This window comes from Amblyomma maculatum, chromosome 8 (assembly GCF_055883805.1).
Source record: "Amblyomma maculatum isolate TAMU_Amacu chromosome 8, ASM5588380v1, whole genome shotgun sequence".
Classification (NCBI taxonomy): Eukaryota; Metazoa; Arthropoda; class Arachnida; order Ixodida; family Ixodidae; genus Amblyomma; species Amblyomma maculatum.
The window spans coordinates 56,896,563-57,020,338 of NC_139351.1; the positions used below are offsets into that span (position 1 = coordinate 56,896,563).

Genomic DNA, 123,776 nt, shown 5'->3' on the forward strand with positions numbered 1-123,776 from the left:
CGGGGCTGGGACGGTGTACGGCGGGGGCAATCCAGCCACCGATATTTATCTGTTGTAGGCCGTCATTGCACCCGCCACGGCTTCGGTGGCGGACGACGACTGTTGTTGCGGCACGCGTCTTTCTCTCCCTCTTCTTTTTCTTCCTTCTCTATTTTTTCTTCTATACCCACGAGGCAGCGGAGGTGGCTCAGCTACAGAGCCAGTACAACACCACTTTACTGGCTCTGGCGCAGGCTCTTGCATTTTCTTTTCTTTCTTCCTACAGCCAGAACAACAACCGCTACGTCAAAAGACATCGATTTAGTTGCGGAAAGAGCTGCACTGGCTGAGGGAGGGGGGAGATGGCTGCTCCTGGCCCTACGGGGCCGGGATTGGTAGGCCCTCGCTGTTTGCGGAGGGGGCTCGTCTGCCACTGGTGGTTGTACCTGTTGTAGCCCGTAATTGCACCCGCCACCGTAGCAGTGGCGGACGATAGCTGTTGCGACGCATGTCTTTCTATCTTCGTTTTTCTTCCATATTTTCTCTACTGTCCACACGAGGCAGCGGAGGTGGCTCATCTACGGAGCCAGTAGCAGGCCCGTGCATTTTCGTTTCCTTCTTCCTACAGCCACAACAATAACAACTCCAGGAGCACGTGGAGGTGTAATTACTAGAGGGCACTATTTTGCAAACTGCAAGATAAAAAAAAAAAACATTACTTGCTTAGAACCAGCGTGAGGCTTACTGTTGTACTGCCCCCTTTGTATTACATTTTGTGTTTGTGCCTTGAGTGTATCGACGCCGTAACGCGAAAGCGTTACTTGGCCATGTTCACCGATTTCTGTCCGCAGACCCTTCCGCAAACCGTGTCCGCAGACCGCGTCCGCAAAATCGTGTCCGCAGCAGTTGTGAGTAATTGAGAAGTAGTAGAGGTTTATAAGTGGTGTCATACGATAAAGGCTGACGTAATGTTTCTGCAGAAGAAATAATTGCGTCAATAGCATAATTAGGTAATTAATTACAGGCAAAAAATTTAAATGTTGTCTGCAGCAGTTGTGAGTAATTCAATTCAATTCAATTTATTTTCAACTCAAGGTTGAAGGCCCTCAGGCGAAAAAAGCTGTTCTAGAACAGCTTGAAGAGCGCCTGAGGGCCCATACACGGCAGCTGTTGTCCCACAGTAAATTACAGTGTAGACTCACATCAATTTAACATCCGTTCAAACAAACTAACAAAAATTCAAAGTACAGTAGTTAACAAAACAGTAGTTATTCACGGAAATTGAAACCCCTACACTCATCAACCCCTACCAATTGAAAAGTGGTAGGGGTTGATGAGTGGCGTCAATCGACAGAGGGTAATGCAATGCTGTGTCCGAAATAATAATTAGGCCAAGGTAATGAGGAAAAACGCGAAATCGTGTTTGCAGCAGTTGTGAGTAATTGAGAAGTCGTAGAGGTTAATGAGTGGTGTCAATGGATAGAGGATGACGTAATGTGTCCGAAAAAATAATTAGGCCAATAAGTTAATTAGGTAAATATTTACATACAAGCAATTTAACAGAAAAGGCAAAAATGAACTCATTAGCTAATGGCTTGTCGCCGCATTTGAACGTATCAAATACTAAAATAGGTAATTAAATTAGTCAATTACGGTGACGTCAAAGATGGGACGTCACACAACCGAAGTCGAGCCAAAAAAGGGCATAGGAAAGAATTTGCGCGAAATTTGAAAGAACCAAACACTAAAGTAGTTAATTAAGGTAGTCAATTAGGGTGACGTCAAGGCTGTGACGTCACACAATCAGAAGTAGAGTCTAAAAAGGACATAGGAAGGGATTGGTGCGCAATTTCAAAGTTTCTAAAGACTAAAATGAATAAACAAAAAGTGAATTAATGTAACGCAGAGGATGTGACGTCACGCAACCAGAAGTGGAGCCGATAAAGGGCATAGGAAGGGATTAATGGCGCGCAATTTAAAAGGGCCAAAGAATAAAATGGGTAAACAACGAGTGAATTAAGCAACTAGAAGCACCAGAATCAACCAACAGCAGAATCTGTGCTTTCGCGTTACTCTAGTGCAGATTCTGCAGTTCAGTTCAGTTCAGTCGTTCAGTCGTGTCATACTCTTCGTGACCCTATTTACCATGTCACGCCACGCTTTCCGGTCTCTCACTATCTTCCTAACGTCACATAACTTCATCTGCAGTGCCTCGAGGATGTCATCTAACCATCGCGTTCGCTGCCTACCCCTTCTCCGGCAACCCTCAACCTTTCCCAACATCAAATCTTTCTCCAGCGACTCCTCTCTTCTCATCAGATGACCAAAGTGGCTGAGCTTTAACTTTAGAATTTGACCCTCGAACGAGCAGTCAGGGTTTATGGTCGACAATATCGACTGATTTGATATTCTGGCAGTCCAAGGAACTCTCAAGAGTCTTCGCCAGCACCACAATTCAAACGCGTCAATTCTTCGGCGGTCAGCCTTTTTCACAGTCCAACTCTCGCCTCCATACATCACAACTGGAAAGACCATAGCACGAGTTATACGGATCTTGGTTGGCAGACTAATGTCTCTGCTCTTTACTAGGCGGTCAAGGCTAACCATTGCTATCTTTCCCAGAAGCAGGCGTCTCCTAATTTCATGGCTGCAATCTCCTTCCGAGGTAATCTTGGAGTCCAAGCAGAGAAAATCTGTCACAGCTTCCACTTCTTGTCCCTTGATGCTCCAGGACTTGATAGGGCAAGACGCCATGATCTTTGTCTTTTTAATGTTCAGTTTAAGCCCAAACTTCTCACTCTCTTCTTGTACGCGCATCAGAAGTCTCTTGAGTTCCGCTTCACTTTCTGCCATTAAAGTGGTATCATCCGCATATCTAAGGTTCTTGATACATTTTCCAGCAATCTTCACTCCAGCTGAAGACTCGTCCAGACCGGCTTTCCTCATGATGCACTCTGCATATAGGTTAAATAGGCAGGGCGACAGTATGCAGCCTTGCCTCACTCCTTTCTCAATCGGAAACCAATCAGTGAGACCATGCCCAGTTCTGACTGTGGCCTCTTGCCCTTCATACAGGTTCCTGAGGAGACAGATGAGGTGAATTGGAACTCCCATCTCTTGGAGAGCTTGCCACAATCTGCTGTGATCTACGCAGTCAAACGTTTTCGCATAATCAATAAAGCAGAAGTAGATGGGTTTCTTGAACTCTCTTGCTTTTTCCATGATCCAGCGAAGGTTGGCAACTTGGTCTCTAGTTCCTCTGCCCTTGCGAAACCCAGCTTGCACGTCCGGAAGCTCCCGATCCACATACTGCTGCAGCCTACCTTGGAGGATTTTCAACATCACCTTGCTAGCATGCGAAATAAGCGCTATCGTGCGGTAGTTGGAACAATCTTTGCCACTGCCTTTCTTTGGAATGGGGATGTAAACTGACCTCCTCCAATCCTGTGGCCACTGCAGGGTTGTCCAAGTCTTCTGACAAAATGTATGCAGAATGTTAACAGCGTCATGGTTGAGGTTTTGAAGCAACTCAGCTGGAATGCCATCAATTCCGCTAGCTTTGTTCTTAGCAAGGCTGGCTAAGGCCCATTCAACTTCACTCTTCAGGATGCCCGGCTCGAGATCAGTGATCACAACCGTCTTATGTTGAGCTTGCACATTCGGGTCCTTCTTATACAGTTCTTCTGTGTATTCCTGCCACCTCTTCTTTATCTCTGCGGCTTCAGTGAGGTCCTCGCCTCGTTTGTCCTTTATCACGCCCAGCTTAGTACAGAAGCTTCCTTTGATATCTTTGATTGTCTTATACAGAGCTCTTGTGTTCCTTAATTGGCTGTTGTTCTCAACTGCTTGGCACTGTATGTTCAGAAAGCCATTCTTATCTCTCCTTGCTATTTTCTGGAAATCCGCATTGAGAACCTTGTATCTTTCTCTTTCCCCCATAACTTTTGCCATCCTCCTTTCCTCAGCTATTTGCAAAGCCTCTTCAGATAACCAGATTGCTTTCTTGCACTTCTTTTACTTTGGAACTACCTTAGTAGCAACTTCTTGTACTATATCACGAACATCAGTCCACATCTCTTCGGGCTCTTTGTCTTCTAGACCTAATTCTTGAAATCGATTCCTCACTTCCACAGCATATTCTAATGGAACTTGATCCAGATTATACCTGAAAGGCCCTCTAGTTTTCTGCGTTTTCCTCAATCGAAGCCTAATCTTGGCAACAAGAAGCTGATGATCGGTGCCACAATCGGCCCCAGGCCTTGTTTTTACTGCTTGTATAGCGCTTCTCCATCTCTGCCGGCAAATAATATAATCGATCTGATTCCTGTACAGACCGTCCGGTGAAGTCCATGTGTACAGGCGCCTCGTGTGCTGTTGAAAATGAGTATTTGCTATGGGCAGGTTGTTTTCGTGACAAAACTCTACTAGCCTCTGTCCAGCTTCATTTGGCTCACCAAGGCCAAACTTGCCTGTAATTCCGGATATTTCTTCACTCCCTACCTTAGCCTTCCAGTCTCCTATGAGAAAAACGACGTCTGATGATGGGGTGCAGTCTAAAAGGCATTGTAGGTCCGCATAAAATCTCTCAACGTCAGCTTCTTCAGCAGTAGTGGTCGGTGCATAGACTTGGATAACTGTTATGTTGAAAGGGTGACCTTGAATCCTAAGTAAAATCATTCGGTCGTTTTTGGGGTTGTACCCTAGCACTGCTTTGCCCATTCTTCTGTTTACTATGAGAGCGACCCCATTCCTTCTCTTGGATTCGTGCCCACAATAAAAGACATAATGTTCGCCGGAGTTAAATTCTCCCATTCCGGTCCACTTGAGCTCGCTGATACCCAAGATATCAATGTTCAATCTGTCCATTTCTCGCTTGAAGATATCCAGTTTACCTTGCGTCATAGATCTTACATTCCATGTTGCTATGTGATACATCTCTTTGCAACATCGGACTTTCCGGTCGCTTCCCGACACATCCACAACTGAGCGTCCTTTTGGCTTTAGCCCAGCCGCTTCATTCGTCCTGGAGCTACTAGGAATCGCCCTTTGTTCATCCCCAGTAACATGTGGGACGCCTTCCAACCTGGGGGGCTCATCTTCCGGCGCCATATCATTAATGGTATTGTGACTGGCCATAGGGTTTTCTTGGCAGGAAATACTGGAGTGGGTTGCCATTACTTTGTCCAGTGAATCACATTTTGTCAGAACTCTCTGCCGTGACCTGTCTATCTTGGGTGGCCCTACACAGCAGAGCTCACGACTTCATCGAGTTTCGCAAGCCCCTCCGCCACGACAAGGCACTGATCCATGAAGGGGGCAGATTCTGCAGTGCTCTTTAATTTTTTGCCGTCACGTTCGCACTTCATGATTGAAACGCTAGTTTGAAAAATAGTTTGGCTTGTTTTATGGGGTTTAACGTCCCAAAGCGGCTCAGGCTATGAGAGACGTTGTAGTGGAGGGCTTCCTGAATTTCAACCACATGAGGTTCTTTAACGTGCGCTGACATCGCACAACACACAGATGTTTCTCCGTTTGGACCCTAACCTCCACAAAGGTAGAAGAGAAGCAAGGGCCGATTTTATTCAAAAAACATACGTTCCTCAAGACATGACCGTGTATGCAGAAGCGTCCTCGAGATGAGGACACAACAAAACTGCAGTGGTCACGGTGGTCGATTCGTCTCTACGCGAAGTGACCAGGGCCTCTATCCGACACTGCACAGTAGCAAAGGCCGAGGAAGTAGCCGTTGCTCTAGCGGTGGCGGAGGGCTATAGAACTTGGCGGTCACTAACGATACTCACAGACTCTCAAACAGCCTGTCGAAATTTCATGAATGGTAGGATTGGTCGTCACGCGCTCCGTATATTCCTCAAAGCGAGCGACAGAATTAAAAACCACGAAGAAAACAAGACGAGACACAAAATTATATGGGAACCGGGGCACATGGGGGTGGCAAGGAACCAACAAGCCGACAGGATAGCTCGAGCATACACTACTTTCCGAGCATCCGACGGGTCCGCGGAACTTTTGCCAGCACCCAAGGCATTCTGGGCCATACTAGAAAACTACAGAGGAAGAAGAATGCGATATCCCCCCCCGCACAGTTCTCTCACCAGAGAGGAAGCCGTCATATGGAGACTATTACAGACGGGTTCATATCCAAACCTACACATACTAAACAAAATGCACCCCACCATATACGCTGACAGATGTCCGTGGTGCGATGAAAAACCAACACTATATCACATCACATTGGCTTGTCAGAACATAGATGTGGTCCCCAAAATTCGAAATCCGAGTGCGGAGCAATGGGAGACTCTGCTGTCCAGCGACCGCTGCGAAGACCAGCAAGGTCTGGTTCAGCGAGCCCAACGGGCGGCAGTAGGCAGCAGAGTCCTAGACTGAGGGCAACCGACCATTGTGCAAAAGTGGACGAGATCGACGGAGAAGACTCTTGTGGATTCAACAAGCAGAAATCTCTGAAAGACGTCCCAAAAACCGCCAAATAATATAGGTTTAAATAAACTTTTTCCTTCCTTCCTTCGACTCCATCGAAACCCAGCCGCTGATTGTCACATTCGAATCCGGGTACTCCGGTGCAGCAGTCGGGCGTGTTAACCACTGCGCCACCCCGGCGGAGCGCTATTTAGGAAAATGTGCGTACGCTCTTAATGAGATCGCTTTGCCCATTCATTTTAGGTTTTTTGGTTGGGTCCAAATTTATAGCACTTTAGACTGAAGAGAGTGCAAATCGGAAGAGAAACCAGTGAATATGCATATATGCAGCAATTCAGCATTAGTTTAAAGTATTTGTCTGCCTTTGTTTTTTTTTTAAAGCGTATCCATTCATAATAAAATTAGCGGCTAATTATTTTTAATGCGCTTAGCAAATCGCACAGCTTGCACCTTTTTGTCACATTCATCCAAGGATTTAGAGTAACGCTTTCAAAACTACAAGACATGCTAAATATTAAACGCGTAATGCGCTAAAGTTTACAGGCAGTGGCTATTTTCACTGCTCCGCATCACATTTTCCCGCGAGTAACGGTTTCTGGAGTGTTTTTCGCATAATCGAGGAGTGTTACGACCGCTTTCGAACACTAGTTCGTCCCCCAAAACCCTCATAATGACTACACGATGGTGCAACACAAGCTAAGACTTTTCACGGAGTTGTGAAAGCGCTACAACAGAGTAAAATTTCGGACACGTGCCCAGTTCGCTTTTAGGCGTTGCTTTTCCCCATCTGCCTAGATGGAAAGAAGCCGCCGCGCTTGGGAAAGGACACCGGCGCGCTGCTTGTTTAGTTCAAAAAATTTTAGCACACATTGCACATATTTTCGTAAGGTCCTGACATCAGCGGATAAATTATGTACATGAAAGCTTTTGTTCGTGTTTCGGCGACAATATTACATTTCATTGAGCAGCCTAAAAAATGCCCCCTCATATCTTTAATGAACCGCAAGCAAAGAAAGAAACGGGGTAATTTTTAGGTTGCCAGCTCTACTACACATTGAGCCAGTGTGGGCTGATGCCGCCGCAATCGACCCTTCACATTACCGCTGCGACAAGCGTTTGCCTCAGCATTGAGACAGTGTGCCTACAACGTGACCTCATGCATATCACAAGACCACATGGTCGAAAAATAAAACAAATAAATAAACAATAAAAATAAAAGAACACTTTCAAGCGGCAAATTTTACGCAGTACGTTTCCATTGACGTGTGCCCACAGCGGTGGTGCTTCATGAATTTCGGTAGGTTCGAAAGGCTTGCGTTTTTTGCGCCTTATGCTATTGCCTTGTGGTATCAGTGTTTTATTGTGGCATAGGAGCCTTTTAAAAATATTAGAGTCACATCTCATGGTAGTGGATAACCCCGTGGTGGTCTGAAGTGAAAAGCGACGTTCCCGTCAATATGAAGAATTATGGGAGTGGACATAAGTCGTGCCAATAAAAAGAGCCCTCTACCGAGATCAACTGAAGTGTACAATTTACCTCCGGATCTTGGAAATAATACTCCATGCAGTTGCCGCAGCCTTAGAATTATTGATCAATTAATGCTTGTAAGGGCCATGGGCGTCCAGACTGCGCAAATGCGCCCGGTCCTTCTGAAACCATGTGACTTAATTGTTCAGAAAAAGTGCCATGTGATGAAGAAAGCTGGGTGTTTGGACATCAGATCCACTGCATTGGAAAGAACTTTATTTTATAATGATCGATAAAAGTATTGGGCAGAGGCATTTAAGGCTGCTTAAGTGCATGAGCGCTAAGACATTTCGAGTGACGTTTCCGACGTGTATTAATGTTCATTCTGCTAGCATTGTCTAAAATACAGATGTGAAATTTAGGTCAGGAGATTCCACCTATGGCCAACGCGCCGGTTGCCTATTAGGAGGAGGAGGAGAAAACATTTATTGACACTGAAATTATTTGGGAAAGGGAGGTGCGTATGTTCTGATTAACTTCATTAACCACATGATATCCGTTCACTTCGCGCAGTGCGTTTAAGTAACACAGCGGCTTGCATGAGATGGACAACCTTAATAAGGGAGTACCTTATATTACATTAAAGTTTTTTTATTTAGATAATATTGTGTATTGATTCCTGAAAACTTCATATTGTTTATTTTATTTCAGCCTAATCCAAATGTTTCGTGGCACTTTTCTGGGACCAAATTTTCTATCTGCTTATTTGGCACAAAATGAATAACCGCTCTAGCACTTCGGCTTCAGGCTAAAAGCCACCTGTCGTTTAAATAGCGGCTCTGTAGCTCTCTAGTGAAAGACACTACCAAATAATTTGCATGGCTGGTCAGATAGAGAGTGCGCTTGTCCACTGTAGCACGCACCTGACGCTTTCGTAAAAAGCGGCATAATTTCCTCACAGCAACAAAAAGTAAAATCAAATACTACTAGTAGCGGAACAAGAAAAAAAAAAACTAGAAATCTTTCAAAGCTTATAAAATTTACGAAACTCAAATATAGTATTTCAACATATTTCAACATCACGTACGCTGTATTTCTAGGAAAAGAACTTGGTTTTAGAATGATGGATGAAAAAACTTTGCAGAGACATTTAAGACTGCTAAGGCATTTCGAGTGATTTCTGAAGTGCATTAAGGTTCGTTCTGCTAGTATGGTATTCGGTGTGCGTTTGCGTTTCCGCATTTTGCATATACTGGCATGCATCACGTGGTGTCGATTTACCACGGCAGCGTTACGTGGCAGCCCTTCCTTCGGGAATTTCAGCCTCTCGTAGCATCTTCAGCCTCTCACGTTTCCTCGCCAGTTGCTCTTGTCTCCTGTCCGCGTCTCTACGATACATAGACTGCGCTTGTAGGCTTTGCACAGCGGTTTAGCATTTAGAAACTGGCACATAGCTTGGCAAACTATTAACCCTCCACAAAAACACAATCCACCGGCCCTATATTGGTCCTGTGCTGGCAATGTCCGCCCTACATAGGACCAATGCCTTGCCAATACACTGCAATATTGAGTTTTTGGTTCGTGCTGCTTGGGAGCTCTTTATTTCACGGCGTACAATCAGAGGTACAGTATACGTCATTGCGTCTAAATTTTGATACTAAAGGGGGGAAATGTGACGTCACACGACGTTTCTTCAGTGATGCTGTACGAGCAAATGGCGCGCAAGGAACTGCATTGGAGGGGGACCTACCACGGAGGTGTCTGCGTTGCACGCAGTCGTCCCTCTCGCCGGACTCGACAATAGCTGGCGTCGTAGTTGCTATGGAAACAAGGCGTGGAGGCATCACACAATTTTGAGGAGAGGGATAGCTGGATGAGCACTTTCGTTCTACAATATTTTCCAATATTTTATTGCGGGACAAAACTGTCCGTCAGTGTAATGGGGCCGTGTCAGTTGCTACAGAGATGGTCAATCGTAAATAACCCTTTGATTTTCCTGCACTTGAATTTAACAAAATCAAAAATAAAGTATTCGAAAATGGTTCATATTATACTCGCTTCACTGGCGCACTTATTCACAATCATACCGCTTGATTACATGCGATTGTATCAGCTCATCGCGATTTATTTGTGGTCTCAAAGTCTACAAACACGATGAAGTCATAGGACGCTTTTGCCTCTTTCTTAGATTTTCGTCCACGAAAACATCACAAGCAGCCACCAACTCGCAGTTAGCTTTATATTCTGCAGACGATCAGCGGACCCTCAAGCTCAGATCATCTACAATGAGCGCACTGCTAGAAATGTTTTAGACTTGAAAAAAAAAAAAAAAGCTTTCAGTATCTGAGTATAGGATGAAAATAGCGGTTCGATCATCTCCCAATTAGCATCACGTAACGTTGAGCCCACTCAGTCGTGCCTGGTGTTCCGGAGTCATCACAAAATGGTTGCTGTCTGTAGCAATCTGAGTTCGAATTTCAGCTCTTCGAACCAATAATTCATTCAGGGAATGTGAGCAGTTCTCATTTTTGAAGAATAAATCGTGGTGCGTTCCTTTTTCAACAATACCTTTTATAGTGAATTGTGTGCTCCACTTGATTTATATCGCCCCATTCGCTGTCGCTCTCTTCATAGAGCAATGTTGATCGCCACCTCTACTATACAGCTTTAACTGAGTCTCAAAAAAACCAAGACCTTTATTCAGGAGATGTATTGTGGTATAGATGAGGAAGATATTGTTCAATGTATAGTTTTTCTACAAAATAGACGTGTAATACACAGCTTCGATCATTGCAGATCGAGTGCGATTGCGTTTAGCATCAGGAGTTATCCATCATCCAGCGAACAAACACTGCCTTTCAACTGGTTTAGTTGACAAAATAGGCGATATTTTCTTTTTACGTCGCAACCGTCAAACAACTCAAACTCGAAATAAAGAAATTCCGCATTTGCTTTCCCGTACCCGGTAACAGCAAATCACCATTATAAATTGCGGTATATTTACGAGTGTAAATCGTTTCGAACGAGGCCAAACTTTCATACCAGCCATCTTTGATGAAACCATCCGGATCAAGATGGTTATAAATTATGCTCCATGATTTTTCAGCAGCAAACACTTGTGAGTGAAATCGGGTGATAACTGAACGCGGATGAATGGTTACATTTTTGTACAAAGCAATCCCTTTAGCATTCCACCAATTAGGTGGTATTGACCCTGTTGTTAAGCGCGACTGCTCAAAGGCAAGTGATGAATGGAGTTGCAGATGTATTCTAGTTCTTTTGAGTACTTTTGCATTAATGCCATAGATATCCGAGGATGAAGTATTGGTCAATGTGTCAACAATTTAACAATGCTATAGGGTTCAAATGAAACGTTTTCCATAACCGGATGGCCAAACAATTTGCGGTGGTTTAGCTTGTAGTTAAACCTGCAGTTACACCAGAGCTATATCTGCATGGCTACGCTTTGGTTCAGCTTGAAAGCAAAGAAATTGCTTTTGTACATAGTAGTTTACTTTATTTATGCTATTGGGGGCACTTTGACCACTGAAGTGCCAACAGCGAAAGGCTCTATCGCGCGGTGGTTCGAAGCCTTTCACTCCGGCACCTCTTTCTCTTTGTTTTCAATCCCAACTTCCTCCTTTTCCTTACGACTCGGTTAAGGTGTTCGCGGAGAATTGTGACAGATACTGCGCCTTTTCTTTGTTGTAAATCAATTTGAAGCGCCGCTCATGCCTGCTCTGCTGCACTGAGTCTGCTTCTATCTGCTTGAGGTGTCTGTGTTGCAAAGTGTACAAGTCCACGCCATGTGTATGAGAGTGGCCGGAGTTTAGCAGTGTTTGTACGTGGGGGCTATCTGTTCCGGAAAGATCCTGCTGTATAAGAGGGGACGTGGGAATTGAGCTGCCGGTTTGTAGTTTGCGCCGTTGGACGGCCTCGCGTCTTGTTAGATCGCGGTGTGCGGGAGGATATGAGCATCTTTCGAGTCGGTAGTACTGGAGTATATCCGTGTAAGTGGTGAGTAGAGAAGTGCGTGAGATATTAAAGCCCCAATATAGTGCGACGTAACGCACGCGCGCGCGCACGCCGGCCTCCGCGACGTTACGTCGGCGAAAAAACGAGGTCTATAGTCCAACGTCACGGCGTGATGGACGTAGCGAGCGCGAGCCGACGCGGCCCAGACGCGCAGATAGAATCTCGCCTATTTCTCGCCGACCGCTTCAGCCTCATCGGCCACGCATCCCAGCATTCCTCACGAGCAGTGAAGATGGCGGCTTGCATGTAGACAGCGACCGCGCGCGCATTTCAGACACTGTTGCAGAAATGCTGCTAGAAGGCATTCGAGGGCGGCCCTGCGTCTATGATACCATGCGGATTGACTACAGAGACGTTCAGAGGAAAGAAAAATTACTGGGATGCAAACTGTCAGTTGTGCGGCAGGGCACAGCTGTGAGTTCTTCGCTGCGGAGCGTGTGCCATACTCATTTTAATGCATTGGTCTAAGAGGTGTAACGATGGTGTTGTTTCACTTATCTGCAGCACATTCAGTGCAAGAATACCAGAAACTGCGGAAGCGGCTTCACATAGAGTTGTGACCGGTACACGCCGGAATCGAAGGCCATACTCGATTTGGCCACAGGGAACGTCAGCGGCTCAACAACCAGGGAATTCGCGAAATTTATGGAATTCTGCAGGAACTGCGGCCGGCCGAGAAAGTGATCCCCATTACTGTGTAATCTATAACTCTTCTGTAATCGTACGGACACTTAAATTATGATTAGTTTTCAGTAAAACGCGCACGTACACAATCATCGTTCCGTCTGTAGCCGTCGTCGACGCGGGCTCAGGCCGTTGCTGGGCTGGACGTCTCCACGGCTGGCTGTAAATGCTTTGTGCCATTTGAACATTCGTGGTAAACACATCGCATCATTGCCTTGATCACAACAGTAATTGGTGCCTCTATAGGCAGCCAGTTCGTCCCTGTAGGTGCCCTGTCGTCCTGTAGGCGCCCTGTCGTCTGTTCGAAAATGCACACCGAAAACGTACCAGCCCTCGTGGGCGTCTTGTACGCATGCGCGCCACGGCACCGGGCACGCCAGACGCGCCAGACTGTATAAGCGGCAATTTTTTGACGCGCCCGTCGTAGCCGACGTGCCGTGGCCGACGTCACCGACTCAACCAGTCGCGTCGAAAACGTCCGACTATATTGGGGCCTTTAGTGTCAGGGGAGGCAGACAACTCAAAGACCCCAGAGACGTGGGAGTCTCTCCTGATTTGATTTATTTATAGGGAGGGAAAGGCGTCGTAACAGTCTCACTTGTTTTCTGTGGAAACCTGAACCGCGCCGTAAAGGGTAGCCCTCCACTACGGCTCCCCTTTCTCTCTATCCACTCTAACTCCCACATTCCTCTCTTCCCTTACGGCGCGGTTCAGGTGTCCACAGACACAAGTGCGACAGTTACTGCGCCTTTCCCTTCCTGTGAACAAATTATTATTATTATTATTATTATTAGCATGAACTCTCAATGCGCAGCTACTTTGGCCGAGGCAGGCGCGTGGCCGTTACAACTTCAGGCCGCGTGGCGGGCGCTCCGACACATTCATACCATCCGCATTCTAGGACTATACCTGCAACGGGATTTAAAAAAAAAACAACAACAAAAGACGTAGACACAATTAAGCGGCTCAAAAAGGCCGTTGCAAACACCACGCAACTCATAAAAAGGATGACAGGACGCGTGCCTGGGCTCTGAGAGGCGGACACGCTTCGCGTAGTGAACGTCTATATCCTCAGCCGAATTCTTTATGCTACACCATACCTCAAACTATCATGCAGTGAGGTCCAGCAAATAGGCTCCTTAATTCGGCAAGCAACAAATGCAGCAGTTAAATTACTGAAAAGCACTCGCAACGAGATATTACTCTAACTCGGATTCCATAACGCAATACATGAACTTCGAGAGGACCACTTACAAGCATAATACCTCAGATTGGCCGCTACAGCTACCGGACGACACATACTCAGTAAGCTAGGCATCACTATTCCTGCAAACAATGCATACCTAAAACTCACATTTAACCACATTTACACTTCAATATATGCCAAACCATTAAAACGTAACGTGCACCCCTACCGTGACCATGGCCGCAGGATGGCACGCGCGGCAGTGCTCCACAAATGGTACGGGAATGAGCCCGATGCAATTTGGGTGGATGCCGCCTGCGGTGAGAACGGAGCCACTGCGGTTGTACATCACCCCCAAATTTCCCCCCTAACTTTCGAGCTTCCTTTAGACACCACCCCTGAGGAAGGAGACCGCTATAGCTACTGCTCTGGCATACACCGATTCCAGTTATGTACTTAGCGATTCTAAAACTGCCATTCTAAATTACGCCAGGGGCTGGGTTCATCCCCCGGCGCACCGTCTGCTACACATGCCCCCCCCCCCCCCCCCACCTCCCAGATGGGTTGAGCTGATTTGGATGCCGGCGCACTCGGAAAATCCCGGCAACGAGGCCGCCGACTCCTTAGCCCGAGGGCCGGGCACAGGCGGACCTCGAGGAGGATATCTCGAATGAGCGTATGCACTCGTTTGCTGAGCTCACTGCAAACTCCCGCGAGGAGTTTCACTGCAAACTCTTCTACGAGGAACTCCAACACCTCCTCCTCGCTTACACCGACGGCTCTGTGGCCAGAGGTATTTACTCACTTGCAGCGGAGGCTACCATCCCCGCCCTGCAACTGCACAGACAGCTGCACCTGTCATTCCTGGGTTCTTCCACCACGGCGGAGCTGCTGGCCCTTCGTCTAGGCCTGGATCTACTGCTTGAACTGACTCCGCCGCCACCCAGGTGTGCTGTGCTATGCGTCTCCCGCGCCGCCCTCAGCTGCCTTCGAACCACCGGCCGGGGAACTCCGCTGCTGTGTTAGATTTGCACGCGTCTCGAGCGCTTGGCGGAGCGCGGCTGCTATCCCCGGGTGCTGCGGCATCAGGGGCAACGAACGTGCCGACGAGCTCGCGACTGCAGCACATGACCTCCCTCCTAGCGACGAGCACTTCGCTTTGGAGGCCGTGCGTGCGGTAATCGACGAACACATCCGCACGCAGCACCCCGACCCACGCATCGCAAGAGGTGAGCGCATTCACAGTGTCAGCGGCCGCTCGCTGACTAGGCTGGAGCGCGTAATGATCCTCCGTGCGCGCATTGAATGTGTGTGGCCTGGGGAACGACGGATGCGCCACGGACTTGCCACCAGTGACGTATGTGACGGCTGTGGCGCGGTAGAAACCATCGAACGTCATCTACTGCACTGCGCCGTGCTGGCCGAACCACGCCACGAGTTGTTGGCGGCTTACAGAGCGCAAGGGGTAATCCCGAACAGTCTAGCTGTGCTCTGTGGCTGCCGGGAAGTGCGCGCGTCCGCGAGCGAAAACATGTGAGCCTGTGTGAATACATCGAGCAGGCGGGCTTGATGTCCCGCCTGTTTCACCTCGCCGTGCGCGCTGTGACCGAACGCTCCGCGTGTGCTATAGGCAACCTGCAATGGAGTTTGCTGAGACATGTGGGGACACCTGGCGGCCGACGGGAGCTGAGGCGGCGCAGAAGCTGACGCCGTGTATGTTGCGGCCGCTGTGTTCCTTCTGCGTTCGCATTTTGTTATCCCAGTGAGTGTGATCTACTCATTTAGTGACTTCAGGGGTCTCGTGCGAGACTTCAACTACTACGGATGTGAACAAGAATAAAAATAAGCTCAGAGGCGGCGAGAAAGACAATCGCGAAGGAAACCCAAGCGTACCGCTTGCTGGGAGAACCTGGAGGGAATGATGAGAGAAGGGTATAGTGGCTGTGAGAGAGTAATGTAACTGAAATTCGTTTTGTTGTGGGGCCAAAGCCCCGCCGGGGTGGTGCAGTGGTAAGACGCCCGACTACTGTGCCGGAGTTCCCGGGATCGAATCCCGGCCTCGGCGGCTGCGTTTCGATGGAGGCGAAACGAAGTGGCGTCCGTGTGCTGTGCGATGTCAGCGCACGTTAAAGATCCCCAGGTGGTCGAAATTACTCCGTAGCCCTCCACTACGGCTCCTCTTTCTCTCTTTCCACTTTCATTCCCACCTTCCTCCCTTCCCTTACGGCGCGGTTCGGGTGTCCACAGAGCAAGTGTGACAGTTACTGCGCCTTTCCCTTCCTGTGAACCAATTTAATTTAATTTTAATTTTGTGGGGCCAATAGCGTACAGACGCCAAGGAGCTAAAATAAGACGATTGCCCATTGAGCGGAAGAAACGCTACAAAATTCTGACTCGGGAGTCGCACGCTGGCTGGGACACTCTCCTCAATACGCGCTCCGCGCTGTAAAATTTGGCGTGTCCTAGTATATGCTGTGCAGTATCGAGTGGCATTGTCATTTTAAAGGACATAAGTTCCAGAAAAGCAACAAAGTCGCGCAGCCGCAGCATCGAATTCCAGCCGTGTTTCATCGGAGGCGAAATTAAATATATATATATATATATATATATTCGCTCAAACCACGACTGAGAGCACCACAATCGCGGCGCACAAATGCGCTAGTCACGTGGTATTATTTGTATTTCGCGGGCTTTCTTCTGAGCCCGGAAAAAAAGATACACGTGAGGTTTTCTTTATCGCAATTAATGAAATGGGGGTTTCTGAAGGTGCTCTACAACTTTCCAATTCACATTTCTGGTCTAAAGTCGATATTTAATAAATTAGAGAAATTAACATAATTAGCTAATTAAGTAATTGCAAAACAAAAAATTTCCTGTAGTGCGCAAGGCGACTGCCAGTTGTATACAACTGGTTTTATTGACCTACCTAAAATATATTATTTTGTAACGCTTGGTTCAAGTTAGCTGGGACACCCGGTATATATATATATATATATATATATATATATATGAAGGAAAGAAGCCAACAGTCGGCGAGGCCAAAGAAAGCGTTGGGGATGGTACTTTGTCTTTTTTTTTAATGTTTACTTGGATAATCACAGAAATCAGTAGTGTAATCTGTTTAGGGGAAAGATAATTAAACACAAAGTAGAAGAAAAAACAACGTGCCGATGGTGGGAGCCGAACCCACGACCTCCGAATATCGCGTCCGGTGCTCTACCAACTGAGCTACATCGCCCGCTGTCCCCCCTGCTACTTGCTTGGGTATGTTGTCTGTATACGAACCTTGAGAGTGTTCACCAGCGCCACCCTCAGCCAAAGCGGCGGACGTGGAACGTCCTTTGTTACCGCCAGCGTCACGTAGAACGTGATCAAGAGCGAGGGCGAAAGCTGTGCTAGAACCCTCTTACGCTACCTATGGCTTCAAGACTGCCAGAACGTTCCACGTCCGCCGCTTTGGCTGAGGGTGGCGCTGGTGAACACTCTCAAGGTGCGTATACAGACAACATAAATACCCAAGCAAGTAGCAGGGGGGACAGCGGCCGATGTAGCTCAGTTGGTAGAGCACCGGACGCGATATTCGGAGGTCGTGGGTTCGGCTCCCACCATCGGCACGTTGTTTTTTCTTCTACTTTGTGTTTAATTATCTTTCCCCTAAACAGATTACACCACTAATTTCTGTGATTATCCAAGTAAACATTAAAAAAAAAGACAAAGTACCATCCCCAACGCTTTCTTTGGCCTCGCCGACTGTTGGCTTCTTCATGTATTATAACGAGCACCCTCATTTCCCCTTAATTGATCTGCTTGTAGCTTACGAGGGTCTCGGTTCTGGCAGTCTTGAAGCCATAGGTAGCGTAAGAGGGTTCTAGCACAGCTTTCGCCCTCGCTCTTGATCACGTTCTACGTGACGCTGGCGGTAACAAAGGACGTTCCACGTCCGCCGCTTTGGCTGAGGGTGGCGCTGGTGAACACTCTCAAGGTTCGTATACAGAAAACATAAATACCCAAGCAAGTAGCAGGGGGGACAGCGGCCGATGTAGCTCAGTTGGTAGAGCACCGGACGCGATATTCGGAGGTCGTGGGTTCGGCTCCCACCATCGGCACGTTGTTTTTTCTTCTACTTTGTGTTTAATTATCTTTCCCCTAAACAGATTACTCTACTAATTTCTGTGATTATCCAAGTAAACATTAAAAAAAAAGACAAAGTACCATCCCCAACGCTTTCTTTGGCCTCGCCGACTGTTGGCTTCTTTCCTTCATGTATTATAACGAGCACCCTTATTTCCCCTTAATTGATCTGCTTGTAGCTTACGAGGGTCTCGGTTCTGGCAGTCTTGAAGCCATAGGTAGCGTAAGAGGGTTCTAGCACAGCTTTCGCCCTCGCTCTTGATCACGTTCTACGTGACGCTGGCGGTAACAAAGGACGTTCCACGTCCGCCGCTTTGGCTGAGGGTGGCGCTGGTGAACACTCTCAAGGTTCGTATACAGACAACATAAATACCCAAGCAAGTAGCAGGGGGGACAGCGGCCGATGTAGCTCAGTTGGTAGAGCACCGGACGCGATATTCGGAGGTCGTGGGTTCGGCTCCCACCATCGGCACGTTGTTTTTTCTTCTACTTTGTGTTTAATTATCTTTCCCCTAAACAGATTACACTACTAATTTCTGTGATTATCCAAGTAAACATTAAAAAAAAGACAAATACCATCCCCAACGCTTTCATTGGCCTCGCCGACTGTTGGCTTCTTTCCTTCATGTATTATAACGAACACCCTCATTTCCCCTTAATTGATCTGCTTATATATATATATATATATATATATATATATATATATATATATATATATATATATATATATATATATATATATATATGCTCGTGGATCTGTGAACCGGATTTCTAACGTGGTGTCAATTAGGAACCTCAAAGCCAAAATATGTTCAAAACTTCCAATTACAGATTTGGATATTTATCTGTAAAATAGTTCTTAAGGTGCTGAAAAAGTTGAAGTGGCGGAGTGTGGAGGCCCGTGATACTGTGTACGCGGAGCTTAGAGCTTCATTCTATCGTTCCGCGCCAAACATTTCTTGCGCCGACTGCTCAAGCTGCTGAAGAGTTTCTTGTCCCAGACGATAGACCGTTCCATCATTTGAAGCAACAGTAAAAAAAAATCCTAGCTCTAACGACCTCATTTACGGAAGCTTTGGCGTTGAGTACCAGCATTTCCCGCCGGCTTTCCCCAAGCTTGTGGTACGGAGGTATAAAATGCATGCCAGTTGTTGTTGTTGTTAAGAACTTTATTTTTCCACTGAAGTAGGAGGCCCCCTACTTCCCGCCCCCGACACGCAGGCCTATGGGACGGAGGCCGGGGCCTCCGTGACCAAATGCCAGTTTTTGTTGATGACGAACGCTACAACCGCACAGTGCTTGCAATCGCCACGACATCCGTAACGGGTGCAGCAGCATGCCTCCTGTAACCTCCGCGGCACTGTCTAAAGGTGCACCACGAACAAACGTGGTCGTCATGGTATTAAACTGTAAAGCGCAACCGCGAGAAAATTGTTATGCTGCTGTAATCAAACAGCAAGAACAAAAAAAAAAAAAGAAACGGTGATCAATCTTTTCTCAGGTTCTCTCTGCACTTTCAAGGTTTTCATTCCTTTATTCATTTCTTAATTCATCATCACATATCCGACTGATGCCTTAAGGAAATGAATTTCATTACAAAAAAAAAAAAACAAAAAAAAAAAAAACATCGTCTACTCAGGCGAAATTCAAAGTTGTGCGCGCGGGTGTTCCGTCACGAGCGGCGCGCACTTCGCGGTGACGTCGACACCGTTCACGTTCTAAACTTGGCCTTTCTCAAACAGACGGTGTCCTTTCGCCAGTATTGGTCTTCGGAAGTAGCTCTGAGGACATTCAAGTGCCTTAAAACCGCAGAAAATGAGAGCCGAGATGCTTCCAGCCGTACGGCGAACGCAACCCGACCGCGCCGGCCGCCTCAGATTAGATGGCGCCGCCGTTGGCGGCGCTGAACGCTGCACTCCACTAGCGCCGCCTGACCACTGCAGGTTGTCTATTCCGGACGACAACGGCCGATCGCCCCACGTCGGCCGTCAGTGTTTTGTACAGTGGGACACCTGCATGGGCACAGAACGCGTGCGGATCGTACATGTGTGCTTGAAAATTAGTGCCTCTGCACAAATGTTTGATGCATGATCTCCCTTTTATAATTTTTATTTTTTTCATTTCATCAATTATTCAATTAATTACAATTATTTCAAGAAATCCCCATTACATATCACACGCTAATCAATCATCCATCACTAGAACCACAAATTACAATGATATATGTTTTGCCTCCGATTATTACCGACTCGCGGTGCCAAGAACCATTACTACTACGATGCCGACGGCTTTCCATCCGAACGAGTACGCTATTATTAATAAAAATAATAATAATTGCTTGACAGGAAAGGAAATGCGCAGTATTTGTCATCCTTGTCGCTGTGGACACCTGAACCGCACTTGAGGAAAGGGAGGAAAGTGGGAGCGAAAGTCGAAAGGGAGAAAAAGGAGTAGTGGATGGTTGCGGAGTAATTTCGACCACTTGGGGATCTTTATGGTGCACTGACATCGTACAGCACACGGATTGCTTAAAAACTTTACTGAGATGCTGTATTATGCGTCGAAAATGTTCTGGACAAGGGTTGTACCAAGGCCAGCTGATCCGTCAGCTGGTATGAGGTTGTCCGGAATGTTATCAGCGGGTTCATTGGTGAAGACAGCAGAAAATGCAGAATCAAGAACACGCGATAGCGAGAACAGATTCAAAATGAAATTTCTGGATTCATCGCAGAGGGAAAATACATAGGTTCGTTAGGCATAAGAATTTTCCACAACTCTTGGGACTATTTTTTAACATCGATGAAAAAGTGTGGGAAAAAGATTACGGTTGACTTTTATGGCATGTGCATTCATTTTTCGGCGTTTTAATATTTAGTTCGTGCTGGGTAACAGTTAGTAGGCGCGGAGATGCTATGATAAGCGCCTGTTTCTAGCAAATAAATCGTTTCCGCAGCACACTATAAATCACGAAGAACCAGCTCACTCAATTATAGTTGTTATGTGAAGGGTTATGAGCCACTGAACTTTTTAATTATGGCTGGGTTGGTTATGGTGTTTAACTTCCCAAAGCGACTCAGGTTATCAGACGTCGTAGTGAAGGGCTCCGGAAATGTTGACTTTGGCTTCTTTAATGAGATTGGCTTGTGGAAAAAAGTGTAATTGTATAGGTTCAAGTACTGAAAAACTGCTATCTACGTTGTTCCCATCAAGCTAGCATTTATATAATTTGTTTACCAGCCGAAAGCGGTCCCTGGCGCAAAAAAAAAAAAACGCTATCGCGTTCCACTCTTGAAGGCGAAGCTTAAGCGTCCTCCAAATTTTTTATTTATGAAGTGCATGCCGGGATTTATCGCTCACGGCCAACGCCGCCGACGGCACCGGCTTTTCTGCGACACGAGCTCCTTACCGCTACCGCGTTAAAAAGCGATTCCTCATGATGGCGGCACCACCTCGAACTCCCGAGATGCGCCCTGGATAACGAAATACGTTCTTTTTCTTCCGTGATCTCTGAGATGAAGCTTTCTGTATGCACTTCGCGAGTAAATTAACATAGCAGCTGGTCACGTGATATATGTTTTGAAGGCCAGTAAATAGAGCTAAGCAAATTATAGCCTGATGGAAATAGCATAGCTAGTCGTTTTGAAGTGACTACAACGTTTGCATTCATTTTTTTCCGGGAATCAATGAATAAATATCTAATTAATTAACGCTGGCGAACGAAAAATACTTGAGATTAGGATAGGCGACTTTCACCAGCTCTTAGTTGGTGTCACTGGGGCTAGGAGTAACCCTGTCTTTAAAACGGGTTAAATTCAGTTTCGACACTTGGCATATCTCTAACTTCAGTGTATATAGCGCGTGAAGCTATGTGAGCATTTATTCTTCAAAGATGCTTGAAATACCAATTAAATGCTTTTGGCGAGGTATATCTATGGCTGGAAGAGAATATTTACCTATTTTCAAATGATAGGTTACACAACGCATATGTATTCCCACTGGATATGTGAAGCGAGACAAGCAAAGTACATGAGCACAGAGCAGGGACATAATAACGAACATAATGACACAGAATGTCGCCTCCCGCACTGCCAAACGAAATGTGACTGATGTTTAGAAACTTTTACTTACATATGCCGTCCACTTTTCCCCTTCATAGATCACTGCCTTGTCGTGGCGGAGGGGCTTGCGAAACTCGATGAAGTCGTGAGCTCTGCTGTGTAGGGCCACCCAAGATAGACAGGTCACGGCGGAGAGTTCTGAAAAAAAAGTGATTCACTGGAGAAGGTAATGGCAACCCACTCCAGTATTTCCTGCCAAGAAAACCCTATGGCCAGTCACAATACCATTAATGATATGGCGCCAGAAGATGAGCCCCCCAGGTTGGAAGGCGTCCCACATATTACTGGGATGAACAAAGGGCAATTCCTAGTAGCTCCAGGACGAATGAAGCGGCTGGGCTAAAGCCAAAAGGACGCTCAGTTGTGGATGTGTCGGGAAGCGACCGGAAAGTCCGATGTTGCAAGGAGATGTATCACATCGCAACATGGAATGTAAGATCTATGACGCAAGGTAAACTGGATATCGTCAAGCGAGAAATGGACAGATGAACATTGATATCTTGGGTATAAGCGAGCTCAGGTGGACCGGAATGGGAGAATTTAACTCCGGCGACCATTATGTCTTTTATTGTGGGCACGAATCCAAGAGAAGGAATGGGGTCGCTCTCATAGTAAACAGAAGAATGGGCAAAGCAGTGCTAGGGTACAACCCCAAAAAAGACCGAATGATTTCACTTCGGATCCAAGGTCACCCTTTTAACATAACAGTTATCCAAGTCTATGCACCGACCACTACTGCTGCTGAAGAAGCTGACGTTGAGAGATTTTATGCGGACCTACAATGCCTTTTAGACCGCACCCCATCATCAGACGTCGTTTTTCTCATAGGAGACTGGAATACTAAGGTAGGGAGTGAAGAAATATCCGGAATTACAGGCAAGTTCGGTCTTGGTGAGCCAAATGAAGCTGGGCAGAGGCTAGTAGAGTTTTGTCAAGGAAATAACCTGATCATAGCGAATACTCATTTTCAACAGCACAAGAGGCGCCTGTACACATGGACTTCACCGGACGGTCTGTACAGGAATCAGATCGATTATATTATTTGCCGGCAGAGATGGAGAAGCGCTATACAAGCAGTAAAAACAAGGCCTGGGGCCGATCGTGGCACCTATCATCAGCTTCTTGTTGCCAAGATTAAGCTTCGATTGAGGAAAACGCAGAAAACTAGAAGGCCTTTCAGGTATATTCTGGATCAAGTTCCATTAGAATATGCTGTGGAAGTGAGGAATAGATTTCAAGAATTAGATCTAGAAGACAAAGAGCCCGAAGAGATGTGGACTGATGTTCATGATATAATACAAGAAGTTGCTACTAAGGTAGTTCCAAAGCAAAAGAAATGCAAGAAAGCAAACTGGTTATCTGAAGAGGCTTTGCAAATAGCTGAGGAAAGGAGGATGACAAAAGTTATGGGGGAAAGAGAAAGATACAAGGTTCTCAATGCGGATTTTCAGAAAATAGCAAGGACAGATAACAATGCCTTCCTGAACATACAGTGCCAAGCAGTTGCGGACAACAGCCAATTAAGGAACACAAGAGCTCTGTATAAGACAATCAAAGATATCAAAGGAAGCTTCTGTGCTAAGCTGGGCGTGATAAAGGACAAACGAGGCAAGGACCTCACTGAAGCCGCAGAGATAAAGAAGAGGTGGCAGGAATACACAGAAGAACTGTACAAGAAGGACCCTAATGTGCAAACCCAGCATAAGACGGTTGTGATCACTGATCTCGAGCCGGGCATCCTGAAGAGTGAAGTTGAATGGGCCTTAGCCAGCCTAGCTAAGAACAAAGCTAGCGGAATTGATGGCATTCCAGCTGAGTTGCTTCAAAACCTCAACCATGACGCTGTTAACATTCTGCATACATTATGTCAGAAGATTTGGACAACCCTGCAGTGGCCACAGGATTGGAGGAGGTCAGTTTACATCCCCATTCCAAAGAAAGGCAGTGCCAAAGATTGTTCCAACTACCACACGGTCTCGCTTATTTCGCATGCTAGCAAGGTGATGTTGAAAATCCTCCAAGGTAGGCTGCAGCAGTATGTGGATCGGGAGCTTCCGGACGTGCAAGCTGGGTTTCGCAAGGGCAGAGGAACTAGAGACCAAGTTGCCAACCTTCGCTGGATCATGGAAAAAGCAAGAGAGTTCCAGGAACCCATCTACTTCTGCTTTATTGATTATGCGAAAGCGTTTGACTGCGTAGATCACAGCAGATTGTGGCAAGCTCTCCAAGAGATGGGAGTTCCAATTCACCTCATCTGTCTCCTCAGGAACCTGTATGAAGGGCAAGAGGCCACAGTCAGAACTGGGCATGGTCTTACTGATTGGTTTCCGATTGAGAAAGGAGTGAGTCAAGGCTGCATACTGTCGCCCTGCCTATTTAACCTATATGCAGAGTGCATCATGAGGAAGGCCGGTCTGGATGAGTCTTCAGCTGGAGTGAAGATTGCTGGAAAACGTGTCAACAACCTTAGATATGCGGATGATACCACTTTAATGGCAGAAAGTGAAGCGGAACTCAAGAGACTTCTGATGCGCGTACAAGAAGAGAGTGAGAAGTTTGGGCTTAAACTGAACATTAAAAAGACAAAGATCATGGCGTCTTGCCCCATCAAGTCCTGGAGCATCAAGGGACAAGAAGTGGAAGCTGTGACAGATTTTCTCTTCTTGGGCGATTACCTCGGAAGGAGACTGTAGCCATGAAATTAGGAGACGCCTGCTTCTGGGAAAGAGAGCAATGGTTAGCCTTGACCGCCTAGTAAAGAGCAGAGACATTAGTCTGCCAACCAAGATCCGTATAACTCGTGCTATGGTCTTTCCAGTTGTGATGTATGGATGCGAGAGTTGGACTGTGAAAAAGACTGACCGCCGAAGAATTGACGCGTTTGAATTGTGGTGCTGGCGAAGACTCTTGAGAGTTGCTTGGACTGCCAGAAGATCAAATCAGTCAATATTGTCGACCATAAACCCTGACTGCTCATTTGAGGGTCGAATTCTAAAGTTAAAACTCAGCTACTTTGGTCATCTGATGAGAAGAGAGGAGTCGCTGGAGAAAGATCTGATGTTGGGAAAGGTTGAGGGTCGCCGGAGAAGGGGTAGGCAGCGAACGCGATGGTTAGATGGCATCCTCGAGGCACTGCAGATGAAGTTATGTGATGTTAGGAAGATAGTGAGAGACCGGAAAGCGTGGCGTGACATGGTCCATAGGGTCACGAAGAGTCGGACACGACTGAACGACTGAACTGAACTGAACTGCCGTCCACTTTTAGAGGAGAATACGCGAGAAAACGTGTCCGTTCTTTCCACAGCATTATTGCGCCTGACCCGACCGTACTTAGAAGCAAAGCTGCAGCTCACGCGAAGGCACCACCTCCTGGTCCGTCTGTTCCTTCCCTGATTTGCTGAAATGTGCTTCCGCGTAGCGGTTTAAAGAGAGCCACCACCTCCTTTCGTGTTCACCGTGGGTGGACGGTCCTGTACAATCGATCGGTTTCACAGGCCATATGCGTTCTGCAGGGAACGGGAGGCGAAAGACAAAAAGTTATTACACCTGGAGGTGACATTTCAGGACCGGCGGTACAAAACACTCTAGTGGCACTTTGGACCACTAAAGTGCGATAACGCGAAAGCGTCTGTTGCGAAGTGGTCCGAAGCCTTCCTCCACGGCACCTATTTATTTTTGACTGTACCTTCACCCTTTTCTTTACCGGTCGGTTAAGGTGTCCGCGGGGAATTGTGATAGATGCGGCGCCTTTTCTTTGCTGTACACCAATTTGAAACGCCGCTGATGCCTGCTGTACTATGAAAGGCGCCACACGGACGCTTGGATCGAACGCCTGCCCCGCCGGGGTGGTGCAGTGGTAAGACGCCCGACTACTGTGCCGGAGTACCCGGATTCGAACCCGACCTCGGCGGCTGCGTTTCGATGGCGGCGAAACGAAGAGGCGTCCGTGTGCTGTGCGATGTCAGCGCACGTTAAAGATCCCCAGCTGGTCGAAATTACTCCGTAGCCCTCCACTACGGCTCCGCTTTCTCTTTCCACTTTCACTCCCACATTCTTCCCTTCCCTTACGGCGCGGTAGAGGTGTCCGCAGGGAACAAGAGACAGTTACTGCGCCTTTCCCTTCCTCTAAATCAATCAATTTTTTTTTCTGCTGACAACGATGAGAGTTTAAAGGCTTAGGAGACAGTTGAACGCGCCGATCCCCCTTTTCATCCTCCCCAATAAGAACCACTTCTCTCTCGTCTTGAAACAAACCCGTCGAACCATGCATGGGCTTAGTACAATTATCTAAGACGACCTGGACACATTGCTGTGATGCAATAAGAGGGCCACACCCTCCAAATGAAATTTGACATCAATGCTATTAAGAAACGATTGATTGATTGATTTAGAGGAAGGGAAAGGCGCAGTAACTGCCTTATTGTTCTCTGCGGACGCCTCGACCGCGCCTTAAGGGAAGGGAGGAAGGCGGGAGTGAGTGGAAAGAGAGAAAGAAGAGACGTAGTGGAGGGCTACGGATTAATTTCAACCACCTGGGGATCTTTAACGTGCGCTGACATCGCACAGCATACGGACGCCTCTTCGTTTCGCCTCCATCGAAACGTAGCCGCCGAGATCGGGTTCGAACCCGGGCACTCCGGCACAGCAGTCGGGAATCTTACCACAGCACCACCCCGGCGGGGCTTATTAAGAAATGACGATGCTACAAATTCACACGACCGCTGTAAACCTGGGTTGATACACAACCAAAGCGAGGAAACTGCCGTTGACATTGAAGGAGTAGGATTTGGTTGCGAAGAATGAAGACAGGTTACAGCGTCAAGCTTGGCAGTGGTATCACCGCAGCAACGGTGATTGCTATCGGAAGAATCGAGCTGTGATGTATCTGTGCAACCAATGTATACACAGCGAACGCGAAAAAATCTTGCAACAAAGCCAGCATGTTGTTCTTCGTAGTAGCGACCGGTACAAGCAACCCACTTTTCGCGCCATTAGTCACGTTTTGGTTTACGCGCTGCATGTGACTTTTATATAAAAATTACAGGTGGTAGTGAATGAAAGTGTAGATGAATGCCCGCGAGCACACTCTGCACATAATGTTTTGGTGGATGCATTTTTTTTTTTGTGCGCCGGATAGAAGATATACGGGGAAGCGTGTAATGCGACGCCTGGTTTCTTTCAGCGCAGCGTAAACACCGCGCCCCAGGTGTGCCCTGCAATTAAAAAAAAAGAAAGAAATTAACCGTAGCGAGAGCGGGAAAGTGGCAGCCTAGGAGGGGAGGGCAAACCGTGAAAGAGCTAAAGAGAAGGGAGGGGAAGTGTATGGAGCGTTGAGGGCGCGGGAGGAGGAGCCAGCGAAGGGACACCGTCGGCAGTAGCGCTGCAAAGCGGGGGACTGCCAAGGTCGGTCGAGCGAGGGAGTCCGCGTGCTCCAGTCTGCCTGTGACAGCCGCCACGCCGAGATAAACGCAGCGGCGGCCACCGGCGCGCGCACAGCACACACGCTCAGAAACACCCCGCAGCCAACACACTGGCTCCCAGCCCGACAACGGCGAAACGCGCGAGGAGGACGCCGCTTCCCGACGCGGCGACGGCGGAATCTTTGCCGGTGCGCGCTGCAGCCACCAACGGTGGCGGCAGAGCCATGCAATTTGTGTCGGTTGACGTCGGAACGCAGAGTGTTCGTGCTGCGCTCGTCACCGAGAAGGGACGCTTCCTGAAGACTGCGTCGAGACCCCTGGAGACGTGGAATCCGCAGCCTGGATTCTACCAGCAGTCATCGGACCAGATATGGAAGGCCTGCTGCGAAGTCGTCAAGGTAAGCCGCGAGATCGCCTTTGGAACCGACGCATGGTGTAAAGATTGGACGGACCGACTCGGCATAATCGGAGCCTTTAAATGAGCATGACTTTTTGTTAATGACACACACAACGGGAAGGACAGAGATGGAGCAAGGAGGAACGGTTTAAACAACGTAACTGTGCGCGAGAACTTGTTCTTGGGATAGCTGATTAGCTGTAATTTGTTCCCGTTTACATGCGCCTGAACAAAACGAAACACCAAGGAAGACGACGGGAATACGAGCATCGTTTCATCGTCGTCTTTCACAATCTGCCAAACCAAGATTTTCTTGTGCGGCAGGCAGGCAAACAGTTAGAATGGCCTAGTAACGTGCCCAGCTATTACTGCTTTTGAAGCGGCCGCGAGTTGTTTGATGCAGGAAAACGACGAAATCTTTTTATTAGACCTGTCCTCGAACAGATGGCAGTTGAGCACGTATACGTCACACTGGCGCATGCTCGCATGTTTTCGTTAGCTCGAAATCTGTTATCACGTACATCGTTTCAGGCGGAATGGACGTGTTTTCTTTCTTTTTTTAGTAGAGCTATCGGAGCCAGACTGTCTCAAGTGGCTCAGATCTCTCTTGACTGTGGTATCTGTGGCTTATAACCCCGACTACGGAGCTTCAGCGCGTCGTCTTCGAAACACGTGTACTTGATAATATTTTGCCCATGCGCCTCCCAGTAAAACTGTATCTGGTAATGCATATCCTGTTAAGACTATTATTCTCGGTTGGAAGTAGCGCGCATGCATCCACAAGGTCTGCACCAGTAGTGGATGAAGTCCGTGAAGTTGAGCATCGCAGTGGAGTCTCTGACAGCTTCTGGTCTGTGGCAAGCTTTGACATTTCTGCACGTAAATTGCATTCATGCTAGTCTACTTGATTCCAGGTGGTGCGAAACAACGAATGATGCATTTCGCAAATGAAACGAATGTTGGGAGAAAGTGACCAGAATAGCATTTACTGTCAAGCAGTCTAGCGAAGCCAAAGGCTAAGCGGTCGGAAACTGAGATGCGTAATTATTCTACCTCGCCTGTGTTTTAAGGTTTGGACGAAATGGAACAGACGAAACACAGGACAAACACCTTCCCTCGTTCATAGACAAAATTTCGGAGCTGCAACTTGAAACGCAGTATTTTTAAAACACACTTTCACATAACTTCTTTATTAACAACACCACGCGGCGGCGGGTCAGTGATTGCGGCGCTCGGGATCTGAGCGGGAAGACTCGGATTCTAACCAGGTCGCGGCAGCAGTGTTTCGATGGAGGCGAGGCGCAAGGGGCCTTTGTACTGTGTGATGTCGGCGTATGGTAACGGATCCAGGTGGTCGAAATTATTGGCGCTTCTTTCATTGCAAAGAAAAAAAAAATGAAAGATGGCTCAGCTCTGCTATAGCTGGATATACGTAGTGAGAGGCAGTCTCGAGATTGGTTGGTTGGTTGGTTCATAGGAAGGGAAAGGCGCAGTATCTGTCACACTTGCTCTGTGGACACCTGAACCGCGCCGTAAGGGAAGGGATGAAGGTGGGAGTGAAAGTGGATAGAGAAAGGGGGGTCGTAGTGGAGGGCTACGGAGTAATTTCGACCACCTGGGGATCTTTACCGTGCGCTGACATCGCACAGCACACGGTAAAGATCCCCAGGTGGTCGAAATTACTCCGTAGCCCTCCACTACGATCAGAAGTTAATTTCGACAGTCTTACGCGCCTTTCGCCAGCAGATAAACTCTCCTTGGCTTCCATGTCGAGCGCGTCTAAGTTCACCGGCGTTCTATAATTCGTTTAGAGGAAAATGAAGGCGCAACATCCGTCACTCGCGGAAGGCAAGAAGCTCCGCCCGGCGGCGTTGCAACGCACTCATTCCCGCTTGGTCCTCATCAAGGAAACAACTAAGGAGGGGCTCTTGCCATGCCCAATGCATTGGAGAATGCTGCCAAAGCCATATTCCGCGCATGCGCGAAACAGAGTGACTTCACGCGCAGCGCCAGCGAGTTGGTTAACGAGCTTTGCCTAGCAACGCTTAACAGGTGTGCGACTCCTCCTCGTTAAAAAAAAAAAAAAGGCTAGTCTCCCAACGGGGAATCGAACCTCCATCCCGTGGATCCCCAATCGAGCACTTCACCGCTGTGCCACGCCCCGAGTCGTGAAACGCTCTTCATAATTCCGTTTGTCTACCGTAAGGATGATAGCAGGAGTCGCACAACTCTTACGCGTTGCTAGGCAGAGCTTGGCGAGGGACCTGCGCATGGGATTGATTAAAACTTTATTTTAACGCGAAAGCGTTAAGGGCCCCGTGTGGCAGAAAAGTCGGTGTCGTCGTCGGCGGCCGCCGTCCGCGTTGGCCGTGAGCGAAAAACCCCAGTAGCATTAATAAATAAGAACGAATAAGAAAAATCGCCGACCTGAGGAATCGAACGTGGGCCTCCGGGACCACTCCGCCACGCTAGCTAGATGGCTTGAAATGGACAAAGGCGCGTCTATTGATTGCGGTGTTGTCACAGAAATGTCCCTTAGAGAAGTGTATTGTGGCGTATAATAATAATTATGAGCATGTTAATTACAGAATTACAGAACACGCAGTTAAGTGAGTGGTAAATTACTTTTCCGTTATACTTCCTCTTCGCTTGGCGTGCACGTAGCGCCATCATGCGCGTGGCGCACGGAATAAGATAGATAAGGCATGGCCTCCGAAATCTTCATCGCGCTGGCTCGGATCGGCAACGAACTACGACTGGAACCTGAGGCCTGCGCGTTTCGGCAAGGTGGATGGCAGGGCTTCTACGTCCCGGAAGGATTAATAAATAAAAATGATTATAGCAAGTTGCTCTATATAGGAATTCAAAACAGAGCCTCCCTTCTCAGTGCACGCCTCAGCCGCATTGTAAGCGAAGGAACGCTTAGAATCAGGTTTCATAACAAGTAATTACCAAACAGTCATGCTTTGGACAAGTTAACGAGTGTTGTATATCATGTGAACTACGTCTTTGTGTCACTCAAAAGCGCGACAAGCAAATGAGTAGACGGTGCGAACGGGGCGCAATAACGCTATCGCGTTACATTCTTAAAGGCAAAGCTTAAGCGTCCTCAAAATTTTCCACCGATTTAGGAGGTCCCGTACTCCCCGCTCCTGACACGTAGGCCTGAGTAACGGGGGCTGGAACCTCCGCGACTAAGGACTGGCGAATATGCATTGGTTATTCGCGGCCTCAGCCGCCAGGCGGACGACTTTTCGCTGGTCAACGGGGACGTCACTTCGCAGCAGGGTTACCCAGCCTTCTCTACTTTTAATGTTGTCCCTAGCGCCCGCAGACTTAGGGCATTCAGAAAGTATATGGTCGAGGGTCCCCCTCATTTCGCAGGTTTTAAATTTATCATTTTTTCCCTCGACTACCTGGGTGTGAAACAACAAGACAGGGTTTGGGAAATTTCCGGCTTGTAATCGCTGCCCGGCTATGGCCTCTTTATTATTTAATCTAGCATCCGGAGGCGGCATCAGACGTCTTCCTAATCTATAATTTTCGGTTATTTCATTATATTTTTTTATAGGCTTGCAAACGTTCGCCCATCGCCTGGCAGTCGGGCGGCTCCGCGTTTTCCCGAAGCAGAAACATAGATACGGTTGAAGAGGTCGCAATAGCGCTCGCTTGCGTAGGCTAGATTGATCTTTAGCGACAGTAAAACTGCTCTCTGGAATATCGGAAAAGGCAGGGTCTCGCAAGAAACCTGCGCAGCTGGCCTTGGCTGTGGCGTCACTTGGTCGTGGCATACGCGAGGCTCGGCTCCGACACTCGTAGTGAAGCTGTTCGCTTCAAAAAGAAAAAAAAAAACAAACAACACACACAGAAATGACGTCGCGACGAATATTGGCCGTTAGCTCATTGAAAACTGTCCGGGGATGACACTAACGCCTGCTTATCACGATGACATAACCCCGCCGAGGTGGTTCAGTGCTTAAGACGTCGGCTACTGAACCGGAGTAACCGGGCCCGAACCAGGCCGCCGATAGCTGCGTTTCAGTAGAGGTGAAACGGAGAGGCATCTGTTTGCTGTGCAATGTAGGTGCACGTTCAAGATCTCCGGGTGGTCGAAATTGCTCCGCAGCTCTCCGCTGCGGCACTTCTTTCCGCTTTTATTCCCACTTTCTCTTACGGCGCGGGTTACGTGTCCAAGTGTGGTACTATGCGCTGTTGATAATCGATGTATTACGACCTTGAAGAAGGCTAGCTGTAGAGCTCATGCTATAAAACGTATATGTATTTATAAAAAATAATTTGCCGGCGATTATGTTACTTCCTAATGCAAAATTTGAACGCAGCTCGTCAGCTGTTTCACCTTTTTCTATAGATTGAGGCAAACATTCGAGGAAGACATGTATGTACTATTACAGACAACTATTTTTCACAAATATTCCTTTAAGAAACATGCCACTAAGAGTTCTTGACTGTCATGAAGGAAGCTTTGTGGTTGGAGAAATAAAGAGAGCAATTAAGTTATCGGGAGGTTGCGGGGAGGCAGCGCGTGGGCCTATAGAAACGTTGCGCGGCGAAGAGACTAATGCCACAAGATGCAGACGGGAAGAAAGAACCTCCACAAATATCTTAAAATGGCTTGAAAACGCCGTAGCCAAAGTTAGCAAGTGTCTCATCGAATTTCTCGCAATATATGTTTTAATGCAAAATGAGGGCGGGCTAGATCCAGGCCAGGCCTTCGTTGAAAGCAAAAATACGATCGGCTAGAGGTCCGGACTATCAAACAAGCTGTATATACGCAAACTACATCATAACATGATGCTTTTCTCTGTGAGTGTGTGAATTCTCGATTACTGCACATGTTACCCTGCAGTTCGGTGTGGGCGCTCGCATTATTCATGAATTATCTTAGCAGTGTGTACCATGTGTGGTCACGTCTTCCACTTGAGCTCTGGAGCGCGCCTTTCATAACTGGCACACAGGAATGGAAAGGCGCAATGTCACACTTGCTTCTGTGGACACCTGATTTGCGCCGTAAGGGAAGGAAGGAAGGTGGGAGGGAAAGTGGAGCTGGTTACGATGGAAAGGCGCAGTATCTGTCACACTTGTTTTTGCGGACACCTGAATCGCGTCGCAAGGGAAAGAAGGAAGGTGGGAGTGAAATTGGAGCTGGTTACGAGGGACAACGCCGACGCCGTGAAACCCAGGAACCGGGGCCAGAGAGCTGCGCTCTAAAAGGAAAAACGCAGGGAATGAAATATGCACTGAAATCACACAGTTCACGCACGCATTTGCGTTTGGCCTCCATCGAAACGTGGCGGCTGCGGTTGGATTCGAACCCGGTATCTGTGGTTGAGTAGCCGAACGTCTTAAGCACTTAGGCACTACGGTGGGCGCGTCTCCCACAGCCTATGTTGGTTTGAAACGTTAAACTTCATAGACTCCATGCTATGAAATATATTGACATCGGTTACTGAGATGCTTTGGCATCAGGCTACACATCTCAAGGTTGGGTTTTGATTGGGGCTACTGCAGCCGTAGGTTTAGATGCAGGCTTAGCACACACATGCCTGTACTCTGTGCAGAAGTCCACGTGACATAAATCTAGAGTTTTTAATATGGTATCCCAATATAGCCATATATGCTTTGCTTCATGACTTCGCAATTCATAATTTCGTTATTAGCGTAAGGTAGTATTTTGTGTCATTGATCTGTTGCTCTAACTAAATGATAAGTCTTTCATTTAACGACTGTGAAACCTCACAATTGGATGTTTTTGTGAGCATTCTATCTCGTGAGGTGTTATGAGAAGCAGCTGGTAAAGTGACAGACGTTTTATGCATAAGTGGGGGAAAAATCTCAGTGCTTACACACCTAAATTTACAAAGGGAAGAGAAAATCGGTTAGAGTAGCTCTGCGAACAAAAGCGCACTTTGTTATCTCGCTGTAAGGAGTTAACGCACGCCGAAAATCCGCTGACGAGCACTTTATGTAACTCCCACATGATCAGTGATGGTTTGGGTCAAGTTAGCTGTATAACTTGGAGGCCTGACCGAAGCCTATGCCTCCGCGGGTGCGCAGTTGGAATTTTTTTTTACATGCGGAATCAATATACTGCTTATTAGCAACGAAACTAGGCGTCATCCAGAGGAAGAGGCGTCCGGAAACCCGGTGACGTCAGAGCCGTGGTAGTACGCGTGGAATGAAAGTGATTGCACATTACATTCAATGCGAATTAACGGCACTCGCATACCTCAAATGATAACATTTTATAGAGTCATTGGCTTAGCTTGGTTCGAGCCCACGAATCTTTGGTTGCAATCAAAACACGCTACCGACGAGGCCATTGGCGCAAGTGAGTACGTTTACGGCTTGGGAGCGAGCGGATGTTTATAATGCATGTCGTTCGATCAATAAATTGAACTCACGATGAGAAATTGATGCTTTGGCCTTGCCTGACTATATTCTCAATTCCCTCCGTAAACTTTTTTTGACGCTGCAGTCTTGTTCCTTCTATTATGTCCGACAAGCTATATCCTCCTCATAGCAGGCTAACACAGTTTCTTCGGGTCGACAGCTAGGAATCATACACAAGAAATTTTCGATGTCTTCGAATCGCCTAAAAGCCCCGATGTTTTAATTATTTTTTTTGTATTACAATCTGATATATTCATTCTATCTTTCAACCTATATGGAAAATACTAGATTGTGTTCTTTCTAGACACGTCTCCGATCCACACAGTATGATTGCTCAATTTAGCCCGAAATCACGGGGCATAGGTATCGCATAGAACTGTTTGTAAGAAATGAGAAATGGTTCTTTTAAAGAAACCACGAAAATATGTTTACTTAGGCTAGCAAACGTTACATGCGATCGGCATTCCGCCCATGGTCTCTGCAACGTAACCGTTTTATATCTAACTTCACTAATATTGAAGATATCGGATCAAAAATGATAATCCTCCTCTTCCCCCTCAAATCAACGCAACCCGATGCGTGACATTTACAAGTGAAATATGTGGAGTGATAGAATTCTCCGAATGTTTAGGCTCGAGCGCAGCCGGCAAGCTTTGTTCGCTATCCTTGTCCACAGGAATGACGTGAGCGGTCCGAAAAGTCTTTATAGCTTGCCGTGGCTGCCCAAGCGGATCCAGTTACTGGCTTGATGTATGGCAGCCCCCAGTGCAACCATTTACCCTCTCCCCCTCCTCTTTGACCTAAAAGACTAGTGGAATATGCGAGTATTTAAGGGAGTAGTACAAAACCGCCATCTAAGATCATCTGTATTCACGTTATTTGAATTTTGCAGCCCACCTCTCATGTAATGTCTCTGAACCATTGAGGAATAAATAAATAAATAAATAAATAAATAAATAAATAAATAAATAAATAAATAAATAAATAAATAAATAAGTAAATAAATAAGTAAATAAATAAATAAATAAATAAATAAATAAATAAATAAATAAATAAATAAATAAATAAATAAACATTCACCGGTGAGCACTACGATGCGGCTAGAACGGAAATATAAGCAGCTTATGAGAAACTTATTATTTGAGAAAGCCCGATATCTTTCCTTTTAGCCGTATGGGTTGATGGCAGGGAGTAATTGATTACAAATTACAAATCTGCTCCGCCCTGGGAGATTCTCCTAAACCATATGACGATTGACAAGGCATCTTCTTGCGAAGCGACCGCGCGTTCAAACGTTTGCTGCCTGCGTGGTTCCTGCGTGGCCTTGCTTTGTGTTGCTTTGTGGCTCACCTGGAAGTTGGACGAAAACGGCGATGCATAACACGACAAAATGGCTGTTTAATGCGTTCGATATCAGGCTGCGGGTTTTTCTCTTTTGGGGAGTTTTCCCGTGCAATGAAGACAAAAATTAAGGAAATGCTTAACACAGCTAAGGTTTGGTTTGGTTTGCGGGGTTTAACGTCCCAAAGCGACTGAGGCTATGAGAGACGCCGTAGTGGAGGACTCCGGAAATTTCGACCACCTGGGGATCTTTAACGTGCGCTGACATCGCACAGCACACGGACGCCTCTTCGTTTCGCCTCCATCGAAACGCAGCCGCCGAGGTCAGAACACAGCTAAGCCTAAGTATAGATAGCGAAAGCGCGCGATTATGCCATGTATGTCTGCAAACTTCAAGGACGCTACAGCCGGGTGTATACGACACGAAGGTGTCGATGGCATTATCTGTTCAGCGTCATCGTTTAGAACACTACAGATGGTAACGGCGGATGCTTATAGCCATCGCTAACGCTGGATGGCGGGACTTTAGTCTTGAGTAAACTGTTCTTACAAATCTAAATGATGCGAAGGTGTCGAGGGCATTTTGAAAGATGCCCCAGGAGGCGAGCCAGGTGGGCAGCGGTGGTGGGAAAGAGAAGGCTGTGTGGCAATATCATATATTTGTGGAGATCTGTCCCTGACTCCCTGTGCAAATGCAGTTCGTCAGGTGCGAGAAGCAACAGCACGTGCGCGACGATGTGGAAGAAGTGAAATAGCAGCAGATGGATGGATGGACTAAACTTTAATGTCCAACAGATAAGGTGATCTACCCACCCCCCGACACGCAGGTCAAGGGGCGGGTGCCGCCGCCTCAGAGGCAGGCCGGGAGGTCTTGGGTCCCAGCAGCCTCTTCAGCCAGTTGGACGAGTAGGAGCTGGAGCTCAGGGTCCGAGCTGCACAGCAGGGTCTCCCAGGTGTCTCTACAGCCTATATTTTTCGTCCTCCTGGGAGAATACGGGCATTCCCATATTATGTGGTCGAGGGTCCCTCTCGCCCCACAAAGATTGCACTTGTCACTCCTAGCCTCAGGGAACATGTGGTTCGCCATAACCGGGTGCGGATATGTATAAGTTTGCAGTCGCCTCCACGCAACTGCTTGTCTGCTGTTTAATTTCGGGTCTGGTGGGGGTACCAGTCTACGATCCAATCTGTAGTGCTGCGTGATCTCCCCATATTTTAGCAAGCGCTCTCCGCTTCCTCGGTCATCAAGTGGCCCTGTAGCGGCTCGGCGGTAGAGATCTCGAGCCAGCTTGTGGGCCGCCTCGTTGCCGGGGACGGCTTCGTGCGCAGGAGTCCAAATTATTTGAATTTTCCTATCCAACTTTTTCTGGCCTAGGATTCTGGCTGCTAAGGGCGAGATCCTGCCCTTGCTAAAATTTTGTATGGCAGTTTTGCTGTCACTTATGACAAACTTCGCTTCCGTTCCGACGCAAGCTAACGCGATCGCAGTTTCCTCGGCTATTTCTATGCTCCGCCCGCGCAAAGTGGCAGCTGTCACGGGATTGCCCCGGCCGCTGACGACCGTTGCTACCGTGAAACTGCCACCACCTCCCGCCGCGTCTACATAGGCCACTTCATGTTCCGAAATTTCGCCGAATCTAATTTCTAATGCTTCGGCTCGTTTTTTCCTCCTGTCTTTGTTATATTCCGTGGGACCCCTATCCGGATTTATTCCAACTTTCGTCAAAATGACTCTTCCTGTCTTCGTGGTGCTAAGTCTCTCAATTTGAGAGGTTCGCACCGCTTCCACCAGTTCTGCCCATGTGTTGTGTACCCCTAGAGCCATCAGTTTCTCTGTGGATGTGCATATGGGCAGTCCCAGCGCTCTTTTTACGCATTTTCTCATTAGAGACTCAATTTTTTCTTTTTCCACCGCTTTCAAATCTAGATACGGCGTTGCGTAGCTCACTCGGCTGAAGATGTAGGCCTGTATCAGTTTCATCAAATTTTTTTTCTTTAACCCTCGGCCTCTGTTGGCCACCCGCCTAATTAGGCTCAGGGTCTGCATCGCGTGATTCTCCAGCCTCTTGATGGTCTCGCCATTATGTCCGTGTGACTGGAGAATCAAGCCCAAGATTCTGATTTGCTCGACTAGTGGTACCTCGTTACCAGCCACTTTAATTTTGATCTCCGACGGTGCCTTGCACCTTAAGTGCTTCGGATTGTATATAAACAATTCTGATTTCTGCGGCGAGCACGCTAGGCCTCTCTCTGCCGCGTAATCGACTATAATGTCGGTGGCGGCTTGGAGCAGGTTTTCGACGTACGAATCACTTCCCCGGTTGACCCAAAGGGTGATATCATCCGGATATATACTAAATTTTAATCCTTCGAGCTTTGCCAATTGCTCGGGGAGTTCCCTCATAGCCACGTTGAAGAGTAGGGGGGACAGCACTGATCCCTGGGGCGTACCCTTACTCCCTAGCTCTATTGCGGGGGATTCCAGCGTCTGGAACTTCATGCAGGCCGTTCTACCCGTCAGAAAGTCCCTGATGTACCGATATGTCCTGGTACCTACATTAATCTTGTTCAGCCCTTCCAGGACCGCCTCATGTTTTACGTTGTCGAAAGCCTTCGTGAGATCGAGCCCCAAAATTGCTTTCGCATCTTTAGACTTTGAGTCTATTATGTCATGTTTGATTTGGAGCATGACGTCCTGCGTACACAAGTGAGGACGGAACCCGGCCATCTCATGTGGCCACAGATCATCCTGCTCCATGAAATTCATCAGTCTGGTCTGGACGACGTGCTCCATCAATTTGCCCACGCATGAGGTTAAGGAAATTGGTCGTAAATTTGCTAGTTGAGGAGGCTTCCCTGGTTTCGGTATTAAAATAATGCTTGCCGTCTTCCACTGTTGTGGGAGCTCGCCTTTTTCCCAACATTCCTGCATATACTCCGTTAGATAGCTAATGGAGTCATCATCTAGGTTCCTGAGCATTTTGTTCGTTACTCCATCAGGGCCTGGAGCCGACTTCGTTTTAAGTCTTACAATCTCCGCCCTCACTTCCGCTTCTGTGATGGGGGCGTCCAGCGCCTCGTTAGGCGCTCCACCATAGTCAGGAAGTGGGGTGCGTGAAGTTTCCCCCACATACGTCTCAATTAATTTGTTCATGAAATCGTCATCGTTCCCTTCGAAAGCGTGCCTCACTTTTGCCAATCTTATACCAGATTGCGTCTTCGAGTTGTCTGGGTCCAACAAGTGCCGGAGGAAGCTCCAAGTCTTGGAGAGGTTCATGCTCCCCTCCATTTCGTCACACTTGTTGTCCCAATTTTGTTCGCATAATTTGAAAGTATAGTCTTCGATTTCCTTATTATGTCGCGCAATCCTTCTTCTGAGGTTGCGGTTCCATTTCTGCTTTTTGAGACGACGCTCCATGCTCTGCTTAGCTTCCCACATATGCAGAAGACGGCTGTCCGCAATCTCCGGGGCGTTATCACCTTCGAGCAATTTTGTTGCCTCTCTAACGTCCGATTTGAGCGCCATCGCCCATTCCTCGATGCTTCTGATGGGTTCTAGTTCCTGAGCCCTCCTCATATCTCTAAATTCATCCCACTCAACGACGGCCGGTGCGCGAGCCCGGCGTGTTTTAACGCCTTTCCTCAGTGTGGAGACAATTATGTAGTGGCCGCTGCCAAAATTTTGATCCGAATTATGCCATTCTAGACCTTTTACGTTTTTCGAGAATGTTAGGTCTGGGGATGTATCCTTACTGACGCTATTGCCCACCCTCGTTGGGCTCTCGGGGTCCGTGTGCAAAGTGAGCCATAGGTCATGCGTATCCTCCCACAGCTGTCTACCTTTTGGGCACTGGTGCGGGTACCCCCATTCCTGGTGATGTGCATTAAAGTCCCCCACTATCAACAGTGGCTGGTTGTTTGAAATTTTGAGGGCCTTGCGAAGCAGAGCTCTGAACCTCACCTTCCTTTGCCTGGGTGAGCTGTATAAATTTAGAATGAATAGACTAGGGTCTTTCTGTTTTCCAGTTAAAACTTCTACAAACACGTTCTCGAACTCTCTCGACTCTAGATCGTGTTCAATGGCTGCAATGTTTCTTTTCACGAGCGTTGTGACCGAGGATTTCTCTCCCCTGCCACTATGAAATGACTGATATCCCGACAATTTTGCGGGCCCCCCGGTTTCCTGGAGAGCAATTGCCAATTGAGTCTCATCTAATAGCAAAAGGTACTGTTGCAGAATCGGCCGCTTGCGCCGGAAGCCGCGACAGTTCCACTGCCAGATTTGATTTTCATTTGCGCGCCTGGCCATTTTGCAGTTGCGAGACGACCTGTTCTATATTTTGTTGCCACCCGTTAATGGCGGCCATCTCATTCCTTAACCTTTGGCATTCCTCGGCCTGTTTCTGAACTGCCCCGAGGACAGCTTGAATTTGGATGTTGATATGATTCATAAATTCACTCATCTTGGCATCTAACCTTTCCAAATTTTCCATCCTTTTCTCCATAGCCTGAATAGGGTCGGTGTCTTGAATTTTGCGTTTCACCGGTGGTGGGAGGGACGGCTCTGTGACCATTTTATCCTGTCCCTGCGGCTGTTGACGTACCGCTTGGGAGGTCGTTTGTCTAATGGGTTGTTGCGGAGGAGGTGTTGCCTGCCTCTGTGATTTCTTTAAGTTTTGGATCTCGGACCACTGCGATTCGACTATCCCCGTTAAGTTTTCGATCATTTGCTTTAATTTCTCAATTTCCTCGTCTCGTTTACCCCTGTGATTATTTTCCTGGGAGACCTTGCCCGCAAAACTCACACCCTTACGTTCCATGCTCCTACCTCGTCTCCATGCGTTGGCAGTATCCCTTGAGCTTGAGCGTCCCCTGGACTGGCTTCTGGCACAAGAATCGGAGCGGTCTCTGGGCGGCGGCGGTGGTCTGCCTTGTTTCGTTTCCAGAATCGGGAAAGAGTCCTCGCGGAATTCGAAGTCTTCTTTTACTTTCGGTTCGCTTTTCCGACTCTGATGTCCCCCACCAGTCGTCGCTGCATGGTCCATCTTCTCCCAATGTCGCTTCTTCACTTCGTAGGGAGTGCGGAAAAGTTCTCGACACTTGGGGTCTCCTAGTGCATGGCCTTTGCCGCAGAGCTGGCATGTTGGTTCACATTTGTGTTCTCTTGACGGGTTCTCGAGGCCGCAGCCACGGCACTTGACGTTCGTCGGATCCGGGCACACGTCCTCGCGATGACCGAGTCGGCCACAGGCGACGCATAATTCGTATTTTTTGCGGTACAGCTGGCACCTGTGCGGCGTCCCGTTCAGATAAATCCATCTTGGCACTTCTTTCTCCTTGAAGAGAATGAAGATCGACTTGGAATCTTTGCCCAGTCTGCGGACGCCTCGAATCTCGGGGTTGTCCTTGCGATCTAGGCGGTATAGAATTTCTTCAACAGAATATCCGAGCGGAACCCCGTGGATGACTCCCTTGCCGCAGTGCTCGGGGGTGGCCACGTAGGCAGAAGTGTCCACTTTTTCACCGTCGAACATGAGGTGTTTCACGCTCACGTACTTCAGCTTCCTCTCCGCACTTGTAGTGATGACCAGAACGGAGTGCTGCTTCATATTTGGAATTATTATATCTTCCTTCTCTTCGCGTGGATTGATCCCCGCCGACATTTTGATGATGTCAGTGAGATGTGCTGTTCCATATTTGGTAAGCCTAAGTAGGCCTCCACGAGGTCGGAGAACAATTTTCTCGGCGCCATCTGGAATGCGCGTCTGCTGACGCTCGATCGACTTGGCCGCCATTTTCCTGCGTGCTTGCTTTTCCTTGGCTCGCTGTTTCGCAGTTTTCTGCCCGCTCTTCTCTAGCGGCACGTACCTTCCTCCTTCGCTCGTGAACCATTGTCCTGGTTCCGAAAGTTCCTCCGGTGTAATCGTGGTTCCTTCCACAATATCCATGATTCACAGCTTTCGCACGACCACGAGCGGCAAACGATCCCTCGGTAGGGACGCCGTGGGCCCGGTCGGCCGTTTTAGGCTTAGCGCCGTTAAGCTCAATTCAGCTACGTGCTGCGTCGAACAAACAAAGTCAAAAATTGGAAAATAAAGTCCCACTTGCCGAAAAAATGGTATCCTCGTGGTCCTCTTCTCTTCTGCCGTCGATTGAGCACAAAAGCCAGGAAAGCAAGATCGACAGGCTGCCGAAAAAGCCAAAATTCGCGGAGCCCATGTGAAGCGCGTCCGCCGGCTTCGGCTCTCCACAACTCTCCATCGAAATAGCAGCAGAAAAAGCGAGCGCCACACGAGCGAAGAAGTCGGCACGGAGGCCGCGCGCAGCCAGACACGTTCAAGGCCATATGAAACACGCCAAGCTACGGAAGAGCGTAGTAAAAGCCTTCGCTTTAAAAAGTTGCGGCGATAGTTTAGATCTTTAGTGATTTGCCATAGGTTCGTATCATGCTCACGTTCCGGTTTTTACTGCACCTTATTCGTAGCTTGATCGGCGTGTGTTGGCACGGCGTGAGGCCACGCCTTGCGCTTCTTCGCACGTGTGACGCGGGTAGCCGGCGGCGCTCGCTTCTTCTTCTACTTGTTACTGCTGCTGCTTTTTCTCCTTCACACACATGGCAAACTCTGTTCGTACCAGTACATTTCTCCACAAATGTACAACATTGCTTGACACAATAGCACACAGCCACACCGCCCTGCGTATACGCGTTCCCTCCTCCGCTACTCTTGGCTATCTTGTTCAAGTTGTATCTGAACTTGTTTTCACGATAAGAGTAGATATAGAGTTCATATTATTTATTCTTTTATAGAACGTTTCTTTCAGCAGCTCTTAATTATGGGCTACCCTGCCATTCGTTCGTCCCAGTGTGAGTAGGATAGAAGGTTCACCATTGTGACTGTAAACGATCATTTGAAGAAAATTGTCGCTTTCCAGAGCTTCGTCCGTGGTTTAATGTAATAGCGAAACTACGGCTGTGCATTTGAAGCTGGCTTGTTTTTCCTAAAAGGCTTTAAAGTTTTATATATAAGGTCTCTCAAATTCTTGACCTTTCGTTTCTGTCACTTGTCGGCAATTCCATGGATAAGAGTTGAAGAACAGCGGCATATCCAGCCAAATGGGCTGTGGTGTAGTTCATATATTTTGTATTGTCGATATCGCCGTTGCAAAACAAAAAAAAAATAGAAGTTTGGTTAGCCTTGAACCAAGTGAAGGGCATAAGGCCTCGGTCGGCGCCGCATTCGCTGCTTCCTCTTCAATCTTAGCTCGCTTCTACGCTTTGTAGGCTTCTCGGCACCGGCCTAGTCTAGTTTCTCGTTGTTCGACGGTGTCTGCAGCTGGTCTAGCATGAAGGCGTTCCCTCGCCTTAGCGAGAGTTGCCTGTCTCCGAGATACGTTCCTTGGTGACCGGATTGGGTCTGGCGCTTGCGCTGAAGCGAAAGCACACACAGCCTAGCCGGCGCACCATCCATAGCGAGACTCAGGAGCGAGCGCCACGAAACAGCTGTTATTCCCCCTAGAATAAATCACCTAATAGCACGGTGTGACGTCACTCACACCTTTACGACTTGGGCTACCCGCCTTGGTGGCTAAATTCTTCAGACGCTCGGCTACTGGACCCGGCTACTCGGAGTCTAACCCGACCGCGGCGGCCACGTTTCAGTTCAGGAGAAACTCAAAGCCGCCCGTGTGCTGTACGATGTCAGTGCACGTTAAAGATCCCCAGCCGGTTCAAACCATTCTGGGGGTTTAGCATGGCTTCAGCCTGGTGATAGAGCGGAAGCTGTGAATGTTATAGGAATAGCCACTGTACCCTGCCTTTTCTATCCGCCTTTTTTTCGTTTTTCTTTGATAATAATAATTGGTTCACAAGGGAAAAAAAAGGCGCAGTATCTGTCACGCACGTTCTGTAGACACCTGAATCGCGCCGTAAAAGCAGAGAAGGTGGGATTGAAAGCGGAGAGAGAGAAAGAGTTGCGGAATAATTTCAACCACATTGGCATCTTTAACGTGCGCTGACATCGCACAGCACACGGACGCCTCTCCGTTTCGCCTCCATCGAAATGCAGCCGCCGGCGGTAGATGTCCAACCCGGGAAGTCCGGCACAGTAGTCTGGCATCTTAACCACAGCTCTATTCTTGATTGGTTTACAGTAAAAGGAAGCTGCAATGTTTGTCACACTTGTTCTGTGGACACCTGAAGCGTGCACGTAAGCGAAGTGATGAAGGTAGGAGTGAAAGCGGAAAGTGAGAACGAGGTGCCGTACGTAGTGGAAGGGTATGGAGTAATTGCGACCACCTGGGGGTATTTAACGTGCGCTGACATCGCACAGCACACGGACGTACGCCTCTGCGTTTCGCCTCCACCGAAACGCAGCCGCCCCGGGTACTCCGGAACAGAAGTCGGACATTTTAACCACTGCGTCGCCACGGCGGGGTTAAAAGACCTCAAGCGGTCGAAACTTCCGGTGCGCTCCTCTACAGCGTCTCGGCTTTCGTAAAAGACGGTGGCTAACAATTCTAACCGACTCTCAAATGGCTTGCCGAAATTTTAGAGACGGCAGGGTGCACAAGGCCGCCATGCGCGTTCTCCTTGAGGCGGCTTGTGATGAAATAAAAAACGCTGAAGGAGTGATCAGACCTATACAGCACAGTGTCATATGGGGGCCGGGACACGCAGGAGTGGCGGGGAATCAAGAGGGGGATCGGGTAGCTCGAGGAAATGTACGGTGCCGAGCTCCCGGACCATCCGATCTCGAGGAACCTACGCCGGTGCCTTGCGAGTACTCGGCGATACTTGCATATTATAGGGGGCGAGACGTAGATACGCGCCACCACATAAAGATCTCAACAAAGAAGAGGCGGGTATATGGCGAAAACTACAGACAGGGACGTTCCCGAATCTGTACGTACGAAACATTATTAACCCCACGGCATATCCGCCCTTATGCCCGTGGTGTGGTGAAAAACCCACGATGTATCATATAACATGGATGTGTCAAAAGATTGACGTGGTAAACGTCATACAAGACCCTGGTTCGGAGCAATGGGATGCAGTGCTGGCCAGCGACCGCTGTGAAGACCAACGAGGTCTGATACAGCGTGCTCTACGGGCGGCGGAAGCAAGTGGAGTCCTGGAATAAGGACACCAACCAGTGCTGAAGGCTCTACAAAGGGAGCAACCGCGAAGAACACCCTGATCAAATAAGGTTATTCAATCAATCAATCAATCGGCTTAGGCGAAAATCGCAAGTGAATGACCTTGAACCCAGATGATCGTAATTTCCGGAACCACAGCGTCTTTCCGCTCAAGATCAATCGCGCAAATGAATGAACTTGGGAGTCGCAGTGCGAACAGCTTTGGCGTTTCTGGAGCCTCCCCAAGGTGTTTTTCGGCTCTAGGTCAAATCTGCGGCGCCACATGACTCTGGGAGTGGCAGTGCGACGAATAGGGTACCCGGTCTAAACACTAAAAGCTTGCCGAAGGCGTGATTATGTTGGTTATTATAGTGAGGTTGAGAAACAGGAAAAAGTTTTTCATTTTACAACTTTCGCACAAAACATCCAAAATTTCTCATGTTCCGCTTTCCTGGCATCAGAAGATACCTGCTTACTGGCACCTTAAGTTGAATTATTGTCTAGCGTGCAGAGATGTTCAGCAACCAAACGATTTCGCCACCATGGTCAGTATGGTCACGCATTAACACCTTAAACAATGAATCATACGCTACGTAATCGATGGTATCTTAAAATAAATAAAGAAAATTCAGAAGCAGGGAGGCTATCAATGCAGGACTTGAGTTGACTCATGACTGGATCCTTGAACTTTGATTTTTACGAAAAACATTACAGGTGTTCTGTATTAATGAAACGGCACTTGGAAGTAGAATTAACTTTTTAAACCAGTTTGATTCCCAAATTTTTTTATTTTCTTATTAGCAACGAACAAATACGAAGTGTGTGCAATCGGTCAGGCTTCCATTTAAGTTTTACACCATGAAACATGATTGTAGCCACTCTCCACCTCAGTATATCGCAAAATTAAAAAAAAAAAAACACAACTGCACCCACAATTCTTGTTAGGCAGTATGGTAATCTCTGAATGGTAGTATACTCAGCACAAAAGGAAACCGGCTGGGTCGCGGCCGGTTCGCAGGACTTAGCGTCAGCCCCTTGTTATTAGGGAGTCGGAATAAGGAATGTAAATGTCTGACTGTGCAGGTTTCCCGTGTTTTTTGAAAGGCTACATGTGGTTGCTTATTTCACCAAAAAAATATGGTTGTTTCCTCCTGTTATATTCGCTTCGTTTAGGCGTGCCACGGCAGCGTCTCTTGGCATGCGTCAGAACTGCGGTTTAGGATCAGGATTGATGGTAATTTTCTACAGATTCGATGTGTTTGTGACCGTTGCTGGTCAATTGTGCGCCGACGTTGGTCCTCGGCCCAGGATGCCGCACTTCACTGCTGCCATTGTGGCTTGGAGTACTAGGAATTTTTGCTCTTCCTCGTCCTCTCTGGCCAGCAAGTGCTCCCACTGCGTCACACTCCGATTTTCAATTTTGAGGTCCAAGTACGTTGTTGTTGTTGTGACTGTAGGAAGAAGGAAAAGAAAATGCACGGGCCTGTTACTGGCTCTGTAGCTGAGCCACCTCCGCTGCTTCGTGCGGACAGAAGAGAAAATAGAGAAGAAAGGAAAAAGAAGACGGAGAGAAAGATGCGCGCCGCAACAGCCGCCGTCCACCACCGAAGCAGTGGCGGGTGCAATGACGGCCTACAACGGATAACATTAGGTGGCTGCCTACCCCCCCCCCCCTTCCCTGAAATCTGCGTAGACCTACCGTCCCAGCCCCGTAGGGGCAGGAACTGTCATCCTTCACCACCTCCTTCCAAAACCTATGCCTCAGGACAGGCCCATGTGATGTGCTCGAGTGTCGGTGTACCATGACACCATGGGCATTCATCTGCGTATTGCGTAGGAAAAATGTTCTGTAATTTGTGTAGATGTGGATAAGTGCCGGCTTGTAATCTGCGCCAGTCTACTGCCTCTCTTTGGTTATACGTTTGTATGGTGCTGGGTAGCGTTTTCACTGGCCTCTGTAATGATCTAGTATATCTTAGTACGTGAGGATAACAGGGTCAAAGGTGCCCGTGGTGCAGAGTGTTGAGTCTGCTCGGTTAACGTACTCTTGAGCTAACTTATCTGCTGCCTCGTTGCCCCTCATCCCCTCGTATCCTGGAACCCATACTATACTGTGTTTACTGTTTGTTATATCTCTTGTAGTCGTTTGTAAGATACGATTGGCGATTCTGTCAATTCTGCTCCTTGTGTAGTTTCGGTACGCGTGTTTGGAGTTCGCCAGTATAGAGGTTCTGTCCCATTGCACCTTTGTGCGCTATTGCCAAAGCGATCGCGATTTTTTCAGCAGCCTCTATGCTTGGGTTGTTTATTGTTGCGCTGCATATTTCTTTCCCTCCAGCGTCCGTTACCACGGCGACTGTTTTGAGTTGGTATCGGTATACGTTGCTCTGTCCATGTAGACTAATAATTGATGAATTCCCTGTTGAGTGCTCAGACTCTGGCTTGTCTTCTGCCTTCGAATACTTTTCCTCACGCGCGAAGAAAGGTAATGGATAAATAGCTCGACTTCGTTGATTTTGATGACGGCCCCGGTCACTTTATAACACGGAAGAACACGGAAGCCGCATTTATTTAGAAAAGAAAAATATTTCACATAACTTTCCACGTATGGCGCATTTGTGTTATCGTGTTAGCGTAGGTTAAAACATGTTGCACCACCTATACAGGCAGGGAAGTGCTTAAGAATGAGGCCGCTTAAAAATGTCTGTTGCAGAAAAACAGACAGCCGGGGAATCGAACAGCGACATGTCACATTGGCACAGAGCCGTGCTCTAGGCGAGCAGCAAGTTGATGTCGGTTCAGACGTTGGTCCAAAAATAACGTAACTTGAAGCACGCTGAGTTTTTCTGGCAGTCCTAATGTGCCCGTGTTGAAAGGAGCAGGCTGGGGTTTTTGGACGACTGACAAAGCATTGTGGCATGCTTTCGTGATCGCTCACAGTAGCGTTATCCGAACTTATATCGGGCAAATCGCAATGCCTGCCATTTCTTCTCTCCAATTTGATGCCTCAGGATAGTCTGGATGTTTTTACTTGCTGTACAGATACTGAAGGCTACGTGTTGGACATGCTGCTGTGGAAGGCTGCGGGTTAAGTTCATCTGCATCGATACGCGCTATCCCGGGCCGGTATTTTAGTTGTGATCTCACCCTCAACAGCCGAATTTTCTAGGCCAAGAGTCACCGCGATGGATCGATTCCTTGAATGATGAGGCTGTCATTCGGTCCGTTATTTAAGCGGATCCCCTAACGTAGAACAGACTTGTAAAAAGGGAGTTGGAGTAATAACGCATTAGCGTCCGCCGAAGCGTAGTCATAGGTGAGGACAACATGGGAAAGCTATACAGCTTCTGCAGAAACTTACTGGTTGAAATAGTTGTCTTGGTCCGGGATTCTAACCCTGACCACGATCGACGAAAGGTATTTTGGCGTGTACAGGGTCGTCCACGCCTAGCTATAACACGACCACAGCTTCCAAAGTACCGTTCCGTAGGTAGCCGGCCATTCGGAGCACCACCTCCAGGTCCCTCTGTGGTTTTATCGCTTTGCTTTGATATGCGCCTGCGTCGGACTCGGACGCAATGTTGTTTTGAAAGCACTGACCGTGTTAGAGTTAGAAGTGAATGACCTTGTACCTGAGGTGTATAACACTTTAGGTCATCGCGTTTAGAGCGGTCTATTCAGAGGCGCTTTTTCGCAATATGTTGCACTGCCGCCAATTTCCGGCACGTGAATCTTGAGTCCTAAAAGCGCAGCTGAACAAATTCAGTTGGCTCTCTTCTTTGCCAACGTTTCGACGGGTGAGGCAGTTTTCGTCACGCTCCTGATCTTGTTGAAACGCGTGGCAGAAAACGGGAGGGTCCCGCGTTTGTTCTATTTTCGTGCCTACATTAGTTATCGTTTGCCAGCTCCTTGTCATCCGTGCAAGCAGGCACAAAGTGCCGACACCTTTTAGACCTTCAGTGTTTTTTCGTTGTTCACCTGTCAAGCTCGTCTGTCATGCCTACTGAGTGGTAAAGAAAAGTAGGGCAAACCTTAGCCCCCTTTCATTTCCCGCGCTTTTACGTTTCGAACTGCAAGCGCGACCCAATGTGGCTGTACACGCGTTTTCCCCGGCTCGTTATAGAAGTTGTTTATGAAGTGAGTGACGCAAAACAGCACCAAAGGGTAGCTGCCTCCTCTGACTACCGCCAATTTTGTTGAAGGCTCCGCTGTCTGTCCTCACACTGTGTGTCAAATATGCCGCAGCAAGGTGTTGTTTGTAATTTTGCTTAAAAGAAGGCTTCAGGGGCTATAGGGCTATATGGGGGCTATACAACTAAAACAAAACAGCAGTTGCTAACTATGGGCAGTGGTGCATGATGCGTGTATTACTCCGCTGAGCTGCAAGCAGAATCAGTCTGTAATATTTTACAGTACAAAACAAGCGAGGGGCATCGAAATATTTGCGCTTTTAATGCGTTTCGATGGTTACTCTTTTACTTTAGTAACCAGAGATACTTCGCTCTTGAGCACATCTGTGCACGCTACAGTCATCATTGCCACTTCTATACTGATGGCTCTGTCACAGCTATTTCTTCATCCATCGGCGTGTGGATACCATCAATGCACACCACAATCTCGGCAACACTCAGTCATCGCACTTCAGCTGTGGCTACTGAGTTAACAGCTCTGAGAGAAGCAATTATATATATTCTACAACAACGCCCTGCAGCATGGGTTATCTTCAGCGATTGTCGCGCTGCACTACAATTGCTAAAATCATCAAGAATTCAGGAAGAGCTCGTCATTGACATAAATAAGCTACACACAGAGGCCTATGACCTGAGTCACAGCATTGTGCTACAGTGGTTACCTGCTCACTGCGGCATCGCGGGCAACGACCTCGCAGACGCCGCTGCAAAAGAACTAAAAGATTCCACAAGGACAATTTCAATACCATTCTCACGAAGAGATGCAGCAAGACTTGAGCAACTGAATCATGGCGATTGCAACGCTCTCTGTGGTGTGACCCGAACCATCAATATCGACCTCTACACCGAATAGATCCCACTTGCGTCTTTCGAATTCCTCACAATTTGAACAGGTGGCATCGAAACTGTCTACACAGAATCCGCTTAAATGTGTCATACACAAATTACTTCCTACATAAAATAGGCATAGCGAGCAGGCCTCTGTGCTCTACATGTGATGTGTGTGAAAATTTTGAACATTTGGTAACCTCCTGTCAACGGTTTACTGCACATCGCAGGACACTGCGCAATAATTTAAGCTTACCTAAAGACACAACCTTGCGCCTTGAACATGTCCTGGGTCCTTGGTGCGACGGATCGTCTGCTGCGCGAGCTACCAAGGCCTTACTAACTTTTCTGAAGGACACAGGGTTGATTAATACCCTTTAAAACTCATCTGTGTGTGATTATGTGCGTGTGAAAGTTAACTTTTCTTAAGGACACAGGGTTGATCGATACCCATTAAAACTCATCTGTGTGTGCTTATGTGCGTGTGAAAGTGTGCGACACCGATTCTCTTTTTTTCTCATTTATTTCCCCTTCCCCTCCCACACTCTGTCACCCTCATCCCTCAACCCTCATCAGCAGTAGCATGCTAGGCTTACCACCAGGCAGACATCTCCTGTTGCCATTAAAATATATCTCTCTCTCAGAGAAGCGCTAACAACGGACCACTTTCTTTAGCGGAGGAATTGTGTGTGTCGGTTGCTGCAGACTTAAGTTGTATCCGACTATAATCACATTGCGCAAAGTGGCCAACAACGTTTGCCGGCTGGGGTTAATGCACTGGTTTAAAACAAGACACACACACAGACCTCTGTTTTCAGATGGAGGAGTCAGAAGGGTTTATGAAGGGGAGAGGCAAACGGCCTACTTCACAAAACAGCTTCCCTGTTTTTGCTTCTTGTTTTCTTGCTAGGGCAGTAGTGGCTTGGAACGCTCAGGTGCCCAGACTGCTGAACGGTCACCTATGTGTTTGTGCCTTCCGTCACCTATTAGTATCGGCTTATACTAAAACTCTTTCTCGCGGTAGCGTAAGGGCTACGTACAGCAGAAAAGCCATTGTAATCTTTATTGTTGTAACACGATAAGCAGCGCCACCATGCAGCGTCCCAAGAAAACTCGTGATCGTGCTTCGCTGCCTCAATAAAGATGCAGTGAAAGCAGTGTAAAATGTGTGCCTAGTGTATGTTTTGCCGTACGACTGCATAGGCAACGGGCGAACGTAACTCCGGCACCGACGGGAGCGCCTCTCGCGGCGAGAAGCGCACACGCTGCAGGATAAGCACACCGCCGCGCGTGGAGAAACAGCTGCAATCCGACTGCGGCGAGTATGATGCTGCATCCTCCGTTAGCAAATACAACCAATTTTAAGCACGAATCTTTGCGTTGTCGATTCCCAGCCACGAACATATATATTTCTCAGTGAATCCTGTTTGATAGCTTACACTAGTAATTTGATTGCGGCTGTATCACTGCACTCGTTACCTCAGACAGGATACAGCTCTTGTCAGTTACCGGGGGATATGCTATGAACGCAGCTGTATGCAGCATCGAGTTAATATTACTCCCCAAATGTCAGTCAAGAATAGGTAGGGCGCTTTTTGTCCCCGTTACGAAGAAAAATGAAGATGCTCATCTTACCTGTTATAAAACCGACACTCGGATAAATTGCTAGCTAGAAATTTTTAATAATGTATAAGTAGTTTAATAATATAGGCGATCACTATATTATTACAAACTTTCTAGAAGAAAAAGAAATCTTTCAGAGCTTCTGCCTCGATCTACGTCTACTCTAAAAATATATCTGTTGTACCTGCCGCAATTGGTTCTCATTTGAAAGCAAATATATGCTCATAACAGAAAACGGCACACGGGGAAGACTGCAGCAGAATCAGATTTTACCTGAAAATGCGGTTGAGCCCGTAGTACCCGCTACTAACAGCTGGCAAACGTTTGGGGTGCGCCGGGAAATTGCGAAAAAAGAAATAGTTTACGAAGGATTTCCTAATATTCGGGTTTATTTCGCCTTGCTTCAAGGAGCCTATAGCTGCTTCACTTACTGAGTATCCAGACCGTCCCAAAGGATTATCACCCGTGTAAGGTGACAATATATTCAATGGTGGAAGTGTGTGAATTAGATTAAATACAGCCTTAATTCAGCTGGAATGAGCTGTGCGCGAACTTGGGACATTTCATTTCACCTGAGCCAGACGGTAATTATTGACTGCTGCCCTTATTTGCATGCTATTCTCTTCATGTCCAACAGTTCCGCCGATGAACATTTTCTATACCTGCATAAACACGCCAGGCTTAGCTGCAGGTTCATAATAGAAATTTTGTGTCTTGAATGAGTAGCAGAGTAGCCGCACCATGTTCTCATTTTTTTTTAGCGTACTTTACTTAACACGGTCAAATCCAACCACGAATCTTAATTCATGAAGCCTCGGCTGATCACACATAGGGGGCATGGGCCGTCGAAATTGAGCGGACTTGAACCCAGGAATGTCTCGTGGGAAGCGGGTACGGAGTCCCATAGCTATCGCCTCAGTCGATCACCTCGCGTTCAGAATGCTACACACTCTCGCTCTGTTCAACGTCATCGTATACATACAACTTCCATTTGTGCGGAAAAGCTTTCGTTCGTGCTATTATAAGTTTAACTGCGTTAACAGCGCACAATTTTTGTTGTTCTTGCTGTCCTGCACTCAGCCTCAGAACGTTGGGAGTATTGGGGTGCTGTGACAAAGTCCTGGAATTCCCGTGTATAAATATGCTAAATACGCGGCAACTATATACACGGCGTCATAGCCTATGCGGCCGGATACGCGGCGCAGCATCATTCCGTTTTCTCAATGGAACCATCCCAGAGCTTCCGAATGAGCAGAGAAACAGTTCAGATTGTATCCAAAGGCATCTTTTAGCCGAAATCACTGTTTAAAATGCTCACAGTCGACCATGCATAGAAAGTTCGGGTGCCGCACCGTTGAGACATCGAAATTAGGCCGCGTCGCCATACGATGCCTGATACGTGCTATACGGCACCGGCCGTACTAGTCATGCGAGAACACTCTCTAAAAGCAGCCGGAACTGTAAGGTCATTTAATACAGGTGTTTATTAAGAGATGCGGCTGTGCGTTCATCGTCTAAGAGCCAGAAATCACCGGATATACGCGTTCTGCTTCTGAAAAGTGCGCCCTACTTTTAAACTGGCTCTGTCATTTAAAAGAACTGATAATTAAAACATCTAAGACATAAATAGCTACCTGAATAACTATTTGGTCTCACGATTTCTTTTGAGATGCCTTCGGTATGGCCTTCGATTTCGTGCTGTTATCCGCCTCCTACGCCGGCTGCGCCGGAGCGATCCTGCAATACTCTCCCCGCTGCTCGCAGGGTGGCGCTGGCTTGCTATGCAATCGCGGCGGCTCCTAGCGAATGCCAGTTTTCTATGCTAATGAACAGTTGTGTCATTAGAAAGGAAATTCGCGGAATGACTAGGTGGTGTTAAAGGTGCTGTCTCATCTACTGATAAGGTGTAGCTTGGGCGTCTCAGTAACCTTTACTTACATATTACGCAACGTGTGTCTAAACAGATTTAAGAATCGATGCGTCGACCTGATTAGGCTTAGAAACAGGGGCGTCGTGATGGATGGTGGTGGTAAGCGTGATGGATGAGCCAGTGACAAAGCGAGCTCGAAACGCTCATTTACGCTCTTTATATTGTTACGACTCGTGACTGGGGCTGGGGATGGTCGGGGAGCCCATTGTTCTTGGCGAACTTCCAGCGCGCTTCCCTCCGTATCTCGTGAGTAGAGATCACTTATGCGTCATTGGGGCTTAGAACGCTCATTTTCGCCACCACAGTTCTGTACTAATTAGCCAGTCAACCATCTTTTGCAGTTAGACTCACAGGTAGCACGTTTAAACAGTAGCAAGATAAAACCTAATTTGTGTATTTACCCATTACACCCTGATCTAGGCCTTTTCTTCTATTTTCTGTCATCTTAGAATAAAATTGGACCAAACTCGGTGTTGTTAATAATTTACGAAGAATATTTCCTGTATGATTTTCTCCGCACTGCATTTTTACAAGTCGAAATATGCGAACCTCCTGAACGTTCAGAACTTTCGATATTTCCCGCTTATCTTAACTCGCCGCCAACCATCGCAGCATATCCAAATGACGCTCACTTGTTAAAGTAACTCGTAGTTATCACGGAAGTTAGCTTGATATTTCCTCTAAGATCTTCTGCCAGTGTGTAGTAACGACGAGCCTTGCTTGTTAGTTCGTCGGTGCTTCTTAAGGAATGAAGTGCCATGTACCAGAAATATCTTGGCACAACCGAGATCCCATCTTAAGCATCGACTTCCAGCCGTCAAATGACAAATGTAGGAGGCTGGCGACCTGCGGTACGGACACGCATATCTTGATATGGTTTGTAATAGTGCACCACAATGGAGAAACCAGCCTTGAATTTCGTACATACTTAGGCACACCAAGACTGTCAACACTGTACAATTCTCGCATAGGGGCGAATTGCTCGCATCAGGAGATGATGATGCGAATGTGATAACTTGGAAGTGGAGAAGAGTCGTGGTGTAGAAGAAACTTCTGGTGACCTGTATGATAAATGCATTGGGCACAGCCGTCGACAGCCGCCGTGACACTGCTGCTGTCTGTGAACGAAGTGCCCCACCGTGCCGCCATGGCAATCGATAACTGGCTATAAGCACACCAGCGACAAATGCGAATGGCCACCAGTGATCTTCCTGTTTTCAGTCACGACGGCAGGATACGCGCGGGGCGCACGGAAGCGGGATTTGCGGTAACAAAGAGGGAGAAGTTGTGCCTCCCGTTGCTGCTCTCGTGTCTCCGCAGCTGCTGTTATCGTTCAAAATTTTCAGGTATTAGAGTGTGAATGACGCGAAATTTTGACTTGAGAAAACAAGAAGAAAGCCTATAACAGAAACTTAAACATGCAAGCTAACTCTCCAAACAGCACGACATACATCAAAACAGTTTCTAATTGGGCTAGTTGGTGACTGACGTGTTCAAACATCGTTGCGCTTTTGAAAAGCATATGTAGAAAACGATGAGTACGTACATCCGCGGTGCGCTCGCAGGGAAAACGAAAGCGAATATATTGTCGAAATGATTAAGAGGGCATTTAAAGCCCGCCATACCCGTCGTTTGTATATTGCATCGTAGAGTAATTGGTTTTTAGTGTTTTGTTATATATTGTATTATCCTACAGTCCTTAAAGGCAATAAAGGAAAAACAAAATTCTGTGGCGCAATGGATTAACACTACATACTCGATACTGAAAGATGTATTCGAATCCTCTGAGTGCAACGTTTTTTTTTTGAATTTTATTTTGCATTCACAATATTACAATAAATTCTTGGCATTTTTCTTGGAGTGTCCCCCCTCTAGGTTGCATTATGTGATGTGTTTTTTTTAAATTCTTAATAGCCGCAAATCCAGTCGTGAACAAAGCCAGGAGTTGGGGGCATGGCGACGGTTACACTATGCAATTACTTCCTTCTTGCTCATAATTTTCTGCCTTCAGTGAGTGTATGTTACGTTTAGGTTGCGTTCTGAGACACCTTTCAGCAACAATCGCCGTTTAACTCGATAAACAGCAACCAGTGAGGAGAAAGAAATTGCGGGACCCTACCGTTCAGAGAGGGTAACAACAACAACAGCAACAGCAGCAATGGTATATGGAAACCGATCGAAAATATTTGCTTTCCAACAAATTTTTATTATTCGTTCTGGCTTCGCGCCAATAAATTTAGTGTCCGCGCACCTCTGCTTCATTTAGAAAACGTGTGAGCATGTTTCAATTTCATATTTCATTAAATGCAAGCTCGCTTTTGCAGCGATGGGCGAAACCATTCTATGGAGAAAGCAGAGTGCACATTAGCCTGATTTGATTAAGTGCTATCATAAGTGCTATAATATAACACGGCTCATCGTGTTAACGCGATAAACTGATAACCTTTCTTTTCTCTATCTCTAATAGCTTGCCGTTCTTAAACGTGGCTTGATTTATCGAGCACTATTGAAATTCGCGCTAAGGACAGTGCAAGAAAAAAAAACAAAAAAAAAAAAAGGGCTTGTCCTATCCAGACGCCAGGCCAACAGTAACAGGAGGCTTTATTCCGAGGTTCCAGCTCGCAGCCTCAAACTAACAAAAACCGTACATGGAGAACGCGCTGTCTTATACCTGCGTGAGCTGCAGGCGCATGCGCTAACATGACGAACGCGATCAGCCAACACAATACATAGTGAGCGTCCTACTCGCGATACAACACCATGGGGGATCGAATGCTGGCCTCGGCGGCCGCTTTTCGATGGAGGCGAAAACCATGGCTCCCGTGTGCTGTGCGATGTCAATGCACGTTAAAGAACCCCAGGTGGTCGAAATTTCCGGAGTCCTCCACTACGACGTCTCTCATAGCCTGATTCGCTTTGGGACGTTAAACCCCACTAACCGAACCAAACCAAACAGCGATACAACACCATACTATAACACTCCCTTCCTTTTGTAATTCGAAACGATCCGGCGGCCATCGCTGTCTGGTGCTCCTTCGCAGTGGCACCGGTTGGCCGTCGCTTGTTTGCTGTGTTGGCAACGGTGACGAGGTTGATTCAGCGGATGAATGAAGCCTGATGCATGTGGCAGTTCCACCTCAGGAACTGATCTTGCACTCGACATGATGCCGGATCGTCGCAGATGGTCAGCGTGCACAAACCGGACTTCGTTTCTCACACACACACCAAATATGTTGTCGGCGATTTCACTCGCGTAATTCGTCCAGGCCACCATTTCACCACGTCATCACGCACCGAGCGAGCACATGATCACCAACATCAAAAAACCTCTGCACACCTCTGTGTTTATCAGCAGATGTTCTTACTTTGTCAACCTTCGCACTCATTGCATCTATAGTGCTCGGTCTTAGTAACGACAAGCTAGCTCGCAGTTTCCTTCGCAGAAATAATTCGGCGGGCGTTGTTCCCGTGAAAGTATGCGGTGTAGTTCTATAAGAGAAAACGAAGTTGTTTTTGTTGTTGTTCTCCTTTAATTTATCTCTCTCTAATTTATAAGTTATCAATTCTGTGCTGCAGCGACCTAGAAGTGCCTCTTTCTTCATCTTCCAGCTGCTGCTTAAGTAATGCCTTCTTGACCTTTTGCACTGCACGCAGCTGCCGCTCCTTTAGATTGTGGGTGATAGGGTGGCGTATGTTTAACTCCGTTTGCTTTAAGAAAATCTTGGAATTTAGCTGCTCGTAACTGCGGATCGTTATCGGTTACTACTTCTACCGGCAACCCATGTGAAACAAACCAGGAACGAACACACTCAACCGTGTTGGCAGCGGTTGTGACTGTCATTGCTTTGATTTCTAACCATTTGGAGTATGGATAAATCGCGACAAGGAACAATTTCCCTTTTTCTTCCGCGAAATCCAAATGTACACGCTCCCATGGGTTTTGACACAGTTGCCAGGGGGCCAAAGGTACGGGCTGCGCGGAGGGGAGAACAGACTGGCATATCTGACAATTCCACGCACATTGCTCGAGGGCATGGTCAGTGCCAGGCTACCACACCATGGATCTTGCTACAGCTTTCATTCTGGTTATGCCCAGATGTTGTTCATGCAATACATTTAGCACCTGCTTCTGGAGCTACTCGGGAATTACCACTCTGTTTGACCATACCAGGCATCCATTGTTCATACTGAGCTCAAATCGGCGAATGAAAAATGGTTTTAACTGATCGGACACAGTTTTAGGCCAGCCATGCCTTGTCATGTCCCGAACCGCACTCAGCAGTTTACCTCGACCAGTTTCGCGTTCCACCCCGCCGGGGTGGCGCAGTGGTTACGGCGCTCGACTACTGTTCCCAAGGATGCGGGATCGGATCCCGGCCTGGGCGGCCACTTTTCGATGGAGGCGAAAAGCAAGGCGCCTGTGTGCTGTGCGATGTCAGTGCACGTTAAAGAACCCGAGGTGGTCTAAATTTCCGGAGTCCTCCACTACGGCGTCTCTCATAGCCTGAGTTGCTTTGGGACGTTAAACCCACAAACCACAACCAGTCTCGCTTTCCACATTCTTTGCCGTCAGGTAACTCATTCAGAGACAAAAAATAAAATATTTCTTCACGCTGGTCCCCCGAGTCGGTTAGTGGCAAGCGAGACAATGCATCCGCATGACTAGTAGCAGATCCTGGCTTATGCTTAATCTGGTAGCAATAGTTCGCCAAGAATGCGAGCCACCGATGCACTCTTGCAGTTGCTACCGCGCTGCCCTGCCTTTTCGGATCAAACAGAATAGTGAGTGGCTGAAGGTCAGTCAAAATGTTGAACACCCGTCCGTACAAGTACTTGTGAAATTTTTTCACAGCGAACGCAATGCTTAGGGCTTCTTTTTCCATTTGTCCGTACTTCCTTGCGGATGACGACAATGACCGAAACACAAACGCTATGAGTTTTTCATTGCCTTTTTCGACGTGCGGCAATACTCCGCTGAGTCCGTACTCGGAGGCATCACATGTGATTTGAATGTCTTTTTTTACATTATAAAGCGCCAAGACACTTTTATCAGACATGTTTTTTTGCTAATGTGAAAGCCTCGTCACACTGACGTGACCAGTGTCATTTGCTTTCTTTGCGGAGCAAGTCGTGAAGTGGTTCAAGAACCGTTGCCAAGTTTGGCAAGAATTTGGCATAAAAATTTATCGTGCCCAGAAAAAGCTTTCAGCTGGGTCACGTTGGTCGGTAGGGGTGCTTTTTTTATGGCCACCACCTTTTCCGGCGTCGGATGCAGGCCATCCTTATCACTTTCATGTCCCAAGTACGTTATGCGTTGTTGAAACAAGTACACGTTCTCTCATTCACACGTACACCGTGTTTACTCAGACGCTGTAGAACCCGTTCCACTCTTTCGTAAGCCTGAGTATGTCATCCAAGCAGCAAGCCGTCCCCGGCATACCATGAAGTATTTGGTCCATGACAGCTTGGACCGCTGCGGGTGCACACGATACGCCATACGGCAAGCGACGAAACCTAAAAAGGCCCGCGTGCGTGTTAATAGTGAGCTGTTCTTGAGCTTGCTCGTCTAGCTCGAGTTGAAGGTACGCCTTCGACAAGTCAAGAACGGAAAACACTGTTCCGCCTTGCAAGGCTGCGAAAATGTTTTTGGGCATTTTTTTTTTTCTAAGGGACGCTTCATTTTCTGCTGCCTGCACAGTCATTATCTCGTGCCAGTTCAGCTTAAGTTTTGAAAGCCATTCTCGACCTAACAACGTGGGCATTCTCGCGCCCTCCGTTTCTCTTGCCATAACTAGCTGCCGATCAAAACATTGATCTTGATATGGCACTTTGGTGTCCATGACTCAAAGCAATAGGCACAGGCGCTTCATTGTATGTGACCAATTTCACATTAGCTTGTCTTAAACAGGCATGAGGAAAGTGTTTCGCCCACTCTTTTTCCGACATAATTGACATAGCTGCACCTGTATGTAATTACATTTGAATTGCTCTGCCATTTATGGTAACAACAATAAAAATGGCAGACGCGTCAGCCTTCTGGTTAGTGTGACACAGAGTCGGCAGCTCATTACTGTTATCACTCGACTCTATAGAGTGCACTACCGCAGCCGTGGCCTAGTGGTTAGAGCGCCCGTCTCGGCTGCGGGAGGTGGTCAGTTCGAAACCCACCGCCGGACACCCACCGGTAAAAGTGGGTACAAGCGTCCCCCGGCCTGGTGCTCGGCTTTTACAGGGGTGTGCGTTTGGGAGAAGCTCCGTAAACCCCGCTGCGCGCCCCTCCTCCGCAGTGGGCCCAAACCCAGTTTCGAACCTCGCAGCCTGCAAAGGTGGTTCTGTTTGTCTTGCTAAGGTACTTCCTTTGACCCTCACCTGAAGTGCTCCCTTAGAGCCTCAGCTGCAGCAGTCCTAAAAAAACAAAACGAAAAAAAAAAAGGGCCACATAATGGGCTGTTGCCGCTCAAGGCGGACTTATTGTTGTCCGATGGCGGAACGAATCACTGCCACATCGGCGCAACTATTTGGGCCGTGACCCCTTTTCCCAAGCATTTCACCCCAGAAGAGCCGAGCACCAGGCCGGGGGAAAGCTTGTACCCATTTAAAAACCGGTGGGTACCCGGCGGCACCAGGGATCTCTACCGAAGCGGTGGCCTTGTGGTAGAGCATCCGCCTCGCATTCGGGGGGATCGAACCCGGTACCTCCCGAATGCGAGGCGGATGCTCTACCACAAGGCCACCGCTTCGGTAGAGATCCCTGGTGCCGCCGGGTACCTACCGGTTTTTAAATGGGTACAAGCTTTCCCCCGGCCTGGTGCTCGGCTCTTCTGTGGTGAAATGCTTGGGAAAAGGGGTCACGGCCCAAATAGTTGCGCCGATGTGGCAGTGATTCGTTCCGCCATCGGACAACAATAAGTCCGCCTTGCGCGGCAACAGCCCATTATGTGGCCCTTTTTTCTTTTTTCGTTTTTTTTTTTTTTTTTTTAGGACTGCTGCAGCTGAGGCTCTAAGGGAGCACTTCAGGTGAGGGTCAAAGGAAGTACCTTTGCAAGACAAACAGAACCACCTTTGCAGGCTGCGAGGTTCGAAACTGGGTTTGGGCCCACTGCGGAGGAGGGGCGCGCAGCGGGGTTTACGGAGCTTCTCCCAAACGCACACCCCTGTAAAAGCCGAGCACCAGGCCGGGGGACGCTTGTACCCATTTTTACCGGTGGGTGTCCGGCGGTGGGTTTCGAACTGACCACCTCCCGCAGCCGAGACGGGCGCTCTAACCACTAGGCCTTTTCCACGTGACCTCTTTTTTACATTGGAAGCAGAGTCTGTTTACAAAAGGGCAACTCACAAGTGAGTGTTCGCCTCCCCATCGGCGACAGGTTGCGTTCGTCCCGTGCGACGCATTCCTACGAACGCTTGCTCTGGCTCCTTGCTTGATAGTCTCCGGTATGCGCGTTCCGTTGTTTCACCGTCGCCTGCTTCCAGTAGCCTTCGGTGCTGTCGGACGCTGCTGCTTGGTTGCTCGATGATTGCATCATATCTGTAGTGTCCTGGCTCGCATCGTCCATGGCTATGGCCAGACTACACGCTTGGTCCCATGTTATTTCATCGCCAGGAAGGGCCAGCAGTCGGCATCGTATTGCTTCGGAACGCAATCCCGCGACGAGCCGGTCCCGAAAAGCCTCGGTCAGAAACGTGTCGAATTCGCAGGCTGTCGCTATCCTCTTCAATTTGACTATAAAATCCGCGATGTTCTCATGGATTTCTTGCCTGCGCTGGTTGAACCGATAGCGTTCGGTGACGAGTGAGCGTTTGGGAGCGTAGTGCTTACTACTTCCTTGAATGCAGACCGCCGGCGTCTGTGGCAGCAGTAAGCTCCGGAGCGTGACATAGGCCTTCTCGCCTATAGCCGTTAAGAAAACGCAGTTTTTTTTTTCATCTGTAACGCCGTTGGCAGCAGCAAATAACTCGAAGCGTTCCAGGTAGACTTCGAAGTCGCCGCCGTCCGGCTGGAACACCGGTAGTTTTCCGACGGTGTTGGTCATTCTATAGCCTGACCAATCATCCCATCCTCGACGCCAATTGTTATATCCAGACGCCAGGCCAACAGGTACAGGAGGCTTTATTCCGAGGTGCCTGCTTGCAGCCTCAAACCAACAAATGTAAGTACTTACATGTTGTTGTTGTGGCTGTAGGAAGAAGGAAAAGAAATGTACGGGCCTGCTTACTGGCTCTGCAGCTGAGCCACTGATTGATTTATAGGAAGGGAAAGGCGCGGTAACTGTCTCACTTGTTTTCTGTGGACACCTCAACTACGCCGTAAGGGAAAGGAGGAAGATGGGAGTGAAAGTGGAAAGGGAGAAAGAGAAGCCGTAGTGGAGGGTTACGGAGTAATTTCGACCACCTGAGGATCTTTAACGTGCGCTGACATCGCACAGCACACGGACGCGCGTCTTCGTTTCGCCTCCATCGAAACGCAGCCGCCGAGGTCGGGTACGAACCTGGGTACTCCGGCACAGTAGACGGGCGTCTTACCACTGCACCATCCCGGCGGGGCGCACAGCACACAGCACACGGACGCCTCCGTGCAGACAGAAGAGAAAATAGAGAAGAAAAGGAAGAGGGAGAGAAAGACGCGCGCCGCAACAACAGCCGTCGTCCGCCACCGCTTCACACGGACGCCTCCGTGCAGACAGAAGAGAAAAGAGAGAAGAAAAGGAAGAGGGAGAGAAAGACCCGCGCTGCAACAATAGCCGTCGTCCACCACCGAAGCGGTGGCGGGTGCAGTGACGGCCTCCAACAGATAAAAATTTGCTGGCAGGCTAGCCCCCGCCGCAAGCGGCGGCAACCCGCCTGTCCCAGCCCCATCAGGGGAGTACCTCTCAGCTGCAACCGTACATGGAGGACGCGCGCTGTCTTATACCTGCGCGAGCTGCAGGCGCATGCGCAGACATGACGAGCGTTCTACTCGCGTACAACACCACGCTATAAATGAAAGCTTTCAATTATGCTGAGAAAGAATGAACTAGTCCAAATTCAAGCCCTATCGATTTATTGAATCGCGCGTTGTCGGGTTTTCGCTTAAATGGCTTTTCATTTTTCTTGACTTTGGGGCGATGTTATTTTACTGCGTACAATTGCTGAAAAGGAGCTTGAATCCCATGGATAAGTTGGTTAAATTTATATTTATGTTTTAATATTCAAATAATGTACTACATAGATAGCTTGTGATTTTCCTTTTATCATTACCTTGTGATGTAAATGCAGCTAACAGGTGGAACCAGGAGCTCAAGATGTCTGTTTACAAGTAGTTTCCGTTCCGCACTAAAATACCAGTTGTAGTCCAGCTCTTCTCTCAATGCCATTCTCTACTTATAGTGCTACTCAAGGTGGCTATAATGAAGAACAAATATGTTACAATATTTGCTGGTACGTGGTGGCAACAAGTCGCACATAATGGATCCCAAAGGAAATAAACGAGAATTGAATTTTGCCCTGCCGTGCACTTAATCAGTTTGTCACGACGGCGAAGTGGTTTAGTCATAACGGGACACAACATTCATTGCTATGGAGCTCCTTTTGAAGAGTCGGAAGCAATTGTCGCATTTTGTTGAAGCTCGATTGATCTTTTCAGGAAGTATGCCGTGATGCTAAGGAGGTTCGGGGCATCGGCTTCGACGCTACCTGCTCACTTGTGATACTAGACGACAATGGCCGGCCACTCACCGTCAGCCCCAAAGGTGAGTAATGCAGAGTCAGAACTGACAGAAAACTATATGTTCCTGCAAAGCTTTGCTGGTATGAAAACTATTGGGCCCAAATATGTATTCGCACTTTGCATGAACGGTGTGTTCAATCACACAGTTTAGTAAATGCATGTATGTATAATCTGTTTCATAAAATTAAGAAAAATGCGATACTTAAACTGGATGCCACATGTATACTGGCCCGCCGGGATGGCGCAGTGGTTACGGCGCAGTGGTTACGGCGCTCGACTACTGTTCCCAAGGACGCGGGATCGCATCCCGGCCTCGGCGGCCGCTTTTCGATGGAGGCGAAAAGCAAGGCGCCCGTGTGCTGTGCGATGTCAGTGCACGTTAAAGAACCCCAGGTGGTCGAAATTTCCGGAGTCCTTCACTACGGCGTCATTCATAGCCTGAGTCGCTTTGGGACGTTAAGCCCCACAAACCAACCAAACCACATGTATATCCTGAAATTTATTGAAGTACGTAGTTTCTGCAGTGCATAGCCGGACAAAGACAAAGACGAAGGAACAGGTAAGACGCACAGGCGCTGAACTGCAACTTTATTTGGTAATCAGCCAGCCATGTCATATATACCGCAGAGAAACGCTCACAAGAGGGACAATATCCAAACACGTGGCGAAAAACCGGTGCAACAAAATCAAGGTGTCGAATTGAACAAACCAGAAGTATAAAAATATCGATAATTCTAAATACCTAACACACTTTTTAGCCATTGTTGCTAGCTAAGGACTTGGAATTTTTGTTGATTGTTCACGCACTTTCCCCTCGGCCACTATTGTCATGTTATGTCGCTTTCTCATGTTAATCGTGTGTTAGGTATTTCGATTTATCGATATTTTTATACTTGTGGTACGTTCAATTCGACGCCTTAATTTTGTTGCATCGGTTTTTCGCCGTGTGTTTAGATTTTGTCCCTCTTGTGAGCGTTTCTCTGCGGTATATATGATATGGTTGGCTGATTACCAAAATAAAGTTGCAGTTCAGCGCCTGTGCGTCGCACCTGTTCCTCCGTCTTTGTCCTTGTCCGGCTACGCGCTGCAAAAACTATGGAAAACCAACTAGCCCGACAGCTTGTCCTCTTATTTAAGTACTATGTAGGATCATCGGGAATGGTGATATATGTCCATAGCGCGGACTTGTGGTTTGTGGTTTTTTTTGGGGAAAATGTCTGCATTGGCGGTGAATCTGGCGACAACAGCTACGTCATAACTCATTAGACAATGAATTTCAGTGTTGACCACAGTTTCTTTCTAATGACACAGTGCGTGCGTGGTGGCCTCACTTCACCAAACCGCAAATACTATTGCGCATGCTCACTCTATGACGCTGCGTGACTGTCAATAGCCGCAGGTTTGAAGAATCGGAAGCAGCAGCAACCTGCTAAATCGCGTGGCTCTTGGTGTACCGCATATATGCGCTGCGGAATAGAGAGTATCAAAAGGAAGGATTCGTTTGCAATGGCGAAAAAACTTTCAGTGATGCACAAACTGCATTTTCCAACACGCCTTCAAAAGAAAGTCAAAGCTTCAGCTCGTAGTGCAGTCGATCTGCATTGAGGCCACTCGCGGCCTTCCCGGCAATATAGCCTGAAATTTGAATCGGGGAATGGTGCTACGTTACGGTTTACAGTTTGTAGACGTCATAATGCACTAAAGATGTTTACAAGCCCCTTGTTTGCAAAACTGCATCTTAAGCGTCCAGCCCACAGGACGCCTGCGGCATTAAATAGACGGTGGCTGGCAATTGGCCTTGCGACCGGAGGCTCCTCCTCAACCCTTGCTCAGTTCTCTTTCATACCGGGTAGGCATTTCTTCTTCTCGTACTATATCATTGATCCACACCGTCCAGAGTGATTGATGAACGTTTCGGGCATTCGGAAAAACAGAGCTACACAATAATTGAATATCATAATAGAGCAAGTACTCACTGTATTGGTACTTGGGATAGAGGGTCGTGAAACTAACTAGTTTTTAACGCGGAATGCACATTTGTCTTCATTTTTAGATTTCGCGTGTCTGATGTGAGGGCATAAAGTTTGATATGGTGGGTGTAGGGCAATTTTCTTCATGTGCTGAAAAATATCGCAATCTTTCATGAAAAAAATCTGCTATGTCGGCTCTCCCTGGTTCGTCGACTGTGCTATGCACATTGCATGGGATATGTGCTGAATACTTCGTACTCTAACTGCAACGGATCTGAGTAGCGCTAGCTCTCACAGACTGTTGCTCCTCTTTCAGGCGAACCGGAGCAGAATGTGGTGCTGTGGATGGACCATCGTGCAGTGGCGCAGGCTGAGGCCATCAGTGCCACAGGCCATTCCGTGTTGCGCTTCGTGGGCGGAACTATTTCACCCGAAATGCAGCCGCCGAAGCTTCTTTGGCTCAAACAGGTTTGGATGTCATTATCGTGAATTTCTGCACTGAACAGTAAAATAATCTGATTCTGCAGCGCGCGGGCATACTAATTACGTGTCCCTGAAGAGGACAAAACATTACATTGATGCATGATGCAGGCGTTAGCTGGATTATATTCTTTTATTTCTTTCGAGGTCACTTAACTAGAACCTAAATTGTCCATAGTTTTGGCTTCTGCAACAATAAATTACGCTGCCCGACCTGCAAGTAATATTCGTGCTGTTGTTGTTGTGGCTGTAGGAAGACAGAAAAGAAAATGCACGGGCCTGCTACTGGCCCTGTAGCTGAGCCACCTCCGCTGCCTCGTGCGGACAGAAGAGAAAATAGACAACCAAGAAAAAAGAAGAGGGAGAGAAAGACGCGCGCCGCAACAACGGCCGTCGTCCACCACCACTGAAGCGGTGGCGGGTGCAATGACGGCCTACAACAGATAAAAATTCAGTGTCAGGCCAGTCCCCGCTGCAAGCGGCGGTGCCCCACCTGTCCCAGCCCCATTAGGGGAAGCCCTTCATGCAGGCAGCTGCCCGCATGCGTTCAAAGACAACCGCATATATAGTACTGGGCGGAAGCGCCCAAGCCGCTTTGTTCGCGTATATAGTGGCAGAGAAGTTTTTAAGAAATGTGGCTGTTATAGCTATAGATGGTGCGCCAGGCAGCCTAGCGATTGCCTCGATCTGCGGGGTGATTGAATAGATTTTAAACCGTAGTTCTTTGAGGGCTACTGGGGCCGATATGTCTAACTCATGTACTTGCACACACCTACTTTATCATGCTGATAAAGAGTGCATAACTAGCTCAACTGCCCGTTTTACTGATGCTTCAACATATGCATCGCACTACCGGTAGGTGATGAGGGCAGCAAGCTAAAGGCTTAGATTTTTATTGCACCGAATTGACGGGATAAAGGCGCTTTAATGCAGTACTTCGTTGTAACTACCGCCTGCCCGATGTGATTTTAAAGCTCCGCGCAGCTATAGAGACAGTGTGGGCCTGGTCATCTAATTGCGCACTTACTTGGAACTATCATACTACCCAGTGTAATTTCAAAGCTGCGCACCGTTGAGGATTTGTCTTCCTGCTGAACAACACCGTCGCAGAACATGTCTTCGACGTGGGAAAAAATGGGCCTCGCCCTGGACTTGCCAGACTTCCTGACGTGGCGCGCTACAGGCTGCGCCTCGCGTTCCCTCTGTTCGGCTGTGTGCAAGTGGACCTACCAGGCGGGCTCAGCGCCCGGGTCGGACATGGAGCCCGGGTGGCAGGAGTCCTTCTGGATCCGCATCGGTCTTGAGGATCTCACTCGCGACGGGTACCGGATCATAGGTGAGCTGCTGATTACAAAGCATTTATTCTCTTTCCTGAAAGCGAATGGCGAAATTCTGGTGGTCATGCAGCCGGGACGAGCTTTATGTGCGCAGACCCTAGTTGCTGTCGTTCAACACATGTTGTTTTCAGAAAAGCCTTTTCATCGAAAATTTTATTATTGTCTTGCGCGTCTGTGCTAGCATCTAACTCATCTGGGCAAATCAAACGGTTTGCTAGACACTTTTTCGGCCCGCTGAATATAAACGACCCATAGTGTATTTTTGATCATCAACTGCTCAAGAAGCGAAGATGTTTGCCTAAGCTTTGGGGGCTTCAATTTAAAAGTAAGTACAGAATTTGAATTCTTCTGCAGTAACAATCGTCATATTTTCGCTAGTCCGCAGCACTGACGCAAGTCGAACGATTGCCCCAGAAATGTTCACCAAGTTACACTTCGTTACCGTGAGGTTCATTGTCGTTCGGACTCCGTAAAAGAAAACAGTTTTTATTGCTACACCTTTGACTTTGTGTACCATATTTTGCTTCTTGTGTATGTCGACTCCCCCCCCCCTCCCCCCCTTAATACCGTGTTAAAGTCTTTCAGGGTTATGTCAATGATCATTGGTAATGATAATGAATGGTGAGAAACATTCTGTGCAACTGAAATCAATGCCGCGATGTTATTAAAGCACTCTATTTATCGTCCACTGCCGTAGAAAGAGCGTAGCAATATGCGAATTACTTTGTTATTTGTGCATATTTCTAGGCCTATGCGCATAGAGGTTTCCCTTTGGGGGTCATCCATTAATCAAGCGTTCTTACTTGTCTCCTTGGCTGTCAAGCTAGCTGGCGAAAATGCTACCAAATTGTGAAGCTTATTTATAATATTACGTAGAACATGGCTGCCCGTGCTTTGGACCGGATCATAGTCATAGGACAGCATTCGTGGGAGGTGCAAGTGTCATGATAGCTGACTTCCTCGCCAATACCATCAGCGGTACTGCCATTTTAAAGCTTTGCCGCTTGCCTCGTCTATTGAGGTAGCTTTCAGTACTCTTCTCTATGTTCGCGCTGTGTTCTCGCTTCCAGCAATAGCTTTCTTCGATTTGAAGTGACGTATCCAAGCGCCTCTTTTCCGAAACTACGCTCGACTTACGCAGAAATGCGCAAGTAACAGGGCGCTCATCTCATTCAGTTTACGCAGTCCGTGGGCGATGGCTATGAACTCGATGCGCAAAGATTCGTGACTTCCAATCTGCGCACAATTGTGCGTTTCGGCAGTGAGGCAGGTTAGTGAACTTTGAGAGCGATAAAGGCGAGTATATACGGTATGTTCTTCTAACGTTAAAGAAAGCCACAAAGAAGAATAAATATGAGTTCACAGTGAAACCAAAAATTGTTGATGGAATATATTGCGCTGTATATGTTTTTTCTGGATGTATTTTCCGCAAAAGCGACTGGAATAACTTTAAATACCTCGCAGTCCTTTTCCTATTGATGCCGCAATAAATTTGTTGACAGTTTGCAAAAAGAGGAGCGTAATACCTTTGCTGGAAGTAATGAGAGAGCCGTCACCGGCTCGACGACGCAAACGAATATGGCCGAACTGAGCGAATCTACGAGGAATAGGGAATATACTGCAGAAGGGCACTTTTTTGTTCGTTGCAGCTCTCAGGTGACGATTTGAGACGTGCAGCGTCAGAATGGGCACGCGTCATTCTGAACCATGTAAAAAGTCGATGTTTGCTGATGTTATGAAAGAATGTTATCCCTAAAGTCGGACCTTAGAAGGCCTTGTTTGCTTATATAAATGTCTTGCAAATTGGTGAGTCGAATCGATAGGCATGTTTTTTCTAATTAGCGTATGACGCTCGGTTCTCATATTCATTTCAGGGTGCGGTACGGCACCTAAACACCCTTGAGCGCCAAAAAGTAAGCATAATAATTCTTGCGCGACGCCGGAAAGCCCCTACCTAAAAATTTCGGACGAATTCTGGGAAAGTGTTCTCTAACGTGTATTGTACACGTATTGTATTGAACACATATTGTACAACTGAGCGATAACAATTAATCAACCATTAGATATTCCAATAGGAGGCTTGTAATTTTTCTTCTGATTTAGTCTTACGTCATCTAAAGCATATATGAAAAAACTAACTTAATGCTCGGAAATCTCGTAAAGCATACGTTTACGACACGTTGCGAGTTGCTCGAAGCGGTAAAGCAATACGTCCAGTTAGTGTAGGTAGTGATCGCAAGATGGACCACGCGGGTCATATAACTATAAGAACAGAGTTTGGGCAAAAAGCACTTGAGAGGTACACTAATGGCGAATTCGAGTGGGAGAGCAGGTGCACTCGAGAGCACTTCGAAAGTGCTCTCAGAGAAGCGGGCGTCCTCCAGTGGGAGAGCAGGAGTAGAATCACTGGATTCCAATGGTAGATGAATAGGGCTTTTTCTCCGCTGAGAGCAGTCGAGTGCACCCCCGGCTGCTTCCTCGTCTAAAGCGAGTGTAGAGGAAGTCACATGGCATAAAGTGCCATATCCGCGCCATCTTTTTATTTTTTTTCTCTCTTTAGTCGACGACGCTCAAATGGCGGCTGCAAAGCGTCGGCGCTCGGCGAGCTCGATCGGAATCAAGCAAATTTGCGTCAAGAGCAGAAAGCATTGCTCAAGTGCTGTATGCATGTTTGAGAGTCGCTGCTGGCGTCGAAAGGACAAAGGAGGCAAATCGCTGCGATGTGAGAACAAAGGCATACAAAACAAGCGGTTCTTCACGGAGCATTGGCCTCTCCTCGCGTTGCAACTGCCGCCGCAGCGGGCAGTCGGAGTATGCTGGGGAGAGAAGTGCGGTCACGTGGTCGTGGTGCGCTGCTCTTAGCACGCAGAGAGCGTTACCGCGGGAGGACAGTTACACCCTCGCTCGGCATGCTCCTGTTCTTCTCTGTAGTGCTCAGTGCCTCTGCTCTCGTCCCCACAACCGAATGCGCCATAAGATCAAGAATGACAACCTGTCCCTGAAGGTTGAAGTTATACCAGTTGTATTTTACGTCTACTCATTTATCGGGAAGAAACATAGTGGCTAACGAAACGGGTCAAACTCAAATTGCGGAAACACATAGAGCTGTGGAAAAGAAAGTATTCAGCTAGTGTGCTGATGGTGATCTGCGAGGTGCCCTTTCTTGTTACTGGCGAAATTAACTTGGAAGTAGTATGCAGTACCGCAGTAGCACAAAAAAGAACGTACCCTCCTACTCACAGTATCGGTGCTTGCCATGACAGCGCCTATGGGTAGCGTTGTTATCAAACGACATTACATGCACTTTTCCTTTACGGGATGAAGTATGTCCTGCTGCGCAGGCCAGGAGTTCTGGCCACCTGGAGCTCCATGTGGCCGTGGTCTGAGCATGGAGGCTGGCCTGCAACTGGGGCTCAAGAAAGGCACTCCCGTCGCCACATCCATCATAGACGGGCACGCCGGAGGGCTCGGTACGTATGCACGGAGACGGTTGGTTCTAGAGTGGAGGCCCTACAATTTGCACTGAACATCCGTGGGCCAAGTTTGGCGCAACACTTATTTTCAGCCGCCGAAGCTGATTGGTTGTATGACGTCATGCAATGTGCTCTGCAGCGGAGAGGTGCCGCAGCTGAACCCCTGGGAGCGTCGCCGCTGTGTATCATGAGACTAGGCGAAGTTGTAACAGCTGCTTCGCCTGCGCTTGGTCCTTTAGTCTTGTCATGCACGAGGCGCGTGCGGATACGAGTTCATCAACTGTTTGGCGCAGGCACCGGGCTTATTTTTATCATCCTGGCTGATATAGTGCAGCCCCGAAGAAGCAAAGATTTATTAAGCCACACTAATGTGTAACCATGCTTGAGTTTCCGCTCGTATAACCAGTGTTAACCGGGATAAACCTCTGAATTGGTTTTTGTCCAGGATAAATTCTCTCTGTCTGCTTATTGTATGCTTGATGTTTCAGCGAAAATGAGCCGGAACATTTGCAAAAAAAAAAAAAAAAAAGTCCACTTAACGGTTATGTAGACATGTTTTGGCCTTTTGGCTGTGACCAGCACACGGATGAGTTATGCTATTTAGTAAGTTAATTAAATTCTAATGGGTAAATGACATTCCTATGTATACATTGAGTTGCTTCAAACAGCTTGGAGGCTTGTTGCCGGCCATTAAGTTTAGGCATATCACCTTTTAAAAATTTGAAAACAAGCTTTTCTCTGCGTCTCAATAAATTCCTGCTCCTGTGAACTCTGGTCGAAAAGCGGGCGCTGCGAAGCGGCGTCAATCACTGCATCTCACTCCATGGTGTGCATGCCTGCCACCTGCTCTGTTCTGCCCGCCTTTGCTTACTGCTCCATCCCAAATACGAGACAGGCTAGATAATAAGTGCGCCACACAGTGGCAGTTTGAATTACGTCTACCTGCAAATCTTTATTTGGAAATTGGTGCTTAATTGAAACAGGTTAAATTTTTATTGAAATTTTTAGGCAACTTTTTGGTGCCTAATTGAAACAGGTTAAATTTGTATTGAAATTTTTAGGCAACTTTCTAGTTAGCATATTTAACTTGTTTTCTTGTATCCGCCATTATTGCAGCTACATCGCCGCAGAACCTGCGTTACTAATTAAAAAGGACTGCTTAAACAAAATTGGTTCTGCTGCGCTGAAACACACGTACTGTATAGTATAGGTACTGCATAGAGGATTCCATGAGCTGATTGTCTCCCTGTGGTTTTCGCTGAAACGGATGATTGTGGAAGGACACTGAAGCACCAGTACCATAAGTCGACAAGCAGCGCGCGCCAACAAATGCACTTGTTGAGCATGCGGCCTCCTCGTGAAGCAGCATCGATGGGGATCGCGCGAGTACAAATGGGAAATATATAAAAAAAAAAAAAACAACAACGGACGACAAGACTTTACACGAAATATTTTAACATTTAGAAGAGGGCCCACTGGCTCAATAGTGGCCTAAGTCAGTCTATCTCGTATATACACCCACGGGGGTTAGATTTTGCGAAACTTTCGTTCACTTTTTGATTTCTTGTCTGTTCCGTGTTGGCATGTTCAGCTATTTTTCACGATTTAACGCCAACTATTTCTTTTGTAGCTGAGCGTAACGGTGAATTGGACATTATTACCCGATTCACGTCTCTGAGTGTCTGCTGGCCAACGCAGCTAATTTTAAAAGCAGAGAAGTCTGTATTCTGACAATCAATTTGCGCGACTTGTATCATGGACCTATATGTCTGACAGAGATAAACAAAAAACGTCAGCTCGTACTAGCAATGGTTACTAGACACTAGTAGGGTTCAGATGAGGTTACATAATAAATAGCTTAGCGTGCGGTTCATATGAAATACAATACAAGAATAGACTTTTTCACACGAAGTTCGTGAACATGCGAGTGACGTAAAAATCTAATACGTAATTCAACCGCGCTTCATGTTCATCCATGCAGGTCTGCTTGGCTGCGAAGCAGAAGGCGAATTCGCCAAGTCATTCTCTCGCCGTCTGGCCATAATTGCGGGTACATCGACCTGCCACATGCTGGTACGTATGCGTATGAATAGTACACTTTTGGGCCCGTGTGTAGTTATTAATTTCACCTATAAGCTTTGTTCTTTAACTAAGCGTTATCTCTTCCGGTAGCGCAATAATAGCACAGTTGGGCTGACAGTCAGCGCAGGGTATTCTTGAACGAGTGTATCTTAATACCGGAACTGCAAAGCTTAATTTAAAAATAAATTCATGTAAGATCTCTCGGCTTACATGGACCAAGATTAAAAGAAAATCCCTAATTGTTTTTCACATTGAAATCAAGTCATGTTATGGTGATTTGTGTGTAGATTCGGTAACGTTATTTTTCTCTGCGTACTTAAATAATTTGTTGATATGAAAGCATTATCATTTTATGTATGGCGCTCCGAACTATGGGTTGGGAATAGGGAAGCTGTTGAGAGCCGCCCAATTGGTCCAACCCGAGTGTTCCTCATAAAGTAGCCTTAGCGTAACGCTTATTTAAGGACAGATGAAAGCCCGCAAAGTTGAAGCGTACCATGTGACAGTGCGCTTCACCGTCACCATCGCGAACTTGATAAGGCCGGTGCACCGAATAACCTATGTACTAGTACTATGGGATTCGCCGTTGAGAACCAGGAAATGTAAATGAGAGCACATATACGAGTCGATGTCGCGGCCAGTCTCCTCGCCACTTGACTCACACCTGTGCGAGCAATTTTAAGGCGAAAGCCTTTAATGCCTCATCTTTGTCGTGGACAAAATGTGTCCCGCTTTTGCGGCGGCTCTGATTGGCCGAGGCGGGATGACGTCATAGAGGTCTCGACCAATCACAGAGAACCACCACAGTATGCACGAATGCGTGCCTTATATGGCCATATCCCTAGTCAATGACCGATTACTAAGTAATGACTAATCATTGATTCATTAAATGCTAATTAATGACGAATTCATAATTAGTGAATTGATAAGTAATCAGGCAATTAATCGGTGACCTACTTAATGTTCAACTAATCGAACAATTAATTAATTCCTAATTAGTGCCAGCTGCGTAGCAGAATGCGACTCTCAGGCTTTCGCCTTTCACTACTTTAGTCGCTGAAGTCCGTAATTTTTTTTATTCCCTGCGCTACCGTCCATCGCTTTGTTAACGTTCCGTGTGGTGGGAAAAAGGTGATGCACCGACCGAGTCAAGTCCTTGTTGGTGACGGCTGCACACGCTCGAGTCAGCCGCGATTACAGCGCCCCTATAGGCAACCTGCAGTGGCCAGGCGGCACTAGTGGAGCGTAGCGTTCAGCGCCGCCAACGGCGGCGCCGAGTAATTTGAGTAGGCCGGCGCGGTCGGGTTGCGTTCGCGTTGTACGGCTGGAAGCATCTCGGCTCTCATTTTTTGCGGTTTTAAGGCAATAGAATGTCTTCAGAGCTACTTCCGAAGACCAATACTGACGAAAGGACACCGCCTGTTCGAGAATGCTCATGTTTAAAACGTGAACAGTGTCGACGTCACCGCGAAGTGCGTGCCGCTCGCGACGGAACACCCGCGTGCACAGCTTTGAATTTCGCGTGAGTAGACGGAATTTTTTTTTTTAACGAAGTTTATTCTCTCAGGGCATCAGTCGGATATGTGGTGATGAATTAAGAAATAATTAAATGAATGAAAAATGTTGTAAACGTAGCTTTTCATTTACCTATTGCGTTCACACCTCATACCCAAACATTGAAAGTGCAGAGAGAACCTGAGAAGAGATTGATCGCCATTTCTTCTTTTTTTGTTCTTGCTGTTTGATTACAGCAGCATAATAATTTCCTCGCGGTTTTGCTTTACAGTTTCATACCATGACGAACACTTTTCTTCGTGGTGCACCTTTCGACAGTGCTGTGGAGGTTACGGAGGCGTGGTGCGGCACCCGCTATGGATGTTGTGGCGATTGCAAACACTGTGTGGTTGTAGCGTGCGTCATCAACGAAAACTGTGCGTGCCGGGGGCGGGGAGTAGGGGGCCTCCTACACCGTTGGAAAAATAAAGCTCTTAACAACAACAACTGGCATGCATTTTGTGCCTCCGTACCTCAATCTTGGGGAAAGCCGGCGGGTAATGCTGGCACTCAATGGCAAAGCTTTCGTAAAGGAGGTCGTTAAGATAATTTTTACTGTTGCTACTAATGATGAACTAGTCTATCGTCTGGGACAAGAGAATCTTGAGTAGCTTGAACAGTCTGTGAAAGAAATATTTGGCGCGGAACGATAGAACGAAGTTCCATTCTCATCGTACACAGTATCATGGGCCTCAAATCCGCCGCTTCGACTTGTTCAGCACCTTAAGAACTAATTTACAGATAAATATGCTTATTGAAATCTGTAATTGGAAGTGTTGAAGATATTTTGGCTTTGCGGTTCCGAATAGACACCGCATTAGAAATCGGTTCACAGATCCACGAACATTTTTTTTTTTATTTCACCTCCGCTGAAATACGGCTGGAATATGGTGGTGCGGCTGCACGGCTTTGTTGCTTTTCTGGACGTATGCCACTCGATCTTCCACAGCATATACCAGTACACGCCAAATTTTACAGCGCGGAGCGCGTACTGAGTAGTGTGCCCCAACCAGCGTGCGACTCCCCGAGTCAGAAGTTTATACGCCGTTTCTTCCGCTCACGGGCAATCGTCTTACTTTAGCTTCTTGGCGTCTGTACGCCAATGGCCCCATAAAAAAACGAATTTCAGTTACATTACTCTCTCGCAGCCAATATCTCTTTCTCTCATCATTCTCCCCAGGTTCTCCCAGCAAGCGGTACGCTTAGGTTTCCTTCGTGATTGTGGCAGTCTTTCTCGCCGCCCTTGCGCTTATTTTTATTCTTGTTCACATCCGTAGTAGTCGAAGCATCGCACGAGACCAATGAAGTCACTAAATGAGTAAATCACACTCACTGGGATAACAAAACACGAACGCAGAAGGAACACAGCGGCCGCAATATATACGGCGTCAGCTTCTGTGCCGCCTCAGTATTAGCTCCCGTTGGCCGCCAGGTGGCGCCACATGTCTCAGCAAACTCCATTGCAGGTTGCCAATACGTCACCGCGGCTTGTAAAAGCGCTGCCAGAGTCCTCCTGCCTTGTGCGTCGCTCACAGCAGAGGCTCGCACCGCTGGCGGTTCCGAGACAAGCGCGAGCGGGTCAACGCACCGGTTAAGTGTGCTATTATATTAGCATCCGTTAACGCTTATCTCGCAATCACAAGCGAACCGGAGCTCTGTCGTGGCGGCACGGAATGCGTGAATCCAATATCGCTTGACCAAGTGACGAATAAAGTCGCAGTTGGAGACGCATTCGTGCATGTGAAGCATGCTGTCACTTGATAGTTGTTTAAGGTTTGCGGGCTTTCATTACTGCGTAAAAAAAAAAAAAAAAAAAAGCGCTCAGTTAAGTCATCTTCGTCGGAACCAACTGGATGGCCCCTTTTTTGTGGCGCTCGACAGCATTCCTTTTCCCGCCTGAGCTTTCAAAGCGGCATGTTTAAAATTTTAATTATTAATGATTTGCGACCAATTATTTAACTAGAGGGAGCACGAAGTTATAAGTTAAAGTCGCAGGTGTTCTTGTAGTAATAACTGTTAATTAAGCGTTTCGAGCTTCTACGGTGTTAGAATAACAGAATGCGGAGAGGAAAATGTAAGGAAAAAGAGCGAAGCTGGTGATGAACGCCTCGCTGAGTGTCCAGCCTACAAGGACGTCATACGTGAAAGCACTGTGACATCAGAAGCACGCCGTCAAAGAAGGTTTAGTAATCAATGGACATTTTAAAATATCACTGCATACAGCTACCGCTGAATCTCGTTTTACACAGCTATAACTACTAGGTAGATTTTTTTTTTTTGCATAGAAGACAATCTTGCAACTTTTTTGGCTTAGTCAGGTAAGTGCAATTTCTCATTGTTCACATTGTCTGCTACTTTGTCATGCAGGCAAACGAAAACTGCATCTTTACGCCAGGCGTGTGGGGTCCCTATTTCTCGGCCATGGTTCCAGGCATGTGGCTTAGCGAAGCAGGGCAGAGTGCAGCCGGAGCCTTGGTGAGTGCATACCCTGTCCGATACGATTGACGTCATTTTTCGGTAACCATAAATATGCACAGTGGTTTATACCAGCATTATCCTTTTCTGCATGCGATTGAAGGCGCTATTGTTAACTATGGTTTCGACCGTGTGACTTGCTGCATTCTTTCATAACCTTTGGTTCATTCCAGTCAGAGAACACGCAGAAGAAATCTCAGGTATCGGGAAGGTGAAATTGCAGCTGTAATACTGATAGGATGGGAGTACTTGCTTCGCCACTGCATGGAACAAGGTTAATGTGCTGCACTATACCACCTGGATAAGCTTGTTTTCTTGTCTTTTGGGGGCTGTCTGTGCTGCAGAGCTGAGATCTTAACGCTATCAACGTAGATAATAATTCGGCGACTCCTATACGCTCAGAGGGTCTATGCAGACCTGGAAGACATGGAAAACAAAGTATTCTCAGAGAGTTCAGGTTATCTGGAAAAACGCAGGGAGGTCAAAGTTTCTTTCAGGGAAAATTAGTTGAAATTTTACTTAGAGGGAAGGAAAAACGCTGGAATGCTAGAGGACGCACTTCGCAAGGCTCGTACCGTGCGCGTCCTCTACTGGGCGATTGCCTTCGCATCTTTTTCTCCGGAGTACCGTCCCAGGAAAGCCTGGAAAAGCGACGAAAAGCGTTATGGTGCATCGAAATTTAAAGAGAGTCCACAGAGAATGCTTTTCCTACGATTCGCACCGCAGCGGTTCAACGGCCACCGCTTGTTTTGTGGTGTTGCTAGTACACAGCTTTGAGCAGCACCTGAGTCTTAAATTAATACCCTCCTTCCTGAGGTGCACCTTGACGAAAGCGTCATTCTTTCCGCAGGGGGTGCACGCAGCTGATACTCGCTTTCTTCTCGTGCGTTTAATCTTGCCTTCGCCAACGTCGTTATTTATGGAAACAATGTTATTGCTTCGCGCGGCTCGTGCATTTGCTCGCATTATGACCTGCAACGTCTTCAAATTGTGGAATGAAGCGGTGCAGCCATGAATAATGGATTACTTATGCCGCTGTCACACGGGCATTTCGAAGGCCCTCGAACCGACTGTCTATCGACTCGAAGGCCTTTGAACGCTGCCACAGGGGCGTTTTCAGTGGCCATTGAGTCGATAGTCTATCGGGTCAAGGGAACAGCTAAGAACTCTATCGAGATCTCGAAGGCCTTCGAACGTCGGGCAAGGTTGCTAGCGTTGACCCGAGGAGCGTCACGCACACACGTGCACAGCGCGTTTGATACAAAAACGTGAACAAGCGTTGTTATTTCATATATTTAATTTACATAATAAAATGTTATTATCCGTAATTATTTTAAAATAGCATCGTTCTTTTTAAGGCGCATTTTTACGTACTCTGTACCACTGTAACATGCGCCGCCGAGAAAAGCGCAACCGTATGAACGTCAGCGCGTTAAAAAAAGTAAGGTTGTCCTTGAATACCAACTAAACATCTGCAGTTACTAAAAGCAAGGTAACAGTTATATTTTATTTTGCTTTTATAGAGAGATTTTAGTTCTTTAGGCAAACACGAAAGCAACGATAGCGGCGCCACAAAAGTTTGGCGCCAAACACCAGAACTCTTTTAATAGTTTTCGAGTTTTGCCGTGTAGCAGCGGCACAACTTCTTCGAACTTGATTGCGATTAAAAATCTCGAAAGCTATCGACTCAATCGCCTTTGAAAATGACCTTGTGACTGGGGTATTAGGCTGTGAGACAGTTGTAGTTCGACCCGCTTGCTCGAGGCACAATTGCGCATGCGCAAATCGCCTTCAAGGAGATCCGTAATTCGTAGCGCGTGCACACGGGTAGCACGCGGAAACAATTCATGGTAGCGGATCGGGCTATGCTGTGACCATATTATCGATATTGTCAGGTACTCTGTGACCAGGGGGCGAGACACGAAAGTACTGAACTGTAATCCAGGGAGTTTAGTTAAGGGGGAAGGTCTGAAGCGGCACACGCGCGAAAGCGCGACCAGCCCTTCATCCTTACTCGTTCAGCGAGGCGCCACCTGGCAATGCTAGGTGGCATTACTCCCCTTTCCGAAAAAAAAAAAAAAAAACGTGGGAAGAACAATACGAAAAACAAGATACATTCGACAGGCGAGAGTATGTTAACCTTGATAGTATGGCTTAAGCAGCATAATATGCACAATGTCGGATTGGGGCTGTAGATGACTTCATAAGTGACGTCACTGACTCGGCGTAGCACTCGCCCGAAGTAGCGCGAAATGAGCTTTTCAGACGAGCCTTGGCGGCGGGCCGGTGTCCGCACCCAGACTTTGTCACCAGTTTGATACTCAACGTTTCGGTGGCGGAGGTTGTAGCGGCACGCGTCCAGAGCTCTGCTGCCGTCCGATGTGCACTTGGGCGAGCTAGCGGGCTTCCTCAGGGTGCACGAAGGGCATATTTCTGGGCGTCTGGGTTGATCTGGTCATCTTCTGGACATGGGAACATGGCATCAAGCATACTCTTAACTTTGCGTCCGTATACAAGTCGAAATGGGGTGAAGCGCATTGTATCCTGCATGGCCGTATTGTACGCCAAGTCACATACGGCAGTACCTCGTCCCAAGTCTTGTGCGGCACATCTACGTACACTGACAGTATGTCCGCAATCGTCTTGTTCAATCTTTCGGTGGGCCCATTACTCTGCGGGTGGTGCGCTGTGGTCTTTTGATGGACCGTGCAGCTCAGCTGAAAGATGTGGTTGAGCTGCGCTGTGAAAGCCGTCCCTCTGTCGGTAATGACGCATGAAGGTTAACCATGCCGCAAGGCGATGTTGTGCATCAATAATTCTGCAGCTTCGGAAGCTCTGCCACGAGGCATTGCATTTATCTCGGCCTAGCGAGTCAGATAATCCGTAGCGACTATTATCCACCTGTTCCCCGCCTGCGACAAAGGAAAAGAGCCGAGGAGATCCATTCTTATTTGGCCGAAGGGAGTACGGGGGGCTGTAACGGGCTTGAGAAATCCAGCAGGCCTAAAAGGCAGTGTCTTCCGCCCTGGCACTCACGGCAGCTTCCTACATAATGTTTCGCAGCGGCAGAGAGCCCTGGCCAGTAATATGTGTTGCGCACTCGAGCGAGCGTTCGTGAGAAACGCAAGTGGCCAGACGTGGGTTCATCATGTCATGCGAGAAGGATTTGCTCACGGAGCTCGCATGGGATTGCCAGAAGGTAAGCTCTTGCTTGGCCTTAAGAGTTCTTATAAAAGACACCGTGCCGCATACAGAAGGAGCCAAGCCGTCGTGAGCGGCTTCGAGGGAGAGTCATATCACGTCCTTCAAGATAGCCAATGAGAGGGAGGATGTCTGGATCAGCTCGCTGTCAGTTCCTGAGCTCGGATGCGCTTAAGGCACCTAGAATGCAACTGCCGTCATTGGGTGCGGCATTGTCAGTTTTAGCAGGTGCGTTCGAGAGCGTGTCGCCGTCTTCGTATTTGCGGCCTGACTTCAAACCGTACTAGTCGAACTCCTGAAGTCGTAAACTCCTGCGTAAAAGTCGTCCATACGTGTCCCACAACTTTGCCAACCTGCATAAGCAATGATGGTCTGTGATGACTTTAAATTGCCGGCCGTAAAGATAGGGACGGAACTTCATGGTGGTCCACAGGACCGCAAGGTAACCTTTTCCGACGAGAGTAATTCGTTTCGGCACGAGAAAGACTGCGGCTAGCATAGGCTATTAGTATTACTCTCTTAATCCCATCTTGATACTGAACGAGGACCGTGCCAAAACTGATGCTGCTGGCTTTAGTTTGCACCTCAGTGTCAGCCTCTTCATCAAGTGCGCCAGAACAGAGGAGGTTCGAAGGGGCTCGTGAAGCACTCGGAATTCCACACAAAGGAGGTGTTGTTCCCCGTGTGTCGCGTCAGCTGTTTCGCAGTCTGAGAAATGTCCACAGTGAGCCGTTGATTATACGCGCAGAGGTCCAGCAAGCGCTTGAACAGGTTTCTTGTTAGATAAAATTGGAAACCGTGCAACGGCAGGCAGTCTTATCGCGGTCCGGGCGCACCCCGTTAGCGCTCGCAACAGGACCAAGTAATTTGAGTTCTCTGTACCCTAAGTGGAATTTCAGGGGCTTCAGCGCCAGGTCTGCAGAGCGGAGGGCTTCTAGGACAGCTCAAAGGTGTTGGAGGTTTATTCCTACTTTCGGAAAAATTACCCTGCCCGTATTTGTCGCGCTAAGTCTCTCCATCTGAGATACTTTAACCGCTTCTGCTAATTCCCTCCACGATTATGTACTCCCAAAGCGAGCAGTCGCTCCGTTGAGGTACACATAGGTAGCCCTGCCCTCTTTATGCATTGCGTATGAGGGCGTCTATCCTGTTTCTCTCCGCCGCTTTGAAATCCAAGTATGGCGTCGCGTAGCTAACTCTGCTAATAACGTAAGCTTGTACTAGTAGTGAGGTAGCCTACCTGGATGCAGCCGGAGGCCAAATCGGGGTGGCGGTGGCTTTGGTTGTAAACGGCCGAGGAGTGCCAGAAAGTGCTTGAACAGGTTGCTCAAATAGTTGCTCCGATGTGGCAGTGATCAGTTCCGCCATCGGACAACAATAAGTCCTCCTTGTGCGGCAAAAGCCCATTGTGTGGCCCTTTTTTTTTCCGTGACACCTTTTCCCAAGAATTTCACCCCAGAAGAGCCGAGCACCAGGCCGGGGGAAAGCTTGTACCCATTGAAAAACCGGTGGGTAACCGGCGGCACCAGGGATCGAACCCGGTACCTCCCGAATGCGAGGCTGATGCTCTACCACAAGGTACACATAGGTAGCCCTGCCCTCTTTATGCATTTGCGTATGAGGGCGTCTATCCTATTTCTCTCCACCGCTTTGAAATCCAAGTATGGCGTCGCAAAGCTAATTCTGCTAATAACGTACGCTTGTATTAGTAGTGAGGTAGCCTACCTGGATGCAGCCGGAGGCCAAATCGGGGCGGCGGTGGCTTTGGTTGTTAACGGCCGAGGAGTGCCAGTTTCCGCTGCGGTTATCCGGGGACGCAATATAGAGGCTGCGGAGGAAGTGGTGATCGCTTTAGCTTGCGCAGGAACAAAAGCAAAGTTTCTCATAAGCGACAGTAAGAATGCCATTCAAAGTTTTGGAAAAGGCAGGACCTTGCCAGAGGCGGCAAAGACCCTTAGCCAACGACCACTGATTAGGAAAATTCAGATAATCTGGAAACCCGCGCATGCTGTCCATGAGCTGCGGCCCATGAGCTAGCTCGAGCACTCTACTTCCGGGCAGTAGAGTACAATGGGTACAAGCTTTCCCCCGGCCTGGTGCTCGGCTCGTCTGGGGTGAAATGCTTGGGAAAAGGGGTCACGGCCCAAATAGTTGCGCCGATGTGGCAGTGATCTGTTCCGCCATCGGACAACAATAAGTCCGTCTCGAGCGGCAAAAGCCCATTATGTGGCCCTTTTTTTTTCTTCTTGATCCGACATTTTTGGTTCATGGCCCCTTTTCCCAAGCACTCTACTGGGGTAACAAGGAGCGATTGCTAAATTATGGGGAAATAATCAACCATTATTGATTGGCACGTAGGCTGGTTGAATAACAAATCGAATAACAAAGAAGCTGCTGCATGGAAGTGATTGCAAACTAATACGTTTATGAATCCGGTCTTGGCGTACCATGTGTACCCCGAGACGAGAGACCATGACAGATGTAGTGATTGTGGGGCGAGAGGGACCCTCGAACACATAATATAGGTGGTCGAAATTACTCCGTAGCCCTCCACTACGGCTCCTCTTTCTCTCTTTCCACTTTCATTCCCACCTTCCTACCTTCCCCTACGGCGCGGTTCGGGTGTCCACAGAGCAAGTGTGACAGTTACTGCGCCTTTCCCTTCCTGTGAACCAATTTATTTTTAATTTATTCCCGCACTCTCCCCGGGTGGGAAAAAATATACTTAGTAGAGAGAATTGGGAGACCTTCCTGCAAAGCTCGGACCCTGAACTCCTGCGGAACATCGTCCAACTGGCGGAGAAGGCTGCCATAGGCCAATGCCTGCCAGTTAGCCTTTAACGTGGCGGCCCCCGTCTTCCAGTCCTGCGTGCCGGGGGAGGGGGTGATCGCCTTTTTCTGGTGGAAAATAAAGTTTTTTTGCGAAAGCAATACTACGCGAGGTTTCGAGCCTTCAGCGTAGCATGGTCCGGTAGTTACGCTTTGCACCACGTGACTGCTGACGTCATACGAGCGCGAGAGCTGGGCTACCAATTTAGCTCTTCAGTTAGCGTGGTCCGGTAGTTATGCTTTACACCACGTGACTACTGACGTGATACCAGCGCGAGAGCTGGTCTACCAAGTCGGCTTGTGGTAGAGCATCCGCCTCGCATTCGGGAGGTACCGGGTTCGATAACTGGTGCCGCTGGTTACCCACCGGTTTTTCAATGGGTACAAGCTTTCCCCCGGCCTGGTGCTCGGCTCGTCTGGGGTGAAATGCTTGGGAAAAGGGGTCACGGCCCAAATAGTTGCGCCGATGTGGCAGTGATCTGTTCCGCCATCGGACAACAATAAGTCCGTCTCGAGCGGCAAAAGCCCATTATGTGGCCCTTTTTTTTTCTTCTTCTTGAACCAACATTTTTGGTTCATGGCCCCTTTTCCCAATCATTTCACCCCAGAAGAGCCGAACACCAGGCCGGGGGAAATCTTGTACCCATCGGAAACCGGTGGGTACCCGGCGGCACTGGGGAATCGAACCCCGTACCTCCCGAATGCGAGGCGCTGCACTAACCCCCTGCTCCTACGGCGTATGCGCATAACTGTTGTGACTCGGTTTCGCCGGCAACCCCGCGGCACCTGCTCCCCTTGTGACGCCACGCTAGATGGCGCGGCGAGCGGCGGCCGCCGGCTGCCAGCTGCGGCGGTTGCGTGCCTTGGCGAGACTTGCGCGTAATGTAGCTCTCGCTACAAAAACCGCCGATTAAAAAGCGGGTGTTAGACTATCGCTGCAATACTCAAAGCTTTCGCTATATCACTAGTTTCAAGCCATATGCTTAATGTCCCACAATTTTTACCGACACCTCTACCAAAATGTCACGTATTTTATGACTAAGGGGCGAAACACGAAAGCACAGAACTGTAATTCAGCGAAGCACTACCTGGCAATGCTAAGTAGCAATATGCTATAAAAAAAAAAATATGGGGACAGGCGGAAGGAGGGCTGCGCATCGTGGGTTTTTATCAAGAGCTAGGCCTAATCTGCGGTAAAATAATTTGCCGCAAGCACGGCTGAACTGTAGAAGCAGCTATGTTAAGATATTGCAACAGAGTTGAAACGTGGGTCAGTTGGTACATGTTCTTGAAAAAAAAAAGTAGTCAAAAGACGAAGGACAAAGAGGAAGACGAGGCACGCACATCGACTGGACTAAGAACTGTGCTTTATTAAAAACAGATCAGTCTCCCAGGGAAAGGTAACAGGGCATGCGCCGATCAACGTCCAAAGCAATCACACCAATGTCTAGAGATAAGCAAGTAATCTAGCGCCGCTGCAAAGCAAAGTTCCTTCTGCATCAAGGAGATGGAAGCTGTGCTGATATAATTATCCGCTTGCATACTGATACGCTTCAAGCTTTGGAGGTTGATCGGCGCATAATAATAATAATAATAATAATAATAATAATAATAATAATAATAATAATAATAATAATAATAATAATAATAATAATAATAATAATAATAATAATAATAATAATAATAATAATAATAATAATAATAATAATTGGTTCACAGGAATGGAAAGGCGCAGTATCTGCGACACTTGTGTCTGTGGACACCTGAACCGCGCCGTAAGGGAAGAGAGGAAGGTGGGAGTGAAAGTGGATAGAGAAAAAGAGGAGCCGTAGTGGAGGGCTACGGAGTAATTTCGACCACCTGACTGATCTGTTTTTAATAAAGCACTGTTCGTAGTCCAGTCGATGTGTGTGCCTCGTCTTCATCATTGTCCTTCGTCTTTTGACTGTTTTTTTTTTTCAAGAACGTGTTAAGATAAATTTTGACGTGTTTCACGGAACCTGTCCTTCGCTATAGAACCACCTGGAATGTTCGCGCTTGTTCTTGGCGCCGGTTAATCACTCCTGTTGTAACAATGCATGAACGTCCTTTGGTTTATATTTGTCCATTGGTATGTGAATTTGGATTACTTGTGCACGTGTAATCGTCATCAGTCTAAATACGCGCCCACTGCAGGACAATGGCTTGTTCTATATACCCCAATTTAAATCACTCTAATCCTGCCTGGTGCCAGCTGCCACCACCTTAGCCCCGCAAAGAAGTTAGTTATCTTATCATCCTACCTAACTTTGTGCGCACCCCTGCTATGCTTGCCTTCTTACAGACTAGTTTTTTGTATATAGTGTGCTGCTGATGGTCGCAGCATTTAAACTGCAGGCCGTGCGATGCACTGCCACTGGCGTGACTGTTAAAGGTGTGCTTGTCTCATCATTAGGTGGTGACTTAAACGATGCCGTCTTCGAGGAGTCAGTGGTAAAGCATTTTTAGTACGAATCATTCTAGCCTACATAAAGGAGTGATTGCTCATTGACATTCACCTAAGCGCAGCCGCGCGTCTACACAGGAAAGTAATACAGCTTTCTCAGAAACTTCGTTTAAAAAAAAAAAGATTTCCTTAACTACGAAGTTTTTCAGAAAGTTGAATAGCTTTCCTCAGTAGCAGTACAGCTGCGGTTAGGTGAATGTCAATCAGTAATCACTCGTAATTAAAATCTACTGCACTTTGTGGGTTTTCCTGAACTTTGGACTGACATTGATCCCGCTTTGAGTTATTGATCCATTCGCTCTTGCCCTACCTTCTGCTAGCCTTCCTAGTTGGCTCATTTGGTAGAGCGACTGCCCCAGATATCCGGTGTTATCGAGTTTGAACTCCAAGCCAGTACGAATTTTTCTTTAACTATGACGTTCCTGAGACAGCTGGATAGCTTTCATATGTAGCCGTATGGCTGCTATTAGTAATCGCGCTTCTAAATTCAAATCTGCTCCACCTTGGGTGTTACGCCGAAACCTTGGACTAACGCTCTCACGAGGGATTCTTCTTTGCCGAGTGATGCTAGGACACAACAAAGCCTAGCTTCGCTATACATGGTTGTACTGTGACTCGGAATGAGTGGCCATGACTGCCATGGCTACCACCGCCATGAACGTCAGCAAGGTTAAGATGAAGCTGATTTGGCCTAATAAACAATAATTTAGTTGTGCGAGGCAACATTGAAGAACTGCAGGCTGAACGTATCGGAACGCATACTGGCGTAATTACGCCTTCCTGAGTAAGCCTAATTAAGTACGTTAGACTTAGTTGTTCCTGATGGGCCCAACTTAGGCTTAATGTGAGTGAGGTTGCATTACAGCATGTTGCTGTCTGCACACACACTGGCCATATATACGGCTTCCCAAGCTCAGTTAAGCTTAATTAGGTTCTAGATTTCACACAGAAAGCATAGTTGGGGCTAACTAAGTGTTATTCTTTCCCCCATTCACAGTATATACAAGGAACTGCCCTTTAAGGTGATGAAACATACAAAAACTGCTATAACTCTCTTGGCTTGCAGGCCCTTGCCTACCCCACTTTATTATGCGAAGCATATTAAAGTAGGTTTTGGGCCTTCGCGCGACGCCCGGCGGTGGCCACCATTTACCCTCAGGTGGGGTCACGTGACATGATGTCACGTGATGACGTCACACCGGCTGCTGATAGGGCCTCATATCGCGCCGTCGGTCGCCTCCCGGCGGTGGCCACCATTGACCTTGAAGTGAGATCACATGATGTGACGTCACGTGATGACGTCACACCGGCCGCAGATGGGGCCTCATATCGCGCCGTCGGACGTCGCCGCGGCGGCGGCGCCACCATCGCTGTATCACGTTATATGTGACGTCACGCCAGGGATGAAGCGGCGCGCGCCCGCCGTCGCGTCAGTCTCTGTGCCCGCAACCGCGCCAGCGTCTTTGCGCCGGGCGTGTATGCGTAAGTGACGTGCAAACCAAGAGTCATGCATTTACGGACCATAAGAGTGTGTTTGTCGGGCTGCAAAGAATAAAGTACGATGATTAACCTAAAACCACGTCTCCGTTACTTAGCCCCATCCACACTGAGGCAACTGCTTAACATGCTTCGCATCCACTGGGCTTAACCTTGATAAGCCTCCAATTTTTGTTTACTGTTTATACTCACCGTGTTCGTCGTTTGGGAAAGGGTGCGTAATGAGCTTGCAGTTTATCTATGCACCGCAATTCCAGTTAGCCGTGGGCTTATTTGATGGAACCAAGGTGAGTGCTGGTATGTGGCGCCTTCACTCACGTTTGTGATCACATCGTTCCAACATGCACCTTTTGATCCTTGTGACCCAATTTGTTGCCTCGCATGCATTTCGTAGTAAAGTGCGTGCCATGCTCAGGTGCTTGATTTTGGCAAGAGGTATAACCATATATGCAAACCCACAACAGAGCTTGTGTTTTATTCTGCTTTCTTATTTGCTTTCTCATAATCAATGTACCGTCTTTGTCAAAAGTAACCAGGCTGCAGGGTCTGCTTCTCGGCCGTGTGGTCATACCGTATCTGAATTTTTAGATCTCTGCAAAGTAAAGGCGAATACCCAGAAATGTGGCGCAACAAAAACAAACACAAGCGAAGAGACAACACACGCGCACCAACTAGCCCCTCAAGCCGTTATTTTGAGATATTTTAAAGTAAAGGCGAGCACCTCTCCTTACTCTTAAATGAGATGGGATCCTCTGGGAATCCTTATTGGCTTTATAATACTAGTGAGAAGCAAAATACGCAGCCTGGTTACTTTTGGCAAACACGGTACATTTATTGTGTGGTCGCATTAGCTCTAAAACTCAGATAATTTGTACACATTTGATAAAAGCCGCACTGTTGCGCAGGTAAAAAAAGCAAACAGAAACACTGAATAATGTTAAAACAGTGTCACACGAAAATAAGGCAAGGCTTAGTTTTCAGGGCCATTTGCCTTGGTAAGATGCTCCATTAAAGTCATGAGTGCTTCGTTTTTGCATGTAATAAGGAAATCACGTGACTATTACGCGGAATCATGCCATTACCTGCGGATAAATCGCAGTTTCTCGAAAATATACAATATGAGCGCAAAACAGAGGTCGGGAGCTTGCAAAGCAACTCCGTCACCATACTGTCGACGACCAAGTGAAAAATGCAAAATGAACCGTCGAGCTTTCTTAGAGTAGTTATCCGAGGCGTTGCAGTGCGCTCAAAGCGCACGTGTAGACAATCAGAGAGTTGTAGTGCGCATGCGTCCTGAAACTGGGCACAGTGCTCGACTGGGACATAAAAATATTGCACTTCACCGTCGTTTGATATAGATCATTAATGCGACCTCACTGAGGAGAAAACATCGCGTATATTGCCGTGCGGTGCTATGTCACATAAAAATCGGTGACTGGTCATAGAGGTGCGCGATGTCATGAGACCACTTGACCTAGACGAGGTGGCATGTGCGCTAGCGGTTTTAAGGATCAAGTGCAAAGCCGTGCGTGGTGGTAGGCTCAAGTCAGTGGGAAGCTGTTTTGTTTCGTGCTGAAATATGCACATAGCCCCGCATGTGAGGCTGAAATACAATCCGAATCAACGCCTCGTGTGTTCACTGCAGTGAAAGAACCGGTCAAAGGCTAAGGACGAGCCGAAAATATGTTGGGGAAGATGGACATCCCATCTTCCCGTCGAAGACATCCAATATGTTGCACAAGCTATATTTGTTCTCAAACAAGCATTATATGATAGCAAAGTTCAATCTCATTTCATCACTTGCTGAATTAGCTGTGTGCCCTCACATATTGGGTTACTTCAACGGGATGGCTGGCGGCTTTTCCAGCGAGCAGTTTTGCAGCATGCCTGGCTTCGTAGCGGACATTCAGATTGTGCTTTCAGAAAGATGTTGGGGCGGTACTGAAATTAAACTATTTATATAGTGATCAACGAAGGGTATAGAGGAAGGCGCATGCACAAGTTGTGGATGGGAATATATTCTACGAGTACGCAGCGAGCCACATCTACACCTTCTCCACAACCCATATGAGATTTGCAAAAGCGTATGAAATTGTCCATACCGGTATGGTCAGTTTGCACGAAGCTATGTCCCGTATCGGCTTATATTGTTCCGGCTTGTTCCCCCCGCGCCATGTTTGGGTTTTGCTCACGTGTTTTGGTCTTGGTCGATTCGGACATATAATAAATACAGGTTCGGATATATGTAGCTAGAATGTGCTTGGAAATAGAATGCCAGGTTTCGGTATGTCAGGGAAGCAGGCGCATAGTTCTAATTGCCATCTTTCGGTAGGCTCATGGTTGATCGACTTTTATTCGTCGGCCGATATGTGCTCTTCTACCATTTCAATCGCAATTATATCTGTAGGAGAGAGATACTGATTCTTTTCACGCGAAAACCTCGTGTAAACGACCGATTTGTACAGATGGCAGGCATAACTAAATTACGCGACTCAAATCAGACATAGTGGCCCTGTTGGTAAGCGGTTGCAATAAATCATGATCTGTCCGCTGCAGGTTGACCACGTGATTTCGACGCATCCGGCCTACCCGCAGATAGTGGAGAAAACTAAGCCTGGCCGGTAAGTGAGCTCTCGCTTGATTTCATCGCGCTGGGTACAAGGTACTAAATCGGATGACTACGCATGCACAAGCTAGCAAGCACACATGAAAGTGCTGTAGTCTATAGATGAGAGTTGAATTATGAATATAAATATTCCCCAAAACAGTTGCAAAAACGCACTAACATTTCTAGGCACGAGTGTGGGGATGTTAGTGTGGGCACAAGGCAGGTTATTAAATGCGCTGCGTGGCGGTCACAGTCGTATAATTACGGCTAAAACCTTTCTAAGGTTCATGCTGGCTATCTCGCTTCTGCGACATGTGCCAGCGAGATTTTGCGATATTCCGCGAAATGTATCAGAGAGACGTCGCAATAGCTTCTGACGTTAACATAATGCTTCCGTAAGGATGTCGTAACAGGTTCTATCGACGAAGCCAAAGAAAAGAAAGCAATGAAATTATAATGAGTTCACAAACACGTATGATATAGGAAGAAGAGAAGAAGGAGGAAAGGCTTTCGCCATTAAGGTCTTAAGCGAAGTTAAGTGTAATCTTGTAATTTATTTACAGTACAGTACATATTTATTTTCTAGGTAGGAGCTGGATGGGCCCTCGGGCTAAACGCTACACAAAAATCTTGGCAAGACCCAATATACCATTTACATGGCAACAAATAAAGAAAGCAGTGGAAATATCGACACTAAACAGCTTTGAAGACAAGAAAGTGACAATAAACGTTAAAGTTTATTGCAATGTCAATGTCAAATAATGTAACCAGGAATTAACTAAAAATTATTTGCACAATGCAAATCAATGGAAGAAACAAAATATATAAATAGGCACACAAAATGAAAATGTAATTCATTCTTGTTCATACACTTTGGAAATTATTTTTCGTTTAGTGCTGTTGGGATGTTATGGGTTAGTGACTGCAATTTATAGAGCGTGCGAAAACGAGGGAGAGCCCAAGCGTCAATATCTCTTGTTTCCATGTTAATATTGTGTCGCTCTAAATATACCAAGCACGTTAATAGGATTATAACTTCATTGGGAGACAAGTAAAGTGCTTGAAACAAATGAAATTCGTATAGCATGTCCTAAATTATGTGCTGCATAAAATGTGACTGATATTCATTGTGTAACGTTCGGAAATGTCCATCTACTATTTCCGTGGTCCGTCCTACCACTGTAACCGCGCATGACTAAAAGTATTTGTGAGTAAATAAATAAATAAAATAAATGTTGCTTTCTAATCGTTTGTACCGAGCGGCGGATATGTTTGTTAATATGAAAACAACAGTATTCTGAGGGGAGCTCAGGTGAGCAGAGTTATGGACACAACATTGAAACTAGTTTATCACAGAGGAAATAACTGTTGCGCATATTTAGGTTAAGAAAACAGCGTAAAATGCCCTAAAAAATAAGCGACCGAACGTGAGGGCTTTGGTCGCAGCCATTTTTGTGATCGATGTTTTTGAAATCATCCCTATGCAAATTGGTTACAGTTCAATATAGTGCAAATGCCATGCAATTACTTTTAGACTTGATCGGGGTTAGTGGATGGGGCTCTGCTCCTGGTTTTGACGTACGAGTCAGTGTTTGTCAAATCCTCAAATTTCAAGAGGGTCATGGCTTCTTACGCTAACGTCTCAACTGGGAAACTACTTTTTTACTAACCCGAGTATGCAAGTTTTATTTGCCAATTACGGATATTGCATTTTCAAAGCAATTCCTTAGAGCGGCTAGAATACAGCAAAGGTTTATGGCGAGGATTTGGCATCTTGCTTCAGCGCTTTTACCTTAACTTGCCAAATGCGTTAATGTCTAATTGATACGAAATGTCGCAGGTTATCCCGACTTGTGATTTTAATTGAATAGTTACTGGGAAAATACCAGTTCGTGTGGCTCCCGCTTTAATGAACTCTGATAATGCTACTCGTCTGTTACGAAACATAATCCGACAAAAGCTACGACGTAGCAGTTCGCTGTAATTCCTGCCGCGTTTCAGCGAGTTACCGACTAAACTGGAGTGTGAAATAAGGTACAGCAAGCTGCCGCACTTCGAAGCCATGGCTGAACTTTGCTTCCTTGTTTGCAATCTTGTCTCTCGCCTCGCCGGGCCATGCGCAGGAGGCCAGAGGAGACTCTTAACGCTATGCTGTGGTCCATGTGTGAGCAACGGGGCCTCGAATCTCCATCGCAGCTGGTCGCTGACCTACATGTGTGGCCGGACTTTCATGGGAACCGGTCCCCACTGGCTGATCCTGGCCTGCGGGGCATGGTAGGTGGTATACGAGTTTCACAATACTGGTATTGTCGGCAAAATGCCCCAGCAGGACATAACGTGTGACGTCGATTCAGGTTGCGTTTTGTGACATGATGCAGGCAGAATAGGTTGACATGTGTCAGTTGGGTAATATTTTTAAGGATTACTTCGATATTGAGGGATGCATTATCGGAATGCTCCGGATAGATTTAGACCACCAGATATCCTTTAATGTGCACTGGCATAGCGGATTACAGTGTTGTTTTTTGGATTTTGTATACACCGAAACGCGGGCATTTTGGAGAGGTTGGACCTGGCGACCTTAGACTCTTCAAGAGAACGCCGAAGCTACAAAGCCAATATGCCTATTTGCAGGCAAATATACTTGACGTGAAAATTCGTCGCCGCTGAGTTACGTGAGATACTCTAGCAATTGTACGAGGAATCAATAAACCAATTCCAATTCCAATACTTGACTGGTGGAAAAGGCGCTTGGTGCGATCAAGGTTGCTTTCTTTAGAAATTTGAGTTTGCGCTAGATTTATAATTTATAGCAAAACAATTTGTACGACATCAGATGTTCTTCGTTCCTATAACAACGTCTTGTGAAGGGTACCACTTTGAAGGGCTGAATATGTGGGCAAAAGATCTAACGTCCCTTGCCTTTTCCATTACAGATTAGCGGACTGACCCTATCCGCTGGCGAAGAGGACCTCGCTAAGTTGTATCTCGCCACTATGCAATCCCTGGCAGTAAGTCGGCAATTGTAATGTGGCTGAAAATGACAAATGACATTTATCTTATGATATGTAACTTTGATCAAAGCTATTAAAAAATTGATACATTCTAAGCATTAGTAGTTTAATATTAGGCTTACGCATCGCGTATGGTTGTCAGTTCATACTCATCTTCACCACGCCTAAAACCACACAAACATATTTGTCAACAATTAGTCACAATTTTGACAAAATTTCTTGTTGGTGCTGTACGCACTAGAAAACCGCACGTTAATTAGTCCCAGCGCAAATTATGACCAACATGCTGTCACGGAACGTACCAGAAAAGCTAATCAGCAGTGAATGCAGCAGTCTTGCCACACAGTATTCGATATTAATTACAAATCTCTTTGCATGTTAACTTACTCTTTAATTGTCGCGCACATGGCCCTCTCAGAGTAATTTACGTCAGGGTTTTATTTTCTAATACCTTTGCCATAGTGACATCCACATATAGCACTGCTTTTCTCTCAAACATCGCAATGTATAGGGCAAGCTGAAGTGCTCACTTGGTTTTGGCCCCTTGTTCCGTGTTGTTCGCAGTACGGGACACGACACATCATGGATGCACTGGCTGACACAGGACATTCCGTGTCCAGCTTACTCATGTGCGGAGGCCTAACCAAGAACCCGCTTTACGTAGAGTTGCACGCAGACGCCACAGGTAAGCATGCAGGTAGCACGAAATGATGGTCCCTTAGTTTTGGTTATTTTTACACCCTCTTGTTAAGCGACGCAGGGGATCAGCGCAGGGTGTTTCACCGAAGGCATTCATTTTAAATATAGTCGGTTCAAAATAGAAAAAAAGTACTTGCAGGAACAAACTCCCTGCTGCAGTGGAAAAAATATTTTACAAACTTCTATAATTGCCCAGCTAATTAACTAAAATCTAATAATTAGCAATAATAAAAGAAAGAAACTGCACTGGAGATGAGCAAAATTATCAAAAGGTGCATTTTTTTTTTCGAAGCTCTCGAGAGCAGGAGGTGTAGTGCACCTGTAGATGAAAGGTAGCATCAGCATGGTTATAGAAAATATATAAGGGCTTCGAAAAATCCTGGACGAGGTCAGGTTTTGGGGGTTGTCCACCTAAATTTCGAAGATAACTCAGTGAGCCATCGTCAGTTTAAGTTGGATACCTATTTTGGTCAAATTCGGACGAGGTTAAATTTTTGGGGTGATCCACCTATATTTAGTGAACACTCCTCAGTTTGCCATGTCAAATAACATCACTAATTTTGATGAAATTCAAAGGCAATGTTTTTGTGCAGCCGACTCAGATTTCGAGGTTACTGCCTAATTAGCCATGCTACTATTAGATATCTATTTCGGTAAAATTATGACAAGGCTAAATTTTAGGAGTGACCTACACAAATTAAAGACCATCACTGAAGGGACCATACTTAAAGAACAGCACTTAGAACAAGACGAAAACACAGAGAACGAAGAGAGGAAAGAAAGGAAGCAATTTTTTTTTGTTCTCAGTGGCATTTAGGCATGCAGTACCAACTAGCCTGGCACCTCGCACTTGTGAAATGGCTCATATCAAATTAAGTTAAACATTCCTTATGGTTAAATTCTGATGAGCGCGAATGTAGTCTGTCAAGGAGAAAACGTTTTTGGATGGACGCAAGAAGTTGAGGTGTTCACCACCGAATTGGCTATATTCGAATTACATATTTGTATGAGGCCCACGGGCTGAAGTACTGGGGTGGCCCGCCCAAATTTCGCAGTCATCATTGAACTTCCGTTTTCAAACTAATTGTGCCACCAAATCTGTGCAAATGAAGTTGTTATACATAAAGTTTGGTGAAATTCAGGTGAGATGAAATTTCGGAGGTCCCCGAGCCAACGCTATGGGGGGCAGGCTCGAATTTCGACTTAATTCGAGCTGGCCGTACTCGAACTAAGTCAGGCACCAAATTTAAGCAACTCAAATTTTGGGGGGTTGAGAGGGCTAACATTTGGGGTGCGGCGAGAGACTTCCTGCGGATGCGTTATGCGTTAATGTTGTCCGGACACCTTTTGTGGAGACTCTTTGGCACCACTAGCCTATTATTGATTACGTAATAAACGTTTCTACTACACAAACGCAGGTCTGCCTGTGTTGCTGCCTTCTGAGACTGAGTCGGTGCTGCTGGGGGGTGCCATCTTGGCGGCCAGCGCGAGCGGCCGCTACTCGAGCGTGACGGAAGCCATGCTACGAATGGGAGGCACTGGCCGCGTGTTAGCACCGCGGCCCAGCGAGCGCCGCTTTCACGACGCCAAGTACGCTGCCTTCCGCGCACTGCTGGAGTGCCAACAGCGTCTGCGGGACATCATGTCCGGAGGTGCAGCCCTTTCCCGACCTCCGTCCACGCCGCCATCGAGACCCACGTCCACACCACCTTCTAGACCTCCGTCTTCGTGCTCGGGATCCTAGCTATTGCACTTATTGCCGCGGTTCTACACAGGGTCGTAGATATCAGAAGGTGGGAACGGGTGATGATGTTTGCAGCCAATTATTCGTAATTAGCATGAGAACTGCGTGGACATCACTGCAAGGCGACGCTCTGTGACCCTCAATGTGACAGCAGAGGTCAAAGAGCTTATTCCACCATTATTTTACATTCCCGAGGAAAAAGTGTGATTGGAACGAAGGGTATGTGGAAAGGGCCACAGTTTATTTCTTGGACTCTGAGTGCTGTATAAAGGCTTACTCCAACTTCTCGCGAACTACTGCTCTATAGGCGTCATTGTTGGGATGCCAAGGTCATGTTTTTTTGCGGCTTTGTTCAATGGTACAGCGCCAAGGCAGCGTGCTCACGCTGCCTTGCACAATGCTATGCTGTACCGCATTTGGCAAGTTTTCTGCGAATCGTGGTGAACTTTCACGCGCAAGCTAAGAACTGCTGTTTCACCCATAATGTTAGCGATCCTCACATCACTACGCCTCTAGCGTCACACAAATATTCTGGCGATATGGTCATTGCGGTATGGCACACATTCCTACCGGACCGTTAACGTCGTTCAAAATGACGAGTCGACAGAAACAATTATGAGGGGGAAAAAAGCATAATTATTTCGTTGTTGTGCTTGACTGATTGCAGAATTAGCCACCTTCAGTTTCTTGTGTTACGTGAACAAATGCAAAATTATAGCCTTGAAATACGCTCAGGAACGTTTTTGTGTTTACCTAGTTTCTTTTATATTAGCACAGTTAGTGTCGCACAGCAGGCATTTTGGACCATTCGGAGTGCTCGGACGAAAAAGAGAAACAATACACTTTGAATGAATGCGTAGCTGGTATTGAGCAAATAGCTGAAGGCCGATGTATTGTGTTCTCGGCGGATAGTAGCGAATATTTATATCATTCTCCAGACTTCGTAGTGCCAAACAGTCAGAGTTGCCTCCATTCGGAGAACACCGCCGATCTTGCATCTAGAAAGAGAACGAGAGCAATACATCTGTCGCACAAGCACTTGAATATTGAATTGAACGCCTTGGAAATTAACAATGGCTATCGTGCTCGAAGGACTATAGTGCCGCTGCTGCAAAGCACACTCGATATTATTCGAGAAATTCCATCATCTCACACCAACTTGTAGCGGCGTTACTATTGTCATTGATAATTTTGCTATCAGCTTACGAGTTTAATTTCTACAGATAAGAACACAGATACGACGACTTCAAGCCAATATCGTTCGACGTAAAAGTGAAAGCATCTGGTGATCGAAAAAGAAAACAGGCTCTCAAAGCGCTGATATTACTCAGCCATTTTCGAATACTGTGACAGTGTTCAATACTTTCTATCACATGCGCAGCTTTGCTTGACTGCATTGTTTGTCCAGATCAGAAACATCGTACGCTGATCATTAATCGCTTTTATTCATCATTGCTTTTTATGCGCTTTGAGGCTGAAACTGCATGTCTCAAGGACCTTGTATGTCAACTCGACCTGAAATAAAGGCTATATTTTTATTTACAACGTGGACTGCACGATCACTATTTTGAGGCACAAATCAAGAAAAATCTGTGTACAAGACTGACATCGAACGGGGGCAGAAAATTGTTGCTCCGCTGTTGCAAGCAGGAACTGCGTGACTGAATTCTTTTAATAATACTTTAAGAAGGAAATAGTAATAAAGCCCTGCTTTTTGCAAAATATTCGGGCTTAACGGGAATGGGCCAATAGCAGGCCAAGCAGTGGGGGTGAGATTGTTGCAAGGGAAGCTACCGACAAAAAAAAAATATAGGGGCTGTTGAGACACGAACAAAGAAAACAACTAAGCGTGCCAAAATGTGGCTCTCCGTATTTGGTCCTGCATTACTCCGATTGTTTTTTTCGAGAATTATCGAGCTCCGTTAGGTTGTATTGTAAGAAACCATCTCAGTGGCCAAAATGTACACTTGGAATTACAATAGCTTCTAGCGGATCAGTTCAATAAATTTGCATTAAAGGGTGCTGTATATTATATATTTGTGCTTGTTGGGAGACAAATTTGTTAGGCATTTATCTTGGTTCATATAATTTTTTTCACAGGCACTTGCCATTCTGTTCGGTTCCCTTATAAAACGTCTAATTTAAAACCACTTTTCCTTGATGTCAGTGTGTCGCCCTACGCCCCAGCTTACAATTTTGACTCATATATTTTGATAACTAATTCCTTGCATATTAGCCATGTTATGTCGTTAAATCACCTGCACAGCCAGCATTGTCGTAATTCGGCTTTTGGAAGAAAAATACTTGCGGTCATAACAATGCCTCGTGTATACATCCACGGCACGCTTTTCTGCTATGATACAGAAGTCTAGACCGGGAAGCTAAGCTTAGAAGATAGGTGCTGGGATAAAGTTCGTCCATTGCGGTGAAAAGTTCATGCCCTGTCATTCGTCGTCGGTAATGAGCAAATCCGCCGATGTGGTACCAAGACTCGGAGGGAAGCGCAAAGGAGAGAACGATAGGTTCACAAGGTGCGGTCTGTGTGCGTGAGTAAAAGGTGTCCGGTAAACTGGTATACGTCCCCTCTGGTAAGTCTGCTCTGTGCAAAGGCCTCTGAAATCACAGCGTAGATGTTTCAGCATAGACGTATGCTACTGTATGGGACACTACGTGCGAGAGCGCAGTGGAGTAGGTGGAGACACGTGAGACCATTGCAAATGAGTAGACGGCTTCCGGTAAAACGGTGCACGCTAAAAACCTGTTGCTTCACTACGGCTCCCCTTTCTCTATTTCCACTTTCACTCTCACCTTCAACCTGTCCCTTACGGCGCGGTTATTTCGCCTCCACCATCGAACGCTCTGGCGGGGTGGTGCAGTGGTAAGACGCCCGACTACTGTGCCGGAGTACCGGGTTCGAACCCGACCTCGGCGGCTGCGTTTCGATGGAGGCGAAACGAAGAGGCGTCGTGTGCTGTGCGATGTCAGCGCACGTTAAAGATCCCCAGGTGGTCGAAATTACTCCGTAGCCTTCCACTACGGCTCCTCTTTCTCTCTTTCCACTTTCACTCCCATCTTCCTCTCTTCCCTTACGGCGCGGTTGCGGTGTCCACAGAAAAACAAGTGAGACAGTTACCGCGCCTTTCCCTTCCTATAAATAAATCAGTTTTTGATTGGTTGGTTTGTAGGGTTTAACGTCCCAAAGCAACTCAGGCTATGAGAGACGCCGTAGTGGAGGACTCCGAAAATTTCGACCACCTGGGGTTCTTTATCGTGCACTGACATCGCACAGCACACGGGCGCCTTGCTTTTCGCCTCCATCGAAAAGCTGCCGCCGAGGCCGGGATTCGATCCCGCGTCCTTGGGAACAGTAGTCGAGCGCCGTAACCACTGCGCCACATTTCGATGGAGGCGAAACGAAGAGGCGTCCGTGTGCTGTGCGATGTCAGCGCACGTTAAAGATCCCCAGGTGGTCGAAATTACTCCGTAGCCCTCCACTACGGCTCCCCTTTCTCTCCTTCCACTTTCACTCCAACCTTCATCCCTTCCCTTACGGCGCGGTTCAGGTGTTGGTTGGTTGGTTTACAACTTTTAATTCCATCGGAAACGGGGAGTCGTGCGCCCGCGGATTAGAGGCTGGCAGGTAGCCCTTGGCTTGTTGCGGCCTCTTCCGCCAGATGGACGGTGCGGTGCTGTATCGCACGCTTCGCAGCAGGGTATCCCAGGCTTCTCTACTTGTAATATTTTGCCCTATTCCTGGAGTTGTGGGCACTCCGAAATTATGTGGTCGATCGTCCCTCTCGCCCCACAGTGTTTGCAGAGATCATTGTCCCTAAAGTCTGGTGTCCACATAGCAAGTGTGACATATACTGCGCCTTTCCCTTCCTATAAATCAATCAATTAAAAGACGCCCGACTACTGCCGGAGTACCCGGGTTCGAACCCGACCTCGGCGGCTGCGTTTCGATGGAGGTGAAACGAAGAGGCGTCCGTGTGCTGCGCGATGTCAGCGCACGTTAAACATCCCCAGGTGGTCGAAATTACTCCGTAGCCCTCCACTACGGCTCCTCTTTCTCTCTTTGCACTTTCACTCCCACCTTCCTCCCTTCCTTACGGGGCGGTCGAGGTGTCCACAGAAAACAAGTGAGGCAGTTACCGCGCCTTTCCCTTCCTATAAATGAATAAGTTTTTTCAGGTGTCCACTGGGCAAGTGTGACAGATACTGCGCCTTTCCCTTCCTGTGAACCAAGTATTATTATTATTCTTGACGCTCTAAACGTTAACGGAACCAACTAGACGCGGAAATGATGCTTCGTTAAGAGTTTAGTGCGTCAAAAGGCAGCATGTACGACCAACTAGGCCCATTTCTCGCTTTCCTAAAAGCCCGTGTTTCTGGCCTCTGAATATGCTGTATACCTCTCAGAGCCACGCCGGCGGCACAGACGTATGTACAGTGAAAACGAAAAGAGGCACAAGGAAGGAATACACATTGCACATTTGCGTCTTCTATACCTCTTTATTCAGTTATTGTTCAGCGGGATGTTTTCCAGGCTGCGCCTTACAAGACCTCTCATCACTGACTCGGGAGCCAACCATGCCTCTAGTACTATTTGGGGCGTAGGCATTGAGTGTCTCCCATTACAGGCTGTGTGGTGGTTAATCCGTGTCTTCGACAAAAGGGCACTTTGCGATTCAGCTGTGCCCCGCCGGGGTGGTGCAGTGGTATGACGCCCGACTACTGTCCGGAGTTCCCGGGTTTGAACCCGACCTCGGCGGCTGCGTTTCGATGTAGGCGAAACGAAGTGGCGTCCGTGTGCTGTGCGATGTCAGCGCACGTTAAAGATCCCCAGGTGGTCGAAATTACTCCGCAGCCCTCCACTACGGCTCCCCATTCTGTCCTTCCACTTCACTCCCACCTTCATCCCTTCCCTTACGGCGTGGTTCAGGTGTCCACATAGCAAGTGTGAGAGATACTGCGCCTTTCCCTTCCTGTAAACCAATTATTATTATTATTATTCAGCTGTGAAGTCGGCTGGGTTTTGCTTCCTGTCAATTCATCTGGACACTCGTGAACGAATTCCACTCGCTCAAGGGCGTTGAAATTATTTCCTAATTCAAAGAACCCCACCTTGTTAGGTGCCTCGAAGATAGTGTTGAGGCTTTGAACATAATTTACTATTTTCTTGCATTGGAAACAATACTATCATCAGTATGGCAGCCGTGTGTCCTCGTCGCGCTCGCACTCTGTTGTGTGCATGGGTGCACGTCTTGTTTTAAGCGCGCAGAACACGGAGTTCCGGGAGGAGTTAGACACGTTATAATGCGACTGTGGCTCCACGTGCTGAAGGCTTCCCCGAGGTGTCACCTGACGATAACCTTCGCTCGGCGAGGGGTGTCAGTGCACGCGTTCCTTTTTGTACGTCTATTGTCCGGGATATGAATGAAACCGCATAATTAGAGGATGCAGATTGAGAATCCCTCTGATGGCATACGTGTTTTGACGGAGGCGAAACTCGAAAGACAACCGGGCGCGATGCTATATCAGCTTCAATCAATCAATCAATCAATCAATCAATCAATCAATCAATCAATCAATCAATCTGTATTTTAATGCGTGCAGGAACAACCACATGGCCTTGTTACTGCAGCACAAATATGAATAAAAAAGGGACATGCAAGCTCTACACACACAGAATAAAAAAGAAACATCTACGGCATGAAATGAAAATGAGAAAAAATTCAACTAAATATACAAACGAGAAAATGAAATAAATACAAACGGCATGGAAGAGGAAGTAATATGCGTTAAAAAGGACTGTTCAGAATATGACGCTACGAACTTACAACAGAAATTAAGAGAGCTAGTTTCTCAAGACAACAGCGCAAGAACAAACATAACTGATTAATTTATAGGAAGGGAAAGGCGCGGTAACTGTCTCACTTGTTTTCTGTGGACACCACAACCGCGCCGTAAGGGAAGGGAGGAAGGTGGGAGAGAAAGTGGAAAGGGAGAAAGAGAAGCCGTAGTGGAGGGCTACGGAGTAGTTTCGACCACCTGGGGATCTTAAACGTGCGCTGACATCGCACAGCACACGACGCCTCTTCGTTTCGCCTCCATCCAAACGCAGCCGCCGAGGTCGGGTTCGAACCCGGGTACTCCGGCACAGTGGTCGGGCGTCTTACCACTGCACCACCCCGGCGGGGTATAACAAAGCCTTTACATTCTGTCCAGAGGGTAATGGGAATGTAGAAGCGGAGAAACACGAAATTATCTGAATTCCCTCATGTTCTTCTGCAGAACTCGCCTTAGGATGCATTCAAGGATCTCAATGAACAGAATGCGGCGCTCAAGATGCGGCCCTCAAGGAGTTTGTACAAGAAAATGACATCTGCCCTGACACGACGGCAGTTGAGAGCAGGAAGATGCGGCGAATTCCTCCGTGCACGTGGAGTGACAGGTTTAAGTTTTGCAGGAAAAACGATGTTGAAAGATTCCGTAAAACTTTTCCTGTACTTGGTTGACATTGCTTTTGATTTTCAAGACCCGTTGCAAGCAACAGACGCATTATTGCAGAAGTCGGAAGCATAACGGACAAGTACAAAACTCTTTCGAAAGCTTGCAGATGAATCCGAGTGTGCGCTTTGCCCGCAGAGCAAAGTATTTAGAACAAGAGGAGAAGCTGAGGGCATGGTCGAAAAGTACACAGAGGTCATTAATTTCATCAACGCTGAAAAACATCATTGAATTCACAAAGTAAAGGTTAAACAAAACGGAACAAACTGGACACGAACAAGACCTGTTTGTTCTGTTCCGCCAAGAGTTGAGCGCATCAAAGAACGCTATGCGTTTTATGAGTAAAGAAGGCAACCTTTGGTTTGTAACAGTTGGGAGTATGCCCACTCTTCGCGCATAAGTTAGAGAAAGCAGAAGTTCGATTGCTAAGGATAGTAATTTTGAAACGAATGAATTATCTCGGGTAATTTTATATCATCAGCGTAATGGAGGTAACAGGAATTTTTCAGTAAAAATAGAGACGCGCGCAGCGGCCTTAATTATGAACCTTGAGGAATACCACTGGTTGTAGGGTAAATGAACAAGATCTGCCCATTGATACCGACAAACAAGGACCGATCAAGAAGATAGCTACGCAGGAGAGCTACGAGTGAGACTGGATTCCAGAAAGCAGATTCTTATCGACAAGTAATGAGCGAGGTACAACGTCAAAAGCTTTGCACAAATCAAAATACACAGCGTCATGTCCTCTCTGAACGACTGAAGCAGAGGTATACGCCATAAATGTGACTAGGATAGTTGTAGTAGGACAATCTGATATGAAACCATGCTGATTGAGTTTGATGACATGTTTAAGACGGAATGAAAGCAGGGTATGCAAATCAAATTCAAAAAGTTTATATGATGCACATAGAAGAGGTATGCGACGATAATTGGAAACATCAGACATGTTTCCTGATGTGAAGAGGAAAAACACCACGAACCCCTTTTCCCACATGAGGAAAGGCTAAATTTTTCAAGTGGTTATTGCGGTTAAAACGAACGATGATAATACTGAACACTTTTATTATGCAACTAGAATGTCATTAGGTCCGGAGAGAAAGGGGTCTCAGACGCTTAAGGCTCGGACTTATAAATAGCTCGTTAAAATGAGCGGAATTAGGTACACGAGATGGACGGCATACGGGTTCACATTGCAGAGATTTTGTTCATGGAGAAAAAGTGTTGGGCAAAACTGTCAGCAACATCTCGAATTCCAGACTCATGAGAGTAACCTAAGGGAATGCGAGAATCAGATTTATTGGAACGCTTGCGAATGTAACGCCAGAACTCAGCAGGGCGATTCGAGGTAGTCTTTTCCAAAGACGCATGATAGGTTTCGTGATGCCATTTGTACATGTGTTTGCAAAGGACACTCAAGAGGCGAAATTCATCGGTTCGTTTACCAAATGCAGAGCGCTTCTGTTTAAGTTGGGCCCACTCCTTAAGCTTTAGCGCCGTCTCTAGCTGCACGATAAACTGGAGAGAAAACTACCTAGGCCTAGTTGAGGGGCATCAAGGCCCGTTCAACACGTTTTTTTTTTTTTGTAAGCATATTCGATTAATTCGAGCACTATAGTCTGATACAACTCATATCTGAAGAAACTGGCACACACAATTCCTGCGGCAAAGATAAATATTTTCTAGTTGCATATAGAGATATATTTTACAAAAATTATAACTAAATGATGTCATTATCGCTGGCTTGTTTGTTGTAGCCGTATATTAACAAAATGGATTTTGTTTACTGTTCAGCGGAGCAATAAACACGCACTGTAACCTCGCCCATTGTTAGCAGAGGCGGTTTCTCTAGGATTTGTCCTACTATGCTGACAACGGTGATAAATATTATTTTCAGAAATTGTGTAATTCATGGTTAATGGTGAGCTTCAGCATCACATTCAGGGCGTGTTCGTGCAAATTAATCTAACATTGTAAAAACGTAGAAATGGTTCCCATACAAGTTTTAGCATTACTAGGACATTATTTGATACTTACCTTTTTGATTATTATCTCCCGTAATTTACTGGAACTTCTTTGTGATTTAGTCGCTGGGAGAGAAGGAGACTATAATAAGGAAGACGCAAGTTGGCAATGTGATAATGTAGTTGATGATTACCAGTAAAGGTTAAAACACAGAGCATAACGATCTGTATAGGAAATACGTTTAATAGAATGGAAATCTACGCCTGACGTCCGCTACAGTACCCATGTAGCGCGCGTGTCCCACCATTTTTATGCCCTTGGCATTACCATCGGATTTATGTTTATTGCCGAGGGCCTAAATGCGTAAGGCTTTCACGTGGGATTGTGAAGAAACGACATTTATTATTGAAATAGCCGGAATCCGGCCGGAAAAACATGCCCAGCCTACTGTGCGGCGTCACGCACTTTCAAGAACTCGTCTTGCCATATATCTTGCACGCATTTGGCCTCCGGCGATTTGTTGATCTTTTCCAGTAGCAGCCTGAGTTGATCCTTGCTGAAAGCCCTTACCCATCGGCCTGGTTTCGCTTCCCTTACAAACTTCATTCTGCTCTTCTCAACATCCGACGCCGCTGCGGGAGCTTCGTACTTTAAGTCTGGATTTTGAAAAACCAGATCAACCAGCCTCTCCTCCGAAATCGCAGGTAGGCGTCTCATGAACTCAGCACTACACTGATCGGCAACTTTCCTCAGCAACTCAGGGTCATCGCGGAGGACGCTGGCGTAGTCGGGGCGCAGAAAATCTGCTAAGCGCAGGAGAACGCCCTTAAGGTCGCGGGACATTTCCTCGTAGGTGACGAAGAAGAAATTCGTCTGATGTTTTCTTGTGTAGCCCGCATGAATGTGTTGAAAATGGGAGCCCATGCCAACATTTCCTTCCAGGAACATCGACATGTACTCTTCAAATGAAGCCAATGTGGGGCGCCCTGGAACCCCTCGGCCTGTTTCGTACAGTGAGGGGCATACATCCCAAGGGGCGCGGGCCACGTACACGTATTTCGCCTGCAATGTGATGGGAATTTTTCCCGGTCGAATGTGCGTGTAAAGCAGGCGCGGATATGTCCTAACTTCATCCACCTTCTTGCCGAAGTGCTCGAGGAAGTGACTTCTCGAGTAGAAATCTTCTTGGTTACGAGCACTGCGTCCTTCGTGAATGATGAGCTGAATCATCTGTGTCATCCAATGTGTGCCGGAGGCTGGGTAAGTAAAGAGGATGATGTCGCCAGAACGGGGTTTGAATTGAAGGGCTTCGCGGATCTTTTTTGGGTCGAAGAATATGCTGTAGCGCTCACCGTCGATCTCCTGCACCAGACACTTGTCATCTACACTTGACATTGTGCAGCTTCACCTGCAACATCACAAAAGTGCGTATTAAGACACACGAAGGCATAAACAGACAGTATATAATCATATCGTTTGATTTTCGAATTCCGCGTCAAAGTATTAGTAAGAGTGGTAGGAGAAACAACTTTATTTAGCGCACTATTAAGCTTCGAGAATGTAATTCGCACACAGTCACCAAGGTCAACTGGTCTTTCAGCTGGTCAGAGGCTAGCCAAGCCCGCTACATTGGGGGAGGAGGATGTAGAAAATGAGGTGACTGGATTGCAACAGGGCAGGGAAGCATGCCGTGCTCTAAGATTGTACAGTGTTGAGGCATGCGTGGGAATGCCTGAAGCGGTGTAGAAACGATCTGACAGAAGGAGTCTATTTAGTTGTATGAGTCGAAGAAGACGTATTTGCGTGGCACTATGTTGCTGCAAAGGACCTCGAAAATAATTGCGCTTCCTGAACAGCCTACAAGATCGCCTATGCTCACAACTATTGAACTATTAGTTAAAGCTCATATCAGTAGCAAGCAAATAATGATCAAAAACTTCTATGCTCTGACAGGATCGAGAGAACGCATGCTAAATATCATGATCGTAGTAGTGGCAAGCCCAGTAGCCACAAATGACACTGGCGTTGCACTTGAATGAAGCTCTTTACCGGGCTGTCTTGCGTCCGCAAAAGAACTAAGAGAATCGGTGGTGGCGATGACAACTAACGTGCCCGTCGGTCGTCGAACTAAGAATACCAGTTTAAAAGCCGCGTAAAAAAAATCTTGAGAAAACCGCGAACAGTGACTAGCATAACAGAGAACACTGTAGAAATACAAGCGCGTGGCTAGAATCCTTCTACAGACATCTCGAATCATTGGCCACAAAAAGGAAATTCTAAATGCGTCTTTCTATAACTGCCAATACACAATTACCAGAGGCAGTGATGCGCACATCGAAAACACGCTCCAAACAGCGATTGAGGAAATTTAGTCGTAGCTAAACCAAACAGGACTCAAATTCTCTGCTGAGAAATCGGAAGCGCTCTTTTTCGGCCGACAAAATAGACAAAGAAAGCCCCAGGAACACGGGATAACGCTAAAGGTAAATGGGGACATAATACCCTGGGTAGAAACGATTAGAGTGCTGGGTCTTCGAATCCAGTCAAACGGTAAGAACACCGAAAAGATACAAAACCTCGAATCGACTATAGGCCAGACGTATCGGCTAATCAAAAGAATAGCAAACAAACACGCGGGAATGAAAAAGCCGATTCTACTGAGACTAATTCATTCATTTGTAATCCGTAAAATCACATACCATACCCACCACTATACCCACCATGGCACCATACCCACCATGGCACCGTGGCACCATACCCATGGCTGGCAAAAGCAGAAAAGAACAAGACTGAAATCCGAATTAGAGAAGGTGTCAAAACCGCCCTGGACCTCCCTCCGTACACATCCACGCAGAAAATTCTCAACATGGGGATTTCAAACACGTTAGACGAGCTCATTGAGGCTACCTAAATAGCACAGAAGCAGCGACTCGTACGCAGCCGATCAGCACAAAAAATACAAGAAAAGCTATAGGCTTCGAATCTCGAACAAGGTTAGCTAAAACTGACTGAGGATATCCTAACACACATAAGGATCAAAACCAGAATCCCACCACTTCTTCCAAGGAGCATGCATCTGGTACACCATGGCGGTAGAAGAAAACACAGCGAAAGCTCTGCAGAAAAAAAAAAACAACAACTAGCAAACAGACAGGACGTGGTTTACACGGACGTGGCGGAATGCGAACGCAGAACGGGTTTCGTAGCCCTAGCAACCACGGAGGACGGGGACCGGGTCTCGTGCCACATAAACAGTCCTACATAAACAAGGTGACGCAAAAGTGAACAAATGCTTCAAACCACATAAGTGGACAACACAGTTCAGTGGAAACATACATAGCCTAACGTGGCACTGAGATTTAGAATGCAAGCCGGCACATTAAGAGCAATGTACTAGAGGCGCAAGCAGTGGCTTAGAATGATACAGACAAATGGCCTAAGCTATTCCAGTGCTCAAAATGCGATTTTCTGTGTCATCGTAACGGGAAATAGTTTTGCAGTATTGTAATTCTTCTGGTGTATAGTCTCTCGCTACGAAGGGGACACCGGAATACTTCGTAAGTTTGTGTTAAAAAATTCGGTCTTTAGTACAATTCAAAGACAAAAATGGCTGCAAAAGGCGTGCTTTAAAGGTGAAATATTTTCTTTGCGTTTTTCGGCGGAGAGAATGTGTAAAATGAGCATCTGCGTGCACCGTCAGGAAGAAAGGCGAAAAAAAAGTACCTTGTCACACTTTTCTCCTTAACGAGCAAGTGATCGCTGCGCGAACAATAGCGCTTCGGAAGTCTGATGCGGCCGACGTGGTTCTCAATCCGATGTTGCTGGCTCTGAATATGTCGGCGCCTGTGTGCCTGTATATGCTGCTCGAACTATGTCACAAGGAATGCAGGTGCGGCATTTGCCAATGTATCTTTTTTTGGACAATGATTTCCTTTTCTTGCACGCAAGCTGGCCGCGTGTATCATTAAAATGTATAAACATCAGAAACTGGCTAGCGAGACAAAGGAAAACGTTTTTTATCTTTAGTAGAATGCACATGTCGCAAAATTACGTGCACAACTGTGCTTCCGCTAGCCAGCCGTAAGCCAGGTGCATTGACGTACTAGCGGAAAGAGAATTCTGATAGAAAAAAACTTTCGTGCCTGGCTGGGTGCAGGTGGTGTCGTTGCTAGCGTCTGCGAGGTTACCTTGCGTATTCTGCACCTTTTGAAGCGATCGCCTAAGTTTGTGCGCGTGGCGAAACTGTAGTTAACGAACTATGAGCGCTTTGTTCAGGATAGCTGGAACTACGTGACATCATTTTATCTTAATTTGTGGTCCGTGGTAGGTTTGACGGAGGACGACTGCGTGGACTCGCCATGCAAGTGCTGCCCTGACATTCAGAGATTTAACTGCTTATCTAGTTCATTTTCAGACATTTAACAGGATTTTTGGTGCAACGAGGATGCAGACTAGAAAGTGGACAATACGGGCACTTGCTATAACTGTTCAAACAGGTGAAATTAGTTAAGGCATAAAACCCTCCTAGTTGAAGCATTTTCCGTTGCCTTCTACGCGTGCGCAAAAGCTGGCAGAGCTATACATAACTGCCTCAACCTGGCCGATAAGTTGTAGCAGGCGTCCACGTCCTCCTGTATTATGAATGACCCGAAATATTGCTCCAAATAATTCTACAAATATTGACGGCTCGCGTATCCTCTGGTATGGCACCTGGAAGCAGACGGATTGCTTTCACTTTGGATCAGCTGCGGTCGATGCGTAAATGATACTTCACGTTTATGTCTGAAATGCGAAAGATAATGCTGGCGCGTGACACTGAATTTGAAAAAAAAAAGTTGCATATAATATTAGGCCAGTGATATGTAAGAAGTGCAACATGTGATGAAGACAATTTTCTGCCATTAAAGAGAAACTGTAAAATATTATTGTTAGAGAGTTCTCAAAGATTGCTTCTATGATAATCCTCGTCTTCTAAATGCCAAGTTCAATTCGACAAAAACTCATCTTTAAGATGCTCAATGACAGTGGGATTTCGGGAAGTAAAGACTGCTCCTTGAAAGCGCCTCCAATAACACAGCTAACATCCACCATAGCAGCTAATCTGAAACGCAGAACTAAATCAAGTACACTTCTTAAACCAAATTAAACCAAGTACGCTGCTTTCGCCGCTGCTACTGCTGCTACTGCTGCAATTGCTACTGCTGCTGCTGGTGCCGCTATTAGTACTATCACCACTACTATTACTAGTACAACAACAACAACAACTACTACTACTACTACTACTACTACTACTACTACTACTACTACTACTACTACTACTACTACTACTACTACTACTACTACTACTGCTACTACTACTACTACTACCACTCCTACTTGTACTAATAATGGTACTACAACTACGACTGCTTGTACTCCTACTGATACTGCTAGTGCTCCTAATACTAGCGCTTAAACTTCCACAACTACTACCGCTACCAGTACCACCACCTTTCATACTTTCGTGTTTCTTAATCAAATCTATCGTCTCCTTAGACAGCTTACCGGTATCCTCTCTATCTATCCTACCGCCTACTTCTACAGCACACTCAATAATTATATTTCTGAAATTATTGTTCATTACCTCCAGAATAATGTCGTCATCCTGGCTAGTGCTAGATATCTATTATGTAGCGTAGTGATTCCTAAACCCGGAAACACTCCCAACCTGGAAAATCTACGATCCATTTCGGTAAAGTCATGTTTGGGAAAGGTATACGAAAGAAGTATGCTTCAGAGGTTGCAGACCTACCCGGAGGACAAAGACCGCCTGCCACACACTATGTTCGGACTCTGAAAACACCTCTGAACACAGGACGTCCTCCCGCAGGTCAAGGAGGGGGTGCTTTACAGTGCCCCGAAATACGGAGAAAACATCTTGCTCGCGCTCGACCTTAAATCGGCATTCGACAATGCCATTCATAGGGGTGTGTTAGACGGACCCTGAAATTTAGAATTCGGACAGAGAATACACAGCTACCTGAAAGCCTTCCAGAGTAACAGAACAGCCACCATTGGAATAGAAGGCATCAGGACAGACACCTTCCACATCCCAAAAAGGAAACACCGCAAGGCTCAGCGATATCTCCTATGCTTTTTAACATTGTAATGATCGGCTTAGCAAAGAAACTCGAAGAAATTGAAGGAGCCAGCCATTTTATTTATGCTGATGACGTCACAATCTTGGTGAACAGGGGATCCTTAGGAGAAAAACAAGAGTGTCTGCAGAGAGCAGAAGACACTGTCAACGCATAGGCCCGACATCGCGGACTTGAATGCTCCCGGGAGAAATAAGGTACTCAGAGTCCACAGAAGAGGGTACGGTCTGCACAGCTCCATGGACGTCTACATGAGGGGTAAGAAGACTCCGGAAGTGTCGTAAATAAAAAAATCTAGGCATGCGGATACAAAACAACTGCCGTATAGGTCAAACAATCAGGTAGATAGCAAATACCACAGCGCTGATCACGCGATTGATCGCAATAATCTCCTACAGAAGACGGGGCGCATGTTCGAGGAGGACACATGTAGGCTAGTACAGGCACTCGTTGTAAATCACATTGTATATGGTGTTCCCTACTAAATTGAGCTCGAACAGTAAAAGGAACAACTGGAGGCAATCACGAGGAAAGCCTACAAATTAAAATTAAATTAAATTGGTTCACAGGAAGGGAAAGGCGCAGTAACTGTCACACTTGCTCTGTGGACACCCGAACCGCGCCGTAAGGGAAGGGAGGAAGGTGGGAATGAAAGTGGAAAGAGAGAAAGAGGAGCCGTAGTGGAGGGCTACGGAGTAATTTCGACCACCTGGGGATCTTTAACGTGCGCTGACATCGCACAGCACACGACGCCTCTTCGTTTCGCCTCCATCGAAACGCGCCTACAAATGCGCCCTTGGACTTTCGGTCAACATCTCGACGGAAAAAGTCTCTAAACTGGGCATAAACAACACAGTGCAAGAGCACATCGAGGCCCTCCTTCTCGCGCAGAAAATAAGACTCATGCAGACACAAACGGGAAAGAACACGCTGAATGTACTGAGCCTCAGAGATGCTTGTATTGAAGTAAATATCACGAAGAGCATACCGAAGAAGATAAGAGCGAGCATTAAAGGGACACTAAAGAGAAAACTGAAGTGGGCTTGCATCGATAGTATGCCAATTCCTGATTACAAAAAATCCACTCTTACTGGAAACAGAGCAGTTATAAGGTAGTAAAGGGGAAGAACAAAAATACAGGTATCGCCGCCACAGCCGAAACTCGCAACTACAAATCACGTGACGCGCTAGGGATGCCGGAGGCTGACAAATGCGAATTACGTTACCCGTTTGAATGCGGTCGTAGGTTTTGTCTCGAATATAATAACACGCTTTTATCATACGTAAACGACGGCGAAAAGACAACGTAAACGTTGCAAGGCAAATAAAAAAATATACTTGGAGGCGCCACAGGCGCCCACTTCAATTTTGGTTATGTTCCGGCTCAGGTACTTCGTGCGTGCTCGGATAGTTTCAAGTTTGGACCTGTACTGCCTGAATTACGAGCTTGGAGTAGCAGACGCGCCTTGCTCGTTCACCTTTGAGCATTCGGAGGCGCGAGCGAGCGAAATCCGCTGCCGCCGACACGCTCCTCCGTTCACACTTCTGCGCCAACATATCGCCGCCGTCGCCGCTTCGACTGCGACCTGACCGCTCGACTGCAGTTACGTACGCCACGAAAAGCATACATCTGCTAACTGCCGAAAGAAAAACGCATTATCAATCAATTGTTCACTACCTCATGGCACATCTTACCCACATACTGTGGAAACAAGAGCTTCAACGTGCTATTCGCAAGCATCGCAAAAAAAATTGGACATACTTGCCGCTCATACCAAGGGCAGCGTCGATCTATTGCACTGGTCGCCCGTCAAAAAAAAAAAAAAAAAAAGCCTCGGGTAAAAAGTAAAAACTAAAAATAACGAAGTACCGCAAATAAATTAAAAATTGTAAAATAAGTTTGATTTGTAGAGCAAAGAAACCGCCACGACCAGCAAGATTCGAACTCACCACTGCTTGTTTTTTAACGTTCGGCGCTAACCACTCGGCTACACCGCTTTTTTTCTTTTTCTTAATTGCATGAATTAGTACAAATACATCAGTAAAAGATCGTGGTTGCCATGCCACTTGGCTGACTAATGGAGTTTGATTACCACAAGTTCGCCCATCAGACTCAAGACCTCATCCGCCAGCGTCTTGCTGCTTCAAGATTTCTTTTATTGTATACACTTGTTCAATAAAATAATCACATTCAGATCGTGCATCCACATCACGATGTCTATAAGCCATCATACTCCTCCACATACTGTGAAGGCCCAATAGCATGATGAGGTCACACTGAAACTAATCATTCACAGTTGTCAAGTACCGAATTCCACGTGGCGTCAATGGCAGGTCTTTTTTAAGGGTCATTTGTAACACATCCCAGTAAAACACCACGTCCCAACAATCCAGGAACACGTGCTCAACTGTTTCAGGTTTCCTACATAGTAGACAGTTTGAGCCACAAGGTACAAAAAGGCCCTTTTCTTCCATCCATGTTTTGACTGGGAGGGTTCCTGTATGCAATTTAAAAAAAAAATAATGTTTTAACGCCCGGTGCAACAGTCATGTTTTTAACTCTCTTGAGCACGTCTTTCCCTGGGCCTTCACAGTATAAGGTTTTGTACAATGGAGCTGGGAACAATTGTGAAACTTCTGGTAAAACTTGAGCTAATTTTGGGAACTGGTCCTGTTCTAGATTGGATTACAAATTAACTGAGTAATCGCACACAATTTGCTGAAATTAACAACGAGAAATCCGCTTTAACTACTGTTTCATCAGGTGTACCCCAAGGAAGTGTCCTAGCTCCAGTATTATTCTTAATATTTATAAATGACTTACCAGCTTACGCTTTACATAATATAAAACTTTTTCCGGATGATTGCATTTTCTATCAGGCAATTAACTCCATTGATGATCATCTAACTTTAAACAACGCCATAACAGCAGTATATCAGTGGTACCAGGACTGGCAAATGAATATCAACTTAAAAAAGTATGTTCTTTTATCTATAACAAGAAAAAACGCATTCATCAGCATTTCAGTGCACCCGGCCTTAACAACGTTCCGCTTGGATCTGTTTATGAGCACAAGTTTCTTGGTGTGACTATAACTTCTGACTTCCGGTGGAACTCTCACGTTAACAACATCACGTCAACCGCCCTAAAACAGCTATTCTTTATTAACAGGCGTCTTAAACTAGCACCACCTGAAACAAAGTTACTTAGATTTAAAACACTTGTCAGACCGGTACTACAGTACGCTAATATCGTTTGGTTCCCGTTTACTAAACAGCGCATTAAAAAAAATGCCCACGTTTATGTTACTTCCTAATGCGAAATTTGAGCGCAGCTCATCAGCTGTTTCATCTTTTCGATAAATTGAGGTAAAACGAAGAGGCGTCTGTGTGCTGTGCGATGTCAGGGCACGTTAAAGATCCCCAGGGGGTCGAAATTACTCCGTAGCCCTCCACAACGGCTCCCCTTTCTGTCTTTCCACTTTCACTCCCACCGTCCTCCCTTCCCCTACGGCGCGGTTCAGGTGTCCACAGAGCAAATGTGACAAATACTGCGCCTTTCCTTTCCCGTGAACCAATAGAGAAAAAAAAGAGGCAAGGATTTCGAGCAAGGCACATAAGCACAATTACATACTTCTTTTTTTTTTAATTTTTCACACGTATTCCTTCAAGAAACACTCCATTAACAGTTCTTGGCTGTCATGAAAGAAGCTTTGTGGTCCGAGAAATGAAGAGAGCAATTGAGTTATCGGGAGGTTGCGGGAGGCAGCGCGTGGGTCCATAGGAACGTTGCGCAACGAACAGATAGCAGCGACTCGCTGACGCCGCTAGCGAGTGAAGCGAGCCTGGAAGCGAGTGAGAACGGGATGCACGCACCGTGATCCGCCGCTGTACGGTTGCTTTCTGCGGATGAAGGATGCGAGCGCTATTGTATCCCCCTCCGGACCGGTCGTCTCGGTGCGCCCGCATACTTGCGGAGCGGGTCGGCGTTTCCGCAACCGGAGAGCACCCTCGCCTCCACTCAGGAAGAGGGGGGGGGGGGGGGGGTGTCTCCTCTTTCTGCATGGCGGCGACGGTGTTCTACGCAGCACGTTGTGTTGACTAGCTAGCGAGGTCAGTCAGTCGCTGCTAGCGCTGCCTCCGGCGACCCCCTTTTTTTTTCCTCGTGTGCTCCGGTAGTTGCGCGCGCTCCTGCCCCCATCATTCGCCGCTGAGTGCACCCCCCCCCCCCCTCCTCCTGCGAGGCTCCGGTGGCCAAAGCGCCGGCTCGAACGGGGGGGCTGAAAGGGGGGCGGAACTGGTTACGAGGCCGACGCCGACGCCGCCGCGAAACCCAGGAACGGCCGCCAAAGAGCTGCGCTCTAAAACTAGAGGCAGTACAAAGAAAGGCACTAAGATTTATATGCAATAAACACAGACAGACTCACAGACTCAGACTCCATTACAGACTCACCAACAGAATTAAACGTGCAGAACTACTAACTTAGAAAACAGAGCCTATCGTGCAAGACGTATCATCATATACCAGATAATACACAATCAACTAAAACTGCCTATTACAAAGTACATGCCGACGTCCTCGAACAGATTAACCCGTTAAAACCTTACGCATACATTAAGCGAATTCTCATTTCATACTGATATTTTCAAATACTAATTTTTTCCAAGGTCAACACGAGAATGGAACAATCTACACACGTGCATTACTAACAAAACGTCCTTAGCTGAGTTTTGTTCCCTTGTTGCAGATGAGTTATACTCATTGCAGTAACAATTGTATTCCTTATTTTTATGCTTCCTTGTTCTCTTGGTATTTTTGCTTGCCTGTTGTGCCTGATTCAAGCTGTGAATTCATTATAGTCGATTTTCTCCTTTTTTAGTACTTTAAACCTTGATTGTGCCTTTGACAGTCAATTAGAACTAATACTGATCTCCTCGCTGTATTATCCGCAATCATGTAATTAATATAAGTGATATTATCTGTGTTATTCTATTGTTGTAAGCTGCATGTAACACTCTACACCATGTATTATTGTGTATGCTTTTATGCTTTAGTATAATATGCTCACAGCCCTTCCTGTTACAATCCCTCATGGGATTCACAGTATCAAATAAAAAAAAATAAGATCCTTGTATAGCCGCTTACATGGTACCGTCGTTAAATACTCTACAGAGTACCGCACGCGCAAAAACCTGAACGACCACACCACTTCTCGCAGGAAGCATGACACAGTGTATCCCCGAGCAGAGCACGAAGGGACTATAAGCTCTGGAATTGCACTGGATAGCATGATTTGCATAAAAGTTCGCAGGAATGCATCTTTTTGGTCACGTATGGAACAAAACCTTAAAACCATCTGCGGCACATATAGATGCATTAGACACAAACCTCCGTCTTTAACTCGCCAAAAGAGATTATCTCTGCTAATTCGTTCCCAGTTGGACGACCAAATGAAGACCGCAAATAACGATGGAACCTTGGGATATTGATTCGAGTACAATACAATACTTGAAGTAAATACATTATTCTTGCCACCAAAAAGGTATTGCATAGAGTCGCACGGGCGAAAATCGAGAGGTTACGTCCCATCCATCCTGTCGTCCTTTCCCGTATTTCTTCCGCTTTTTCATTCCAGTAATTCGTATTTTCTCCGCATTTGTCCAAAGGGACTCCCAAATAATTTCTGGGCTTTGTAGCCCCATCTTACTCCACAGAAAAGTTCCGGTTCCTCTTCCCATTCCCTGCGCCAGACTCCGAGACATTGCTTCAAATAACAACACTACCAGTCTGCCTGCAAAACCTTTGTGTTACTTTCAAAGCTTCCGAAACGCTTTCGCGGTCTTCACAAAAAAGCGCCACATCATCAGCGTATGCAAATATTTTCACTTCACATACTCTCAGCTTAAAACCACGCATGTATTCGTTAGCAGTTACCATTCTACACAATGGTTCCAAATATATAGCAAAGAGGAGATGCTCTTACATCAATTCTTTCAGATAACGCTTTGTTAACCATAAGGCATGTAGAACATGCATAAGCCATTTTAACTCCTTTCAACACAACGGCACCAACACCAATATGTTCCAACAAACAGTACAATATTTCATGAGACACACGATCAAATGCTTTTTCGAAATCCACTTGAATCATGGCCACTCTCCTGTTTACAGCATCTCAGCACTCGAACACACTACGCGCTACATGAATATTATTAAATATGCTTCTGGTCTTTATTCCACATGTTTGATGAGGTCCAACAATATCTTTTATAATGTATTGCAATCGCTTAGCTAACACCTTCATCAGAATTTTATAATCAACATTTGTTAACGTGATCGGTCTATAGTTTGTAACTTTTAAAAGCATGGCTGGCTCATCAGTCTTGGGAACCAAGACCGTATGCGCGTTGCTAAACGACGGTGGCAGATAACCCACATCAAAGCACTCCTTGAAACGCCTATAGGGCATGATAGATAACTCACTTTTAAGGCTCTTGTAAAAGGCCGCACTCAAACCATCTGGACCCGGTGACTTTCCGACATTCAATTCATCAATGGCCTTTTCTATTTCCTCCACACTTATTCCGTTCTCTAACTCTTCAGTAACTTCTTTGCCTAATATTGGTATCAGAGGCAAAAAGTTTTCTCTAAACCCTTCTTCACTTGGTGTTTTGCTCGAAAACAGCTCACGGTAATGCTCCACGAAGGCGTTCGTAATTCCGTTCTGATCATCATGCCTCTGCCCCTTGTATTCGATAACCGTTATCTCGTTCACGCGCGCATATCGCTTTTCATCAGCGAGGGCACGTTTTGTTGGCGTTTCGCCACCGAGCCATTTTTCCGTGCGCGCTCTTATCGCAGCGCCTCTGTACTTATCGGCATCCAAAGCTTCTAGCCTAACTTTGATGCCTTTTATATCATGCATGAGCATACCCGGCATTTGTTCTTAACGCCCTAAATTTTTTAAGAGCTCTTGCAGTTGCTTTTCTTCTTTCTTTTCCTGATACTTAATGATGGAAGAGTGCTCAATTGCATTCATTTTAACCTCCTGTTTAAAACGTTCCCAGGATTCAATGCAGCCTGTTTCGCTCTCATAAAAAATATCCATGCTTTCCTTAACTTTTCTTAAAAATAGTTAGTTTTCTGTAAGCCTCGAGTTTATTTTCCAAAAGTCCCAGTTCATTTTTTATTTACACTGCTTCGTTCCGCCCAGATTGACCGTAACTAAGCAATGGTCACTAAATGACACTTGCTTCACTTCATACTGTTCACAGGTAGGCGAAAACTCCGGCGAAACATATATTCTGCCAAGTCGCGCGTCACTACTACCTTGAAAATGTGTGAAATGCACACGTTTCTCACCATTCACCAGGACTGTTACGACCTCTAAGCTGCTCTCATTGAGGACACACTTCAGCAATTCGGCACTTTGGTCTGTTCCAACATTTCTATTCTAACAATCCTTAAAGTCTACAACACAGTTGAAATCTCCCAAAAATATAAGCGCACGACTGCATTCAAGCAAAGGCACCAACTGCTCAGAAAAGTCGCGCCGTTCTTTTTGTGTCGTTGGTGCATACAGGACCACCACACTCACCGCACAGGTTTCGTACTTGATGTCGCACAAGGCGAAACGCCCCCTTTCACAAGTTATTACACCACTGCTATGCCTACACTTTTCCTCGGGAAAAGACAGCAACCTGCCGACAAACCAACTGCATGGCTTACGCAAACATTGAAGCGTGACCGAAAACCAAACACCCTATTATCTGTTTGCTGCTCATCCTCAACCTTTGTTTCTTGTATGGCTACGATGTCTAAATCTAGTTCGCTCAACAAACGGTTCAACTGCACTTGCTTCCGTCTTGAGGTGAGCCTTCGAACGTTTAGAGTGCCCACTTTTAGCGGTTTTTTTCCAATACACCATACTAACAAACAATGACTGAAGGCTCACTGCCTCAGTCTCTCGTCGCGAGCGAGCGACGAGGACCGCAACGAGGTTTTCGACAAGGCTAACTTGCCTTTCTTAGCGCCCTCCACTGCTTTTCTAGTCAACGCAGTTCCCGTTCTGTAGCTGGTACCTTTTCGTAGTCTCGAGGTCTCTTCGTGAAGGCGGTTGTCATATCCATCGGGGACTCAGCGAAGCTGCCTTCCGAAGTGCCTTCAGCTGTTGGCTGATCCGACGACGTAGCAGCCTCCGCCCCCTTTCCAGTCGTTTCTGCAGCGGGTTCGCCCTTAGCCGAGTTTTTACCGGCGGAGGGAAAACTCGGCTACACCGCGCCTCAGGGAGCTGGGAAATATTTCCGCATATTATTGTATGGCCGCATTTATTATGGAATATGTTTTGAGGTGTAGAGGCCATTGCTGCCAGTCTAAAAATTACAACTTCTTGACCATCAGATCATTCTGCCTGCTCTCACGACTTGCAGCTATTGTTCTGGATGCCTATGCGCACTATATTGTGCGCTAGAACCATTTCAACATGTGGAATTTCACAGCGCTGGCAAATTTAGGGGCGAAGGCTCTTCAGGCATGCTCTGCTACCGTGGGCGCAATGAAAAAAGTACGACGAAGCTTCAAAACTGGCAAGCGCACCGGCGAGGACACTATTTTGCTGGTAACTAAATCTTGTTGGATGTAAACATTTCGGGAAGCATTGCGAAGACAGAGGGCTCGGTTTGTTTATACGCAGGCTCGAGAAACATATAAGGTATTGTGCATTACAAGCGCTCTATGTTTTTTTTTTCTTCCTTTATGGGACCATCGCTCGGTAAATTACTCTCTTTATCGTTTTATTTATTTCGGCTATTGCCGTCACTTATTGTGAGCCGATGGTCGATTGCGAGTACGCTGTTGTCCTGTTCGCCCCTGAGGGATGCGACGCCGCAGGCCGCGCCGGCTCGCTAACAATCACGAAGTCTCCGTTTACGTCATAGTGTGCGTCACTCTACCCCGACTACGTAGTCGGAGGAAATAGTTTGAATTCGACCGGCGGGAACAAGAAAAAACCTCAACTTCTTATCGCAATATCTCAGCAATTATTTGATTTTTTTACTGCCGGATATGCGGCGACAGTGTCACCAAATGTAGTTTATCAGATTTTCGTAGCATCTTTGGGTGTGTTTAGTGTTCCTTCAAGGTCAACTCGATTCCGAAAAACATGCATTCGAAAATACACAAGGCCAGAAGAGAGGCAAGATCGAAAGAACACGAAAGAACAATACGGAGCGGTAGCCAGAGTGGTTGATCACCAGCTCAGGGAAATCAACTGCGCCTTGGTCAAGAGCAACAGCATTCTTGAGGCTGAGGGCGCGGCAATCGCTCTCGCTATCACCCACCAGGGCGAGGAGGCTATTACACAAAAAATTACGGACTCACAAGAAGCATGCAGAAGAAGCAAGCAGCGGACGCATATCCACTATGGCCATCCGTATACTCAAGGCAAGAAAAATAATCTTTTCGAGATGCTTCATAACGTGGATACCAGGCCATGAGGCTTACAAAGGTAACAACGCGCCGACGCCGATGCCCGAGCATAAGCCAACCGGGAGGCGCCAACGACGGGGAACTGGACGAGAGCCCGCCGGGTTGGCGCAGTGGTTAGGGTGCTCGACTGCTGTTCCCAAGGAAGCGGGATCGAATCCCGGCCTCGGCGACCGCATTTCGATGGAGGCGAAAAGCAAGGCGCCCGTGTGCTGTGCGATTTTAGTGCACGGTAAAGAACCCCAGGTGGCCGAAATTTTCGGCGCCTCCCACTACGGCGTCTCTCACAGCCTGAGATGGCTTGGGACGTGAAACCCCACAAACCGCAGTCACTAGACGCTGTGTAGCCATCCTTAAACATCAAAGAGCCTTAAGGAGGATCTGTTCACCTCCCCACGAACCCCTTAATAGAAAGCACACTGAAGAAACATTTTTTTTCACTCTTTTCTGTCTTCAACTTTCTTCTACTACTACTACTACTACTGCTACTGCTACTGCTACTACTGCTACTACTGCTACTACTGCTACTACTACTACTGCTACTACTACTACTACTACTACTACTACTGCTGCTGCTGCTGCTACTACTACTACTACTACTACTACTACTACTACTACTACTACTACTACTACTACTACTACTACTACTGCTGCTGCTGCTGCTGCTACTACTACTACTACTACTACTACTACTACTACTACTACTACTGCTGCTGCTGCTGCTGCTGCTGCTGCTACTACTACTACTACTACTACTACTCTACTACTACTACTACTACTACTACCACTGCTGCTACTACTACTACTACTACTACTATTACAGCTGCTACTACTACTACAACTGCTGCTGGTATACTGCTACTGCTGCTGCTGCTACTACTACTACTACCAATACTACTACTGCTACTACTACTAATACTACTGCTACTACTACCACCACCACCACCAGTACCTCTACTACACTACTACTAATACTACTAGTACTACTACTACTACTAACACTAATTACTACCAATACTACTCCTACTACTACTGAAGTAAGGGAACGTAGCCGGCGGCTGGAGGCCAATGGACTGAACGTTTATTACTAGGTGTTATTGGTTTCATAACAAAACCGCACAGAACACGGTCTAGGTACGCAAGAATGCGACATGTGTACACCGTCCTGCTCAGACTATAGATCAGCACGCGTGCGTGATAACACTGCATCCCCTGCGCCTAAGCTAGAGTACGCGAGACGATCTGGGGCCTTCCGCAGGCGATTCGAAGGACGTGGTGGTTATTGATTTTCAGCTTGAAAACTTTAAAGCCAGGCGGTTGTATCCAAATTACCCTTTGTGGGTGTTTTATGCGCCATTTTTCGTGCCTCATCGTCCAGTGGAAGTTGATTATACACAAACCATAAACCAAGAGTGCTGATCACCTACCCCATAATAGAGATGCGAAGATGTCCTCGAGTTTTGGCTACGGGTAGTGTTCCAAATGTGTTGCCTGATTAAAAGCGTCGTACAGCGGCCTCCTTCGTGTATAGTTTCACAGGTGGCCCCTTACAACAGTCCAAACCCTCCTCGAAAACTTTCGGAAATTCCGACTAAAGTTCGACTGTCGCTGCGTCCCCATGAACCCCATGTACGTTCTGCGGCGCACATTCTTCCAGTAGTGCCATGCCCGAATTCCAAAAGGCTTTAATGGTGTTCCGGCCGCACAACAGAGGCCTGTCGCAATTCACTACCACGAGCGAGCTGTGCACATCAGTGTTATCGCATTCGAATTTCCTGGCCACTCGGCACATTTGAAACGGATTTGGGGTGAGGGGGGGGGGGGACGTCACGCTACTGACGACGAAGTATTGGGTGGCAGAAGATAAGGAAGAGGCTTTGGCGTTTTGGGGAGCTAGTAGGCCTCACTTTGTTCCGCTACCGCAGCATTCTGTCCCTCTACTCCCTTTCCTATTTCACCGTATTATATATATATATATATATATATTTATATATATATATATATATATATATATATATATATATATATATATATATATATATATAACACTCTCAAGGTTCGTATACAGACAACATAAATACCCAAGCAAGTAGCAGGGGGGACAGCGGCCGATGTAGCTCAGTTGGAAGAGCACCGGACGCGATATTCGGAGGTCGTGGGTTCGGTTCCCACCATCGCCACGTTGTTTTTTCTTCTCCTTCGTGTTTATTTATCTTTACCCTAAACAGATTACATTACTAATTTCTGTGAATATCCAAGTAAACATTAAAAAAAAGGTACCATCCCCAACGCTGTCCTTGGCCTCGCCGACTGTTGGCTTCTTTCCTTGATGTGTTATAACGAGTACCCTCATTCCCCCTTAATTGATCTGCTTGTAGCTTACGGGGGTCTCGGTTCTGGCAGTCTTGAAGCCATAGGTAGCGTAAGAGGGTTCTAGCACAGCGTTTACCCTCGCTCTTGATCACGTTCTACGTGACGGTGGCGGTAACAAAGGACGTTCTACGTCCGCCGCTATAGTTGAGGGTGGCGCTAGTGAACACTCTCAAGGTTCGTATGCAGACAACATAAATACCCAAGCAAGTAGCAGGGGGAACAGCGGCCGATGTAGCTCAGTTGGAAGAGCACCGGACGTGATATTCGGAGGTCGTGGGTTCGGGTCCCACCATCGGCACGTTGTTTTTTCTTCTACTTCGTGTTTATTTATCTTTACCCTAAACAGATTACATTACTAATTTCTGTGAATATCCAAGTAAACATTAAAAAAAAGGTACCATCCCCAACGCTTTCCTTGGCCTCGCTGACTGTTGGCTTCTTTCCTTGATGTATTATAACGAGTACCCTCATTTCCCCTTAATTGATCTGCTTGTAGCTTACGGGGGTCTCGGTTCTGGCAGTTTTGAAGCCATAGGTAGCGTAAGAGGGTTCTAGCACAGCGTTCGCCCTCGCTCTTGATCACGTTCTACGTGACACTGGCGGTAACAAAGGACGTTCTACGTCCGCCGCTATGGTTGAGGGTGGCGCTGGTGAACACTCTCAAGGTTCGTATAGAGACAACATAAATACCCAAGCAAGTAGCAGGGGGGACAGCGGCCGATGTAGCTCAGTTGGAAGAGCACCGGACGCGATATTCGGAGGTCGTGGGTTCGGTTCCCACCATCGGCGCGTTGTTTTTTCTTCTACTTCGTGTTTATTTATCTTTACCCTAAACAGATTACATTACTAATTTCTGTGAATATCCAAGTAAACATTAAAAAAAAGGTACCATCCCCAACGCTGTCCTTGGCCTCGCCGACTGTTGGCTTCTTTCCTTGATGTGTTATAACGAGTACCCTCATTCCCCCTTAATTGATCTGCTTGTAGCTTACGGGGGTCTCGGTTCTGGCAGTCTTGAAGCCATAGGTAGCGTAAGAGGGTTCTAGCACAGCGTTTACCCTCGCTCTTGATCACGTTCTACGTGACGGTGGCGGTAACAAAGGACGTTCTACGTCCGCCGCTATAGTTGAGGGTGGCGCTAGTGAACACTCTCAAGGTTCGTATGCAGACAACATAAATACCCAAGCAAGTAGCAGGGGGAACAGCGGCCGATGTAGCTCAGTTGGAAGAGCACCGGACGTGATATTCGGAGGTCGTGGGTTCGGGTCCCACCATCGGCACGTTGTTTTTTCTTCTACTTCGTGTTTATTTATCTTTACCCTAAACAGATTACATTACTAATTTCTGTGAATATCCAAGTAAACATTAAAAAAAAGGTACCATCCCCAACGCTTTCCTTGGCCTCGCTGACTGTTGGCTTCTTTCCTTGATGTATTATAACGAGTACCCTCATTTCCCCTTAATTGATCTGCTTGTAGCTTACGGGGGTCTCGGTTCTGGCAGTTTTGAAGCCATAGGTAGCGTAAGAGGGTTCTAGCACAGCGTTCGCCCTCGCTCTTGATCACGTTCTACGTGACACTGGCGGTAACAAAGGACGTTCTACGTCCGCCGCTATGGTTGAGGGTGGCGCTGGTGAACACTCTCAAGGTTCGTATAGAGACAACATAAATACCCAAGCAAGTAGCAGGGGGGACAGCGGCCGATGTAGCTCAGTTGGAAGAGCACCGGACGCGATATTCGGAGGTCGTGGGTTCGGTTCCCACCATCGGCGCGTTGTTTTTTCTTCTACTTCGTGTTTATTTATCTTTACCCTAAACAGATTACATTACTAATTTCTGTGAATATCCAAGTAAACATTAAAAAAAAAGGTTCCATCCCCAACGCTTTCCTTGGCCTCGCCGACTGTTGGCTTCTTTCCTTGATGTATTATAACGAGTACCCTCATTTCCCCTTAATTGATCTGCTTGTAGCTTACGGGGGTCTCGGTTCTGGCAGTCTTGAAGCCATAGGTAGCGTAAGAGGGTTCTAGCACAGCGTTCGCCCTCGCTCTTGATCACGTTCTACGTGACGCTGGCGGTAACAAAGGACGTTCTACGTCCGCCGCTATGGTTGAGGGTGGCGCTGGTGAACACTCTCAAGGTTCGTATACAGACAACATAAATACCCAAGAAAGTAGCAGGGGGGACAGCGGCTGATGTAGCTCAGTTGGAAGAGCACCGGACGCGATATTCGGCGGTCGTGGGTTTGGTTCCCACCATCGGCACGTTGTTTTTCTTCTACTTCGTGTTTATTTATCTTTACCCTAAACAGATTACATTACTAATTTCAGTGAATATCCAAGTAAACATTAAAAAAAAGGTACCATCCCCAACGCTTTCCTTGGCCTCGCCGACTGTTGGCTTCTTTCCTTGATGTATTATAACGAGTACCCTCATTTCCCCTTAATTGATCTGCTTGTAGCTTACGGGGGTCTCGGTTCTGGCAGTCTTGAAGCCATAGGTAGCGTAAGAGGGTTCTAGCACAGCGTTCGCCCTCGCTCTTGATCACGTTCTACGTGACGCTGGCGGTAACAAAGGACGTTCTACGTCCGCCGCTATCGTTGAGGGTGGCGCTGGTGAACACTCTCAAGGTTCGTATACAGACAACATAAATACCCAAGCAAGTAGCAGGGGGGACAGCGGCCGATGTAGCTCAGTTGGAAGAGCACCGGACGCGATATTCGGAGGTCGTGGGTTCGGTTCCCACCATCGGCACGTTGTTTTTTCTTCTACTTCGTGTTTATTTATCTTCACCCTAAACAGATTACATTACTAATTTCTGT

The 123,776-nt window shown here is 47.0% G+C and overlaps 2 protein-coding genes and 2 non-coding genes across 4 annotated transcripts; 3 read left to right on the forward strand and 1 right to left on the reverse strand.

Moving 5' to 3' along the window:
- The first annotated feature begins 27,450 nt into the window (after nucleotides 1-27,450).
- On the forward strand, nucleotides 27,451-96,031 carry LOC146181206 (FGGY carbohydrate kinase domain-containing protein). The gene is made up of 12 exons (XM_084576292.1): nucleotides 27,451-27,875; nucleotides 62,955-63,060; nucleotides 65,325-65,476; nucleotides 66,599-66,824; nucleotides 70,167-70,295; nucleotides 72,280-72,371; nucleotides 76,302-76,409; nucleotides 88,978-89,042; nucleotides 91,153-91,303; nucleotides 91,966-92,040; nucleotides 92,608-92,728; nucleotides 94,161-96,031. Exons 1-12 carry the CDS (start codon nucleotides 27,702-27,704, stop codon nucleotides 94,484-94,486), a joined length of 1,725 nt encoding a protein of 574 aa, XP_084432418.1. The 5' UTR covers nucleotides 27,451-27,701; the 3' UTR covers nucleotides 94,487-96,031.
- A 7,374-nt stretch (nucleotides 96,032-103,405) lies between these two features.
- Nucleotides 103,406-104,356, reverse strand: LOC146181207 (amine sulfotransferase-like). The gene has a single exon (XM_084575724.1). The coding sequence runs from the start codon at nucleotides 104,354-104,356 to the stop codon at nucleotides 103,406-103,408; it is 951 nt and encodes a 316-aa protein (XP_084431850.1).
- Nucleotides 104,357-121,180: 16,824 nt separating this feature from the next.
- On the forward strand, nucleotides 121,181-121,253 carry TRNAS-UGA (transfer RNA serine (anticodon UGA)). The gene has a single exon. It is a non-coding gene; the product is annotated as a tRNA-Ser (tRNA).
- Nucleotides 121,254-122,162: 909 nt separating this feature from the next.
- TRNAS-UGA (transfer RNA serine (anticodon UGA)) lies at nucleotides 122,163-122,235 on the forward strand. Its single transcript has one exon. It is a non-coding gene; the product is annotated as a tRNA-Ser (tRNA).
- Nucleotides 122,236-123,776: the final 1,541 nt, after the last annotated feature.

What these genes read in the sequence shown, in the direction of transcription:
- LOC146181206 (XM_084576292.1), top strand. Translation starts at nt 27,702, where the DNA reads ATGCAATTTGTGTCGGTTGACGTCGGAACGCAGAGTGTTCGTGCTGCG. An exon ending in CGACGGGTACCGGATCATAG is followed by an intron (nt 66,825 to 70,166) that starts GTGAGCTGCTGA and finishes CCTGCTGCGCAG; the next exon opens with GCCAGGAGTTCTGGCCACCT. An exon ending in GAGAAAACTAAGCCTGGCCG is followed by an intron (nt 89,043 to 91,152) that starts GTAAGTGAGCTC and finishes GGCCATGCGCAG; the next exon opens with GAGGCCAGAGGAGACTCTTA.
- LOC146181207 (XM_084575724.1), bottom strand. Translation starts at nt 104,356, where the DNA reads ATGTCAAGTGTAGATGACAAGTGTCTGGTGCAGGAGATCGACGGTGAG.